This window comes from Betta splendens, chromosome 14 (assembly GCF_900634795.4).
Source record: "Betta splendens chromosome 14, fBetSpl5.4, whole genome shotgun sequence".
NCBI lineage: Eukaryota > Metazoa > Chordata > Actinopteri > Anabantiformes > Osphronemidae > Betta > Betta splendens.
In genome coordinates this window covers 16,449,200-16,571,095 of record NC_040894.2, presented here as the reverse complement: position 1 = coordinate 16,571,095, position 121,896 = coordinate 16,449,200, and the positions used below count along the sequence as shown (strand labels likewise).

At 42.2% G+C, this 121,896-nt stretch overlaps 3 protein-coding genes and 3 long non-coding RNA genes across 10 annotated transcripts in view; 3 read left to right on the top strand and 3 right to left on the bottom strand.

Annotated features, from left to right (window-relative positions):
* Positions 1 to 1,713: 1,713 nt before the first annotated feature.
* Positions 1,714 to 3,000, top strand: LOC129605093 (uncharacterized). Its single transcript, XR_008696604.1, has 2 exons — positions 1,714 to 2,199; positions 2,630 to 3,000. It is a non-coding gene; the product is annotated as an uncharacterized LOC129605093 (long non-coding RNA).
* A 19-nt stretch (positions 3,001 to 3,019) lies between these two features.
* Positions 3,020 to 5,199, bottom strand: LOC129605092 (uncharacterized). The gene is made up of 3 exons (XR_008696603.1): positions 4,234 to 5,199; positions 3,556 to 4,196; positions 3,020 to 3,320 (listed from the first exon to the last, which is right to left on the bottom strand). It is a non-coding gene; the product is annotated as an uncharacterized LOC129605092 (long non-coding RNA).
* Positions 5,200 to 10,027: 4,828 nt separating this feature from the next.
* On the bottom strand, positions 10,028 to 74,292 carry alcama (activated leukocyte cell adhesion molecule a). Of its 4 annotated transcripts, none has more exons than XM_055514365.1 (17): positions 73,836 to 74,292; positions 55,037 to 55,156; positions 48,591 to 48,694; positions 43,936 to 44,155; positions 38,482 to 38,546; positions 30,007 to 30,094; positions 28,853 to 29,029; positions 23,496 to 23,620; positions 23,040 to 23,166; positions 19,908 to 20,020; positions 19,656 to 19,779; positions 19,427 to 19,551; positions 19,222 to 19,351; positions 18,878 to 18,904; positions 12,557 to 12,668; positions 12,216 to 12,314; positions 10,028 to 11,976 (listed from the first exon to the last, which is right to left on the bottom strand). In XM_055514365.1, exons 1-16 carry the CDS (start codon positions 73,891 to 73,893, stop codon positions 12,236 to 12,238), a joined length of 1,794 nt encoding a protein of 597 aa, XP_055370340.1. In that variant the 5' UTR covers positions 73,894 to 74,292; the 3' UTR covers positions 10,028 to 11,976; positions 12,216 to 12,235. The 4 variants fall into 4 exon arrangements, with proteins under 4 accessions (XP_055370340.1, XP_055370341.1, XP_029029371.1 ...); XM_055514366.1 differs by lacking the exon at positions 73,836 to 74,292 and adding an exon at positions 55,230 to 55,257; XM_029173538.3 differs by lacking the exon at positions 55,037 to 55,156 and having other exon boundaries at positions 73,836 to 74,289.
* Positions 49,161 to 50,554, top strand: LOC129605094 (uncharacterized). 2 transcript variants are annotated; one of them, XR_008696605.1, is made up of 3 exons: positions 49,161 to 49,301; positions 49,729 to 49,803; positions 50,066 to 50,554. It is a non-coding gene; the product is annotated as an uncharacterized LOC129605094 (long non-coding RNA). The 2 variants fall into 2 exon arrangements; XR_008696606.1 differs by having other exon boundaries at positions 49,729 to 50,554.
* A 20,345-nt stretch (positions 74,293 to 94,637) lies between the features above and the next one.
* Positions 94,638 to 96,434, top strand: LOC129602955 (syncytin-2-like). The gene is made up of 2 exons (XM_055502054.1): positions 94,638 to 95,380; positions 95,507 to 96,434. Exons 1-2 carry the CDS (start codon positions 95,105 to 95,107, stop codon positions 95,948 to 95,950), a joined length of 720 nt encoding a protein of 239 aa, XP_055358029.1. The 5' UTR covers positions 94,638 to 95,104; the 3' UTR covers positions 95,951 to 96,434.
* Positions 96,435 to 111,576: 15,142 nt separating this feature from the next.
* zpld1a (zona pellucida-like domain containing 1a) overlaps positions 111,577 to 121,896 on the bottom strand; it is a 17,805-nt gene continuing 7,485 nt past the window's right edge. Inside the window, exons 4-10 of the mRNA XM_029174681.3 lie at positions 120,677 to 120,749; positions 118,679 to 118,776; positions 118,456 to 118,536; positions 118,189 to 118,360; positions 114,765 to 114,861; positions 113,029 to 113,058; positions 111,577 to 112,700 (exon numbers count right to left, since the gene is read on the bottom strand). Of these exons, the coding sequence (XP_029030514.1) occupies positions 112,525 to 112,700; positions 113,029 to 113,058; positions 114,765 to 114,861; positions 118,189 to 118,360; positions 118,456 to 118,536; positions 118,679 to 118,776; positions 120,677 to 120,749 (727 nt within the window). The 3' untranslated portion in view covers positions 111,577 to 112,524. The remainder of the gene's footprint in view (positions 112,701 to 113,028; positions 113,059 to 114,764; positions 114,862 to 118,188; positions 118,361 to 118,455; positions 118,537 to 118,678; positions 118,777 to 120,676; positions 120,750 to 121,896) is intronic.

Here is a 121,896-nt window from a genome sequence, read left to right as displayed (position 1 = left end):
GGTTGGTGAGACGTCGGTTGCTAAGGGTTGGCTCGTGGAACCGAGCTTCCGTCTGTACTGAGGATACAGACATGGTTTTTTGATCTGTGCGTGGTCCACATGTGGGGGACTGAGTATAAAAGACGGCTTCTGAAAGAGGGAGCGCGTTTGCAGAGTGAAGTATTTTCAAGATACGAGGGACCCGGGCCTAGAGGGGCTCAACGTTGAGGAAATACTTTGGGAAAGGCTCTGTCGCCAGATCAGGTTGGTTCCCTTTTTACGGAGACGTCCGATAAAAAGGCATTTTAGGAAGGTTCTGGCCGGAACACACAAAAAATCTAAGGCAGGAAACCGCCGGACTCTGAAAGACGGGTTCGGGGCAATCTGAGTCTTCACCACCAGACAGCATCCGTACAAAACTAAGCGTAACTAGAAAAAGTAATTTCTCGAGAAATTACGTGGGAGAGCTGATCTGCTGCCACAACGATGACAAACGCTGATTAAGCTGCTGACGTCAAAAAGTTGACTACGTCCAAAAATTGACTACGGCAAAACGATGAAAACGAGAAAAACGATGACAAAGAATAAAACGATGACAAAAGATGGCGATTAAAAAGATGATGATTAAAAAGATGATCAAGGTCATACTATGACAAAATAAAGAGATGACAATGATTCAAAAGTTGACCAAGGTAAAAAGATGTCAAAGATTAAAAAGTTGACCAGAGTGCATTGTTGACAATCATAAATAAGCTGACTATGTTTTTTATTTGAAGAACGTATTTGTAAATAATTACCTAACTGTGTAATAGTTTAATAACTAGTAGAAATTTACCAGTTAGAAACGAAAATCTTACCATTTAAGGTAATAAATTACATTGGTGCTTTTATTTTGAAAGGATTTAGAGGTTCTGTGTGGTCAATAACTAAACTATAAAATAGTCATTAGATAGTCATAATTTATCATTCAATAGCAAGAATAGCCCTATTAAAGCAAAAATATTTAGATTAAGCCCTTTCAGAATAAAAGCACCCTAATAAGTGTGAGTGGTTATTTACTGAACTCTAAAGTAGTCTCATTAACGATTGGTAAGTATTCAGAACCAGAAAATTTCTAATCAATCTTGCCATTAAAGGTAATAAATTGTAATTGGTGCTTTTATTTTGAAAGGATTTAGAGGAAATGTGTGGGGGTAATAGCGTAACTGTCAATTAGTCTTTAAATAATCATAATTACCCATTCAAAGGCAAAACCAGTGCAGTTAAAGCTAATAATTGGCATTGGTGCTTTTATTTTGAAAGGATGTAGAGGAAGCATGTGTGGGTAATTACTAAACTGTTAATCTATCTTTAAATAGTCATAATTACCCATCTAAAAGCAGAAATATTGCTATTAAAGCTAATTATTTGGCTTGGTGCTTTTATTTTGAAAGGATTAAGAGGAAGTGTGTGCTTAATTACTACACAATCCAATAGTGTAGTTGAGTAATCAGTAATAAGCATGGAACTGCTGTCTACACTGAGCATCAGTAGTTTGACCTGTCAGTGAAATCTGCAGCTGCGCCGTCGCCATGGAGACGAAAGGCGGGAAAATCAGGCTCACTCTGCTCTGTAAAAAGCAGAGTTTCACCCTGTATAAACGGGCTTGTTCCAGCTAAACCATGATAGTTATCACAAAAATTATTTCATTTTATGAGTCCCAAGGCTTCAATGAGCAAATGGTGTGAATTTTATGTTTAAAGCTCCCTGATCATACAGCTTTTCACTCTAAAGAATATTGGACTTTAATGTCTCAGTAAGGTCTCTGTAAATTTTCATTCCATAAAACTCTTTAGATCGTCCACACTGCCCCTGTCAATATGTTGTTTTCACTCCCCATCAGCAAACGCTGTGTTTTCTGGGCGTGTCGCAAGCGAAGCTGCTCGCCACACCTCTGTGCGGAAGCGCATACCTTTTTTTTGTTGTTGTTGTTTTTTGGCTCCATGGATACGAGCCACCGCACGGTTAGGATACTATAGGTGGCAGTAGTGCGACGTTGAGAATGCAATCCACCGCAATCCTCCACAGAAGAAGACGACCCACTACAGAACTGCACGACATTAGCCAGCTAGTTCGTAGCGTAGTAGAACCATACGTCTACGATCCCGAATCTGACCCTGAAGCTGAAGAGGAGGCTGTTGAAGTCGCCACATTTCGGCTGATGCAAGATGTGTCTCATTGGTAATGTCGCATTTACTTCAATTTAATTGATTTATGTAATTTGCAAAGCGACTAGCGGTTGCTAATGCGTATGCTAAATGCAGCTATGCAGCTTGAATATTCACAACACGACTTACCTGGAAAACTCTCGTTAATAGAAAACACTACTTTAGCTTACATTATACAAATAAATAAAAGAGAGCATAGCTGAAATAATATAAATACATTTTACATTTACACATTTCACTGTTTTTGTCTTACTTGTGCTGCTGCTCTGACAATATTATTTAAAAAATGTGCATTAATATTTAGAGCAATCACTGCATGACCTTCCTGGGAACAAAAAGCATTGGTTCAAATTATATATTGACCTAACGTATTTTTACTGCTTTTAATTATGTTTTTTGTCATTCTTGTTAAATCTGACAGTAATATGTCTCTGTATCTGAAGTTGTTACAGGTATCTAATCTAAAGAGGCTAGTGAGCTGGTGCTGAGGATTCCTGGGGTGAAGAATCTGAGTTGCCATCTCTCCATGCTTGGATTGTAGATGAAGGCAGAGTTTCCTGATGGATAAAACACTAAAACACTCATTGTATGATGGATGTAAACCACCTGTGGAATAACTCCTTTACCATTTGAGTAAAAATGTGTTTTTTGTGAGTGCAATACTCAAAGAATTTTTTTATTTTTTATTTATATATAATTTATATGCTTTTTATTTATGGCCGCTTCAACTTTATAGCTTACCATATTAGAAAGAGAAAAAACATGTAATTTCAATACTATGATTTCCTGAATAAAAGTGTTTTCCCTTCAGAAACAGAGTTCAGTGAAATACATAATAGTTAAAGCCAACTTTATTGTAAACCAAAAAAATGCACCACTACTCCAAAGCTAGAACAAACTGTTACCTTCACACTCCAATGTGCAATGTATAGGTTACTGAGTTAATTAAGAAGTCTGGGGGTTTGAGGACAAGCTTTTGCAGGGCCTTGCAGACGAAATGCATGAAAGTAGGGTAAACAGGGAGATGTGGTGATCCTTGTTCTCATCACTATTTGGAAGACTGAGCGGAAGCAGTCCTCTACCAGATGGAAGCTGTGGCTGTCCTCACCATCACCTCATCAAAACAAAAAGGTACTGCAATCAGAATTGTAGATTAGTGAAATGTTCATTATTATGTAGGTCAAAACCTTCTCTAATGTAAGAACACACAATACCAGAAAAAAAATTAAACCACACAAGAGGACAGGCCTGTCTGTGCTAAAACAACAGATAAACAGTTGTTACAATTCAAATATAAAATCTAAACAGTATATACCAATTAAAATCTTCTATTGCCTATCTTACTGTTGGTACATACAAACTTACATACCTTTACTCCTGAGCTGGGCAGCAGATGTCCGTGTACCAACAGTCTGCAGTGATTTCTGTTTCACAGCCTCCTTGCATGTAGGTAACTGGGATTTGGCTCCCTACAGTATAGAAAAGACTGTTACATTTACTGTAAATTGTATTGTTCCTACAAATATAATGGCTATGGTACAAGCTGTAGGTTACTGACCAGATAAGCAGCAGTTATTGTAGAGATGTGACTAATTAGCAACTAAGCTTGCAACACAACACAGTAATCATTCCAACTAATCATGTTAGAATTTGATAGAACAATGACATAACCCCAAATCACAAGTTGATTTAGGCTCTGACACAGGACGGGGTAATAACAAACATAACCGCGTTCATCTGCAGGTTCTTTTTGTAGCGATCGACCAGCTGTCGCTCTAAAGTGCAAAGGCCTAAAGACATGCTAACGGCTAACGCAACACAAACAGGAGCGGCAGCACGTCAACAGGACAAAAGCTCGATCCACCGCTTCCTGCCTGTCGCCGATCGAAGGCCCATCGCTATTAGCTGTTCCCCACACAGGTGTGTGATTGCACCAACTCAGAGTAGCACATTTGAAAGGGACAAAGGCTCGGTTGACTCACTGTAGCCGTTAGCGACGCTAGCGATTAGCTTGTCTCACACGTGGGTTACTGCATTTTAAACAGACCCAACATATTTAGATATCACAAGTATCAAGCACAAACTTACTACAGCGAGCTAGATCCACTGCTTCCTGTCTGTCGCCGCTGGAAGGGCGATAACAATCAGCTGTTCCCCGCAGGTGTATGTGATTACAGAAAAAGGACAGACGCTAGACCCACCGCTCCCTGCCTGTAGCCGCTCGATGCCGTTAGCCATTAGCTTTTCTCCACTCAGGTGTGTGGCTGCAGGAGCCCACATGAGCACATTTGAAGGGGACAAAGGCTCGGTCGACTGGCTGTAGCCGTTAGCATAGCTAGCTAGTAACTTGCCCCACACATAGGTTACTACATACTAACATTTTAAAACATTATAAATATCAAGCATGTACTTACTGCAGTGAGTGGATGACGGACTGTAGGAATAGATCCTTTTTTTCCAACAGGAGCCGTTAAACAAATCCAGCATTGTACGCACCCTCATTTGAAATGCACATACGTATAAATGCTGAAGCAGTGTTTCTGGCACCGGTCCGTTAAAAATAAAAGTGACCCACAAATCCTCACTTGTTGATCCCTTGTTAAAGTGAATAGACTTTGGTGTTGGTTAGAACACCTAAGAACCGAACTATTTCTATGGGAGGACTTGGGCGCTGCCGTGCTCGTCTGTTCACGGTGAGTGAGAGGGGGGAAATGGCGGAAGTCCAGTTTTGGTTCGGGATCATTGTGGGGGTGGTGGTTCAGGATTTGCAGGGAGAACTTCCGACCAAGGTGACGACAACTGGGACACGGCCTCAGAGTAGGTCGCGGTCTGTTTTCATTGGGTGAGAAAATTTACGTTTTCAAAATGTGAAAAAGCAGGAAATGCATTTCTACCGTGCTCAGTGTGTGTATATGTGACCCATAGAGTCATAGGAACACTCCAAAATGTCTAAAAAGTGGATTTTGCATGATATGAGCCCTTTAAGGACAAAAGCTTGTAGCCACAGTGGCAATTTCAAAATACGTCTCCTCTGTTTTTCTCCCCAGACGTCTACCGAAAATTATCATTAGAGTCAATGGGAGAATTTCAGGATCTCTCTGCACTTTGAGGTCGATAGCGACTAAAGTATAGGTCTGAGGGTATATCCAGACACATCATTAGAAAGAAGACAAGTATGACTACGATTTAGTGAAGGAATTACGTTGATAGAGTAAAAATTGTGGCTGTAGTGACAAGTTAGAGACAAAAGTTCTGTCTTAAAAAAGCGCACCTTCTCACTGTAGCTGTGACATCACGCACTTTAACAGACGCAATACACACTAATGGAAAAGCTGAAAATTTAACAAAAACCACACCATATTTAAACACTCACAAGTCGAAAACTATAAAAGATACGAGGACGCTGATTTACACGGAGAACGTTGAAAGATGATAGACGCTTTTGACGTTGAAATGACATTTCTACGCCAAAGTATGACGATGATAGACGCTGATGAAAAGAGGGAAGTTGACAGAAAGTTGAACGATGATTCCCATAGACGACCATTATAAAAAAACGACGGAAAACGTTGAATAACGTTAAAAGTTGAAAAACTGAAAACGTGAAAAGTAATAGCCTGCATCGTCTAACGATGACGCACGTTTAGAACGTTGAACGATGATTCTGCGATGAAGCGTTGAGAAGTAGATAGCGACCGAAAAACGGGGCGAAATAAGAATAATAACTAGAAAAAGTAATTTCTCGAGAAATTACGTGGGAGAGCTGATCTGCTGCCGCAACGATGACAAACGCTGATTAAGCCGCTGACGTCAAAAAGTTGACTGCGTCCAAAAGTTGACTACGACAAAAAGATGAAAACGATGAAAACGAGAAAACGTTGACAAAGAATAAAACGATGACAAAAGATGGCGATTTAAAAAATTCCTAATTTGACCAAGCTGAAAAGATGTCAAAGATTAAAAAGTTGACCAAGTTGCATTGTTGACAATCATAAATAAGCTGACTAGCTTTTTGATTTGAAGAAAGTATTTGAAAGCGTTGAGACGATGAAAGCGACCGAAAAACGGGGCGAAATAATAATAAGAAAAAAAATAAAGAGCGAAGATATCAATAGTGTGAGAGCTGTTCAGCTCTCCCACTAATAAAGAGCGAAGATATCAATAGTGTGAGAGCTGTTCAGCTCTCCCACTAATAAAGAGCGAAGATATCAATAGTGTGAGAGCTGTTCAGCTCTCCCACTAATAAAGACCGAAGATAACAATAGTGTGAGAGCTGTTCAGCTCTCCCACTAATAATAATAAAGACCGAAGATAACAATAGTGAGAGCTGTTCAGCTCTCCCACTAATAATAATAATAATGAAAGATTACAACAACATAACAGTGAATGCTCGAAGCATTTACTGTGATAATAAAGATTACAACAACATAACAGTGAATGTTGGAGGCATTCACTGTGATAATAATAATAAAGATTAAAACAACATAACAGTGAATGCTGGAGGCTGGAGGCAACTAGATAAAGCATTTCCATAGGAAAATGCAAAGCAAATGCTTCCATGCTGAATGTATTGCTGAAGAATTGCTTGAAATAGCTAAAAACTTTAAAACATATCTGAAAGTAGCTTAAACAGAGCTGAATATTTTCAGAAGAAGCTGAAGAAGTTGAATTTCAAATTAAGGATAGTTCAGAGAGATCTGTTGAAATTCAAGAAACGCTAAAATGAAGAAAGTATGTAAAGGATTGCTGAACTTGATGAAATATAGTTGAATGTATCAAAATAGGTAAATGGAGTCCAAGAGCTGAAGGAATAGTTGAATGCTGTGGAAACATTTAAAACAGTAAATGGTGCTAGCTTTCTACAAAGGGAGTGCACCAAGAGGTGCTGTCCTTTTGTGTCTCCTTACCTGCACAGTCTAATCTTAGCAGCAAAGACATGAATGATATTGCCTGTAAATAACTGCAGCATCTAAATGGGCGTTCAGTCAATTGGACTTGCTTCGTAAAGCGCTCTTCAAATAATTTAATATATGTTGCTATAAACTAGAAAGTCTTCACCGTAGCCAAATGTGCATAGTTCATTAAAGAATGAAAATGCATTTAGTTTTTTTATTTTAGCAAAGAACTATCCATCCATTCTTAAACGCTTAAACTCCCTAGGGCGGGGTCACGGGGGTGCTGGAGCCTATCCCAGCTGGCTACGGGCGAGAGGCAGGGTACACCCTGGACAGGTCGCCAGTCCATCGCAGGGCAACACATAGACAGACAACCATTCACACACACACTCACACCTACGGGCAATGGAGAGAAGCCACGTCTTTAGACTGTGGGAGGAAGCCGGAGAACCCGGAGAGAACCCACGCAAACACGGGGAGAACGTGCAAACTCCACACAGAAAGGCACCAGGGCCGCCTCCAGGAATCGAACCCAGAACCTTCTTGCTGTGAGGCGACAGTGCTACCCACCGCACCACCCAGCAAAGAAATAAAGAAGAACTAAAGAAAATAATAATAAAGATTACAACAACATAACAGTGAATGCTGGAAGCAAGATTACAACAACATGTGATAAAGATTACAACAACATAACAGTGAATGCTGGAAGCATTCACTTTGACATTCACTTTGACAAACAGATTTAAACCATCCATGTTGCGAGTCAGCTCCCACTCCGCTAGAGGGCACTCTGGTTCACGTTGCATTAATGCCCTCTTGGCCGATTCTTTGTTTTTTCAATTCCTGTGGTGTCATGTCCTGTTATTAAGTTGATTAGTGTCACCTGTTTTAGTGAGTATTTAAGTTTCTGGTTTGGGTACAGTCGCTGTTGGTTTGTTATTGGTGTTACACTGAGGTTGCTGTTAGAAGTCGTTTTCTGGTTGGTGTTCCTGTCCTGTCCCTGGTCAAGGTTTGTCTAGTCTCTATGTTGTCCTTGTGTTTGTTGCATGTTTTAGTGAGAAGTGATTACTTAGTGCTCCTGCCATGGCAGTTTTTCCCTGTATTGCCGTGTATTTTCAATTCAATTCAATTTTATTTATATAGCGCCAAATCACAACAAAGTTATCTCAAGGCACTTTAAAAGTAAGCTTTAAGACCTTACCCAACTAAACCCAACAAATCCCACATCCAGCAAGCATTTAATTTGACAGCAACAGTGGAGAGGAAAAACCCCCTCTCTAACGAGGAAGAAACCTCCAGCAGAACCAGGCTGGATGTGGGCGGCCATCTGCCTCGACCGGTTGGGGTGAGGGGAAAGAGAGAGAGAGAAAAGCACAGCAGCAACAACAAGCAACAACAGAGCACAGGCTATTTCAGTTAGTTATTATGTTCTGGTACATGTTTATGTATTGACATTTAATTAAATCAGTCTTGTTGCATAGTTTGTGTGTGTGGGTCAGTGCGTTTGGGTTTTCCGTCCAGTTTGTAGGCCATTGTAGTCTGTTTTCCCACTCATAGTGAGTGTGTTTTAGAATACTGTTCAGGTCGAGTTTGAATCGCTCGTAACAGAACGAACCAACCAGCCCAGCCGACCCATTTCCCTTTGTTTTCCCCGGTTAGTGTAGTGGAGCGCTACTGTAGGGCTAGTCCGTGTTAGCACTATCGCTTGTCTTGTTTGTGAGCCTGTGTGTTTGTGTTTACTAGGGTGCCTGTCTTGTTTCCTGCTTGTATGACCTGTTTAGTCTGTCTGTGTGTGATCAGTCATAAGTTCTGTGCCATGGATCCAGCAAGACCAAATCTGTCCCCACACTTCTTGATTAGCTACGGGGTCATATTAAAAGCAGCCACTGAAGCTCCTAGGCTGGAGGCCAGGTTGGTAGCAGTCGAGCTGCTGGATGACATTTTGTTGGAGGAATCCTGGTTGTTTGAGTGCCCGGGTGTGGCAGAGCTTTGGGTCGCGGTGGTCCAAGGAGGACGCCGCTGGTCCCCATTTGTCGTCCCAGTAGTCCAAGTAGGACGCCGCTGGTTCAAACAACAATCAGTAACAATCCAATGCTGTTCTTTTACTGATACCATGTTTCAGTCTCTGTAATAGAATGTTGTGATCTATTGTATTAAACACAGCACTAAGATCTAGAGGATATAGAATAGACATTTTGTAATGTGAACAATGAACTGTAACATTAGTTAGCCTAAGTATTGATCTTTGGGGGAAACTCCCCAAAGGTCTGCATGTTTGTGGATATCACTTTGAAAATGGGGCTCACAGCTGGAATTATGTCACATGAATCTTCCAAGTCTTTTTAAAGCTGTTTGGTTTTTATATTTGTCCTTGTCTGACAGATGTGGGGCAGATGTTAATCTGCTAAAGTCTGTATTTAGCAGAACAATCCAACATCAATCACATTGTAAAGCGCTATTAACACAGATTTCACTTATTTTAATTCTCTCTGTCTGTCTTCGTCTGCAGCTGATGCTGTATACTGTGTCCAAGTACTAGTTCAACTGTCCTTCTCTTTATGGTATTGACTAGCTCACTACCTACATTAAGCCTGGTTGTGCTGGAGGGTTACTCTATTTCCTCTCTACTGTTATTAATTCAATTTTATTTATATAGCACCAAATCACAACTAAGTTATCTTAAAGCACTTTACAAAGTAAACTTTAAGACCTTACACAACTAAACCCAACAGATCCCAGATACAGCAAAGTTTTAATTTAACAGCAACAGTGGAGAGTAAAAACTCCCTCTCTAACGAGAAAGAAACCTCCAGCAGAACCAGGCTGGATGTGGGCAGCCATCTGCCTCGACCGGTTGGTAATTAAAACATAGAGATTAACTTTTTTTTGACTGGAAATACAAGCTTCTCCCAAAAGATAATGAGAGAGAATAAAAAAAATAAAAAATGATATTTATCTTTTATTTACATTTATACAAATAGTGTCATTTTTTACACTATTCATACATTCTCAATATTCAACAGAAAAGCCTTTATTGGCTATTTATAGCAATTAAACTGACCAGCTTTTTGCATGTCTTCACTGATATTTTTGTTCATTCATCTTTAGCGATGCGCTCCTAAACTTGTTGAAGGGTCTGTAAATAAAGGATGAGAAATATGTTTTTCTAGAATGCCTCTTATATATCAAGCTATTATCTTTTAGCCCTATGAGCCCCAAGCGTTTTTATAGTCTTTCATATTTGGTGCATTTGTTTATAACAAAGTTAACCAGAAAAAACTACACACCCCAGGATCCCCAGATTTGGGGACCTTGAGGTTTAAAGATGCATTTGTCATTTCTGGTCAAAAAAAATTGCTGGTTGAATAAAAGTAACTTACAGAAATAAGAATTTGCCAGGGGTATGAATAATGTCTGGGTCGACTGTAGGTATGTCTGTACACAGTACACCTACCTGTGTGAGTGTGTGTGCGCGCACACAGACACACAGGTTAGTCTGTGTAGGATACAGTACATACCTTGTATGTATGACTTGAACACTTTACAGTTTTCAAAATGTGTGCTTTATTATGAAAAAGAGTAGAAAGGTCAACATTTATAAAAGTGCTAAGGTCTCATCTCTAACTTGAGACCTGTGCTGTATTGGTAACTGATGGATAAATCACATTAATTCGTTTCAACTGACACCCTGGGGGGCATTTTACACGTATTTTGATAAGTAAAAAAGTGTCTTTGATTTCCACCAGTACAATGTGTTCACCCAGAAAGCTCTTAAATACACCTACATGAAGTGGAACAAAAAAATATGCATTGGACCATTTCATGTTGTTTTATGTGCAGTTTTTGTGTGTGATGGGCATCATGAAAATAAAAGGTATTAGGGTTACCGCTCTAAAATGAATCAATATGTGATATATTTGTATTTATATACATGTAACTCCTTAAATATACAACAGCTTAAAGCTTTGACTGCACAGTGGGGAAAAAGTAAGGGTTCCTGAGGGTTGAATGGATCAAGTACCACTCTGTCTCTGTCTGGTGCATGTGGCCTAAGCCATGCCATTACCAGGAGGTAAGACTCAAACCTAGAAATCAAAACATTTTATTTTTGCTTACACGTTGTTCCACAGAGCATGTTTCTGTCAGCAGCACCTTCCTTCTGATGGCTCCCTGTGGCTTTGAGGAGTTCTGTACACTGTCCATATCATCCTCTGTCTTACTTTGGCTTATCCTTCATGCTACTAATTAAAAACATAGTTATAATAAAACACAAGTACTGTCTGCAACTCTTCTAAAGCAGCAGCTTTTTACCATTTAGAACAGTGGAACAGCATGGCACGCTGCAGCAGAGCAGCATAAATACATCAAAAACAACATAAGGCACAGAGGAAACTTCTGCAGCTTAAACTGCAAATAGACAAAGGCAACATTGTAGTGTATCAATGCAAATGTCAGGGGAACAAATCCACAGAAGTAGTAGGTAAAATGTCTTCATTTGACCTTTTGAATGAAACATTTTGGTTCCTTTCAGACTAAGTGCAGAGTTGATGTGGAACAAATCAAGCATTTAGCAGCTGAGTATTAGTCTCCTTCTTACTCGACTACATGTTTAGATGATCGGTTTGACAGTGTTTACCAGCCAGTGAATGTCCTTCAGTAGGTCAAAACAGACAGTTTCAGCAGGGTCATTTCTCTGAGCATTAACTATCATAGTGCACAAAAACAACAATAATCCCCGTCACGCTCACTCAGGGCACACACATCATTTGTTATACTCAAAAATACAAAGAATTTAAAAGCCAACACAGTAACAGGAGGAAGTGAAGGCAGTGGTTCACTATAGCTGCACGTGAAGCCTTGGAGCACATTAGCAGCCAGTCCAAGTCCAGCGTCTCCTGACCACACAAACAGAAACATTGAGTTAGGACCTGTCATCAGTCCCATCAAATGATGGGCCAGATTCCAAATGATGATTCTAAACCAATCAATGGTAACATGCTGATGTTTACAGTACCAAGATGTTGCAATAGAACATCAGTTTCAGCAATAGCAGTTGTTCCCAGCCTGCTGTTCATCCAGCCATTCATGAGCTTCATAAGGAAGGAAGGATGGACTGTGCTGCCTATGTTTTTACCTCTTCCACTTTACAGCCTTCTAAACACTGTTCTTGTCCTCCAGCTTCTTGCACTCTTCATTTGTCTCCGCCTCCTCACCAGTTTTCCAGCTTCCTTGCCTTCAGTAAATAGAGATGTATAAAAGCATAATGCACTTGTGCTGATTTGTCAACATATCACGTTGCTCCTTCCTTAGATGCTGCTGATTCATTCAGCAGCATTCATTACGTGGTAATTTTAGGGCATAGAGAGCTGTCAAAGGGAACTAATAACTATCTGGTGTTTATACTCTGCCTTACTGTAGTACCACCAGGAAATTAATGTGAAATGCTAGTCTCCCCACCACCGTGTCTTTCTTCACCTGTTCTTCATGTAGATCCAGTATATGAGTCCCCCTATAGCAGCTGCCACGATGAGCCCCACCAGAACCCCCACTATGACCCTGGACTGGTCCTCTGGGTTACCTCCAGAGTCTGAAACAGATATTGACATTGTGTGTCAGCTCCATGTCCATGACATTAAAGCCCACCACAAAGCACTTGGAATGGAAGCATTTTATCAGTGTGTCTGCCAGGAACTACTCATACAGTCGTAGCACTTGAAAGTGTCAGCTTTTCCTTGTTTTTACCGCGCTAGAGCGCCTATAGGTGGTGATCAGCCCCCACACTGGCCACTGTGGCGCCGTACTAAGACCATGTTATATGGGCCCACGTAGAGTAACATTACAATGTCTTGGTGGTGTAATGGTTAGTTATTGTTTAACAGTCTTGACTTGTCAGTTTTTTTGTCCCGGGTTTGAATCTTGGTGGAAGCAGAAGTTGTAATTACTTAACAATCAGCGTTGTTATCTCATTTTTATATTTTGACCTACAAGATAATAACAAATGGCTAATAGGGCTGTCTGTCTGCATTATTTAGCAGATGATTGTAGAATTTAGTATAGTAGTGTTTCCAAGTTATGGCAGTTCAAAACCGAAATAAGCAGCTGTACTGTATGCTTAGACAGGCCGAGTGCCCTCCCACGTACAGCGCTCAATTTTATTATGATATCATTCCTGCAGGAGAATCAGATGTCGCAAATAAATCTGAGCGACTCTGGATTTTGCTGACTTTAAAAGCTCCGGTAAATAAATAAGTTTTATGAGGCGTCCATAGTCTGTGGCGTTCTCGTGTGCTCTGGGAGAGCGTTCCACAGACTAGGTGCAGCTGAGTGAATTGTCCAATCTTCTCTCGAGTTTTGTCTTCGACTATACAGTCGAAAGCGACCACCTTTTTTACCGCAGTACGTGCGCGTCGCCAGCACGCGCCACGGGTGCGTCCCCGACTAAGGATTTTTAATCCTGTAGCCAGCTGAAAAAAATCAGGGTGCTAGTCTCGTGTTAACCACCAGGTGGCGCAAAGATGTGAGGTCCGACTGTTCATTTGTGTCTGCACATTAAGCACAAAAAACGATGTTATGGTATTGTATCATTAAATGTAGAGTAGTTCATTTTTAAATATTATAGATTATTATGCGTCTTTGCTCGCTAGTGCGCTAGTGTTTGTTGTCAATTGCCGAAGCTGCTGATGTTTTTACACAGTTTCCAGGCCGGCCGAGAGACACAGTTCCTCCTCCAGCCAATCCAATAGAATAATATAAGTATAATAACATAAAATAGCAATCTATATTTATTCATTAATCTGTGTTATAAATGTATTTTATATGTATATCTGTACCTGTTAATGGTTTGTTGATCATGAGGAAAAAATACAAAACAAACCTGGTTTTCGTTTCAACTCGTAATTTTAATTAACGGAATTCAAGTGTTGTTGTTTTTTCGACACAAGGCACGGAGTTGGATTTAAAGCTGATTTTTCGTTTTGAGAAAAAAGCAAAGAACAAAAAACGAAGTCGTTATCTTGTTATAGCAGCTTTTAAGTTTAACCAAACTCTTAAAATTTACTCAGACCGCAATGACCTATAGTTTGCTCTGATTCTAAATGAAACGTAAGAGCCTGAATGACAGATGATGTGTCCAGATAGAGCTTAATCGGAAATGTATGCTTGTCAAATGCAGGCAACAAGAGAATCGGGGAAGTGGCGTCACCGTCTGAAGCAGACAGTGATGTGACGTTCCAACGATGGTGCTGAGGAGCCGCTTATTCATAGGCAGATGACTGGGATCAAGTTGTCAATACGCGCTAGTGTTTGTTGTCAGGTGTTGATGTCGCTTCTGTCTTTGTACAGTATGTCCTTGAGTTAAGTGTCGGGTCCGTGTACGTTTTAACGGTTTGATTTTCCCCTCCAGAATAAAAGCTGGGAAGACGAGAAAACACGTCGTTTTAGAACGTTTTAAACCCGGAGGACCTGTTAATGTGTCTGAACACGCTCCCAGTAAGTCCAGTAACTTCGTATTGTAACGAGAAACCCCCAGCATCTCGTTTAAAAAGGACAAACGGCATTCATTCAAAGCAGCGTGTTAAAAACGAATAAACGAGCTGAAAACGGTGTTCTCAAGACCAGACACATTATTGGATTTAAAGCCATTTCCCGTTTTCTCGTTTCGGGGGAAAACAAATCGACTGTGGCATTGGAGCATCTTGCCAGAATGAGCTTTGCAAAGAAAGGACACTTGATTTCAAAACCGCGACCTAAGCGTCCCCTAAACTCCACGTTTGGGAAATGATTTCTAGGTGGGGACCAGGACCGATGATTATTTTCGAGGGGATTATGGATGGACAGTTTTTCGAGGAGTCCATAATCAAACGCACAGTGGGGCCATATATTAGAAAGTATATTGAAACACCGCATCGGTTTTTCCAGGACAATGACCCCAAACATGTCGCTGCAAGAGCCTGTCTGGAGGCGGAAAGAATCAGCTGAGTGCACACACCGGCAGAGTCCCCTGATCTGATCCCCTACTAATTAAACAACATCTGGCTTCTAAAACCAATGGTCTTTTTCTTATACTCCCGACATTAAAAACCTTTCACTTCACTGCTTTTAAACGCAGTTCTTATGGACGTTCACATAAAATCTGTAAGAGGATTTTATTTAGTATAAATAAATACATTGTATTAAATCTTTCTCCATGGCGCGTCAGGACGTCAGGACTCAGCAGATCAACAAGGCATTAATGAAGCAGCTTGTTTGTTTTACATGTGCCTATTACTCACGATAAATGTTAACGTTTTTTTACTGAATGAAAACGAAAATAATTCCTGCTCTGCAGCATAAACCGCTTTGAGCACTTTTCAGGTGGTCAAGTTAAACCGTTCAAACATTTAAGACATAGTCAATGTGTCCTTTAAACGGAAGCTGCATTATTATACTTTACTGTAATTACTTTTACCACAATATCTGCAGAAAAACAATGTTTTATTACACAGGCAATACAGTGAATTTGAAACTCGCTTTGTGCGAGTTACGGCATCTGATGTTGATTCAGTTGCAAAAGCAGACTTCACATCCCATCCCCTACTACGTATTGGCACAGAAACATTAACATATTGTATCCACTCGGTCAATAGGTGTAAAATACTTTAGCTCCGAGACAAAGAAAAGCTCCATGGGAGATCGGGCGCGTGATCATCTACGTTTGAAAAAACTGTGAAGAGTTCCGTGTCTACATGAAAGCGGGCAGAACCACGTCCGTCTATGACTCACTGCCGAAAGCGGCTGGTGAACCTCTTGGGAACATGGCTGTAGCTCTGCTAAATAATACAGGCAGCCAGCCCTATTAATCATTTGTTATTATCTTGTATGCCAAAATATAAAAATGTTCAGCAATTACAACTTCAGCTTCCACCGGGATTCGAACCCGGGGTAAAGAATTGACACATCAAGGCTGTTAAACAATAAACAAACCATTACACCACGGAGGTGTTGATACGTTACTCTACATGGGCCTATATAACAAGAGTAAAGGACAGCGTCATAAAGGCCAGTGTGGGGGCTGATTGCCACCTATAGGCCAAATAGACGTAACACAGCTCCAACGCGCTAAAAACCCGGCGATACCACGCTGAAAATACAAACAGATTGCCGTAAAGGCTGACACCTTTAAGTGCTACGACTGTATAATTGTAAAACAGTCCTTATTACTCATGCAGAATCAATATATTCAGAACAAACAATTTGCTGCACTAATGAGTCGGAGATCTGCTGACTCCTGGCGTTCTGGCATACCACAAAGAGAGTGTATTACAATTTATTTATTTTTATTATATAATATCCTCTACAAGTTAGCAGTGGTAGTCTGCCAGACTTGTTGTGTGAAATACCATAAGAAGAGCGTTTAAAAAAAGTGAAGTGAAAGGTTTTGGCGTCCCACAACAGTAGGTGCAGCTGATCACGCTGCCCGATCTCCCATGGATCTTTTTCTTTGTCTCGGAGCTAAAGTATTTTACACCTATTTACCGAGTGGCGACAATATGTTAACATGTCTCTGTGCCAATACGTGGTAGGGGAAGGGATGTGAAGTTTGCTTTAGCGACTGAACCAACATCAGACGCCGTGTTTACGACGCAGAGCAAGTTCCAAATCCACTGTGTTGCCCGTGTAATAAAAGTTTGTTTTTCTACAGATATTGTGATTAATGTCATTCCGGTGAAATTATGGAGCTTCCGTTTAAAGGACATTGGCTATATCTTACTGATTTAACTGTTCTCACACACACTTTGACCACTAAAAAGTGGTCAAAGTGGTTTAGGCTGCAGAGCACAAGGAGTTATTTTCATTTTCATCCAGTATAACCATTAACATTTGGAAACACACTGTGTGTCTCTTCTCTTAATGTGTGCAATCAACAAAGACTAAGCAGCAGGGCGATACATTCCCTTTACGTTCTAACAGTTTGATTTCCCCACTAGAGTAAAAGCTGGGAAAACGAGAAAACGGCTTGTTTTCTCGTTTTCCATTTTTTCCTCAAAACGAGAAAACGGGAAATGGCTTCAAATCCAATTCTGGGTCGCGTTTTACATACTGTTTTCAGCTCGTTTATTCGTTTTTAACACAGTGCTGTGATTAAATTCCGTTTTTCGCTTAAGAGAAACGAGGAAACGGATGTTCTTTGTATTTTATTTTCTGGACAACTTAACCAGAAAACGGCTTGATTTCAGCCGATGTTGTCTGGAAAGGAAAATATAAATCCGTTACTTAAGCCCTTGAGCACCGGATTCCTGTCGTCTTTGTACTTGTTGTTGTGTTTCAAAATAAGAGTCTCACTTTCTTGCGTGTTCGGACACCACAGGTCCTCCGGTTTTAAAACGTTCTAAAACAACTCGTTTTCCCAGCTTTTATTCTGGAGGGGGAAATCAAACTGTTACAACGTACACTGACAGTTTTCTCATTTCTCTTCATAAAAGTGACAAACGGCACTTAATCAAAGCATTGTTTTAAAAACGGATAAACAAGCTTAAAACAGTGTTTTCAAAACCAGACAAATAAATGGATTTAAAGCTGTTTCCCGTTTTTTCGTTTTGAGGAAAAAAACGGAAAACGTTTTCGCAGGTTTTACTCTGGTTGGGAAATCAAACTTAGAACGTACACGGACTCGACACACTCGACAGTACTTAAAGGAAATACAAGGAAATACTGTATAAAGACAGCAGCTACTTCAGCAATTGACAACAAACACTAGTGCGCATTGACAACTTGATCCAAGTCATCTGCCAATGAATAAGTGGCTCCTCAGCACCAAATTGTTGGAACGTCACATCACTGTCTGTTCAGACGCTGATTCTCTCGTTGCCTGCATTAGCACATGCATACATTTTTTTAAGCTCTATCTGGACACAAAATCAGCTTTAAATCCAACTCCGTGCCTTGTGTTGAAAAAACAACAGCACTTTAATTCCATTTGTCGCTCATATCAAGGGAATTGAAAATCCAGTTTGTTTTGTATTTTTTCTTCACGACCAACAAACCGGAAGACAGGTACAGATATACATATAAAATACATTTATAACACAGATTGATGAATAAATATAGATTCCTATTTTATGTTATTATACTTATTATTCTATTGGATTGGCTGGAGGAGCGACTGTGTCTCTCGGCTGGCCTGAAAACTGTGTAAAAACATCAGCAGCTTCGGCAATTGACAACAAACGCTAGCCCACACTAGGAAGCAAAGACGCATAATAATCTATAATATTTAAAAATGAACTACTCTACATTTAATGATACAATAAACATGACACCGTTTTTTGTGCTTAATGTGCAGACACAGATAGAAATGAACAGTCGGACCTCACATCTTTGCGCCACCTGGTGGTTAAAACAACACTAGCACCCTGATTTTTTTCAGCTGGTTGCAGGATTAAAAATCCTTAGTCGGGGACGCACCCATTGCGCGGTACCATACTGCAGTAAAAAAGGTGGTCGCTTTGAAGTGCTACGACTGTATGTGGAACCCAGCCCTGTGCTACACAACATGCCTTCAGCACAAAACTGTACATTGTAGGTCACGAATGAACAGTAGCAACATTGTGTAAGCAATCAACAGGGGCACATGTACAAGAGAATAATTGCTCTAATCAAAATGTTGTCTGAAGGTCAGTGAAGATAGAGCATGAGTTTACAAGATGGCCTCTGTAACTATATAGTAAGTGATGGATACAAGTCAGTTACATGTAGGGAAAGTGATGAATACCAGTCCAACCACAATCTCATGATTAATATTTAAAAAAAAAATCATACCTCTTTTGTCATGTTCCTCCTTGAAAACTGAAATTAAACAGAAAACATTAGAACTTACACATAATAAACTGCTGCCCATAGTCATGTGGCAAAGTGTACTTGGGCAAGACACTGAACCCCAAGTTGCCCCCGATGTCAGCATAAGCTGCATAGCTCTGTCACTGGTGTGTGAATGTGTGAGTACTGCACGAATTAGTAAATGTAAATGCAGTGTTAAAGCGCAGCTGTAAAGATGTGATCACATTTTAGATTGAAACATGGCTGAGCTACAGAACAACAATGATACTGGTGACGAACATGGCTTTGACCTTTTATAATGGACATCTTTACATGCTCTAACTCACCAGAGGACACATTAATAGTTCTGGCGTCTTGTCCGAGCCGGTTCCTTACGCTGCAGCTCACAGTCAGGTTGAGCATGGGGATCACTGCAATTCTACTGATGGCTCTGCTGTTTGTGTAGGATGTGTTCTCCTGGAGACACAGCAATGGGTAAAAACCTCAGAGTCCTGCTAATTCTACTTTATGCATTTACTGTTCTTCTCTAACCTTTGTGCCATCGATGCTCCAGTGGAAGCGAGGCTCAGGTTCTCCTTGCGCTTCACAGGTAAGGACCTTGTACTGCTTTGAACCACTGTCAAGTCCTTCGGTCAGGCTGGTGATCAAAGGCTTTCCTGGTGCAAACATATGATGGGGGTTACAATAACAGATTATGTGACATCATGGTTTCCAGAGCGCACACAAGCACTCAGACGTGCGCATGCGCACACACACTTACCTTCAATGACTAATTCAAAGCCCTGACGCCTTATCAAACCATTCATAGAAGCTTCACATAGGTAGTGTCCTGCATCAGAATAGCTGAGGCTCGTGAACTGTGGCTCAGTCACTGTTTTTCCATTCTGGAAAACCAGATTTCACATCACATTTTAGATCCCATTTCGTTTAGTTTGATTAACGTAAGGAAAGATGTAGATTTGTTCTGCAGCCATCCAGACCCAGTATTTGTACTGTCAGAATCAACCATTACCTTTGTCCATGACACGTTATAGTCACCTGAGCCACTTTGCTCCAGGTTTATGGTCAAGGAGTCCCCCACTGTCCTCACAACCCTCCCACTGAGGTTCAGACTCAGATCCAGGTCTGAGTAAACAAAAGTCTGAAGGTTAAAACAATATCCATGTCTGTGCCTCATCCTAGCCAGTCACTGTCACGTTTAAAATATCATAATGAACCAGATCATCAACGGAGGTGACAACTGGATCAACACTGCCATGCTGGGCCTCAATGTTTAAATTTAATTAGCACTTTCTGCACATATAACCACATTAACACAGAGTAAATGTGTCTTCATATATAGGAGAGGAACTAAATCCTATCCCAAGCAGCGAAGAGCTTGGTGGAGCCTTGACACTAACTGTCTTCTTCAACCAGACACACACACAGGACACACCTCATACATGTTATCTCCTCTGCCATGGCCGGAGGCACCACTCATCACTTTCTCTTGTTGGACTGAAGCAATGTTAATTATCATCAATACTGAATGAATTCAGAAAGTTTGTTATCGCTCAAGTTGTCAAGTATTTTACATATTTATCCTAGTATCACTTAATTTAAAAGTCATCCACTTCCTCTGTAGCTAATTTTAGCTATATTGAATATTTCCACAACTTTAAGCTATTCTTTCAGCTCTTGAACGCAAAACTATTTAATTATAATATTGTTTTAATACATTAAGGTATATTCCATCAAACTAAGCTTCCTTGATTTTCAGCAGTTCTTTAATTTCAGCAAATCTTTTTCCAAGTTTCCTCCATTTGAAATTCAACTACTTCAGCTTATACTGCAAACATTCAGCTCTGTTTAAACAACTTCTAATTCTCTTTAGATACATTCATTTATGTTTTACATGCTTCAGCTATCTTAAGCTGTTTTAAATGTTTCAGCTACCTTCAGCAATTCTTTAGGGATACATTCAGCATGACAGCATTCACTGTGCATTTTCTTATTGAAATGCTTTATCTGGCTCTTATTAAACATACGTACAAATGTTTTTCGGCACTTCAGCATACTTTCAGCTACTGAAACCATTCAAATATCACAATATTCAGCTTTTTAAAATCTGATATTTTTCAAGTGATTAAGCTTTTTTTATTAAAATCTCTACATTGAAATGAATGGAAAACAATTTTCAAATACTTATCAGCTTTGTCTACTTTCAGCCTTAACTACTTTTGCATACTTTAGGCTACAGTACAGACACCATTTAAACTACAGAACAATCTTCAAGTATTCAACTATTAATCTTCCGTTCAGCTTTGTAATATCTTTAATAGTTTTTGAGTTACAGTATAGCAGTTTAAATAATGTGTGGGTTTTGGTTAATTTTTAGCTTTTCCATTAGTGTGTATTGCAAGAGCTAGAGTGTGTGATGTCACAGCTAGATTGCGAGGGCTTGTTTTTTTAAGACAGAGCTCCTGTCTTTAACCCGTCACTACAGCCACAGTTTTCACTATGAACATAATTCTTTCACTCGTTCGTAGTCATACTTGTTCTCTTTCTAATGATGTGTCTGGTTAAGCCTTCAGACCTATACTTTAGTCTGTAGCTGCCTGAAAGAGTTCCAGAAATCCTCCCATAGACTCTAATGCATTTGTCTGTGAGACTTTTCAGAGAAACACAGAAGTGAAATTGAGACTTTTGCCACAATGTTTAGTCTTCAAACATAAACCTCACATTAGGTGATCATTAAAGCCTTGACATTCAAAAAGTTGAGTTATTTTTGTGATAGGTATTGTGGTTTTGCTGAACCCTTTTTAGCAGGGGTGCAAGTCTGCTTTCACAGAGCAGAATGAAACAGATTTTCTGATTTTTCCGCCTTTCGTCTCTATGAAAACGGCTTTGACTCACAGGTCACACCCCTGATGCTCAGTGTAGCAGCTCTATGCATATTACTGATGAGTTTTTTACACTGTTTGATTATGTATTAATAATCAGACACTTCCTTTGATTTATTTTAAATTAAAAGCATCAAACAAATTCTTAGTTTTAGTAGCACTATTTTTGTTTTTGAATGGTTAATTGTTACTAGATAAAGAGACTATTTTACAGTTTAGCTATTAAGCACACACAGCTCCTCCAAATCCTTTCAAAATAAGTCCCAATCCTAATGTTTAGTTAAAAATAGCAATATTTCTGCTTTCAACTGGTTTATTATGACTAGTTAATTAGATAAATATACTGTTTAGCAATTGCCTGCACAGGCTTCCTCCATAGCTAGTTAATGAGAATATTTTACACTAGCTATTTTTTTCCAAATACTTTCAAAATAAGTTTCAATTTTTGGTTTTCACTGGTTAAAATAATGACACTACTTTATAGGTCAATAATTACCTGCACGTTTTGTCCATATCGTTTCAAAATAAGAGAGCCAATTTAAATCTTTACCTAAATATAGCAATGTTTCTGCTTTCATTTGGTTTATTATGAGTAGTAAATAAGTCTATTATCTAATTTATCCATTACCCACACCGTCTTCTTCCATATACAATACTTTCCATATACTTTCAAAATAAAAGCAGTATTTCTGCTTTCAACTTTGTTTATTATGACTAGTTAAGACTACGTTTCCTCCAAAGCACCAACATTTTCCTCTGCAGGTACTTTCAGGTGTATTAAATGTTTACATAACTTTAAGGTAAGGTATTAAACTATTTATTTATGCGTTACATGTAGGTATATTGAATCCTCCTGTATTTTCAGCACTTCTTCAATTTCAGCAAATCTGTTTCAACTTTCCTCACTTTGAAATTCAACTGCTTCAGCTTCTTCTGCAAACAGTTCAGTTCTATTTAAACAACTCATTCTCTTAAAATACATTAATCTGTGCTTTACATGCTTCAGTTATTTTCAGCTGTCTTAAGTGTTTCATCTACATTCAGCATGGCAGCTCTCACTGTGCATTTTCCTATAGAAATGCTTTATCTAGTTAATATCCATATTCATATTTTGGAAACAGGGTCGTGCCCCATAATTAATCCTATTATATACATTTATTTGCTGATAATATGTCAATAGCCACTTTGCCCTTGGGCCCCAAAAGGGAGTTTTGTCTGCTGCTTCACACTACCCCAAGCCTCTGTAAACATGAGACACTTACAGTTGACCAGAATATGCTGGGAGTCCACTATCTCCTCATTATCACCAAGGGAGCACTTGTATTCGCCTGTAGCATCTCTGCTAATAGCAGGGAAAGTGTAGTTGTCAGAATTTCCAATTTTCCGGCCCTGGAGGACAGATACACTATTACCTTCTTTTTAATATTAGAAAAAAAATAGGAAAGGATAAAGATAAGAAGAGATTGTTAACAAAAACAAACAGTTTATAGGACCAACAATTGAATATGCTCACCTGCAGTAACATGGATGAGGCTACACTAATTCAAAAAAGGTTCAAATGAAACTATTACCACGATACTTGATGTTTTACATCCATTAGCATCACTTATCATCTGGGGCACTGGTCTAAACATATCTATAAGTACCTTACACTCACCCTGCATTTCTATAGGAACCAAACACCTCCCACTGTAACACTGATGTTTAGGCTGACTCACCTTAATGTGGAAGAAGAAAGATGTTGGTGGAGGGTTGCCATCAGCATTACACTTCAAAACCACGCTCTCTCCTTCTATGATGGAACTGTTGGGTATGACTTGGAGCTTAACCTGTTCAGGTGGATCTATAAGAAACAAGAACAGATTGACTAGCTAATCGTGTACACAGTGGATGGATTCATCCATCAAGCAGCAAAGATGCCTGTAAGTATAGAACCTTCCATACAGTATATGTCAAATGTGTGCAACTGTTCCTTTTGTCATGAATGAATGTTACATACTCTGATTAGGTATTTTATGAAGGCGTCCTTTCATTAGCCCTTTCATTGGAGTTATCCTTGCCATGAGGTTGAGTTGTACACTGACATTGTCATGATCTGGGTTTTTGTTCTAGTTGTTTCCTGTTGTCACGCCATGTCCTGTTTTATTTTGTTAAACTTCCTGTTCCCTGTCAGCTGTCACTTACCTGTTCCCAGTATCCACACCTGTCAGTAATTACGTAATCACTCTGTGTATTTAGCCACCACCTGTTCCCATAGTCCTTTGCCAGATTGTCGAGTTTCATGAGTTTCGTGAGTTTTCTGAGTGTCTTTAGTTTCCCGAGTTCCTTGAGTCTTCTTGAAGTTTCCCGTGTTTCGTGTTCCGTGTTCCTCGTGTTTTGTTCCCGTTTGCTTTCACCGTCGTTTCCTGCCTGACCCTGGACTACTATCTGACCGTGAGTTTTGCTTTATCCCTGTACTTTTGCCGTGTCCTTCCGTGTATCGAACCTCGCCTACGTACTGGACTCGAGATCGCCTGCTCCCCTTTGTACCTTTTGCTGAGCCTTTTGTGTATGACCTGGACCGTCTGACTCCGCTTATAGCAATAAACCTGTGTTTGATCATTATCCTGCCTCGGTGCTGTGCATGTGGGTCCTTTATCTGCCGATCCGTGACAGAACAATCTGGCCAGACTTGGACCCAGCCAGTACTCAGCCTCCGGTCAGGTCAGTGACTGTTTTTTCTCGCTCCTTTTTTTTAAACGGCGAGTATTATTCACCCGAGGGAGTATGGAGTTTACCTGCGCCGAGTTACCTAGCGACCTCCAAGTTTATTTTAAAATCCTCGCGGAGGATTACCGACGGGCGATTAACCCGGAGAACCAGCGCAGCGCCGTGGAGGTGGCGATATTGACTTTGGAGGACGAGGACAGCGTGTGAGAGCGCCCCAGTGTTCGTCGCCTCTATGTGCGCAAGGTTCAATGAGCTAAGCGACGCGCTCCGCACCACGCCAGCGCCGGTCGCACCGCCGACGGTTTCGGTTTCCTCCTCCCAGCCCCGTCGGACCGTCGTGTCTGCACCAACCTGCCCAGCTCCATGTTTGTTCTGCTGGGAGGATTTCCTGCACTCATGCGGTCCCCCGTCTCCAGCCCAGCCGCGCGCTGTTCAGTCTCCAGCCCAGCCGCGCGCTGTTCAGTCTCCAGTCCAGCCGCGCGCTGTTCAGTCTCCAGCCCAGCCGCGAGCTGCTCAGTCTCCGGTCAAGACGCGTGCTGTTCAGTCTCCAGCTCAGTCGTGTTTTGCCCAGTCTCCAGCTCAGTCGTGTTTTGCCCAGTCTCCAGCTCAGTCGTGTTTTGCCCAGTCTCCAGCTCAGCCGTGTTTTGCCCAGTCCCCAGCTCAGCCATGCTCCGCTCAGGCTCCAGTCGCCGTTCAGCCTCGCCACGCTCATGCTCTAGTGCAGCCCTATCACGCTCAGGTTCCAGCCCCAGTCCAGTCGAGCCCAGTCCAGGTCTCAGTCCAGTCGAGCCCAGTCCAGTCGAGCCCAGTCCAGGTCTCAGTCCAGTCGAGCCCAGTCCAGTCGAGCCCAGTCCAGTCGAGCCCAGTTCGGGTTCCAGCCCAGTCGAGCCCAGTCCGGGCTCTAGCCCGCTCCAGTCGAGCCCATGTTCCAGTCCAGTCGAGTCACGTCCCAGTCCAGTCGAGTCACGTCCCAGTCCAGTCGAGTCACGTCCCAGTCCAGTCCAGTCACGTCCCAGTCCTTGTCCCAGTCAGAGGGCACCGTCCGTCTGACGACTGTTAGTTCCACCCAATCAGGCCCGACGTCTCCTCCGTCGAGCTCGGCAGCTGTAAGCAGTCACGCCGGCTCCGGAGGGGACGCCGTCCCAGTTCCTGTCGGCCATGTTGAGGCCGTTCCAGTCCCTGTCAGCCATGTTGAGGCCGTTCCAGTCCCTGTCGGCCATGTTGAGGCCGTTCCAGTCCCTGTCGGTTCCGTAGTTCCTGTCGGCCAAGTAGCGGTCGTTCCTGTCCCTGTCAGTTCCGTAGTTCCTGTCGGCCAAGTAGCGGTCGTTCCTGTCCCTGTCGGTTCCGTAGTTCCTGTCGGCCAAGTAGCGGTCGTTCCAGTCCCCGTTCCTGTCGGCCCGAGAGAGGTCGTTCCAGTCCCTGTCACCCTCGGAGCCGCAGCGCCCGCGGACCTCCAGGAGGAGGTCGCGCCAGCTGCAGCGCCCGCGGACCTCCAGGAGGAGGTCGCGCCAGCTGCAGCGCCCGCGGACCTCCAGGAGAAGGTCGCGCCAGCTGCAGCGCCCGCGCACCTCCAGGAGGAGGTCGCGCCAGCTGCAGTCCCCGCGCACCTCCAGGAGGAGGTCGCGCCAGCTGCAGTCCCCGCGCACCTCCAGGAGGGGGTCGCGCCAGCTGCAGTCCCCGCGCACCTCCAGGAGGGGGTCGCGCCCGTCGCAGTCCCGGCGGACCTCCAGGAGGGGGTCGCGCCCGTCGCAGTCCCGGCGGACCTCCAGGAGAAGGTCGCGCCAGCTGCAGCGCCCGCGGACCTCCAGGAGGAGGTCGCGCCAGCTGCAGCGCCCGCGGACCTCCAGGAGGAGGTCGCGCCAGCTGCAGCGCCCGCGGACCTCCAGGAGGAGGTCGCGCCAGCTGCAGCGCCCGCGGACCTCCAGGAGGAGGTCGCGCCAGCTGCAGCGCCCGCGCACCTCCAGAAGGAGGTCGCGCCAGCTGCAGTCCCCGCGCACCTCCAGGAGGAGGTCGCGCCAGCTACAGTCCCCGCGCACCTCCAGGAGGGGGGAGGAAGTGAAGTAAAAGAGAAAATAAAGGAGGGGGAGAGAAAGTAGGAAGTAAAGAGCAAAATCAAGGGAGGGGTAGCGAAAGTCGAGAAGTAAGGCGGAAATAAAGGAGGGGGGTCAGCCCGTCGCAGTCCGGCGGACCTCCAGGAGGGGGTCGCGCCCGTCGCAGTCCCGGCGGACCTCCAGGAGGGGGTCGCGCCCGTCGCAGTCCCTGCCGACCCCCAGGAGGGGGTCATTCCCGTCGCAGCTCCCGCTGCACCTGCATCGGTCCCTGGCGGCTCGGCTCCGGCCGCACCTGCATCGGTTCCTGGCGGCTCGGCTCCGGCCGCACCTGCATCGGTTCCTGGCGGCTCGGCTCCGGCCGCACCTGCATCGGTTCCTGGCGGCTCGGCTCCGGCCGCACCTGCATCGGTTCCTGGCGGCTCGGCTCCGGCCGCACCTGCATCGGTTCCTGGCGGCCCGGCTCCGGCCGCACCTGCATCGGTTCCTGGCGGCCCGGCTCCGGCCGCATCAGCATCGGTTCCTGGCGGCCGGCTCCGGCCGCATCTGCACCTGTTTCTCGTCGCGGTGGTCCGAGGAGGACGCCGCTGGTTCCTGTTTCTCGTCGCGGTGGTCCAAGGAGGACGCCGCTGGTTCCTGTTTCTCGTCGCGGTGGTCCAAGGAGGACGCCGCTGGTTCCTGTGTCTCGTCGCGGAGGTCCAAGGAAGACGCCGCTGGTTCCTGTGTCTCGTCGCGGAGGTCCAAGGAAGACGCCGCTGGTTCCTGTGTCTCGTCGCGGAGGTCCAAGGAGGACGTCTCCGGTTCCTGCCTCGTCCTTGTCTCGGCTGCCGGACGGGTGGCCTCGCCCTCGGCGCCTCCTGCTGCGTGGATGGCGCTGCCTCCTGCGGCGACGTCCGCCTCGACTCCTCAGCCCCTCGGATCGGCGTCCGCCTGGAGGACGTCGCCATTCGGGGTGGTCCCCGAGGACGTCTGTCCAGAGCAAGGGCACTAAGAGTGCCACCCGGGCTCAGCGGCGGCTGAGCAGGATCTCGCCGCGCCTTCACCCTCCGTGAGGGAATCCCTGGACTTCGTGTCTTCCCCGTTCGTGGACTTTGTTATGTGGACTCTTGTTTTGGCCCTCCTCCAGTCCTCCCTCCACCCACCCTGCTCGTTCCCCGTGAGGGGTAGGGATTCGGTCCCTCCTCCTGGGACCACCCTTCGCCCGCCCTGGTTTGGGGGGGGGGCTTCCGTGGGCGCCGTGGAAGGCGCCATAGGGGGGGGGGTACTGTCATGATCTGGGTTTTTGTTCTAGTTGTTTCCTGTTGTCACGCCATGTCCTGTTTTATTTTCTTAAACTTCCTGTTCCCTGTCAGCTGTCACTTACCTGTTCCCAGTATCCACACCTGTCAGTAATTACGTAATCACTCTGTGTATTTAGCCACCACCTGTTCCCATAGTCCTTTGCCAGATTGTCGAGTTTCATGAGTTTCGTGAGTTTCCTGAGTGTCTTTAGTTTCCCGAGTTCCTTGAGTCTTCTTGAAGTTTCCCGTGTTTCGTGTTCCGTGTTCCTCGTGTTTTGTTCCCGTTTGCTTTCACCGTCGTTTCCTGCCTGACCCTGGACTACTATCTGACCGTGAGTTTTGCTTTATCCCTGCCTGTACTTTTGCCGTGTCCTTCCGTGTATCGAACCTCGCCTACGTACTGGACTCGAGATCGCCTGCTCCCCTTTGTACCTTTTGCTGAGCCTTTTGTGTATGACCTGGACCGTCTGACTCCGCTTATAGCAATAAACCTGTGTTTGATCATTATCCTGCCTCGGTGCTGTGCATGTGGGTCCTTTATCTGCCGATCCGTGACAGACATAACTACACAAGTATCACCGTTGATGAACTAAGAACAAACAATGTTTGTAACATGTTTCATGTCCTACAGCACAGTTATTTTTTTATTATTATTATTTATAGAGTAAAGGGGCCATCATCCTTGACTGGGATGTTACAATTGAACCATACAATTAATATATTCCTACTATCCATGAACCTTAGGAGTCCGGGTGAGCAAAACCTGGTTATGAGCTATTTAATAGTTGAATGTGACCTCATTGTTAACTTTATATACTTATATTTATAGACTGTTTTATGACTTTCTAATTGCAGAATGGTTGACAGAGAAATGACCACCATGCTGTTTTGAGCCTAGTAGTGTATCTGTGTACTGCTGTGTCCTTCCCTGAATACTTTTCTGTAATGTATATGTCTGCATGCATTCACTAATAGTGGTAGACCCTTCTATTACTTTCTTTTTGATGTACTGTGCAAGTGGTGCAATGGGTCACTCACAGTGAATGGGGAAGGGTCCCACAGCAGCTGTGTGATTGTACAGCACATGTGTGGAAACGCAGGCAAAAACTGGGCGAAGGCCCACATCCTTTTTAGTAGCTGCATACTGGAGGCTGGAAGTACTCGAAGACAGGCCTGTGGCTGGATCCACCTTCATACTGGAAGTGATTAAAATAGCTGCAGAGGAACAGACAGGGAGATAACACAGGACTACAGCTACTGTATAATCGTTTTACACAAAGGCTTAAATACTTATGAGTGGGGGCAATTCTGGGCATTTTCATCTCAAACACATGGGAAACCTAAATATAAATGAAAGCTGTTCCTCAAGCATTTAGAGTATAATTAAAAGCTTGTTATCTTTGGAAGCGTAACCTCTGTAGATTTTACCACAGCTGTCAGATTTACTGTAGATCTAAATGGTAAGTAGTTATACACCGTAGAACACAGAGAAAAAAAGAAATCTTCTCCCTGTCTGGATTTTTCCCTTATAAATACAGTCAGATATCATATATATGTAACCAGGTAACCCTAATAGGTCACAACTCTGGCCTGCATCAACCTACAGAGACCAGGGAGGGCTCATATGAAAGCTTATAGGCTGTAGAACAACCCTAAATTAGCATTCACCGTAACCTAAAAGCTTTTATGTAACAATCTGGGAATGGGTTGGAGATCATTGGCTAGGGGTTGCCTTGGTTACCCCATACATGGTTTGGTCTTGATAGAAGCGGGAGGCTTGCAGCCTTCATCTTGAATCCTCCGTGTTAGTTTTGGTTTTTTTAGTAAGTTTTTGAGCGTTTGGTGACTGCGCTGTGATTGTTGTAGCTGGAAATGATTCAAACAGTTGGAAGGACGGGAGTCTAAGCTTTCAAATGGTGTAGACATATCATAAATCCTAATTCAAGTGGCGGGGTGGGTGTTGACAGTCCAGGGCTGGGCCCTGTGTCTGATAAGAGGTAGCCTTTCTTTAATTTATACATACACACACTGAAACCTACATTGACGTTCACTAGAGGTGTCAAATGTGGAAAGTTATTAATTATTTGTTGTCTATTTAAGTTCCTGGGACATGCAACACTGACATTGTATCTTTCCCTTCACTCTACAGAAGCACTAGCTGGATCTCAGCATTATGTGTGTTGTGATGCTACCTTTCCCATCAGGTAAGAGGGCCTTTCCATTCTTGGTCCACATGACTGTAGCTGGGGGGTTTGCATCAGATGCAATACATGTTCCCACCTTAACAAAAAAAACATGCACAAACGTGTCAAAAAGAAAGACACCTGTTTAAATCAGAGCTTCCTGTTGCTTCACGGTTGTATGGAATCCATATGAACTCTTCTCCCTTGGAGGGTGTGTGCCCTGTAGAAGCCCAGGGTACAGTAGCTTTGGTTTGAGAGTGTTTGTTCAGTTTATGACGACATGCACGGTCTGCGTTTATCACTACTGAGTTCTTATTAATAATTAATGAAGATAAATAAAATGATCATTTTAAGTTAAAATATTTAAAAACATAAACCAAAAAAAAAATAGTGCAAATATTTAGCATTTTAATAGGATTTCTCTGCAATGTTGCTAATATTTATCTGGTTACTGAAGTGTTCTGTCGATTCTGTGCCAGGCTTTTTTCTTCTCTCTGATTTCCCAGACTTCTCTATGATCCCCCCCCTTTGTCACTCACTAATTGAAACCAGTAGCTATTTTGTAAACCTGTGCAATATTCACATTGTGCAATAATCATCTCCCATGTTTCCAGACTTACTCTCACCCAATGACAATTACATTACATCCTTACACTACACTAAGTCACTACATCTCCAGTTTGTACTATGCCAGCTTAACGATGTCTTTTTTCTTTGTTCATTTTAACTGTACTCAGCAGTTTTCCCACTGTGGGACAAATAAAGATTTTCTTATTCTTAAGATCATATTATTAATTATAATATGATTTATCTATCCACACTGTTTTTTAATATGAGCAGTAAAATAAATTTTATGTATTCCAGTGGTGTAACAAATAAGAAGGTCACAACATTACGTTTTAATACAGGGGATCTATTACAGTAGATTAGGCTAGATACTGGATGCCCAGTCACTAAAAGGGTGCTAACGCTCAGTATCACTGAATTAAATCCTCATCTTCAACATGTTAACCAGTGGTGATCAAACCATGTTAGATCCAAATACAGTCAGGTCCATAAATATTGGGACAGCGACACAATTCCAACATTTTTGGCTCTATACACCACCACAATGGATTTGAAATGAAACAAACACGGTGTGCTTTAACTGCAGACTGTCAGCTTTAATTTCAGGGTTTTTACATATAAATCAGGTTAACAGTTTGCATATGTGCCTTCCACTTGTTAAGGGACCAAAAATAATGGGACAGAATAATAAACATAAATCAAACTTTCACTTTTTAATACTTGGTTGTAAATCCTTTTCAGTTATTTACAGCCTGAAGTCTGGAACGCATAGACCTCACCAGACGCTGGGTTTCATCCCTGGGGATGCTCTGCCAGAGTAGCACTGTTGCCTCATAGCTAGAAGTTCCTGGGTTCGATTTCCGGAGGCGGATCGGGTGCTTTTCTGTGTGGATGTTCTCCCCGTGTTTGCGTGGGTTCTCTCCAGGTTCTCCGGCTTCCTCCCATTAAAACCATGCGTTAGGTTGATTGGTCACTCTGTTTATATACATGTATGTGTGGCCCTGTGATGGACTGGCAACCTGTCCGGGGTGTACCCCGCCTCTCGGCCATAGCCAGCCAGGTATAGGCTCCAGCCCCTCCGTGACCCCACGTACAGGATTGAGCGGAATAGAAAATAGATGGATGGATGCTCTGCCAGGCCTCCAATGCAACTGTCTTCAGTTCCTGCTTGGCATTTTCCCTTCAGTTTTGTCTTCAGCAAGTGAAATGCATGCTCAATCGGATTCAGGTCAGGTGACTCACTCGGCCATCGTGTAACATTCCACTTCTTTCCCTTAAGAAACTCTTTGGTTGATTTTGCAGTATGCTTTGGGTCATTCTCCATCTGCACTGTGAAGCGTTGTCCAATGAGTGCTTAAGCATTTGGCTGAATATGAGCAGATAATATTGCCCGAAACACTTCAGAATTGATCCTGCTGCTCTTTTCAGCAGTCAGCAGCTGTTCCTTTCCTTCTTCATACTCTTCTCTTTCACTCTGGTACAAGTCGATCTAGGTCTCATCTGTCCATAGGATGTCCATACGACTGTTTTAGATGTTGTTTGACAAACTCTAATCTGGTCTTCCTCTTTTTGAGGCTTATTAATGGTTTACATTTTGTGGTGAATCCCCTGCATTCACTCTGGTGAAGTCTTCTCTTGATTGTTGACTTTGACACACATACAGCTACCTCCTGGAGAGTGTTCTTGATCTGACGAACTGTTGTGAAGGGTATTTTCTTCACCAGGGACAGAATTCTTCGGTCATCCACCACAGTTGTTTTCCGTGGTCTTCCAGGTCATTTAGTGTCGCTGAGATCACCAGTGCGTTTCTTCTTTTTAAAAATGTTCCAAACTGTCGGTTTGCCCACGCCTAATATTTATGCTATCTCTCTGATGGTTTTCTTTTGTTTGTTCAGCAAATGATGATGGCTTGCTTCACTGATAGTGACAGCTCTTTGGATCTCATCTTGAGAGTTGACAGCAACAGATTTCAAATGCATACAGCACACTTCAAATAAACTCTGGACCGTTTATCTGCTCATTGTAATTGGGATAATAAGGGAATAACACACGCCTGGCCATAGAACAGCTGAGAAGCTAATTGGCCTATTACTTGCACATTTTCTAATGTAATTCCTACACTGTTTACCTGATCTGGATGTAAATACCCTCAAATTAAAGCTGGCAGTCTGCAGTTAAAGCACATCTTGTTTGTTTCATTTCAAATCCATTGTGGTGGTGTATAGAGCCAAAAATGTTGGAATTGTGTCGCTGTCCCAATATTTATGGATCTGACTGTACATACCAGCTCTCATGAAAAAGGCTGCGGCTGTAACTGTGTTTTCTTTTTTTTCTTCTTTTTTTTGTGTGCCCTGTTTTAACAAGCAGCATGTATTAGGCTGAATGTCATATTGTGATGGACAGCTTTTGCTTTTACAAAAGGAGTATATAAGAAAAATATATACTCCTCTTGATTGAATGGTTCGTTTTTTGTTATATTTAGTCCATACTAAATTTATGTGATGTCGTTGGGTTAGAGGACAGGTTGAGTTTGTGCGTGTGTGCGGGGCGAGGGGGAACCAAACAAATCAATGAAACAAAACAATGGATGTACCTTAGGCAGAAACATTCATAGCTAAATAACTGCTGTACTGTGGTTAACTGTTACATTATTGTTAATAATAATAGTATTAAGGTTTGTGCATACACTCATACACACATACAGATGGAGCGGTTCATTTTCGCTAATTTCAGTCGACTGTCAGTCACTCTTCTGACGTTGATCACACACTTATCACACCCTCATCAGCCGACTGTCAGCAGCCCCCCTCCTTGGTCTGTCTGGGGAAGGCGTTAAAAATGTTAATGAGGCCACCCCCATTTTAGCACCAAAGACGCAATTCCAGGGTAAAAAGGTGGAGCTTTAGTATCTGACGTAGAGTTAGGGTCAAACAGCAAGTATAGGCACAGTTCTGAGAACAGGACATAGATCTGATAACGTCAGTTCTACACTGTTTGCTAGGGCAGACAGACAAACAGACAGACAGACAATAGTCTGTGTAAACAGTGAATTAAAAAGTTAAGAAAACTGGAACAGTTGACTTCATTTCAGAATTAAATGTTGTACTAACTTTTTTTTAATCATAGATAAGCATCGGCAGCTCACGCTGCCAAAGCTGCCAAACTAACTTCTGGAGGTTTATCAGTTACTGGCTGTATTAGGTTGAGTTGGACTTCACAAATAAAATTATTAAATTCTCATTCTATATATTATTCTTATTCACTTAAATGTAGTGTGTGTCATTCTGCCTGCTTCAGGAGCTGTTTTAAATTTAAAAAAGAACATTTCAATGTTCTAATCAAGCTTAGATGAACATAACAATAGAGAGCCTCTTTTCAGACAGAACGACCATCCACAGCACTAGTTAGACTGGTTTCACACCACCCCCTTCTCCCCAAAGCACCAGAGTCCTGCAGTGCTGTTACCTGATGTAACATATATATATATATATATATATATATATATATATATATATATATATATATATATATATATATATATATATATATATATATATATATATATATATATATATATATATATATATATATATATATATATATATATCTAGCTCGCTGGATAGCTCAATCGGTAAAGTCACAGGACTTGCATGCAGGGGGTTCCCGGTTCGAATCCTCGTTAGGGCGAATAGGCATCCAGTGTGGGTCCTTGGGCAAGACCCTTCAAGCTACCGCCTACCTCATATCATGAGAGACAATGAACCACATGAGATACCGGCTCAGACGTCGCCCGGTCTAACAAGGTCTGCGTCAGGTGTTGGGGAACCAGAGCACCTTGGCGAGAAGTGGGCTACTGGAACAAGAAAGAAATGGCTGAGATGCGAGAACAAGAGAGAACATTCTGTTGGAATGCTACTACTCAAGTAACCCTAGTCAGAGGGGTTACATGCAAAGAATGTGCGGTGAATGGGAACGGAGAAACCCACAAACCCACACGGCGAAGCAACTAGTAGCTCAGTGTTCCAACATCCACAAACGGCAACTGCTATCACAACTTGAGATTGACGAGATACAACACAATTCCCCGGCAAGGGGAAGCCAGGACGCCAGGTCAGAGGGGAGGTTTCACCATCTCCCCAACCGGAAATTGGGTACGAAGCCCCAATAAGCACAGAAACGCTGAGCGAGGCAGCGACTGACCTGAAAGATGACCTGAAAGATCATGGCGAGATTGAACAGGCAACCCCGAACCCCACCACAACGGCTAAGTGAAGTACCATCAGAAAGTCTCATGGAAGATGTGAATGCAGCATTGAGAGCGATCCCTACCACAACAATCACAGAAACCAATGAGCTGATATACGCTTCAGCATCAGTGATCCTAGAGATGCTTGGCTATAAGAGCAACCATGGGAGCCATGAGAAACAATACCCACCATGGAAACGAAGGTTGGAGGCAAAAATCAAGGCAGCTCGGAGGGAAGTGAGCCAAATGACAGAGGCCCAGAGAGGTGCAATGAAAAGACCAATGCCTAAGAGGTACAGCCAGATGACCATACCTGAAGCACTCGAAACTGCCAAGCAAAGGCTACAAGCCTTGGCCAGCCGCCTAAAGAGATACACCAGAGATAACGAAGCCAGACGAATAAACCGGCTGTTCGCAACACAACCTGCGAAAGTGTACTCTCAATGGCAGGGTAATAACAACAGAGCAAACCCACCAAGGCTGGAAACTGAACAGTACTGGAAGGGTATATGGGAAAGGGAGGCATCACACAACAGTGATGCACAGTGGCTGGTGGATCTGAGGGAAGACCACAGCAACCTCCCTGAACAGAATCCAGTGACTATCACAGTGTCACAGAGTCTCAGGTATGAAAAACTGGACAGCACCTGGCCCTGACATGATCCACGCCTACTGGCTAAAGAAGCTCACTGCAATCCATGAGCGCCTGGCAGCACAAATGAACCAGCTGCTAAGGGATGGGACTCACCCTGAATGGCTAACCGAAGGGCGAACGATCCTGATAATGAAGGATCCCTCAAAGGGCACAGTCCCATCCAACTACCGGCCAATAACCTGTCTCTCCACAACATGGAAGCTCATGTCGGGCATCATCGCAGCTAAGATAAGTGGGCACATGAGTCAATACACGAGCGAAGCACAGAAGGGCATTGGTAAGGATACCAGAGGAGCCAAACACCAACTCCTGGTAGACAGAACAGTCGCCCAAGACTGCAGAATGCGACACACCAACCTGTGCACAGCCTGGATCGACTACAAGAAAGCCTATGACTCAATGCCACACACATGGATCACTGAATGCTTGGAGCTGTACAACTTCAACAGAACTCTAAGGGCCTTCATTGCAAACTCGATGAGGTTGTGGAGAACCACCCTTGAAGCCAATGGGAAGCCACTTGCCCAAGTATCCATCAAATGTGGCATATACCAAGGAGATGCACTGTCCCCACTGCTGTTCTGCATAGGTCTGAACCCCCTGAGCCAAATAATAAACAAGACTGGCTATGGATACCGACTCCGGAACGGGACCACCATAAGTCACCTCCTCTACATGGATGACATCAAGCTGTACGCCAAGAGTGAGCGAGACATCGACTCGCTGATCCACACCACCAGAATCTACAGCTCGGACATCGGGATGTCATTCGGACTCGAGAAATGTGGGAGGATGGTGACAAAGAGAGGCAAGGTAATCCACACAGAAGGGGTCTCACTCCCAGAAGGAACAATAGCAGACATTGAGGACAATTACAAGTACCTTGGAATACCACAGGCAAACGGCAACCTTGAACAGGCAACAAGGAATGCGGCAACAGCCAAATACCTCCAACGAGTAAGGCAAGTCCTAAGAAGCCAGCTCAATGGCAAGAACAAATCCCGGGCAATAAACAGCTACGCTCTGCCAGTGATCAGATACCCTGCAGGAATAATAAGGTGGCCAAAGGAAGAGATACAGACCACAGATGTTAAGACACGAAAGCTCCTCACCATGCATGGAGAGTTCCACCCCAAATCCAGCACCCTGAGACTGTACTCTAGCCACAAGGAAGGAGGCCGAGGACTAGTGAGCGTGAGAGCCACTATCCAGGATGAAACATCCAAGATCCATAAGTACATCAAGGATAAGGCCCCGACAGATGACGTGCTGAGTGAATGTCTCAGGCAGTGGAGAACAGAGGATGAGATGCTGGAAGAGGGACCATCATGGGAGGACAAGCCCTTGCACGGGATGTACCACCGGAACATAACTGAAGTGGCTGATCTCAACAAATCCTACCAATGGCTTGAAAGGGCTGGGCTGAAGGACAGCACAGAGGCACTCATCCTGGCTGCACAGGAGCAGGCCCTGAGCACCAGAGCCATAGAGATCTACCACACCAGACAAGACCCAAGGTGTAGACTGTGCAAAGAGGCCCCTGAGACGGTCCAGCACATAACTGCAGGGTGTAAGATGCTGGCAGGGAAAGCATACATGGAACGCCATAACCAAGTGGCTGGCATAGTATACAGGAACATCTGCGCGGAGTATGGACTGGAAACCCCAAGGTCAAAGTGGGAAACACCTCCCAAGGTGGTAGAGAACGAGCGAGCCAAGATCCTGTGGGACTTCCAGATCCAGACTGACAGAATGGTAATGGCAAACCAACCAGACATTGTGGTGGTGGATAAAGAGCAGAGGAAAGCCGTAGTGGTGGATGTGGCAATACCAAGCGATGGCAACATCAGGAAAAAGGAACATGAGAAACTAGAGAAATACCAAGGGCTCAGAGAAGAACTGGAGAAGGCTTGGAAGGTGAAGGCCACAGTGGTGCCTGTGGTGATCGGAGCACTAGGGGCTGTGACCCCCAAACTGGAGGAGTGGCTACGACAGATCCCTGGAAAAACATCCGAAATCTCAGTCCAGAAAAGTGCAGTCCTAGGAACAGCATATATATATATATATTATATATATATTATATATATATATAATATATATATATATATATATATATATATATATATATATATATATATATGCAACGAAAACGAAAATTTGCCGCTCCATCTGTACATATTCATAAACATATACATACACACATTATTATACATAATCACATAATACTTCAATAATAGACGTGACTACCATACCTACCAACTACCATAATCAGACATTATTGATAGTGATAATGATAAGTACCAGTAATACTTACAGCTAAGTTTAGAAAGCCTGTTTATCAGCTCTGGTGTTGAGTGACCCACTACAAGGTTAGTAAAGGTGCAACATAACATTGTTCACCAAAAGGGTGAGACAGTTGTTGGTGCATGAACAATGCCACTTGTGACAGACAGGGTGATGGCAGGAGCCCGGCCGCTACACCCAGTCAACTGACACAACCTAAATCTTACCAGATTACTAGATTACTCTATCTCTCTAATTATTCTTAGTTATCAGTTTCCAGGCCAAAAACAGACTCGTAACTCAATAGGAAAGGTTTCCTTCTCAGTATTTCCCACTAGCCCAGGAGATCTGGGTCCTAAACCTGGTATGCAGACTAATTAAGAATGGAAAGAGACTTCAACTCAGGGACAAAGTTCTGATTCAGATGCACCAGAACCTTTAACTGCCATAAAACTGATGCCATTGTGTTAAATAAACAAAAATGTTGTCTATTTTTTTGATGGAAGATTGGTTTACCCGCTAACTTGCACGTCAAGTTGTCATGTGGTTACAAAATGTTACAAATCCAGAAATAATCTTGAAGATGTCTGTACAGCAGTGGAAACCCAATTATTTTCATATACTACATAGAAAAACTAACAAAGCTTTTTTGTGTCTAGTGATTATGTGGTGAATTGGGACAACAACAAACTTACTGTGCAGCACTAATACAATGGTCTTCAGTGACTCTTACCATTGTTGGTGTGTCTTTGTGCAACACATCAGGATGGTCTATGATGTCAACTGATGACGGCTTCTCTGCAAAAACACAAGGTGCACAAAGGTTTTTCAATAGGTGTGTGGTTTTACAAGTGTCGACATAACTGTCGGCAGCTTGACATGCTTGATTTGTCTTATTTTGATTATTTTTGGTCATACCGTGTTTCTGTTCTGATTACATTACTGCAAATGTTTTCACCTGTGGTCTCTGAGTGTGTGTATTTAAGCCACAGTTCTCCAGAGTGACAGAGTTGACCTAACACGTGTTTGATCCCTAACTGACCTTTTGTTTGAGACACTTCTGCTACTTATCCAAAGATAAGGAGACCAGTGACTCTTTCTTCTACAACAGGACTGTGAGTCTAACATAAACACCACCCATATAATGCCTCAATGCTAAGTGTTACATCAAAAGACGATGGACGCACTCATGGCTGAACTCAACAGGATTCCCCCTCTTCATCATGACTTCAAACCTGGAACTGTCACATTTATCACTTGTAAAATTCCTTTCCAGGATCCCCTGGAGCCTTACCCAGCTGGCTATGGGCGAGAGGCAGGGTACACCCTGGACGGGTCGCCAGTCCATCGCAGGGCAACCTGGACTGGTTCGTGTACAATGTTTATTCACTAACTTACATAAAAATAAAATTATTAAATTATTCAGAGATTCAGAGACAGGATTGAGGGACATGAAGCCACATTGACCCCCATTGGTGGGAACAACAAATGTCCCTATGCAACACTTCACCATGTGTTCCTTTGTTTGTTAGGAAAGTTAAAATTTTAGAGGTCATAATTACCTGCTAGTTCTGTACACAATGCATATATATTGATGCCATCAGATAAGATCCATAGACATGGTAATTTTCTTATGATAACTCAACACTATAATAATTTAATCCAGATTAAGACTATTTTACTTGTAGTTGTTTTACAATATGTTACTACATACTGTAGTGGCGAAACAATTTATCATGTAATAACATTCCAACCTTTGCAACATCAGCAGAACGCCATCTGAGATTCCAATCGTTATATGTATTTGATTATCATTGTTTATGCATTCTTAATCTTCATGTTGATTGAAATGTCAGAATGCATGTTTGTTGTGTTGTAGTGTGATGTTACTTTGAGCTTGCCGGAAAGAGAGAAGTATAATTGATCCCAAATGTAGGATTTATTTAAGTATGATAATCTGATAAGGTGAGCGGTGCAACTTTACCCCAAGGTTCGGCCATGACCTGCATGCACTCCTCGCCTCTTAAACCTAGTGACGCCCACAAGATATTTAGTCAGGGACAAACTTTGTCCTAGAATTCCATCTTCATCTCAACTACTTAACCTTCTTTCTTTTATCCTTAAGCGAGTCAATTTTCTTTAACTTTTGATTCTTAATCTCTGTAACTTCTTTTAAAGTAGAACCTCGAACAAACTGTGATTTTGGATTAATTAGAAAGCCAATTTAAGCGACGCCAACTGAACTGAGATTTTATCCAACAACTAAACAACTTTGGCTCCAGTCAATTTTACCGCTTAAGCTGAAAGGAAGTGCTCTTCTCTCAGACTTAGCTGATGTTCTCACATGACCCAGGCCTATTTCACTAAGCCATAACAATCTTAGGCCACAAGATTCCATAGTGACACAACAAACCTATTCCAGGAGCTCTGGTGATTGGATGTGGAGGAACTTCTCACTGCACGGTACCAAAGGATGCTAAAGCTTCCTACTGCTTTGGACAGGCAAGATAAAATATCTCTTAATTTTACTGAGAATGCCGGTGTTTACTTAAAGTGCTGAAAGGAGCCTTCCAAGTTCAGTAGTAACTGTTGGATATTTAGAGGTAAATAACAAAGGCTCTTTCTTCTGGCCCAAATTCATCACACTCATTCACAGGTTCATTCACCTGTTTATTTAAAGTGTTCATTTTACTCCTCACACAAACACATTCATTCACGCCATTTCGCCTGTTCATTCATTGCTGGTTGTTTTATGTTTACTGCTCTGAAGATTTTATTATTTGTTTTACCCTTGCATATATTCATATCCTTTTATTAATATATTCCCTAGTATTAGCATAATAAAACTTTAAAGGTGCCTGCACATGAAAAAATTAACTTTTTAGACATTCTGGTATGTTTATTTGACTCCCTGGTTCACGTTAAGACACTCCTGGTGTGTTAGAAGTACGCCCCCTACCTATTTCACATTTTTGAGAGTTTATCCAATCCGGTTCAAGAACCATCGTTTCAAATTTGGCGGACTATGTACATCTGCATTCTCTTGACCACTCACAGAACCAGCTTCAAACCTCAACCTTCAAGCCCAGACAAACCTGATCTATATTATTGTCTATATATTTACTCTGTATCCAGTTGGTCAACTCATTTTGAAATTTTAGTCTGTTGACAGGTAATTTGTAATTCTCGTGTTATGGTGCAGATTATGTGGAAAATGTGATGGAGACCATCTTTAATAAAGTCCTGCTGGACCCAGGTCGTTATATAGAGGACCTTATTAACATCCCTGTCCCACCAGCCCTTTGAGCAGAATTTGAGCAACCTGACAGAAAGGAGGTCAATAATGTCATGCCACGATTTAACAAACCAGCACTATAAAAGCTAAGTTGAAAACGTGTTTGCCCCAAACACCATTAAAACTGATATAACTACCTCTATATATTGTTTACATTTGTAAAGGTTGTGAGATACATAGAAAACACTGGACATTTCATTAATCTTCTATTCTATTCTCTATACCTCCTAGAGTGGTGTCAAGAAAAAAACAGCTGCATCCTCCATCTGTACAACAGCTGCACTGCTTTCGATGTCTTCCAAAACATGATGAAGACAAAAAAGATCCTCACATCTCCCAAGCCAACTGCCCATGATTGTACCTGTTCCACTTCAAAAACTATGCTTTCAACATAACTATGAATCCTACCCATTCATTTTGTGGTCTGCACATTGAGCTGTGAATGTAACTTATCCAGCATTATAGTGCTGGTGCATTGGTTGACAATAAAGTTGGCTTTGACTATTGCTGTTTCACTGAACAGTTTTTAAAGGGAAAACAGACAAATGTTTTATAACATTTCAACTTTTATTGAGGTATTGCCTCAAAAACAATAATTTAGGCATTTTACATGTGGTCTAAGTCCAGCATAGTTGCCTTGTCCCTCAGGAAACACTGCCCTGATCCAGACCAGGGAAAATGCATGAGAACTTGGACTCTTCACCCTAGAAGTCCCCAGCACCAGCTGACAAGACTTCTCTAGATTAGATACCTGCAACGACTTGAGATACACACAGACATAGTAATGTCAAATTTATGAAAAAAAAACAATAACTACATTTCTATTAGTTATATATTAGCACTTGATATATCATACACCTTACTAAAAGTAATTACAAATATATTAGGTCAATATGTATTTAGAACCAAAACTATGTTTGTAGACCAGAGTTCCCAGGTTCGTTATGATTAATCCGTAAATAGTAAAATGTTCTCAAATTGTTTAATTTTGGGAGATACTGATTTATTCCATGCATGTGTAATTGTCTGATATACTGTATATTAAATGTTTTCTGTAATAAATACACATTCAATTATACTGGCTCCAGTCGTGGATCATCAACCATACATGACAGTAGGTTTGGCAACTGGTTCAGGCGTCTTCAGGTAAGATTTATCGAAATTTTAATTGAAATATTTAATAAAAGCAATAAACACATGCAATATCTTGACAGCAATAGTTGCTGTCACACCATGCCTCTGTAGGCATTCACCGTTCCCACATTGGCACTTAATTACAAATACGGCAAAATATAAGCTGCAGCTAAGGACCCCATTATGGAAAAAATATGTTGACACAGCAGCAGCACAAAAAAGAAAAAAAAACATAAAATGAGTTTATATTTGTTTATCGAGCTATGCTCCCAAACAGGCTATAGTCGTGTTATGAATATTCTGTTGTATTAATTCAGGCTGCTTATTGGCAAACATTACTATTAGCGTTAGCAACTAATCAAGTTGCTTATTATATAAATCAATAAATTAAATTAAATGTGAAATTGCCAGTTAGACGTACCTTGCGCCATTCAAAGTGTAACCACTTCAACAGCGTTACATTTGACTTTAGAGTCAGATTTTGGATACAAGGTATGGTTGAACTCCACTTCAAGGACGAGGTAGCCAGTTTTGCTGTTACAGTGGATTCAGTGACCGTGACTTCTGATCCCTGCCGCAGATCACGGCTATGAGCTTCCTCAAAGGGGTGTGGCGATCAACTTCGCTTGCGACACACTCCGAAAACAGAGCATTGTGGACGAGAGCTTAAAACACACATTTTCAGACGGGCCGTGTGGGCGATCTACAGCGCTTTTTGGCATGAAAAGTTACAGACACCTTACTGAGACATCAAGGTCCAATCCTTTAACATTGTGTAGCATGAAAAAAGCATGTGCATGGACCTTTAAAAGATCTGGTTTTGTATTCATTGTTCTTTAGACAACGACAAAGGTCACTGCCACGACAAGAACTCATGACATTAGAGACTGATTTGGTTCTATTCTATCAAAGAAATTGTGATTACTATTAATCATAAGTATTAACTCACTAAATTGACATCTGGCATTTGTCTAGATTAATAAAAGTATGGTTTCAGCTTTAAAACAAACCTGGTGCCCCTATTTCGAGGAATATTAATGTCACTGCATTAATATTAAATTATTGAATTGAATCCGCTACAACTGTTTTCCATATGATAAGTGCATGAAGTGTTTGCTCATGAAACTGACGCAGGCATCAAGTTTCCCTCCTCCTGTCACCATCATGAAACTAAGTGACTGTAAGGTGTAAAAAGACTTTTATTCACTGTTTTGGGATGCACCATTGGTTTCCACAGAGGATCAGACATGCCAGATACTGCTCCGTGGCCAACCACGGACCTTTTCCCCATACACCAACCCTTCCGAACCTCAGTCTCTGTGTTGTCAAAAAGGATCATCTGCATCGGTACCATAACCTTTACTCTTCTTCATCGCCATACCTCTACTACAGTTATGCAAACCAGCCAACTGCCACTACTGCTCAAATTCTTCCTTTCCCTTCACTGTTTAATAGGAAGTAAAGTCACGCTGCTCTCACTTGGTCTAACTGTTTATATGACGCCTCCACAAGGGGTTTCAGCATCTCGCCTTTTGTTTCACATTTAGTTCATTTAGTGAATAAACCTCGTTAAAATACAAGCCGGTTCTGATTGTTGATTCTTTAAGGTCCGAACTGCTCTTCTTTTGAGCATCTATCCAGTACATGATAATAAAACGATCCATTTATTGGGATAGGCTTTAGCACCCCCCACGACCCCTATGGAAATAAGCAGTAGAAGATGGATGGATTAGTGTCAAGTGTTGTGCATGAGCTTACTGTAAACAGCAACAATGGTGCGGTACTCCATAAGGTTAGTGCCTGAGACCACCATGCAGGTAAAGGTCCTCTGGTCCGTAAGTGTTGCCTTGCTGATGAGCAGGCTGAAGCTGTCATCAATGCTGATACGCGTGGCATAGTCATCCGTGGCCTGAACTGTGGCCTGCTCTGCATGAGCCTGTTTGATCAGCAGATCCCCAGAGGAGCCGTCTTTTTGTTCCTACAGACAAAAAGAGACACATATGATAGAAGGGTGTGACATTACACCTCACCATGCTTGATTTAAAATCAGGCTTTGCATAACAATTATGTATAAGCATTGGGACATAAAACACAACTAGAAAAAGTAATTTTAAAGAAATTATGTGGAAGAGTTGTTCTGTTGCTGAAAAGATTACAAATTATGCTATGCTGATTACCACACACATTGACAACGACAAAGAAAGTTGACCAAGGGACATTGTTGACGATCACAAAAAGTTAACTAAGCTGAAAAGCTGATTAAAAGAGAAATTTCATAAAAGGCGTTTTTTTGGCCTGTCAGTCAAACTGTTTTGAGTTACGTGGAGACAAAAGGTGGCAAAATCAGCTTCGGCCATGCTAACCAGGCTTGCTCCAGCAAAACCATAATGGTTATCACTAAAATAAACATACTTTATAAATGCCAAGGCTTCAATAAACAAGTGTAAATTTTATGTTTAAGGATGAAAGATTGTGACCACACTTGCAATTTGTATGACTATCCCTGTGAAAAAATATGTTCATAGAGTGAAAAATGTGGCTTAAAAAAACCTGTCCTCACACTCCAGCTGTGACATCAGGCACTCTAGCTCATGCAATACACACTAATAGAAAAGCTGCAAAATGTAGGAAGAAAGGTATGAGGTGGAATAAGTTATGAGCGATGTTAAAACAACAATGCACATGGACAAAATTAACTAATTAATATTTCAGAATCAGAACCAGAAAAAGCTTTATTGCCAGGTCCTGTAGAGTACACTTTACAGAACTAGGAACTTGTCTTGGTCAGGTCAGGCAGTCGTCTATGGCGCCACATCTCATATGACAGTGGAAGCAAGTTGCAGCACAAAACAATACAATGCAAAAACACACACACACACAGTGGCACACAGTACAAGTAGAATTCTTGCTGGAAATTTTTTTTTTGATATATCAGTATAAATGGATAAGGTTGGAGAGCAGACGGTGAGACTCTAAGACGGGGGGGTATCTGCATCAGTATAGTAAAGTGTTGCTTATAGATGTATGACCGAGGCCAACCAAGATGTTTACAAGCCAGTCCAACAGCTGTCCTTAAAGGGAGACACAAGAAGGGAAAGACAATAGAGGCACAGCTGGTGAGCTAGATTGGAGGAAGGGAGGGGTAAGGGAGAACATACTGTATGAATAATACAGAATATAGAATACAGAATAATACACAGCCAATTCTAATAGCATTTTAGCGATTCATGAATAATTTGTCCAGATATTAGTCCTAACGGTTAGAACTCAGAGCTTCATCGCCTCGTTTGGGTCCATGGGGTACCCGTGACACCTTCTCAAGCCTGTGAGACAAGGCTGACAGCATAGTAACCAAGTGTTCAGTCTGTCTGCAGATGTTATTCGGCTGTCTCTTATCATCCTCCAAACGGGCTGAGATCTTACTAGTCAGTCCTAGCCTACTCGTCAGTCTTAACAGAACGGGCTGAGGTGTTACTGATCAGTCCTTTAATCTGGGAAATCTTCTGATGTAATTCTTACGAACGAGCTGAGATGTTACTTGTCAGTCCATCAATCTGGGCCATCCTCTGGTGTAATTCTTTCAGCCGAGTATCCCTGGACCCCCGGAGCATTTGTAACTCCACGTGCCAATTGTGAGAAAACTTTGTCCAATGCACTGAGTGACCAATGTTACAACTGCTTCATTAAAGGCTCATGTTCAGCCCAGTTAAGAGCAACCTTGGGTACAAGTGACTAAATGGTCACAAATACAAAGGACTGCTGTAAAGCACCATGGAAACAGGCTGCTGGGACAGACTCCCTGGTTCCCAGGACCTAGTAGATGCACAAGGAGGACCAGAGCTGCTGTTACAGACAAACACTGACAGAAAGAATGTAATGAAGAGAATGAAACCTCAGTGTATTCCAGCGCAAATAAGATTACAGAGGCTCTAACCTTTCTCATGGTGTCCAAATCGAATGATTCCTGTTATTTTGGAACTTCTTTATTTATTCTTCTTTCAAACATATAATTGGATAGAATTTAAAATTATCCTACTCAACTACAAAGTACTTAATGATAAAGCTGCTTCTTATGTTAAAGACCTCAGTTCTTTATGCTCCCAGCAGAACACTTTGTTCTCAGAGCGCTGGGCTACTTGTTTTTCCTAGACTCTTTAAATGTAGAACGGGAGGCAGAGCTTTTAGCTACCAAGCTCCTCCCCTGTGGAACCAGCTCCTTGTTCAAGTTCGAGAAACTGACACACTCTCCACCTTTAAGATCAGGCTTAAAACCTTCCTTTTTGATAAAGCTTATAGTTAGAGATGGTTCAGGTCACTGGCAATGATTGTTAGTCACAGGAACCATCTCTTAGTTAAGCTGCAATAGACATAGACTGCTGGGGGACTTAATTTATACACTGAGCTCCTCTGTTTCCTTCTACCTCTTCTGTCCAATAACCTCCCATCATTGTCCCATGTTTAACTAACCTTGTCTCTTTCTCTCCAGCAGTTGTGCTTCTCCCCCGCTCTCCCTCTCTCCTCCACTCTGTCCTCATCTACAGGTATCATCGAACTCAGAGCTTTGTGTCTGTGATGGGCAGCTGCAGATCCAACCATCCTGCCTGTATCTAGTCTCTGGTCCAACCATCCTGCCTGTATTTAGTCTCTGGTCCAACCATCCTGCCTGTGCTCTGTTGTTGCTTGTTGTTGTTGCTGTGCTTTTCTCTCTCTCTCTCCCCTCACCCCAACCGGTCGAGGCAGATGGCTGCCCACATCCAGCCTGGCTCTGCCGGAAGTTTCTTCCTCGTTAGAGAGGGAGTTTTTCCTCTCCACTGTTTCTGTCAAATTAAAGGCTTGCTGTATGTGGGATCTGTTGGGTTTAGTTGTCTAAGGTCTTAAACCTTACTTTGTAAAGTGCCTTGAAATAACTTTGTTGTGATTTGGCGCTATATAAATAAAATTGAATTGAATTGATTTGAATATAAATGCAGTTAATACATCAACACACATAATTTTGCACATATACATAAAAATGCATTTCAGCTTTCAATTGACCTAGTACATGACTGAATGAAGAAGGAAGACGTTAGTCTTATCTAGTCCTACCCCATGACCTCACCTTTTAATGAATGTTTTAACCCATAATGTTGTAACCACTCAGAGACATGAAATGCCTTCATCACCATATTTACCTGTCATTAATTTTGCAATGTTGCTCTCTGGTGGTAAAGACTTAGTCTGCCCTGAACCTATCTTTCAGAGTTCAGCGTTTTCGTACCTTAGATTTCTTGTTCCGGCCAAAACAATTAACCTACTACTTTTCACGAATGTCTCCGCAAAATATCTAATAAATAACAAATAGTAAGTTAGATTTTATTCAGGAAACAAACAAATGTCATGTCTCCATGATGTTTCTCTCCTGCAACCAATCTGGTCATCCAGTTATGGTAAACCCAAATGATTTTGTCCATAGTGAAGCTGTTTTTAAAGGCAGTCGATGTAGTACCCAGATAGCCTTGTAGCTATTTTTGACATTGGAGAAGACCATGTCCAACATATTTACTCAGCAAGGCAGCACAGCTGAATTCCCCAGGGACAACATACACAGTCTTGGGATACTTGTCTTGTTGGCTACTAATAATGCCAGAAAAGGTCCCAGGGCTGAGTTATGGTTAGAATCAGGTTGCCAGGGTAACAGGCAACTCTCTCAGGAGGTAAAAGGCCTACATTTGGCTGTCAAAGACTCTAAATCTGGGGAGCAGGTACTGTCTATCGCCTTGGTGTCAGTAGACGAGCTGTTACTTATTTGCATTATCTCACAGAAGTAAGTCCACCCTATTTATGTAAATATCACATTTAGTAATATTTTATTATATATTTTCATGTGACACTAAATAAATGTTACTTTGCTCCAATGTAAAGTAGTGACTGTACAGTTTGTATAACAGTAACATTTGCTGTACCCTCAAATCAACTCATCACAGATACCGCATTAATGTCTAAAACTCTGGTCACAACAGTGAGTACACCGCAAATGAAAATGTCCAGTGGCCCATGTTTGTGATCAAGACCCTGAATGTAAGAACTGGCTGTACGGAATATATATTTGACTTATTGTAGATGCAGATTCATTGATCAAACAGAAACACAGAGTGTTTTGCCTAAACCAAGTCCACGTGTGTGTGTGTGTGTGTGTGTGTGTGTGTGTGTGTGTGTGTGTGTGTGTGTGTGTGTGTGTGTGTGTGTGTGTGTGTGTATATACGCATATACACATCAGTCTCAGAAGGCAAAAGATCTGCGGTTCGATCCCCTGCCTCACCATCAGGTGGGTCCTTGAGCAAGAGCTCCCCCAAGCGCCACTCGTGGCATTTTGTGGCAATGCAGAGGGACTTTCCTTTCCTTTCAATTCACTGTATAAAATGTGTCTTACTTACGTATTTCCACTTGACAAACATCAGATCCTGTAGTGGTGGAGCTCCATGACATGGCACAACAATCGTTTCTCCATACAATGCTTCCACTGTGTCTGTCCCACAAACTGCAAAACAAATATAACAGCTGTCATGAAATCCACACTGTATACCAGTACTTATACACTGGATCATTTTGTGCTGCACATAAAAAAAGCAGCAGTTGAAACTACATTCAGGATACTACAGACAAACCAGAAAAAACAGAAAGAAATGTCTAATCAACACCAAGTACTGTTTTTGCTTGTGCTGTGAAGTGTGAATAGAGTTACAAGCTGATGCCTGTGTGCTTTGGACTATTAGGAGTAGCATTGCACAAAGCATGCACAAGCTAACTTTAGCAACATAACATAATGACGGAACTCAGCAGATCCACTCATTATTGCTGCAACACGTTTATTCCTCTGGGTCTACCTACTTTGGGTTGGCTCGAAACTGCAGGAGTGAGAAGCAAGTTTAAATCACTGGTGCCACCGCTTACGCTGGTGTTTCTGCCTTTTTCTTAGAGCACCTCACTTCATTGTTTTACTGTAAATGAATGGGGGAGCTTTCTGCCACGGTAACGTATTTATATGTAAATATCTACTGCACACCTAGACTTCAGCAGCAAACTGACTGTTGAAAGTCAAACAATCCTGTAATATGGACCACAGGCACAGACAGTCTCCGGCAGAGGTGAGCATTAGGAACCTACTTTGGGTTTGGGAAAATCGTAAGCGATATAAAATGTTTAACTGAATATGAAGTAAGTCAGTCACATGTTAGCCAATGTAGCAACATGCCTTTGCATCATGGAATGTTTCTTAGCGGTGGAAAAACGTTTTTTTACTAAATATGACCTGCCAATCACGTTAGCTAATGTAGCAACATGTCTTTGCTTCATAGGACGTTTGTTAGAGGAAAACGTTTACAACTACAAGTAGCCATGTAAGCTAATTGACCAACAATAAAACCAGAAGCTTTGTAGGGTTTAATATCTGTAAGGATATATAACCTTTTTTTTCATATACTTTTTTTTGTTTTCTTTGTATTTTGCTGTTGTTCCTGTTCCTGTCATCTCCTGTGCATTTGTTAGGCAAAAATGGTCTGCTTTGTGTTTCAGACCACTGAGCCAAAAGACACAACTGCCTGGAAGACTTTCAGTCATCTTGGGGCATGATTCTTGAAGACCTGCACTGTAAGTCTTTAAAGTTATTGTAAAGGTTCATGGTGGTGATGCAAGTAAATAAGGACTCAGCTTAGCAGGAGGGATACTTATGGGCTTGCAGTTTTGTCTTATGTCTTATTTTGTCTTATTGCTTTATTAAATAGCATTTTTATTGGGTTTACAACCAGTAGATTACATATCTAATTATAGTATAGTATAGTTAAGTAAAATGTATACTGCTATACTAACAGTTTTCTATTGTAAGATGTAACTGACAAGGAAAAATCCTCAGTTCAACCCATCCAGACTGGGAATCATCTTGGAGGGGAGTGTGGTGATGGATGAACTGGCCAATCTGCCTCAGATTTTCTATTTTTGGACTGGTCAACGCACGCCACCTGGACTACCCTGAATACACGAAAAACCTTTTGTTCAGCAGCTGCTGTAATGCTCAGTCTGGGTAAAAGTGAGCTTTCTCCTAAAATTCAAAAACACTGAAAAATCAACCCATGGCTAGTTCTGATATTTCATTTCTTAGTTTGTGATGTTACACTATATACATAGTATATGGTATGGCATAGTTACAGTATGTCTGGTTGGGAGTTGCATTGCATTGGGGTTGTTTAATGTTTATTATATTCAAATGACTGATGCATGGTAGATATGTCTTATAACCTTTATTACTTTTGGCTAAGCAAAATTAAAGGCAGGGGGTCCTCCTGCTCTTGAAACAGTCTGGTAAATACTGATTTTGAATTTTAAATAAAGTAGAACAAGAATACATTTGTTTTGAGTGTCTTTATGATTTCAGTGGTCAGGTTTAGTAAATTCCATTAAAATAAAAATGCTGCTTTGACCTAGTTTAAAATAATAAGTAGACCCACTGAATTAATATAAATGTTTTTTTGTAAATTCACATTGTTATTGTTATTATTATTATTAGTGGGAGAGCTGAACAGCGCCTCAACGCTTCATCGTAGAATCGCCGTTCAACTTTCTAAACATGTGTCGTCTTTAGGAGACGGGGGCTATTACTTTTCACGTTTTCAGCTTTTCAACTTTTATTCAACGTTTTTCATCGTTTGTTTATAATGGTTGTTTATGGGAATCATCGTTTAACTTTTTGTCAACTTCCCTCTTTTCGTCAGCTTCTGTCATCGTCGTACTTTGGCGTAGAAACGTCATTTCAACTTTAAAAGCGTATATCATTGTTCTCCTTGTAAAGCATCCTCGTATCTTCTATACTTTTCAACTTGTGAGCGTTTAAATTTAGTGTGTTTTTTGATACATTTTAAGCTTTTCCATTAGTGTGTATTGTGTGAGCTAGAGTGCGTGATGTCACAGCTAGAGTGGGCGTTTTTTTTAAAGACAGAACTTCTGTTTTAACTCGTCACTACAGCCACAATTTTCACTCTATCAATGTAATTATCTCACTAAATCGTAGTTATACTTGTCTTCTTTCCAAATATGTATCTGGCTATACCCTCAGACCAATACTTTAGTTGCTATCGACCTCAAAGCGCAAAGAGATCCTGAAATTCTCCCATAGACTCCAATGATAATTTACGGCGGACGTCTGGGGAAAAAAACAGGAGGAGACATATTTTAAAAATGCGACTGTGGCTACAAGCTTTCATCCTCAAACATGAAATTAACTCCAGTTGTTCAGGGAAGCCTTGGGATTCATTTTCAATGAAAATATTTATAACTATTGTGGTTTTGCTGGAAAAAGCCTATTTATCAAGGCTGAAAGTCTGCTTTCACAGAGCAGAGTGAGCCTGATTTCCCCACCTTTCGTCTCCATAGCGACAGCACGTGCACACCGTATATATAAAGACATTGTCAATGGACTGCCGAATTCACGAGTCACCATGGCAATCCTGAGCGACACTATAATGGCAGCGTATTTCAACGGCGGAGTTGGAGGTTTTAATGCAGAGAATGAAGAATTTAAGCTGATTATTAATTGAAAAAGCAACACATCTGCATCGGCAAAGGAAAAAAAGAAAAATTTAGTTTATTTAATTACTGTTATGTTACCCTCTCCTCTTTTATTGGAAAGGAAAATTAAACATAACTTCCACATCGTTTTGTACTATTAATTCCATGAGATTTGAATATTATTAGATAATAGTAATATTCTTGTTTAATAAGGTGTAATCCTTCTGGAGCAAGAGGAACTCTATGTCAAGTCAAAATGAAACACAAAATCCTACAAAAAGGTAAGATTTGATTACACAATTACAGGATCTATATCTCGCATAGGCTTTTACAATGTTGTAGTACTCTGACTTTATTTCACTTTGATCTTATGGGTTGCATTGTCTTACAGTCACTGATGGACAGATTGTATTATTGGACCCTCCAGAAAGCACACAGTCTGTGACATTGTGTGAAGCAATGTAAATAATATTCCATTTTATTTTTCAGGACATGAAGAAATGATGAGTGCTTTGGTGCAGAAACCTTAATAAAAGTGATTCTGACAAATCATGTGTCTTAAGAGTCTTGGATTCTCTTGGTCATCTTCAGCATGACAAGAAGGGTGGCTCTCTCCTTGTATTGTGGCAATGTTGTAAAGGACAACACAATCCACTATATTGTCACATGCCCTCTCTGGACTGACCCTAAGGCCACGTAGACACTGGAACGTCGCCTTCAGAATGCCTGTGGTCATCTCCACCTTAGCCGTGTTCTGCTGTGGGCCCGGTTGAACTGTGTCTGTGATCCAGGCTCAGGTTCAGGGTAGGGTGTCATTAAATAGGGCAGACAAGGGAACCCTCTGTCCCCCAGCAAATAGCTACAGTGGTATCGGTTCAAAGTGACTAACGTTTTTACTGCAGTACCGACGCGTCGCCACGGTGCAGCAGGTGCGTCGCTGACTAAAGATTTTTAATCCTGCAGCCGGCTAAAAAAAACCTGGACGCTAGTCTCGTTTTAACCACCAGGTGGCGCAGCGTTGATTAGAAGCCTCCAAAGCACTACAGCGTAACTGAGGTCCGACTGTTCATTTCTACCTGTAACACACATATATTACACCAGACCTATTTTACTATTAAGTCTTTACTATTAAGTATCTGTTGTGTGCTCAAATGTGGGGAGTATGAAGGGCAACAACTTGTTGATGGCTTAGCTATTTTCTGTTCACTGCAAAGTTATAATTGTTCTGTGTGGTTTAAAACAGGCAGCGCCACAGCAGCAACACATTCTTTTTTTCATTCTCCTCAGCTTTTTCGTGTCTTCAAATAGAAGGCGTCTCTTAAGAATATGTACACACCGCAGTCCATCTGCAACTACAGCCGCTTATTTAGGTTTTAAACTTCCACAACTTCTTAATGAATGTTTTCCAAAAGTCGTAGATTTTATGTAAATAACCGTAAAATCATAGGAATTTGTTTTACAGCTACAGACAGTTTACTGTCGATCGTAATTTTGACAGGACGCCAGAAATCAGCAGATCAACAGCGGCGCAGTAGAGCAACATGTTTGTTCCTACGTGTTTACTCTGTGTCTGCAGAACTGCGAGTGGCTGAGATCACTTATTCCGCCTGTGTACGTTTCAACATTTTGATTTTCTATCTGTCCATCCAGCCACTTTTACCACTGTTTTTGTTTCTCTCCCGATGAGCGGTAAACGTATTTTAATCAAAGAACCGCCTTACAAACCAATAAACCAGGCAAAAATATTTGTTTTTTACAAAAAAAACAAGGAATTGGAGTTAATATGTTTTTATTATTTAGAGACAAACGGAAAACACAAAAAGTCGTTCTCTCGTTACCTCTGCTTATAATTTGGTGGAGACATCAAACTCTTACACAAACACGTGACGTGTTTCGGAATCATGTGTCCAGACAGAGAGTGACCAATACACAAATGTATGGATGTACAAAGGCAGGCTACTAGAGAAACGGGGCAGTGGTGCACTAGATGTAGCGAGAATTTGTTTTGACTGTGCGTGTCATTGTAACTGAATGAGTGGCTGATGTGACTTATTCGGCCCGTGTATATTTCAAAACTTTGATTTCCCATTCGCCCATCTAGCCACCTTCACGGGCTTCTCCTTTCTCTTGCTATGGGCAGCAAACAGATTTAAATAAAAGCACCGGCTTACAAACCAATAAAGCGAGCAAAAATATTTTTAACAAAAACACAGAATTGGATTAAAAACTGTTTTTTCGTTTAGAGAAAAACAAAAAACCTCTGCTTTTAATTTTTAATCGAAGCTCATCCGTGGATGGTCAGGGGGCAGCAGTCTTAGCAGGGAGCTCCAGACTGCCGCTCGAATGTAACACAAGATTGAATGATATGTGATGTGTTTCGTTCTCTTGACGATGACTTAGATCTGAGTTCGACCAAGCTTTTGTTTGTCTCATGTTTCCTCACAGTCGGAAAGGGAAACTTCACATCCCTCCCCCTCCTCCGTAGAGGCGCATAGACATGCTAATGTTTTGCTAGACTCTAAAAAAAAGACCGTGACATTGACAGTATATAACTGTAAATTTGTGACAGCATAATACTGTAAAAGACAATAATACCACACAACCAAATAAAACTGTTTTTCCTATCGTAAAGATTTGTTAAAAAAAAAAGGTAATTCTTATGTGTATATACCAGTGAAACGTGGCATTTCAGCTAATGTGATTTTATTTGTAATTATCCTTAGTTCCTACCTGCCCTTGTTGACGGGGGACAGGAAAAAAGTGACGCGTGTTGGGTAAGAGCGGCGTAAAGAAAAAAGTGTACATGTGCTGTACTGTCTTGCTGTGTGGCGCATTAAAGAAGAATACCACGTAAAGAAAATTGTAGCCCGTACCAACAGAGAGAAATCAGGGTTACAGTAGCTTGTCTGCCACAAACCAAACGCTGCAGAGAATATTTTTAGAAGAACTTTCATCTTTTTCCATTTTATTGTCTTTTGTTTTTTGTTCAGTTCTTTTGTTTAGCACCGTTCAGCTTCTTATTTTCATTTTTAAACTGCCATAATTTGCTATAACTTACTTAAGTTCATAACTATACTAAAAACTATAACGCGACCAGCGGTTTATGGTCTTGGCGATCCATGCACTAAGTATTCTCATGCTCGTGATCACACGATGATGATGAGACGCTGTTTTTCCTATAATTAAAATTAAAAAACTGCTTCCGCTCAGTCTCGAACCCCGGACAAAAAGTTTTGCAGCCATTCATCTTAACCACTAGGCCACTCAAGACCCGATCATTGATTGTTCTACAAGGGGCTATATAACATAATCAGCTACCTACAGGCCAAAAGGACGTAACACACTCTTCCCACAGTGCAAACTGGGCGCTGACGGGGCAGATACGGGTCCCAAATACGGTGGGGGTAGACACGTTTAACAGCTGCCTCTGTATTGTGGTGTCCTGTAATGATTGAAATGTGTAAAACAATAAAACAATACAGTAAAAACATGAACTTCTGTAAATTACGACATACCCTGTTGAAACATGTGACATAGTGGTGATTCCCTGAAGATTCTGGAATCATGCACTGACCCTGATCATTTGGCTTCAATATTAGTAATGAGATGGGTTGCACCAAATATTACCTATTTAATGGAAACAGTAATGAGCTTAATGGTCTTTAAACCAAAAGATTCTGAACAGGAAATAATAGTACCTGTAATACCTGCACATTGATATTGTGAAATGACTTCCTATTAACATAGTCTCCTTCATTGACTGAAGGAGCTTTAATAGGAATGTGGGCGCTATTGATGAAATGTTTCTAATGGTTTGTTAAATAAATTAACGATTCTTTAGAAAAACGATAATGCTCCCTCCTTCAAATATGAAAATCATATGAAAGAAAACATCAATATGTGGCTTTATGACCCTCTCACGGTGGAAAACAATATAATAAGCTGCGCCTCCACGTCCACGGGCTCGTCATCAAACGCGCACGCCCTGCTCAGTAACCTCCGAAATTAACTTACCCCAAAACATTTAATTTCAGAGTTGCTATGGTTACATACATACCCTGAAAGTTACCTCCGTTTTTGAAACCTAAAGCTCAGGTTAATCACTAACTTACCCTCAAACTTACCTGGGTATGTCACATAACCCGCTTTCTGAAACACACCCCTGGTTAGTTGAACTGTTCTTCTCAGATGGAGGTATGAGTCTGCCGTAGACTGCCTGTGCCTGTAGTCCGTGTTACAGTTTTGTTTGACTGAGAAAAATCCAACCGAGGTTTTCTGCTGCGGCAAGGAATCAGGGCAGGCATCTCTAAAGCTGTCAGATTGCTGCCGCAGCCTAGGTGTGCAGTAGATATTTACATATGAATAGGCAACCACAGGAGAAAGCCCCCCCATTCAAGTAAAAGGCAGAAACGCTAGCGTGAAATCTATGTATGAGCATGTAAAATATATCCACCTCAGCAAGTTCCGATGTGATGCGGTGGCACCACTGATTTAAACTGCCTCCTCACTCCTGCAGTTCCAGGCCGACCCACAGTAAACATAGGAATACATCATTACGAGGCCATGTGCGCTGAAATTATATTAGTATTACCGTGAACCATAATCATAGAAATGTGTGAAGCCAATATATCATATCAGATGTTAGAGCGGTGGATGTGTACATATTCTTAAAAGATGCCTGCTATTTAAAGACTCAAAAAAGGAGGAGAATGAAAACAAGAATGTTTTGCTGCTGTGACACACATCTGTCTTAAACTAGACAGAATGCTTATATGTTAGTACAGAAAATAAGACATCAACTATGTTCTTTAGAAAAAAATTGGAGGTGTATCCCATTTGGACTTTAGGACTTCCAGCCTGTACTAGGGTTGCACGGTATACCGGTATTGATTTGGTACCACAGTACTGGGGCATTTAAAACAGTACTATACTGCATTTGGATGCGACAGATATCTACAGCTCCGCCAGCAGAGCCCGCAACAGTGCAGCAACTTCGCCATGTGACGTCACTGCGTAACTACAGCTGAGTGGATGAGGAGCAAATTGAAGCTTAGGTAGAAAAAAAGCAAGCAAGCTGAAGGAAACAGCTATCAAGTGAGTCATCAGCACGGGGCAGGAGGAACGCTTGGGGAGAGCAAACACGTTGGAGAGGGAGGGAGGGCGGTACGGAGAGAGGGGAGAGAGAGAGAGCACAGAAGAGGAGAATGGCCGCTACCACAGTCACCACCCCGCAACTTGTGGAAAAACCAGAAGCATGAAGTGCTACATGGCAGCACTTAAAAAAAAAAAAAAAAAAAAACGTGCAGAAAACTATTCAGTATCAGTCAGCATCAGTCAAGAAGCCTACCAATGTAATCTAGTCCGTGATTTGAGTAGCAACAGCAAACACATTCACATTCATGGAATACAATCAACACAAAATGGTGATGGTAGTGTCAATGTGTTAAGAAAACAATAAGCCCACAGAGAAGTTCTCAAGAGACATCTAACTGGATACTTGACTCCGCTATGTTACAGGCACCCATGTCTGGATATATACAACATGTATTTATTCACACTGACTGTTCTAAAATTGTTGTGCTGGATTTGGGGTGAAAGGAGCTTCCTTGTCTTGATGTCATTGGTTTCCATCTCCTCTTTTGGCCAGTTTATTTTGCCAGCAGGGTACCTGACAACCGGGAGGGCGTCGGTGTTGATTGCACGGACTTTGTTCTTCCCATTCAGCTGACTTCTCAGGACTTGCCTTGCCCTTTGGAGGTACTTAGTGGTTGCTGTTTTCCTTGTGGCCTCTTCGGGGTTACCATTTGCCCATGGGATTCCAAGGTATTTGTAGCTTTCCTCTGCCATCTTGCCCTCTGGTAGTTTTATCCCCTCAATCCTGACTACCTTTCCTCTCCTTACTACCATCCGTCCACAATGATGATATCTCATTCGCTCTTACAGCATACGGCTTAATGTCATCCACGTAGAGGAGGTGGCTAATGGTTGCGTTATTCCGCAATCGGTACGTGTAACCAGTCTGGGTGATGATCTGGCTGAGGGGGTTTAAGCCTATGCAGAACTGCAGTGAGGACAGAGCATCTCCTTGGTATATGACGCACTCAATGTTGACTTTGGCAATCAGCTTGAAGTTTGCCTGTAGGGCTGTTTTCTACTTTCCCATTAAGTTCTGGATAAAGGTTCTTAGTGTCCTGTTGATCTTGTAAGGTTCCAAGCATTCCATGATTCACGTGTGAGGCATTGAGTCATAGGCTTTCTTGTAGTCAATCCAGGCAGTGCGTAGGTTGGTATGTCTGGTCCTACAGTCTTGGGTGACTGCTTTGTCTACCAGTAGCTGGTATTTTGCTCCCCTGGTGTTACTACCAATTCCTTTCTGGGCACTGCTCATGTATTGATCCATGTGCTTGTTTATCTTGGCTGCTATGATGCCTGACAGGAGCTTCGATGTTGTGCAGAGGCAGGTTAGGTGGTAGTTGGATGGGACTGCTCCCTTCTGGGGCTCCATCAGGATCAGGATTGTTCTGCCTTCTGTTAAACATTCAGGGTGAGTTTCATCCACTAGTAGCTTGTTAATTTGTGTCGCAAGGCGCTAATGGAGTGAGGTTAGCTTCTTCAACCAGTAGGCATGGATCATGTCAGGGCCTGGTGCTGTCCAGTTCTTCATATCTGAGACTTTCTCTTGGATGTCTGCCATTGTGATGGCTACTGGATCTTGTCCAGGAAGGTTGTGTGGTCTGCTCTCGGGTTCACCAGCCACTTGGCATTGCTGGTTTGTGATACCTTCTTCTTCCATATACCTTTCCACTATTCTTCAGTCTCCAGCCTTGGTGGGTCTGCTCTCATGTTGTTACCCTGCCACTGTAAGTACACCTTGAATGGTTCAGTGGAGCACCCTGTTTATTCTCCCAGTTTTCAACTTCTCTGCTGTATCTCTTCAGTCGGATAGCCAGGGCTGCGAGTCTTTGCTTTGCAGTCTCCAAGGCCTCAGGGATGTCCATGTTGCTATACTTCTTAGGTAGGTTGTACTTCTTTGTTATGCCTTTCTGTAGTTCTGATAGGCTAACCTCTTTCCGTGTTGCCTTTATCTTAGCCTCCGTTTCCATATAGGGTAATGCACCTTATGGCTTGTGTTAATCTTATAGCCAAGTACCTCCAGGACCATAGTTGCTGTGCTATATACCAGCTAATTAGTCTCAGTGATCGTCATAGTTGGTATCATTCGTAGTGCTGTATTGACATCTTCTAGCAGACTTTCAGAAGTTGCTCCGCTTCACTTATTCTTGGTAACCGGTTTCCGGGGTTCTGGGTGTCTATCTTAGTCATGATCACTCTTAGGTCAGCTGCTTTTGCATGAAGCTATTATATAGCATGTTACTATTGGGGCTTGGAACCCAATCTCTGATTGTGGGGAGAATGATGGTATCTCCCCTTCTGACCTGGCGTCCTGGCTCCCCCATCCCGGACGAGCCCCCAGGATAGTACAGTGGAAAAAATCCTGTTCATGAGCAGCTAGATCTGAGTGTGCTTTTGGAGATTTTATTGTGAATAAATGAAAACATTGTTACCACTCACTCCTGGCTTTTGTCAACCTTACCATTGTCCAGTTAGTGCTTTGACCACAGCCTCCTCTGCAAACAGGAGATAAAATGAACAGGGGAGTTCGCAAAGGTCAAACTCTTCCTCTAATGTAGGTGGTGGAAGGGCAGTTGATTCTTGGGGTTTGGGGAGCTCCTCACTGTTGTTTTTGTCTCTATCAAGCTACCTCAGACAAATAATGAAGACTTTGCCCCAGGTCTCCTCCCTCAGCTATCCATTCATTTCATATGAGTTTCATCGTTCAGTGAATAGTGTGAACAGATAGGTGAAACCAGTCAAAAAAATGATCTGTTGACTTATCAGACTATGTTACCATATACACCCGAATATGGAAGTGATTCCTTGGGTGCAGACTATCTTGGAAGTTTAATTTATTGTACCAAGAACAACCTTCTCTGCTGCTCGCCTTTCTCAGAGTCTGCTCACACACACTTCGTGTGTGGGGGTGGGGATAGAATGTCAAGGTAATTCATTCTATATAAAAATGTGCAGTGCTGTTTTAGCAGGCACCAGCATGTCTGTAGAGCCCATCAGCAGGGTCAAAAACAAACACTGTTCACTCTTGTTTAACAAATAAACCAAACTGCTTTTCATTATTTACTAACTGGCCAATTTGCCAAAAACACAGTGCACTGCAAGTCAGGAGCCAGACTGACCGATAAGAGCAGCAGGAGCAAGAAGAAATGTTGATCGATTCGTTGTTCTGCATTTATGAGATTGCAGTAGATGCAAGTTTAGTTTACGACTTTGCATAAAAATAAAGACAGGAAAACAAAAAGTGCGTTTATGGCACCAATTTATACAATGTCAACAGCAGGGAAACTAATCATTTTCTCCAGGGTAATTTATAAGCAAATGCTGTGTTAAGGATCCAGTCAGTTCCGACATGTAATTACAAAAAATGGTTCAACACCTACAAAGTAACAACACAACTTAGAAAGTGAACCACAATGTGAAGCAGGATGAAGTTTGAACTAAAAATACTTCACAAGCAGGTAAAGACTAACAGGATCTAGGATCAGGATCATCACTAGAACAGAAAACCACAGACCAACAGAAACAACAATGAAAAACCACCCCAGATACACAGCAAAGTAAACAGGTAAAGCTTTGGAAGTGTACGGTGTAAAACCATTATTCATCACAACACACAATATGAATTAATAATATGCGACCACGAAGAGAACAGCATAAATGAGTGAAATGCTTTTCCCAGCAGGTATTCCACTAAAACAAATAAACTGCATCAACCTTGGTGAATAAGATGCTAATAATGCATCTACTGTAGTATGACAAAAAAAATCACACTCTTTGACAAATTCAAACTGTTAAAAAAGTGGAGAAAATGAACATTATATCAGAGCTTGGGCAAGAAGAGACATCTAAGGACAAGGGGGGGTCAAAGTGGGGAAAAAGCTCTAAATGAATGGCCAGACCGGGGGGGTTTCGGAAGGAGAGGGTGATGGAAGAATCAGGAAATCAAAAAGCCTGGGAAGAAGTCAGTCTGGACAAAACTGAGGAACAAAGGAAGGACAAATCAAACTGAGGAACAAACTCAAAGAGGAACAAAGGAAAGAAAGATTGCCAAGGGCACCTGCCTCCGGGCAGGATGAAGCATCACAGTGAGAATCAAGTTCAAACCTGGAGTGGACGGGAAGAAGACAGATTATCTACATCATCCCCAACTTAACAGCTTTCAGGCCGACGCCCAAACCACCAGCAACAAAGGGGTTATGAGTAAACCAGTGAAGCACACAGGAAAATAATTTATAATGTTTTGACTGTATTTGATTTTTTTTATTTCATACACTGATCATTTTTATTACTTGCTGTTGGCTTTTGCTGTTGCATAAAAGACCCAATTTTGGAGTTAAAGTAACAGCATCCTCTCCTTAATTTTACTAGAAAAAAATATCTTTTCAAATGAGCTTGTAGCCTCTCCTTGAAGTAAAAAATAGTGTGTGACTAAGCCAGGCTGCATAATGAAAGCCCTTGTCGGTTTTGTCGGGACCCATAAATCAACATGTGTAGAGTGGTAAAAGTATACTTACCACAGAAACCAGTTCCAGCAACCACAACAACAGTTGCTGTACGTATAAGAAGGAAGATACTATAACTCATGTGACTCCTTGGTATCTGTAATCTTCTTGTCTGTACAGGTGCTAATGAGATTCAAACAATGCATTTAAAGCAGTGAATTAGCTGGATGAATTCCTTTGCCTCAAGTTAGAAACCTGTATTGTTATACCGCAAGCAGGCTGACAGATTAACCACTTTGATCTCTGATGTCTTGTAACTAAAGATTATAGGGTAACAATCAAAACATATACATATACAGCCTTCTGTCCATTAGGGTCTTTTCTTGCAGCCTAACTGCTTCTATTTGAAAGTTCTCATGGTCAGTGTAACAGACAGTAAATCGTATATTACTCTTAGATTTATGATAATGTATTGCCAGACTTGTATTCTATTGGAATGCTACAGTAAGAGCTTTAACCAATCAGCAGCAGGTGCATTGACAGAAAGACAGAGTACAGACAGAGACCAGAGCAAGGACGTCTGTCGGGCCATTGAGTGGGAGGCACACGCATATAAAATGGAAAATGCAAGCATGTAAGATGAGAGAGCAGCTAAAGTTGGACATTTCTGAAAGTGAAATATCAGCTCTGATGGATGCATTAGAAATGGCATCAATTAACTTTATACAGAAATTAGAAGTTGCACCACTCCATGAAATGAAATCAGTTGATGAGTGGATGCCTGTGACTAAGGCAACTGTTATGGTCAATTATGAAAGCGGTGTAAATGGTGTAAAGCGTGACTGAGTGTGAAGCAGTGAAACAGCATTTAGAGGCTATGAGAAAAGAGCCTGTGTTCGCTCCATTTTTGGGCCCTCAGTCCCATCGACAAGCCAATACTCCTGTAGTCATTATAGCATTGGTACATTCAGATGAGTTTATCTCAGCAACCACAATGTCTATTTGAATACACTTGTGAGATGTGATATAAGATGTAAAAATTAGTGTATGTGTTACTGAATTGATGTTTATGAATAACAAAGTAAATGTTTTACAATACTAATCCTTTTTTTCAGGATGAATGATACCTCAGCAGCTCCACACCTCCATAAAATCATAGCACAATTAGTGAACATTAACTAAAAACTAGAAAAAGTAATTTCTCGAGAAATTACGTGGGAGAGCTGATCTGCTGCCGCAACGATGACAAACGCTGATTAAGCTGCTGACGTCAAAAAGTTGACTACGTCCAAAAGTTGACTACGGCAAAACGATGAAAACGAGAAAACGATGACAAAGATTAAAACGATGACAAAAGATGGCGATTAAAAAGATGATGATTAAAAAGATGACCAAGGTCATACTAAGACAAGATTAAAATATGACAATGACTCAAAAGTTGACCAAGGTAAAAAGATGTCAAAGATTAAAAAGTTGACCAGAGTGCATTGTTGACAATCATAAATAAGCTGACTATCTTTTTGATTTGAAGAAAGTATTTGTAAATAATTACCTAACTGTGTAATAGTTTAATAACTAGTAGAAATTTACCAGTCAGAAACGAAAATCTTGCCATTTAAGGTAATAAATTACATTGGTGCTTTTATTTTGAAAGGATTTAGAGGTTGTGTGTGGGCAATTACTAAACTATAAAATAGTTATTAGATAGTCATAATTTATCATTCAATAGCAAGAATAGCCCTATTAAAGCAAAAGATTTAGATTTAGCCCTTTCAGAATAAAAGCACCCTAATAAGTTTGAGTGGCTATTTACTGAACTCTAAAGTAGTCTCATTAACGATTGGTTAGTATTCAGAACCACAAACTTTCTAATCAATCTTGCCATTAAAGGTAAAAAATTGTAATTGGTGCTTTTATTTTGAAAGGATTTAGAGGAAATGTGTGGGGGTAATAGCGTAACTGTTAATTAGTCTTTAAATAATCATAATTACCCATTCAAAGGCAAGAACAGTGCAGTTAAAGCTAATAATTGGCATTGGTGCTTTTATTTTGAAAGGATGTAGAGGAAGCATGTGTGGGTCATTACTAAACTGTTAATCTATATTTAAACAGTCATAATTACCCATCTAAAAGCAGAAATATTGCTATTAAAGCTAATTATTTGGCTTGGTGCTTTTATTTTGAAAGAATTTAGAGGAAGTGTGTGCTTAATTACTACACAATCCAATAGTGTAGTTGAGTAATCAGTAATAAGCATGGAACTGCTGTCTACACTGAGCATCAGGAGTTTGAGCTGTCAGTGAAATCTGCAGCTGCGCCGTCGCCATGGAGACGAAAGGCGGGAAAATCAGGCTCACTCTGCTCTGTAAAAGCAGAGTTTCACCCTGAATAAACAGGCTTGTTCCAGCTAAACCATGATAGTTATCACAACAATTATTTCATTTTACGAGTCCCAAGGCTTCAATGAGCAAATGGTGTGAATTTTATGTTTAAGGACAAAAGCTTATAGCCACAGTCGCAATTTCAAAATATGTCTCCTCTGTTTTTCTCCCCAGACGTCTGCCGAAAATTATCATTAGAGTCTATGGGAGAATTTCAGGATGTCTCTGCGCTTTGAGGTTGATAGCAACTAAAGTATAGGTCTGAGGGTATATCCAGACACATCATTAGAAAGAAGACAATTATGACTACGATTTATTGAAGTAATTACGTTGATAGAGTAAAAATTGTGGCTGTAGTGACGAGTTAAAGACAGAAGTTCTGTCTTAAAAAAGCGCACCTTCTCACTGTAGCTGTGACATCACGCACTCTAGCAGAGCCAATACACACTAATAGAAAAGCTGAAAATTTAACAAAAACCACACGATATTTAAACGCTCACAAGTCGAAAAGTATAGAAGATACGAAGACGCTGATTTACACTGATAAAGTTGAAAGATGATAGACGCTTTTGAAGTTGAAATGACGTTTCTACGCCAAAGTATGACGATGACAGGCGCTGATGAAAAGAGGAAAGTTGACAAAAAGTTGAACGACGATTCCCATAGACGACCATTATAAAAAAAACGACGGAAAAAGTTTAATAACGTTAAAAGTTGAAAAGCTGAAAACGTGAAAAGTAATAGCCCCCATCTCCTAAAGACGACACACGTTTAGAAAGTTGAACGGCGATTCTACGACGAAGCGTTGAGACGATGAAAGCGACCGAAAAACGGGGCGAAATAATAAGAAGAAGAAAAACTAGAAAAAGTAATTTCTCGAGAAATTACGTGGGAGAGCTGATCTGCTGCCGCAACGATGACAAACGCTGATTAAGCCGCTGACGTCAAAAAGTTGACTGCGTCCAAAAGTTGACTACGGCAAAGCGATGAAAACGAGAAAACGTTGACAAAGAATAAAACGATGACAAAAGATGGCGATTAAAAAGATGACCAATGTCATACTAGGACAAGATTAAAATATGACAATGATTCAAAAGTTGACCAAGGTAAAAAGATGTCAAATATTAAAAAGTTGACCAGAGTGCATTGTTGACAATCATAAATAAGCTGACTAGCTTTTTAATTTGAAGAAAGTATTTGTAAATAATTACCTGTGTAATAGTTTAATAACTAGTAAAAATTTACCAGTCAGAAACAAAAATCTTGCCATTTAAGGTAATAAATTACATTGGTGCTTTTATTTTGAAAGGATTTAGAGGTTGTGTGTGGGCGATTACTAAACTATAAAATAGTCATTAGATAATCATAATTTATCATTCAATAGCAAGAATAGCCCTATTAAAGCAAAAGATTTAGATTTAGCCCTTTCAGAATAAAAGCACCTTAATAAGTTTGAGTGGCTATTTACTGAACTCTAAAGTAGTCTCTATAACGATTGGCAAGTATTCAGAACCACAAATTTTCTAATCAATCTTGCCATTAAAGGTAATAAATTGTTATTGGTGCTTTTATTTGAAATGATTTAGAGGAAATGTGTGGGGGTAATAGCGTAACTGTCAATTAGTCTTTAAATAATCATAATTACCCATTCAAAAGCAAAAACAGTGCAGTTAAAGCTAATAATTGGAATTGGTGCTTTTATTTTGAAAGGATTTAGAGGAAGCATGTGTGGGTAATTACTAAACTGTTAATCTATCTTTAAAAAGTCATAATTACCCATCTAAAAGCAGAAATACTGCTATTAAAGCTAATTATTTGGCTTGGTGCTTTTATTTTGAAAGGATTTAGAGGAAGTGCGTTGCTTAATCACTACACAATCCAATAGTGTGGTTGACTAATCAGTAACAAGCATGAAATGGCTCTGTACACTGAGCATCAGCAGTTTGACCTGTCAGTCAAATCTGCAGCTGCGCCGTCGCCATGGAGACAAAAGGCGGGAAAATCAGGCTCATTCTGCTCTGTAAAAAGCAGAGTTTCACCCTGTATAAACAGGCTTGTTCCAGCTAAACCATAATAGTTATCACAAAGATTATTTCATTTTTCGAGTCCCAAGGCTTCAATGAGCAAATGGTGTTGAATTTTATGTTTGAGGACAAACGTTTGTAGCCACAGTCGCAATTTCAAAATATGTCTCCTCCTTGTTTTCTCCAGACGTCTGCCAAAAATTATCATTAGAGTCTATGGGAGAATTTTCAGGATCTCTCTCTGCTTTGAGGTCGATAGCGACTAAAGTATAAGTCTGAGGGTAAAGCCAGACACATCATTAGAAAGAAGACAAGTATGACTACGATTTAGTGAAATAATTACGTTCATAGAGTAGAAATTGTGGCTGTAGCGACGAGTTAAAGACCGAAGTTCTGTCTTTAAAAAGCGCACCCTCGCACTCTGGCTGTGACATAACGCACTCTAATGACCCAATACACACTAATGGAAAAGCTGAAAATTTAACAAAAACCACACCATATTTAAACGCTCACTAGTCGAAAGTATAGAAGATACGACAACGCTGATTTACGAGGAGAAAGTTTGAGCGATGATGACGCTTTTGAAGTTGAAATGACGTTTCTACGCCAAAGTATGACGATGATAGACGCTGATGAAAAGAGGGAAGTTGACAAAAAGTTTAATGATGATTCCCATAGACGACAATTATAAAAAACGATGAAAAAAGTTGAATAACGTTAAAAGTTGAAAAGCTGAAACATAAAAAGTAATAGCCCACATCTCCTAAAGATGACACACGTTAGAAAGTTGAAACGACGATTCTACGATGAAGCGTTAAAAAGTAGATAGCAATCAAAAAAAGGGCGGAATAAGTAGAAGAATAATAATAATAATAAGACCGAAGATAACAATAGTGTGAGAGCTGTTCAGCTCTCCCACTAATAAAGACCGAAGATAACAATAGTGTGAGAGCTGTTCAGCTCTCCCACTAATAAAGACCGAAGATAACAATAGTGTGAGAGCTGTTCAGCTCTCCCACTAATAAAGAGCGAAGATATCAATAGTGTGAGAGCTGTTCAGCTCTCCCACTAAATATGGATTTGATAAAGTGAAGCAGGACAAAATTATAACGATTGTTAATGCCAGCATTCAGATGACTTTCTGAGATTTCTAGTGTGTTTTCCCACTACCGTTTCACCTAAAATAGCATAAGTAATCAATAAATTGATGAATTTTTCAGTTAATAAAACAGTTTTGTGGGACACATACTGTAATGGAATTGGTTTGCCAGTAATATGGGCTTTGCATTATCCTTATCTTATGTTTAGATTCCTTAGAATCTTAGCTTTCACTTGAGACATAGTTTATTTGTGTTGCATCAAGAATCTTAGTGGTAGAGCCACAAAGGTGCCATGTGCTAACGTTAGAAGCTAACTTTAAAAGCTAACATTAGCAGCTAATAATGGCTGTCACAGGTGGAACTACATATTTCATCATATTTTGGTTATTACTGGGGCTGTGATTGATGCATGACATTTATATAGCACTGTAGCAGTATAGTAGTATGTAGTATGTCCACTGTTAATTAACTTTTATGTTGATGATGCTGTCACAAGCAAAGAAGGTATAAATGAAGCTATCCAGCTTGCTAAAGAAGCAAACAAAGTGTGTCCCAAAGGTGGAGTAAGACTGTACAAATCTGTGTCTAACAACAGAACAGTGCTTGAAAGTACAGCACCATCAGAATGTGCCATTGAAGCAAAAAGGGTCAAAACCAACCTCAGGCTGGAGTTGACAGCTGCTGTTGTCTCAGTTACAGCAAGTAATGCACTAAGGGAGGAACTTGATTTAAAGGACATTGGTGGATATTTCTGGATTGAGTGGTTCTGGGAACCAAGTATGTAACTTCCACCCATTTGTGTCTAAATCAGATTCAGAAGACACAGCTCCACACAACTCCTCAGCAGTGGAGGTATGTGCCAAATGATGACAACCCAGCAGATCTGTTTTTTTTCCTTTAAGCCTTCCAGCCATTTTGCCGTTTAGGACTCCTTTCATTCTGTGATGAGCTCAGTCAACCGCCTGCATGCTTTAAAATAACATCACAAGACACAGGACATCCTGACAATATAAACACATACGTGTCCTGAATATTTATATTTAATGTAAGCATATCGCATCACTTGTGTTTACTGAGGTTTGTTTCTGCTACATGTGTACGCCGTTACTCTCTGCTCTTTTCTAAATATTATCAACTTATATCTGGTAGCGACTGCTAAGAGTCGCAAAACAAGCTTGTAATATTTAAGCATCTTTTCTTTTCATTAAACGTCCTGCTAATCTTCACAGTTATCTAGTGTTTTCTTTGATAGCGTAGCCTAGCCTACTTTCCTGCTATGGTTTCCCTTTCCCTCTGTTCAGTGCTCAGTATGTTTTATGTTCTTATTATATGTACTTATCCTCTGCCTCCTTTAGTGATAATGATATTTGTATACGCTAGTTGCAGGATTGGAGGGGAGTTAGTCAGTTAGCCAGGGCCTTTAAGGCAGTGCGGAGCCTCCTAGCTTAGCTGCTACCATCCCTCGGCAGGCCCCGAGCGGCTGGGTTATGACTGGGTGACGGCTCATAAGAGACGTAGTTTTCGGAAGGCAACCATGGTTCACCACTTCACATTTCCAACAAATTCACGAAGCGAAACACCTCCTGAGAAACCCACTCTGATCATTGATAACTCCATAGTCCGAAACATGAAGTTAGAGAATCCAGCAATCATAGTAAAAGCGATACTTCACCGCTGAAAAGCAAGTTGTATAATAAATATTTTACATTTCATCAGCAAAAGTGTGCAACATTTGACATTGATGGCCTATGTCCAGAGAAAACAGTAGTAATACCGTATGTGTTGTGGCTAAAAATGGTCATGTCCTACAACACCCAGAATGCATTGCACTCTCCAGAGGAAAAAAACAGGATGCATTCCCATGAGATGTCTCAGTCAGCCTGGCTACAGTGCTGAAAAGAAACCTAAGAGTCACAGCTGTGTTGAGTCTACTATCCCCTATACAGTAAATCTAGGCAGAAAATGTGTACAAAAACCCCAGGTTTTGGCTGGTTGGAAAGAGAATAGAAACAGACACCATGGCAGAGGGACAGTCTGACAGTTTGGACCAAAACTGGAGAGGAGGAAGTCTTTGGAGGAAACAGCTGCTTGTGGGAAGCTGAGCCTCTTCATCCAGGCAGGGTGAAGCCTAGATCATTCTGGAAAGACTCTCAACCAACCATCTACATAGCTTTGACCCGTCAACTCTCCAGCCAGCTTTGAACTTCCAGAGACAAAGGAGTACAGCTCAGCACAGCTCATGGCAGTAAAGTTCATTATTACCCAGGTTTCAGACCTAAGCTCAGGTGGCTTCACTAACACATCAGCAGCACACCATAGATGACCTTTTGTGCCCTGTCTAGCAGGTTAGCAAGCTGATCATGACACTCACATCACTCACCATAATATATACTGTACATCTAAGTGTGTGCCAATGAAGCCATAGTGATGAATGAGACATGGCTACCCTCTAATACAAGGTCCAGCAGATAGCTAGATGATACACAGCCACCCCCACTATGACCACTTAAACAGACACAAGGAGAGTACACACGCCCACACATACCAACCAACCTACACAAAAATGCACTAGTATCCTGCAATGCACTCTTATGCATGTTGAGGACATACTGCGGAACGAAAGCCTGCATGGCTCCAAGCAGCGCAACTGGACTTACAGGTCCTTTCACTGTATGACTTATCCACAACAGTATGCTGAGTAACCCGTTTTATTACCATCCAAAAATGTCACAGTGTGTTTCTGAGAGGTAAAGCTTCCAGAGTTTCCCATCCAGACACAGTTTAAATTAGGCCCCAGGAGAGCATTATAACGGTGGAGCAAAATAAAAACCTGCAGAATAAAATTACAACTCACCCTGACTCTAAACAGCATGCATTAAAAATGCGTGCCATCATTAACACTTCCGCAACATTTCTATGAGATCATACAGTAGCTATCATAAACCAGCTCTTATTTTTAATGATAAAAATGATGAAGTTGAGTCAGATGTGCAAATAGAGCTTAGAGGCTGGACACTTAAATCTTAAGGCAACTTCACAGCTTGTGCTACTATAATTTTTGAAATGACTAATGGAGAAGTGCAAAAAGGGGTGAAGCACAAAATTTAGACACAAACAGATGTTTTCATGGGAGAGTAGGGAAACCATTTTCACTTCTTCAATCCACAATGAAGAGACATACTGTACCATATCACTTATGGCTTGACAAGCCCAAAGCCAGGTGTCAGCGTTAGGGTGGCATATCGTTATGATAACCAGGACAGTCAAAATACTACAGGGACAAAAGCAAAATACTTGTAGCAATAGCGCAGACTGTGGATAATAGCCAGCAAAATGCCTCCAATCATACTGACATCTTCTTCTGCAAGATACTGTACATGCACAGGACTGTTTTTATGTTCCAGTAGCTGTAGTTAAACCGTGTAAGCACCGCTACTGATCGCTACCGCTATTCTCATCCTTTATTCAAGTGTGACACACTAAGCTATGCGTGGCGGACTACCCAAAGTAACTAAGGCTCTGTCCTGCTTTTCCCTGACCAGTCTGCCGTTGATTACAGGGATCAGCTGTGTATAACACAATTCTGTATATATCAGTACAGTATAAAACATATCTGTCGTCATTCTGTTATGGTTTCATTTCTGTCTGTCTGAGGCAAAGCAATGTTCCCTCTGGGATTAAAAAAAGTTTTTGGAATCTTGAATCAATCCAAATCTGTAGCACTTTAAGTGCTACTTGAAGAGAGCAGGGCAGTAGCTCTGGGGGACAGTGATGTACTGAATAGTAGCTAGGGCCTCAACATAATTTTTCATGTCTTAGTATCTGGTTAGGGTTGTAGGTTGGAGAATCAGGAAGGTAGTCTGACTTTCTTCCAAGTGTTATAAAGGTCACCTACCTAATGGAGTGTCATAATAAACAATGTTGTGATTGCAGTGAAATGGAGATGATCATACGTTGCTCTCACCAGGAGAGTGTATAGTGTAACTCATCAACACTATAGTCTGGCTCATACATATCAGACTGTTGTAATACACTGTAGAACTCCCTGTGTTCTGAATAATCTACAGCAGGACATTCGCCACTGAATATTAGTGCTGTATGTGTGTGTGCCATTGTTTGCAACAAACAATGGCGGACAGAACAGTTGTGCTCCAGCAGGCTGACTGCGCCGCCCTTTTCAGGCAGACCGCTGCTGGGGCATGTACAGAGAAAACCAGGAAGCAATAGTTTTAGTGTGTGAGTCTGTGGCAAAAAGTCCCCTGAGATATTTCAGGGGACTTTTGCAGCAGAATAAATGAAAGAGTTTGACAGCTGTCAATTAGTTTGAAGAAAGCTATACTATATAACTCTTTGTCTAATACTAAACATTTAGGACACATCTTTAAGCAAACCACAGAACCTCTCACCATAATGAAATTACTACACACTGTTTAATTCCTGCCCAACAACAACTAAGTCTAATGTCTTAGAAGGATGATATTCAGTTTCTTCTTTTAACTGCCTCTTGCTCACAGTATTTTACCCCAAAATGTGGAAAGGTGGATTTACAGTATGAATGGAACAAAGGTGCAGCTCTCCCCTGTTACCTGGACAAAACAGCATTGCGTGTTCATTTAGTCGTTGACGATCAAACCTCCCCGGACTTTCGCTGTGACATCATTACTACACAGAAACCACCTGAAACACCACACAAGTACACTGGTATTGGTGAGTCACAGAGGGTGTGTGTGTGTGTGTGTGTGTGTGTGTGTGTGCGATTCAAGATTTCCCATAAGCACATTTGGTTTCACTTTTAACAAGACAGTTTCTTAGGTGATTTTTAAGTTGCCAGAGTAGTGTGGGGAAGCACAGGTTGTCGCTGGGTTTAGTCCCACCACTGACTTTGAAATTCTGTCAGTTTTGTGTATTATTATTATTATTATTATTATTATTGTTGTTGTTATTAATAATAATAACAATATTTAAAACGTTATTGATCCTAGCAGTTAAGAAGAAGAACAAAGCCATTGTCACACTTGTTACAATGTCACAACAAAATAGACAAATGCAGTTAACCATGCAAATAACTAAACAGATTAAACAAACAAAATGACCTCCTGAAACAAACAAACACATTATGGCTGATTAGTCCATTAAAGTCACACAGGGGAAACTAAAGACAAACGCTTCTAACAAAATATATTTAGTCGATCAGTAAGTTAAAGGAATAACCAATTTAACCCAAAGCAACTACATTCACATGATAATTTAATACAACAAATGTCAAAAACTTAAACAAAACCTAAATTCTCCCCTTGAAAGTGGACAGTGACAGTGGTTCACTCCAATCAACCACTTCTATCTAATCTAAAAATAAATAAATCTTTTTCACACGGGAACATCCTTTACACAGACAGAAAGGACCACTGATCATCAGCAACTCTGCTCAGAAACAAATGTACTGTCACCCGTAAAAACAATAAAAATCTACTCTAAATGAAAGCAGTCTGTTCTTTTAATCATCAAATGATGTAATCTTGGATCTAATCCAACAGACCAAATAGAAATCAAAACTAAGTCCTTTACGTGTCACAATTATTACTACAACTAAGAGCTGTGGAAGAAACTCTCCTGAAACCATAGTGACAGGACATTTAGGACACTTTCTAATAATAGAAATAGATTAATCTGTAGTCACAGTCAAGAAGATTGTGACCTTTCAGATATAAACTAATGGGGCAGTTGAGAGTAGTTTCACCCTCTATCATCACACACACCCCTCCCTCACTGTCGATGACCCTATTTTTCCTCCAGAAAAAGTTTGTTTTACGTGTTTGGGAAAATGCTGAATATCCAACATATACTCCAAGCCAAAGCAGCTGCATACCACCACATGTCCTGTCTGGTCTGGAAGTGCTGCTTATCAGCAGAATAATCTCAAGATTAAATCAGGATTGTTTGGTTAACTGAAGCTTTGATATATGATCCAAACGAGATCTAGACCTAGAGCAGGAAAGTTCTGGGTCTATGAAGCCTGCATTTTCGTTACATGACTCCAGTTTCCATCCACAGTCAAAGGCATGCGGTAGGTTCATTGGACAATCCAGGAGTGATTGTCGATTTACAGCAGGGGGGGTCAAACCCTGGTCCCCGAGAGATACTGTCCTGCTGGTTTTCCAACTCTTCCTGCCTCATCTAATACTGATTACCTTGACCATGTATGTTTATCCAATCAGCTGCCAACTGACACACCCGATCAAGGTAATGAGCAGGGAGAGTTGGAAAACCAGCAGGACAGTAGCTCTCAAGGACCAGGGACCCCTGGTTTGCAGGATGTGTGGCAACAAAGAAAGTTCTTTATATACATTTAACTGGCATGAATTACAATTCATACTGTACCAGTGTGGGTCAGGCTGGGGCAGAGAGACTAATCAGTCAGTGTGACAGTATAAATTATAGTGATAGTTTAATCAGTGACTTTTTAGGCTATGTAATTGTTTTCTAAAACAGTGTTCCAGTATCACCCTCACAGATTATACTGGAAGAAACAAAAATAAAATCCTATTGAAGAAGATGTTTCTTTCCACATACGAACAAACCAAGAGCCCTGTACTCACTGCACAGCCTTCGACATCCAGGTATTCAACGGGGACTACAGTTTTTTTACTGGCTTCTCTTTGAACCACTAAAAATACAGTAATAAAAAACAGCACAACCTTAACACAACCACAAAACAACGGGCCATTACCAATGAATTACATAACGCTGTACATGGATCTCGTGAAGGCGCGCGCGAGTTTGGGCACTTCCTAGATCATTGTCGCCTGTATGATTTTACCAGGCCATACCGGTCACAATGAAGTTAATAAAACGACTCTTTCTGTTGTTTGGTGTTACGTGGCTACAGTTTGTCCAGGGAAAACTTTATTAATAGATGTAATTAAGTGCGGTCACTTTAGATCCCACCTACCCACCTACAGGAACATTACTAACTAAATACAATACATTCATGCGTATGTAGAAGAACCAAAGCCTGTCCGTTGTTTCCACAGCAAGGCTCACCTGTGTGGAGTATTCCGGTGCTCATGAAAGCCAGCAACAGGAAGGCAGCGGCATCCATCCTCCGGAAAAAGTTAGCTCTGAAGAAGCAAGTACTTCTGATGAACTTCTAGAATCATGGACTGACAACCCCGCTGTGTCTGGGAGAATGGAAAATCCAAAAATGTCAGAGGTGAGTGTGTGACCGAGGGAGAGCAGGTGACTTCGACGAATAGAGCTACGTCACGTAGCCAGACGAGGAGGAGCTAGCACGATGATAACGCCTCGGCGTCGCTTTGCTGCAGTGTTGTACTGCGGGATGGGGAAACGTCGTCGTAGTGTCACATTTGAGACAAACTATCATACTAAAACAACTGGACGAAACGCGGGGACAAAGCTGTTGTGTTTACGGAACTGCCGCGACCTACGGAAACAGCACAGACGCTCGGTCATTGGGTTACAACTACTACTTCTTTATTGATACTTAAACGCCTCTGCTTTTAACCACTGCTTCCGTTGGTAACCATCAAAATAAAAGCACGGGAAATATGTACTGCATGCAGGAGGACAACGTGAACGTTAACGTTCAACCCAACACATCACTAATGTGTCAGAGCCCATTTAACTATTATCCACCCTGAATCCACTGTCCCTGCGTGGGTTAAAGCAAGGCAGGCAAGATACCAGCTCTGCGGGTCGTAAACCGGTGGGTAAGGATTCACCTGTTAACTACCGCGCACATCTGGCTAAACCCACGTCTAGCTACAGCATTTTTCCACACATGATCTATATCAAACTTGAATCTAAACATCTTCGCGTTTACACGGACCACATCAACTAACAGTGGATTCCTTGCACGTACTGTATGTGTAACGGACTCTTAACTTTTCAGGTTACATGTGCATGACATCTGTGTCCTGTCAAAATGGCATCAACACCCTCTGCTGGTAACGCGCCAGCATAACGCCAACTGTGGAAGCCCTTTAACCATTTGATAGATAGTCTGAATTCACATTACAGACCCGCATTGTGTAGTAGTTTTGGATATCTGACTCTATACTAAATTCTGACCAGGCACGATTCGAATCTCCGTAATTCCTTTTTTCCCAGTCACAATTCCAATTACAGATTTAAATCTTAAATACATTTTTTAGATATCTACAAAGACAATGCAGATATCCTTTTTACAGACCTGTTTACAGACGCCACTTTAACATAAGCTATTCAATCGACTATGTGTAATTGTGTTTTAGATAGTATTCTGCCTAGTCAAAATTACATTGTGCCAGATATCCACAAATGTGTAGTACTGTAGTACTAGAACAAGTATTTTTTTTTTCTTGTGTGTCCAGACCGGCAGTTCAACAAGCAGCATGTATTAAGCTGAATGTCGTATGGTGATAGACAGTTTTGCATTTTCAAAAGGAGTATATACATGATATATGCTTTAAACAGCTGCTGTCACTGAGAGCAACCCGTGTGAATTCTGTGAAATCAACCGGTCAATCTGGAAACGCATTCATTGGTTCGGTCGCTTTAAGGTGTGTGAACTGGGGAGAAGACGGCAGCAGCGACTAAAGAGCGACTGAATAGAGTTGATGTCTTCCCCACTGACAGGCGCATTTATCTAATAATGCACATAGCTTGGCTGACAGTTCAGTTGAAAAACACACTGAATCTTTATCAAACCGTCCCTGAATAACATGCAGTTATTAACTGCAGTTTCTTCCTGGATTATCCATGATTATTATGGAAAAAAAAGCAAGTCATCGCCAGTCCAAATTGTGCAATTAATATTGTGTTTACAATAAAGGTAATAAATAATAATAATAGTATTTTCATTTTAAAATGCACTGCATATTTTAAACAAATGTCGAAGTGCTACAAATAAATTGGACTAGAAAGCTACGATAGATACATACGTTTAGTCTTGCAGAGTAAACGTATGTAGAACAAACTACTTGCTGCATTAATGAGTCTTAGACCTGCAGCTGATCACGTCGCCTGATGCTGCCCTGTCTCTCACAGAGCTTTGTCCCGGAGCTGAAGTATTTCTCACCTGCTGATCGAGTAGTAGTAACACATTAGCATGTCTATGCGCCTCTACGAAGTAGGGGGAGGGATGTGAAGTTTGCCTTTGCGACTGTGAGCAAACATGAGAAAAACAAAAGCTTGGTCGAACTCAGATCCAAGTCATCTGAATACGAAACACATCACATATCATTCGATCTCGTCTTTCATTCGAGCGGGGGTCTGGAGCTCTCTAAGACATTTTTCGATTAAAAATTAAAAGCAGAGGTTTTTTGTTTTTCGTTTTTCTCTAAACGAAAAAAACAGTTTTAAATCCAATTCCGTGTGTTTTTATTAAACATGTTTTTGCTCGGTTTATTGGGTTCTAAGGAGACGCTTTTATTCAAATCTGTTTGCCGCCCATAGCAAGAGAAACGAGAAGCCGGTGATGGTGGATAGATGGGCAAATGGGAACAGGAAGTTTTGAAACGTACACGGGGTAAATAAGTCACATCAGCCACTCATTCAGTTACAATGACAAGCACAGTCAAAACAAATTCTTGCTACATCTAGTGCGCCAATCCCCCGTTTCTCTCGTAGCCTGCATTCGCACATCCATTTATATGTGTATTGGTCACTCTCTGTCTGTCTGCTGATTTCTGGCGTCCAGATGGACTGCGCTCTACGTCCTTACTTGGCCATGCGCATTCAAATTATATTAATTAAACCGCGACTCATAATCAGGGAATTATGTGAAGCCAATATGTTGTATCAGATGTTAGAGCGGTGGGTGTGTATATATTTTAAGAGACGCCTTCTATTTAAAGACTCGAAAAAGCTGAGGAGAATGAAAACAAGAACGTGTTGCTGCTGTGGCGCTGCCTGTTTTAAACCACACAGAACAATTATAACTTTGCAGTGAACATAAAATATCTAAGCCATCAACAAGTTGCTGCCCTTTACACTCCCCACGTTTGAGCACACAACAGATACTTAATAGTAAAAACTTAATAGTAAAATAGGTCTGGTGTAATATATGTGTGTTACACGTAGAAATGAACAGTCTGACCTCAGTTACGCTGTAGTGCTTTGGAGGCTTCTAATCAACGCTGCGCCACCTGGTGGTTAAAACGAGACTAGCGTCCTGATTTTTTTCAGTCGGCTGCAGGAGTAAAGATCTTCAGTCAGCGACGTACTCGCTGCACCGTGGTGACGCGTTGGTACTGCAGTAAAAACCCTAGTCACTTTGAACTGCTACCACTGTAGTAATAAAATAGGTTTGGTGTAATTTATGTGTGTTACGGGCAGAAAGACATGTTTAAGGAATGTGTAAGTCTTAAGAGTTTGATGTCTCTACCAAATTAAAAGCTGAAGTAACGAGAGATCTCCAAAACAGTCATTCATCTTAACCACTGGAGGATATAGGAACTAACGGAGGATATAGAAATGGCACCGCAGAATGACTAGTCATGGATAATGTTTCAATTCAATTTGAGCAAACAACAATTACTTAATAGCAGGATTAAAAATCTTTAGTCAGCGCTGTAGCGCTTTAGTCACCCGCTGCACCGTGGCGATGCAACGGTACTGCAGTGAAAACGCTAGTCACTTTGAACTACTACCGTTGTAGGTAGTTCTAGGCTGCAGCAGCGTTGAGTAATATTTAAACTGATTCGTGGTAGCTTGTTTTTCTACAGAAACTGTGAGATGTATGAGTCTAATGTCTTAAACCACACCTGGCCTGGCTGAGTCGGAATCATTGAGAATATGTATTTAATTTTTGGCAGGACAATCATTTTTATGCTGGCAGTGGTCGGAGGTTGGCTTTTATTCATTCGTTTTAATAACTTATTGTAGTTTACTACAATCCATTTGTAGTGATTTCCTGCTTTTTTTGCATTTAAGGAGACGATAGCTGACTATAGTTTATGGATGGTGACATAATCAATTAAGGTTATCAATCTGTTCATATTGTTTGTTGACTGTCTACCTTTAATAAAGCTTGTTTGGTCAGAGTGAATTATAATGAATTATAATTAATTAATTAATTTTATATGGACACATATAATATATGGAGCGATTTTTTTATAATTTTCTAGCAAGGGCTTTACACACTATTTGCTTATAAAGGCTGAATTCATATTTGTGGGTATTAAATGCTGTTGTTTAACTTGCTGTTCAACTACCATTTTGTAAAAGCTGGGTGCCAGTATGGTATCATTTATTTCATGGGGATTGTGAGTAATGTTCCCTTTCTTATTAGTTATTGAATGAATCATTTGTTTCTCTTTATTATTTTTTAATTGGTTCCAAAAAATGTATCACATTTTTTAGCTTAGTCAAAGTTCTCCCAGCGTAACTGATCAATCTGAAACTGAGTTTTGCAATCAATTATATTATTTAATTTCAGCTTTAGATTCTTTAGGTCTTCTAGGACATCATTGGTTGGAGAGGCAGCATATCTAATCTCTAGAGATTTTATTTTTTGCTCTAATTCTAATTCAAGTACCATGTCCTTTTTTTCCTGTGCGATGAATATGAAATTTTTCTACCATGCATAACTGCCTTCTCAGTCTCCCAAAGAACACAGGGTGAGGTTCCTGGTGTATCGTTGATTTCTATAAAGGTTTTCCATTCTCTCCTGACATAACTGATGAAGTCTTGATCATTGAGTAATGATGTATTAAACCTCCAATTCCTGGTTGATGGTGTGGCTGTCTTAATCAACAAAATGGACATTGGTGCATAATCACTGATTGTGATAGAGTGAATATTGGTGTCAGAGACATCTTGTAAGACTGAGTTATTTACTAAAATATAATCTATGCCTGTCCAACTCTTGGTTAAATACTAACTACTAATACTAGTGAAGTCCCTTCCTACTACAAGTTTGGAACCAGAGTGAGCAGACAGTGATGTGAAGAAGCTGTAAAAGAAAGAGGGGTCGTCAACATTAGGACCATACACATTAGCTATGCAATATTCAATGTTTCCTATTAAGATATTAATGATTATATATCTCCCCTCTGGATCTACAATAGTATCATTATGAGTAAAGTTAATCTTTTTATTTATCAGGATGGCGACCCCTCTTTGTTTAGAATTGTAATCGGCTAAGTAAGCATGTGGGAACTCTGCTGATGCCAGAGTGTAATCTATAGTTTTGGGAATATGATTTACCTGTAGTAAAGCAATGTCTGCTTGTAGGGTTTTGAAGTCTGATTGCAAACCTATTTCACATCATGATTAGGTTCTGCTTTGCTGGACGCTGTCCTGCTGCCTACAGCTAATGCTGTTTGTAACTGTCCGACTTACATCATCAGTGACAACTTTCTGCCGACATGCTGCTGCAGACGCTGCTGCGAAGGTCGCTGCCCAACAACCCCTCCCTCTCCTGATCCTCATTCCCTCTCCTCGTTTCCTCTCTATCCTCTTCTTCCTCATCTCCCTGTGCTTTAAACATTTTCTACCTCACAGGAATGCAGACGAATGGTTACACCTGTAGCCATGGAGTCTGGTTTGGGCCTGATGACAAGCCGTGCCGCCCAAACACTTTTTCCCCACAATTCAGATTTCCCAACAGGTGAAAACAGGCGACAGGACCATTACACCATCCAACCAGGGCACTGGCGATCGTTAAGAAGTTCAGGAGGAAGCACTGGAACTCAAAACGGTGGCGAGGCCCCTTCCAGGTCCTTCTGACGACCAACACGGCTGTGAAGATCGCAGAAAGAGCGACTTGGATCCACTCCATCCAGGAAGTTCCCGGATCTAACAGACGACGACGAACAGACATCCACATCCCACCACTAACTAAAAGAACTGAGAAGGACGACCCTCGCTGTGCTCACACACGCACTGAGGCGAGGCTGCGTTGACCATTCAGCCAAAGGTGTGAGCCAAGCGCCGCCTGAAGCTGCACCGGTGAATCACACTATCAGACCATACATCTACACACACGCTCCTAAGAAAACACACACACGAGCAGCCTTGAGTTGCCGACGCTGGACGACGTGTAGACTCTTCACATCACGGGGAGTGACAGTGACTCAGACGACATTGGGAGGAAACCTGGCGGTGATAACGAATCCCAAGTGTCTCTGTGATCAGCTGATCACAACCTGAAGAACTCCAACGAACTGGGAATACATCGACACACAGGTTGGAAACAATCTAACGCTACTGTTCAACAGGAAGAAGCAGATTCTTACAAGACATCCATTGTAACCTTGTTTTGTTAAACTTCATTTTGTTACTTGGATTGTTGCCTTTATCATATGATGTTTCCTTGTAACTTTACACACTATTTTTGAATGAGAAAATTCACAACAACATCAACACTGAGTTTAAATATCCTAAAGTTGATTTGGTTTTTAATATGCTCACAATCACTTTAGTCACTGTTTCAATTAACTTTTATCCTTGAGATAACAGATGACAGAGGTTATGAGACAAAACGCATCTTCATTCTGGTTAAATCCCTGAATCTCCTATTCGCTCTAGACGCAAATGTATAATTAAAGATCCGAAAGCATTAAATCTATCTTAAGAATATATGAAACAGAACCCCATCGGAAACCTATGGCTATCATACATTAATTGTCTTTATTACATTACAATTGAATGGCTGTAGACACGTTGTTAGCAGAGAAAAGAGGTGTTTGTGTTATGTTTGGAGAAGCATGTTGTACTTACATCCTGAATAACACTGATTCTAATGGTATTGTGGTGAAGGCGGTGCACGGCCTTCAGAATCTCAGCGAACTCTGGTATAGATTCTTCCTCTTGGAATTGGCTAGACGAAATGTCTGGAAAATGGAAATCTGTTCTCATGTCCGCAGCTGTTTCCTTTATCATGGAGATGGCTGTGATTCTCTTGTTTGGTTGTTGCGTTATCCCACTGGTTAGAGGTCTCATCATGCGTGCGACCTCAGCAACACTCTCGTATCAAATGACACAATGCACTATGTTCAAAACCCCCAACTCTAATTCACGTAATGACTTTGACGATGGTCCTAGGCTATCTGATCACAAAATATAATATGATACAAATATGATAATGGGCTTATTTTCTTTACATGCCAATACAGAGGTTATTCTTGTATAACTACCCACCAAAAACAGCTCCCAACCTTTTGTCCCTAAGTTACTTGCATTTTATGTGAAGGTGTATTTTGAATCTTGATAAGTTAAAACCCTTATTGTTTCATTATTACAGAATGTGATGTTGACAATTTTTATTCTTTTAGTGTTTGATTAATGTGTAATCAAAAGGGGGGAGTGTTATGGGAAAAATTGTCTCTTCCTTATTTCTATGTCTCTTCCTTATTTCTATGCAGTTATTATATGATTTATGACTTATGTTCTGCAATTAATATCTTATGTTTTGTCTTACTGTATGCATTTGACATTTCACCTACATTGTTCAATGGTTGTCTCTGCCTGATAGACTCTCAACTCTAGCTCCCAAACCCAAGGTCAGGGAGTTGTGTCTCTGTCTGTTGAGACTCTGTGCTCCTTTCTCACAGATAGTTGGACGTCAGCGATGCAGGTGTGAGAATGTAAATATCTTCACACACACTGCGACAGGGAGGAGATGGTGCATGTAATTTGATTGGGTTAGAAAGACATTCCACCCTAGTCGGACAGAGAAGCTAAAAGGCAGAAGCAACTTGAGGATCGTGGGCTCTTTGCATCACACCTTCGTGGTGTGTGCACTGATCTCCCCAGCTGGTTTTTGGTTTGTTGATGTGCACGATCAACATCCATGCTTTTTATTTGCTTTCCCCTTTATTTTTATTTTCTTTATTATTTCAATAAATCGCACAAAAGGACAGCTCTCTCATCTGCTTCTTTATGGAAAATTTCCACGACAGTCACTTAATCTTTTCACCGTTGAACTTGCCAAAGTGTACTCTACTTTAACCCCGAATGTTTGAGTGCACTTGATCTTTAACACTGAAAGTCAAAGTATACCTACTCTTTGCCCGAGTGTCAAAGGTCAGCTGATCTTTAATCCTCCGTGTTAAAGGGCGATGTGATCATCAGAACGCCGCTATGTATGCAAATATATTATATATATGAGCCACCGGTGCTTTCTGTGTATCTTTCGTTAGGCCGTATCACCGGGGGCTTCGCATTCCTCAGCGTGTGTATTTGAGTTCACAGGCCTGTGGTGGCCTGGTATCAAGTCGGCCCTGTGTTGTTTTAGAAACAGCAGATTTTGAAACAAGGATCTTGCATTTGTAGTATTAGAGTATGCTGTTGGTGTACAACAACAACATCCGCAGCTTGCAAAGCATAAACACCTTGCATCGTTGATCTCGGTCTGCAGTCATACGGCATGTAGGCACGCGCACACACACACACACACACACACACACACACACACACACACACACACACACACACACACACACACACACACACACACAGAAACACACACACACACACACACATACACACACACACACATACACACACACACACACACACACACACACACACTGTAATAGGGGAAAAAATCATTCTCATTCAACTTATTCTGTATAGCAGCCGTGTGTTCTGTACTTGATTAGGCTCAGCATTAGCACACACACAGAACATTCTTAGACAAACAATCTCTCACTCTCTCAAGGTTCTGTCGCACATTACTGTAAGTGCCGACATTTAATGTTTGACTGACCGATTGTTTATGGTCCGCGTCTGCCTTTTACCCCCAGTCTCTAGCTCTTTTCTATATGATCCCTCAACAGACCCAATATCATAAAGCTAATACATCTCGTCTTTGAAACTTGGTGTCCCTTCCCTTCTGAAAGCATGGCACCCCCGGATGCAGGAGTGAGAATGTAAACATCTTCACCCTCAGTGCAATAAGGAGATTCCACCAGGCGCCGGGAGAATGGTTAAAAGCATGGTTAAAAAACACAGCGTTATAACACAAATTGGTACATGATTATACAAAATAACCCTTTAACCCGTTACACTGCAGGAGTGTTCGGAGGAGCCCTTCTTGGAAAAACAGTGTAGAGGGTGTTAGGACATCATGGAGGGCTAGGTTGATTTGTTATTCAAAACAAGAGGTGTGAGGGTGTCCCCAGGGGTCTTTCAGGAGTCACATACTCTGGATTTCTAGTATTATTTAAAGTGTATAGTGTCTAATATATAGCGTAATATGATGTTGATTATATGAGATATTGATTTAACTCGATACATCGCAGGATTATCCCGAGGAATCCTCCATGAAAAGACAACTTAAAAAGTGGAGAGGTATTAAGGAGGGATAGGGCCTTAGCAGGAGGGGGGTCGGGGTGCTGCGGTTGTAAAACCATTTGATCAGTTTCTTAGTGACTTTTATGGAGAAACCTGGTATAAATATAGACGGGGTTGAAGTGCCAGATCAACCCGAACCCAGGCCTTCACGCTAGATCTTCGTCAGATGTCGAAGCAGCGGTGTGATTCAAGGTAAAGCTCCGGCGGATTTCTTTGATTCTCCTGAAAATATGCGCTAACAAATTTTGTTCGCATCAGCTCCTGCATCTCACGCCACTCGCAGGGCTCGTCTGCCATAGAGCGCTAGACTCCGTAAGTATGACCTCTTTTGCAAAATCAACCATTATTAGACTGTAGAATGCTTTGAAAAAGTTTTCTTTTATGTCATCGTCAGATCGCCTTGCGCTACAGCGTCGCCAGAGCCAAGAATTCCAACTGCGTGAAGCATGATTTTATCGCTTTTATTCCGCCGGTTTTGTTGAAATAAACTCTGCTTTTTATTCACACAGTATCATATGAGGTGCTTCAGGAGGTGTCACCGGACCCGGAGATATTTACTGCCAGCTAGTGCATCGTCAATGCGCCGCCACCCGTCCCAGAGCCGCAGCAGAAGCAAGAAGAAGAAGAAGAACAACAACAACAACAACAACAACCGCAACAAGAACCGCGTGCGTCGTCCGGGGACTCCTCTTCCGAGGGGTCGCTTCAGTCTGCCATCCTCGCCATCATCCTCCTCTCAATCCTCAGGTAAGTTTCTTTTTTAAAAGAGAGTTGTTTGTACGGGCAGTAACTAACTCGAGACTGTTTTCAGATTGCTGATGAAAACTCTGATCTCAATGATTTACAAGCCGAATTAGGAGATATGTTAGCTTTGATATTCGGGGGCCAAAGAGTGTTTTGTGGTGTAAATATAACCACTGAGCATTTTGATGGGTTGGATAAATTGGTCAATGATTTGGTGGCGAGAGTCGGAAGTGTGTCTCCGGTCTACTTCCCGAATCGCGACTATGACTTTCCTAGCGGGGGTGACGAGTATGTTTCTGATTTTGACAGATTAGAACAGTCTGTAAACCGCTTCATTGGAAGACTGCAAAATCCTAGCCAGAGAAATAATGAACTGCGGAGACAATGACGATGCTCCGGAAGGAGCTCCGCCGAGCAAGGACGGCAACCCGGAAGCACCCCTCGACGGATTCCCGACGCACGACGCGGCGCAGAGGGAAAGCGGGCCCTCCAATGAAACCAGGATTGTAACCAGACACAACTTTGAATAAGACGATTTCTTAATATCGGGCAGATGGACGAGGTTGATTACGGACACTTTTACGGGACTGTTATGGGGAATGTTGCCGAGATGGTGCAGCAGGCTTTAAATCAGACTCAACAAGGCGACATTATCCAGCTCGAGCTCAGGGGGGACATGCTGCAATCATAGGCGGTAAAAGGCTGTTGGCAAAGACCCTAGACTGCGAAATTGTTCAAAAGAAGCATAGGTTTGTGTACATTGTCAACAATCAGAATAATCAGCTCTGTTTTGCCATCAACCTGGCGCATCTGCTCTATCCAGGAATCACAGACGCCGAGGCTGAAAGGACGGGGAGCGATCTTCAGCAACGGGCCGGTTTAACAGCGCAGACGCCGGTGTGTTTCACGGACGTTAAGAAGTTTGAAGAGCTTGTTTAGCGTCGGATTTTAATTTGAAGTGCCTCAGCACGTTTCACACTGCAAAGCAGCAGCCTGGTAAACCTTTATACATTTTTCATTACGGTCTGAAGAACGCCAGCGCTTTCATAGGAACGAGATATTTGTGCAGTCATTGCTACACCGGTTATGATGGGTTGCTGAATCATAAATGTGAGGGGCGTTGTAACGTGTGTCTTGATGCTGCGTGCGCGGCCACGCGTCCGGCAGCCGGTGGGGGCGTAGTGTGTGAATATTGCAGCCGTTGGTGTGCCTCGGACTTTTGTCTTCCAAAACACAGGGAGAAGGTGTGGCGCCCTGTGGCTCAGAAGCACGCAAGCATTTGTGACATGCACAAGAAATGTCACCGCTGCGGCCTCTTGTATTACGTCTCCCTGATTATAATACCAAAGCCGCACGAATGCCCAGACGTTAAATGCTGCATCTGTGGCGGGGTCATCTATGCACGGACGACAGAGACGCACCAGTGCTACATAGAAAGTCTGCCGACTCCTGAAACCACCACAGACGTTATTCCAAATAAGAAGTTGCTGTTTTATGATTTTAAGACGTATCCTGATGAAAATGGCACCCATGTGCCCTTTTATGTCTGCGTGATGAGGGGTAATCCTCCCCGCGGCCTGTTTTTCCCTGTGCTTCCTTACAGATCCGGCAAAGGGCGCCTAGTGTTTACTCTATGCAGAAGTTGTGCTGAGCTGAACCGTCAGGATGGCCCCTGTGACCACAGCGACGCGGAGCGCTCTCTGACAGGAGTCTGGCCTTCCCCCGAGATTCTGAAGGCTCTGGAGAAGGGTTACAGAGTAGCGGAGGTCATAGAAGTGTGGCATTTCAAAGAGCAGAGTACCTCTCTCTTTAAAGAATACATCTCAACCTTTCTCAAGGGGAAGCAGGAAGCCAGCGGCTATCCGGCGGTTGCTACGGATGCTGACAGCAGGCAAAAATACATTGATTACTATGCCAAAAATCAGGGGATCGTCTTAGATCCGGCAAATATTGTGTTAAACCCTGCTAAAAGACAAGTAGCAAAATTATGCCTAAACAGTTTTTGGGGGAAGCTGAGTCAGAGGTGTAATTTAGTTCAGACTGAAATAGTGGAAAGACCCGAATATTTTTTCAAGCTGTTGTTTTCAGGAGACAGGGAGGTAAAGTATTTTACTTTTCTAAACAACAAGGTGGCGTTGATTCAACACTGCAGCAGTGAGCGGGTCGTAGCTCGTCCCAATCGGTCAGCCTGAAGCAGCTTCAGAGGCGCGTTCTGTATTATGACACCGATAGCGCAATCTACTGTTCAAAACCCGGCGAAGCCCTCTGGGTAATTACCTGGGAGATTTGACGGATGAGCTAAAGTCTCACTTTATTAAGGAGTTTGTCCCCGCAGGACCTAAAAGCTACGGGTATCAGACGCGAGGAGGCAGAGTGATGGTTAAAGTCAAGGGCATCACACAGACAACAGAGTGTTGTAAGAGCATCAATTTTGACTCTGTTAAAAACCTGGTGGAGAACTATATTGGGCGAGAGCAGGATCCTGACGGCTCCTCAATACAACATTGCCCATGACAAAAAGACCTTTGATTTAAAAAACCTCTCGGTCGACAAGAAATTCAGAGTGGTGTTTGACAAGTGCCAGCTGCTTCCCGGAGGGTCCAGCGTCCCTTTTGGTTATTACTGCCATGCAGGAGGTGGGGGAGGGATTTGTCCCGGGGCTGAAAGCTCTGTTCTCCTGTCTTATAGCGGGCCCTAGTGGCGCGGGTAAAACGTTTTTTGTGAAAAAGTTTTTTCAAGACTGTGAACATTGTGTGGATATATACGTCTTTTCAACCCATGTACGAGGAATTGCAGAGGATGAATAAAGGAATAAAATTTGTGGAAGGACTGCCTGATTCTTTCAACGACAAGACACTGTTTCCGCGAGGGCAGAGTTATTTAATCATTTTAGACTATGTGTTTTTTTAAGCTCTGGAGCACCATTAAGTGGTTAAAATCTTTACCCAATACAGACATCATTGAAACATGTCCGTTATGTTTTTAACTCAATGTTTTTCAAAAGGGTAAACATGGGCGAACGCTAAATCTAAGCAGCACGCACATTATTTTATTTAAAAATCCCCGCGATACACTGCAAATGGCGACGCTGGCTTAGCAGATATTTCCGGGGCAGAAGGCGTATTTTATGGAAAGTTTTAAAGACGCCACCAGGCAGCCGCACGGGTATTTACTGGTTGACCTGACAGCCGGCTGCCCAGATGAGTTCAGGCTGAGGCGGGTGTGCTGCCACACGAGCGCGCCTGCGTCTATCTACCCAGAAGATAACGCCATGTCTGAGCGAATCAGACATAACCTGCCCCTCCTAAAAGTATTGGTTTCCAGCCCACCGAGGCAGCACCGAGCACTATTGGCCGCCTGCTGGCCCGATCTGGTTAAAACCATCTGCGAGCTAGCGTTTAACCTCCTCAAAGGCAACATCGCGCTGTCCAGCAATCAGTACAACAAGCTGAAACGACAGCGACGCAGCCTCAGAATCCTGGCCGATAAACGCACCACTCTAGCAAAAAAGAAAACGCTTATTCAAAAAGGTGGGTTTCTGTTTCCGCTGCTCACGGCCGCGCTACCGATCCTGGGTCAGCTGGTGAGCAGCCTGATACCGGCCACTCGCTAGGTGGTTTCACGCTCTGCAGCTAGATGGCCTCCAGAAAAATGTATCTGGTCTCCCAGCAACAGCTGAACCGGCTTCACAACGCTGGAGGGGGCGGCGGTGCCATCAGAGACAGGGCAGAGGGCGACTTGGACGAGCAAATGAGAGTTGTTTTAGAGCAGAAAAATTTAGTCCCCGACGAAAAGATTAAAAAATACACTCTCCTGTTACATGGCTACCTTAATTTGTAAAAGCAAAAGAGGGCCGCCTCTCGCAAGATTGTGCTGTCTATGGCAAAGGAGGCGGAGCCAGCCGACGTTGACGCGGGATCCTCTTGCGAGAAACCCCCTGATAAAATTGTGCAGGATGTTGTGACGGGCGTTAACCCTTGTTTTCAAAAGAAGGCAGGCTACATTCTGAAAAAGTTGGCGGCTTCCGGAGGTCCAGGGAGCTGGAACGACTCGTGAGAGTTTGTCTTCAACGACAAGCCCGTGAAGGGCTCGCACATTATGGATCTGACTAGACATTTAAGCTCCACGCACAAAGGTTCTGACAAGCCGGCGGGGTGGGACTCTTTTCTGGAAACCCTGTCCATAGTAAACATACCGCTATTCAGCATTCCTAACAAACACGCCAGGGAGCTCCTGCACGAGTATAAGCACGGGGGCGTCCCGCCCCCTAGCGTAAAGAGCAGCTCACCGCCCGCCACTGAGGGGCCGACAGAAGAAGAAGAAGGAATAAGAAGAAGAATAGAATGAAGGGCGACTCTGTTATCGCCTAAATGGCTTAATTTGTCATAATAATAAAAAACCAACGCTGTTTAAGTTTAACTAATGATTTTTATTGAACAGAATTTTTTCATCTCTTATATTTCTTATATGAAAAAAACACATCACAAGAGAAAAACAACTATAGACTAAGGTTATAACATTTCGAAAACATTTTTAAAGAGCAGACCCGCATGCAGTCGGATGAGGCCACGCAGGATTTTACACACTTTTGATAAGCTTTCACAAAATCAGCGACCATAGAGTCATTCTCGGACACGTTATTCCCGTACAAATTCAATACATTCTGACAGGATAAACCTGTGGCCCTGTGGAACAGGAAGTACACACCATGCTCCACAGACGATGGATAACGGGTGCTGCAGCTGTCTATTGTGATAATAAACGGCTTTAGAGTCCTTCTCCAGAAATTGTAAAATAGTTTGAGGGTAGTAGGGGCAGTCCGGCGCTAGCCCATAGCTGTCAAAGAACGCGGCATCTCCGCTCTCTTCAAGAAACAGCGCGAGCCAATGCTCTCTGGGAAGGTGCCGCGGGTGGGTGTTCACTATAATATAGGAGGGTCTCAAACACCTGCAGCGACGGCTCATCAGAGGCCCACACTCCTTGGAACATGTCGCCCAGTAGGGGCGCATAATGTTTTCCAGTTGAACGCTGTTCATCCCCTCTAATAATAATCGACTAAAACGTTCCTTTTTGAATCAATCTTGAGAATGGAATCATAACAGGCGTAGACAACCAGCGTAGTTGTCTGCGCTAGAGCCGTTCTAAAGACCGGAGGCAGAGCTCCGCCCTCCTCCTCCGGGGCCACGTTGAACGCGTAAAGCGTATAACCTTGCTCATAATCTCTTCTATTAAAACGCAGGGGCTGGTCTTTCAGGTGACGCCCGGTAGTGGTGATTAAGCTGTAATACTCTCTGATAGAGGAGCCGTGCTCAAAATCAGGCTGCAGCGCTTTTCCCGGAATCTGTCTGCCGTCTCTGCATAAGGCTAAAAACTCCAGGTTGGCATGAATAAACCTGAAAGGGTTCATAGATCTCCGTACCATAAAAGCCTTGTGGTTAACCAGCCCTAAACCACATATTTCGGTAGAGTGCCCAGAAAAAGATTTTCCTGCATGCATATTCTGGAATTGACCGGAATGGAAAATGTTTTATCATTGACGCGGGAGAGCGGGTACAAAGCGTTGCCCTTGGTCAGTGCGGATGAGTGTCCTATGCGCACAGCGGGGGACACACTCACTTTCTTTACAAACAGAGAAGCGCCCAGCACATGCAGCTTAAAATCAGCGTTTGCCGCTTGCACCAGGCAAAAGGCATTGCTAGCTCTTGTGAGTTTTTAACTCTTAAATTTAAGAGGAACCTCTCGCAGAAAAAGACATCCACATGTAGGGGGCCCGGGAGATGGAATTCGCGCGACTTAGCGCTGAACCTGTTCCTCGCAACAAAGCCGCTGTTTGGCCCGTTATTCACCACGTGAGAGTCCATGGCACCTGCCGTGTCCTGATAAAACAGGCCGGCGCTGAACTGACTTTTCAGAGATTCTGGAGAGTAATTCAGCAAAGCCTCAATCAGGGATCTGTACGCGTGAGTGGCGCTTGACTGGGAGATCACCCGATCCCCCAGAGTCACGTCGCATTGGCTGAATATTGTACTCAGAGGGTAGTTGATGATGCCCACATCCGCGCCCGCCGCTAAATCTCCACATATTGTTTGTCCTCTATGCTCAGTTGTGAAAACAGACAGGAAAACAAATCCAACTCTCACATGACACATTCCGACCACTTCTCGTGTAACAGGGCCATGCTGATTAGAAAATATCCCCACTCCTTACAGAAGACCTCCGCTTTTTATGCCCGCCCGGGATGACTGATTTTTTATTATGAGCGGGTCTTCTTTTGGAGACTCCCAGTAGACGCTGCCCCGGGGGGCATTTCCTGGTTCTACGGGCTAAAACCAAACCAACTTTGCTCATGAAGTCGGTGGCTATGTTTCTAGTTGCCGCTGCTAGATGGGGCTTGGCCACGCTAAATCCCCTTTTTACCAGAGGCATTACAAAATGAAATGTCTGGAAAACATTGAGTCTATGCCTCTACTGTACTGCGCGGGGGTGCCGGCAAAGCCTGAAAGACCGGACCCCACCTGATTGTCATAATAGCTGACAGATCTATACGGGTCCGTGTTATAACTCCGGCGCATTATGTTTTTACAGGCCTAAAGTGCAGCGTGAGTATCGTCTTGCCTTACGCAAATTTGACGGGATTGTTTTGATCGTTTTTAATCTCCACGTAGACGTTCTCTATATGATGCTTGGACAGCGGCAGGTAATGAGGAGGATTAAACGTCTTTGTGATGATGTCTTGTATTGACCCTCGACTGTCACGCAGCGCAGGAGAGGAGCGAAAAAGTCACCAACCACCTGGTGCCTCACTATAGCCGAATAACAGTATAAATGGTAAAATCTGCACTTTAAATCAGCCGGATGGGGCGAGAGCTGTACTCCAGGCCCCGTAGAAATCCTTGCGTCCTTCTCAACACCCAGCACGTAGCACACAAGCTCAGGAAACTGGAGTTTATAGCGCCCACTGCCGTTCCACGCAAAGTTATGCGTGTGTGTTTCATACCCTAGATCAACGTCTGTTGGAGAAATACTGCATTTAATCATTGAAACATTGTTGGAATTTATTTTGCTGATCTGCTCAAGCCTTGTCAGCTGTGCTATAGCCTTGAAGTTTTCTCCCTTCTGCTCTGCAAGAAATAGGGAGTACCAGTGTGTAGCATCCTTATCTGATGAGCCCAATGCTTGCTTTGTGCAGAGAATATTTCCTACGTACTGTGTGACTATGCACCTCCCAGAATGCAATACATATTATGAGCTGAATCCCTGTCTTCTCTTCAGTGAGAGGAAGTTGCCTTTGCTGTAAACTGCTCACTCCTTGCAAGTAAAATCCTGAAGAAGGTCTCAACTGATTGTGTCTGCTTTATTTAAGATTTACAAAGGGAACTAACAATTTCCCTAACATAATTGGGGGCTCGTCCGGGATCCCAAGATCCTCGCTTTGCCGGGACATCGAGTCGGCGACTGATGTCTGTGCACAGCCAGGTTTGGAACCTGCAGAAAATCCTGGGAGGTGAATTCCTGCCCAGGTCAGACGTCGGCTGGTGGTCCGACGAGGCGAGGTGACGGGATCCTGAACCAGGGCCAGGACACAGATCAGGCGAGTATGAAAAGAGTAAATCCTAAGGTATCTTAAATTCCGTGAGTGGCTCACGAGGTAAAAGAAGACTGGGTCTTCAGAAAAGTTCCGTGACGAGGTCACGAGGTAAAAGAGGACAGGGTCCTCGTAAAATAGATTAATGATAGTTTGTCTGATTGAAGCAGCGGCAGAGTGGAAACCTGACGGTGTCAACGTAAACTCTGTGATCAGCTGGAGTAAATCAGACTATATAAATAAGTGTTATTGTTTGTCGGTCTCTAAGTGAATTTTAACTTCTTAGAGGAAGTCTCAGAGACTTTTTGTGTTGTGTGTCTGATTCAGATCAAAATTGAGAGGTTGGTTTACTGAGACAGCTGTGTCCGCATTAAACTAGTTCCTGTAGAAGCTTGGCACAGTCGATGATCTCTGTGAACGCTGTGACTGATCGTTGATCTCAATCCTCGTAGTGAAGCAAATTAAAGAACACTAAGGGTGAAAACCTTGAAGGTGATTCCAAATACATGTCTAAAAGACATTCTCAGTCGACTATAATAATATATACATAACTTACCATAGTGGAAAAAGATATTTGGATTTGATGGAAATTTAAAAAAGTAGAATTGTGTTAAAAATTTGATGGATGAAATAACTGTGATAACTGAAACAGTTAAAAGAACGAGATGGGGAATATAATAAAGGGACCAGTTAAAAACTCATGCTATATGCACAACAAGATTTTGAATTCAAAATAAACACTAAAGTGGTGTAAAACTATAGAATAAATTAAGTGAAGACATAAATATTAATGGAATGGAAAAATATATAATAGATATAATTTAATAATTGTTTTATATTAATATAAAAAATAACCTTTAATACAATAATAATATAATTGATGTGCTTAAATATAAATATAAAGGCATGCGTCAATTAAAACATAGGAAAGAACAAGCTCATTGATTAATTAGATGGAACGTTGTGGAAGTGGTGCACGAATATTAACATTCTGTTATAATTCCTTATTGTTAAAATACTTTGTGATGTATGAAACTAACAGTCCATGTTCAGATATTGAATACAAATCAATGAAATGAAGCAAAAGCAACAATGTTTGCTGTAGACAGTGAAGGATGCTATTGGCACTGACTTATGTGTAAGACTGCATGATTACCCACAAATTACCCTAACCATAAAAAGGAAAACCTGCACATGAGGTTGTTAACAGAGTTTATGATTGGAATCCAAAATAAAAGTGTTAACACAGCTCAATAACGGTGTGGAAGATAATAGCTCCGAACTGGACAACCCAGACTGTGCCCACAGCCCACCTGAGAGGAAATCAAAAATCAGCAACAGCGTGCTTTAAGTTTAGCAGAGAGACGCTGCCCATACTGCACGGCTGAGGCCACAGACCAGCTGACTGTCCGCAGAATGATTCTGCTGGAGCAAAGTGATGGGCGAGAGGCCGATGGGGTTCCAGTACCAGTGTAGATAACACTGAGGAGGGAGGTGAATGCACTGACACACTTCACAATGAAGATACACGCAGACGCACTCACTGATGATGTCACAGCTAACAGCAATGAAGAATGCTTGCTATGCTTAGACTCAGAAATGCTCACAGCTAACTGCAATGAAGAATGCTTGCAACGCATTATTAGTAATGCCTTTTGTAGCATCCCAGTTTTCCCAGGTTCATAATTTTGGTTTGCGCTTACTTACAAAGGTCAGCAATGCACGTACACCAGGCAACAATAAGGTTATTGTAAAAGCCCGACTAGTTTCTCAGTGTATGCCAGCAAATCTTGCTAAATTTACACCCCCACACGGTAGTCAGATATTACTGTACGCAGATGATGTTCTGGTAGCGTCACAGACTGAAGAAGAATGCAGGAAAGATACTGTAGCACTTCTTTCATTTCGGCCAGAGAACAGTCACAGGGTCAGTAAAAACAAACTGCAACTGTTGAAGAAAGAACTTAAATATTTAGAACAAAGTGGACAAATATTGACCAAAATAGAGTTTTTAAAAGTAGAGAACCTAGACCAGATTTACAGGACAACCCAATACCTGGTTCTGTATTTGTCTTTGTGGATGGACCAAGCACAAAGTCTAAAACTAGAAAAACGCAGAGTGGCTGTGTGGTTCTGACTGATAGTGAGACCTTGAAAGCAGAACCGCTTCCCCCACACTACAGAACACAAGCAGCAGGAATAATTGCACTGACTGAGACATGCCGACTCAGGTCAGATAGTTACCATCTATACTGATAGCAGATACGCACAATGAACTATTCATATATTTACCAGTCAATGGGAAAAAAGAGGCATGATGACATCAACGGGAAAGACTATAATGAAGGTGATTTAATGAAAAATTTGTTAAAAGCGGTACAACTACCAGCAAAAATAGCCATTTGATGCACTGCACTCTCAAAAGTGAGAAAAAAAAATGGACTCAAAGGACAAACTGCAGAAAAGTTATTACTATGTTTGACAAGGGGAACCTGTCCTACCAACATCCCTCTATAAAGGAGCAGCAATATTGAGACGTGGGCCTTGCCATGTCTCAACGGGGGGGATGGTATGGATAATAAACAAATACTATACTGCTTATGCATTTACAAATTATTCTAAAAAATGTTGTTCCCGATGCATCACTTGCTCTACATATAACCCTCAAGGAATTATTCGACAAACAAGAAGAACATTCCCTATAGCAGAATATCCATTTCATTATTTGCATATTGGATTTTTGTAAAATTAACTAGCTGTCAATGTAAAAAGTAGTGTTTGACAATTATTAACCTTTTTTTCCAAATGGATAGATCCACTAGCTGTAGCAAAACTCTAGTATGATATAATACGATTTGGGATACTAGATCGAATTTGTAGTGAAAACGGACCACACAGATTTTTCCTACCTGCTGCTATCAGACTATATAACCAGAACTGTTAACTTCCTATTGCTACATTAACTCACCTACTGCATCAGTGATTTATGTAATAATCTCCTCTGTGCAACATTTGTGCAAATCAGTACAATATTTAAATTTATACAGCCCTTCCAATTCCTTCCATATGTCAAAGGTGTTAAAACATCACAAGAAATGTTTTTCTGAAAATGCTTTTCAAGATGTGCCTTGTCCACAGGAGGGACCACTGCAGGCTGGTGACTGCGTGTTCACCAGAGTCAGAAAGCGCAAGAACTGGACCACACCCCGGTGGGAAGGCCCGTATAGAGTGACGCTGACAACACCTACAGCCTGCAAAGTCGAAGGCATCTCCCAGTGGATACACAACACACACTGCAAAAGACAACAGGTACAGGCAACCGAGTAGTATTATCTGTGAGAAAAAACCCAACTGAGGGAGGGGAAAAGTCTGCCTACAAAGGGGGTCAGCAGCATTTAGAGCACTGGTCGTCTCAACGGCAGCGAAGAAACCAGCGGTACCTTCTCTCACTTAGGGGGACATTCTCATAAGGAGATACTATGAGGGGACACTGTCCAGCCACGGGAGTTGTACTAACTGCCCTTGTACTGTTGATTGATGCTAGGCCACTCCCCGACCTCATCAAGGATGAGGAGAGACCTACTGACCAGTATCACACTAATTTGTGGTATTGTTAAATGAAGACAGAGCACTCTTAACTTTACTGGTTCAGTGTGTCACTTATTATGATGGTCCTGATTTCATGGGGACCCTCCCACAGTCTGATATCAACTATGTTTGTAGGCACACAATCTATGTGCATCTTCCACCCAATTGGGTAGGTTGGTGTGCCCCTGTTTATGTTTCAGATGGCTCCTACGTGATAACACCACAGCAGACGACTTCCAAGGGACAGCTACAGAAGCGAGAGATTGATCTGAAGGAAAGTGATCGGATCTGGGGATCAGACGTTCCCATGGACAAGAAGCTCTGGACTACAGGCCAGAAAGTGGCACTATCCCTATTTCCATGGGTGGGGGTAGGAAAAATCATGCTAAGAGTTGAAACCATAAATTACCGCATGACCCTGTTCTTCAATGTCACGGTAACGGCCCTTGCCAGTATAGATCGTCGTCTCACCGCCGTAACACTCCGTGAGTTACAGGACCGCCTGGTGTTAGATCTGCTCACTGCAAGCCAAGGTGGAGTGTGTGCAATAGTGGGCCCCAAGTGCTGCACATACATTCCAGGAGACGACCAAGACGCAAAGGTCACCCAACAGGCACTCTGTGACCTACAGCACATATCCAATGTGCAGGCGGCTGATGTAGTGAAAGACAAATCCTGGTTTGGTTGGTTTAGGTCTGGCACATGGACTGACATTATGATAAAGATTTTTGGACCGATTCTACTGATTCTTTTGGTTCTGATGCTGATTGTGTTGTGCGTAATTCCCTGTTTGAGGGCCATGATCATCAGGCTGGTGAATCAAGGCCTTCTCAGGGTGTGCGCAGTCATGCACTCTCAACAAATACACTATACACCTTTAAAGCTTGATAACTGTAAAGTGAACCTCCACGATGTCGACGTAATGGACGCTAAGCTGTAAATATTGTGCTTCTGTGCTTTTGACCCTACCTCCGATGTTCTAACATTTATTCCATGTTTTATGATGACTGCACTCAAAATCAAAAGACGTTGTGCTGTTCTGATGTATGCATGATTGTTTAATGAATGTTTCAATGTTAAACAGGAGGGAAATGTTGGAGAAATACTGCATTTAATCATTGAAACATTGTTGGAATTTATTTTGCTGATCTGCTCAAGCCTTGTCAGCTGTGCTATAGCCTTGAAGTTTTCTCCCTTCTGCTCTGCAAGAAATAGGGAGTACCGGTGTGTAGCATCCTTATCTGATGAGCCCAATGCTTGCTTTGTGCAGAGAATATTTCCTACGTACTGTGTGACTATGCACCTCCCAGAATGCAATACATATTATGAGCTGAATCCCTGTCTTCTCTTCAGTGAGAGGAAGTTGCCTTTGCTGTAAACTGCTCACTCCTTGCAAGTAAAATCCTGAAGAAGGTCTCAACTGATTGTGTCTGCTTTATTTAAGATTTACAAAGGGAACTAACAATTTCCCTAACAACGTCCATTTTAAGTTTTTTAAACCTGTTGTTTAGCTTCCCCATAAGACTCTCTCTAACGTAGGACCCATATCCAAAATACTCTCGATTCACCTCTTTTGCCTCGGCGGTGGGGTGCTCCGGGTTCTCTGGGGGTTCAAACAGGGTCGTATCCATCCAGTTTTTTTTTTTTTTCTGTCCAGCAGTTTAGCAAGCAGCATATATTACGATGAATGCCATATTGTGATGGACAGCTTTGCTTTAACAAGAAGAGTATATATAGAATATATATAGGGGTGCAACCAGCTGCTGAAACCAAGCAAATCTGTGAAGTAAACAATCGGAGCAAAAAATAAAAAATAAAAAAAATAAATAAGAAGCAGGGATGTACCTTAGGCTAACACATTCATAACTAAACATTTTTTGTACTGTGGTTTACCTTGGAGATTAATACTAATACCAAAAATAGTGCTAAGGTATGTGCACATACTAATACAAACATATACATACAATATACATACATGTGCATTATTATACATATGCCATACTACTTAATAAAAGTCATGACATACAACACCACAAATTCCATATTCACACATTATTCATATTGGTAGTGATAAGTATCAATAATACTTACAGTTGGATTTGGAAAGTGTCCCACTACAAGGTTAGTAAGGCTGTAGCTTAACATTATTCACCCAAAGGGTGAGGCAGACGTTGGTGCATGAACAATGCCACTTGTGGAATCAGGGTGATGTGAGGGGCTCGGCCACTACGCCCATCCAGCAAGCAGAGGAAGGAATCCCAGCAGCCAGGGAGCCCACACACTTTCAGTTCCAGGAGGGCAGGTGTTGCGACCCAAGCCGCCCACACAGAGCCCCCCAGGCAGAGCTGCAGCAGCCACAGAGACAGCACCCGAGGCCAGAGTGGGCCACCTGGGGTCAACGCTGTCCGCCCCATGAGAACCAGGGGCAAACACTCCCCCTGGCGGGAGGGTCGGCCTGAAAGAGTAGAGCCCGAGGACCCACGGTCCGTATGGAGCCCACCAGGAGATGCCCCCGCGCCCAGAGTGGGGCCCGCCCCCAGTCCACCACCCCCACACGAGCGGAGCGGGGCCTACCCCATCGGCCCGACCTCATCCCCTGGCGCCACCGCGGCCTGCAGCACAAGGCCAGCAATTGGTGGGGGTCAGCAGAAAAGAGACCACCCAGGCAGACGATCATCGTACCCCGGGCGAAAAACCGGACCCCCCACACTTCAACCGCACCACACGCATACCAATTCACACAAACACAGACGCATACACCCACCCACATGTGCAACACACATCATCACATCAACACATACAAACACCATAGACTCTCTCACAACAAACTAGTCAATCATACGTGAACCAATGCACTCTCCATTCGCACCCACACCATTCGCTTGATCACATTCGTGGGGAGGGTAGGTCTCCGGCCTGCTGTCCATGTGGCCCCAGGTAGGTACGGCAGCTCCTCCCGAGCCCCGACCAACCCCCCCTACCCGGGGGAGGCAGAGGGCAGCAGAAAAAGGTACCCCAGAACCCTGAAACCCAGCTTGGACGTGAGTGTGTGGAACTAAAGTGCACTGAAGGTGGGTGACACCTCCAGGAGCACAACCGCTGGCTGACGGTGTGTCCCCCGGACAGTGCCCCCCCTCGCCCTAAATGTCTTTTTGCATTTAAAACTGGGTGGTGATCTCTCCACCAGGGCCAGTGGCCGACGCCACAACTGACCTCAGCCCCAGGCCCCAGTGAAGGAGCCCACCCCCAGCCCTAAATGTATGTGTATGTGGCTAAGTATGAGGAACTTGGGAGATACCCAATTCTCCGAGGGGTCCAGCAGACAGAGCCATCAATGGGAAGGCTCTGTCTACTGGCCCCCCCGGAAGGAGCCCCCAGATTCCTGGACAAGTGTGTATGACTAATGCAATTAAAACTGCAGAGCATCCCACTTGGAAGGGACGGAACCACTTCCCAGTAGCACCGGTCCCTCCATCAGCAGGACACCCCTTGCAGACCTAAGTGGATGAATGCGGAGAAATGTAGTTGGGAAGCAGAGCACCAGGGTCCGCAGAGCCAGGTTCCCGACTGGCTCTTCTACCTATCCCACCACCCCCCACAACCCTCAGCCAGGAAGGGACAGCCGAGACCCAGGGACCGCAGTACTACTGCCCAGGCGCCACACGCAGCACAGCCAGAGCCATCTTCACCCTTCTTTCACACTTACCCATTCTCTCGCTCAAGTATGCCCATGCTCGCCCCGTATAGTGTGACACTCAAACCCACACACATACTCTGCGGTTGTGCATAGAGGGCCAGCCTCCGCCCAGGGCCCAATGAAGGTTCTAGCCTGAGTAGTCCGCCAACCCCCCCGCAACAGGCCCGAGCAGTTACCAGAGGGCGTCGGACCGCTAGGGCAGGCAGCGCCCCACCCGAGCAGGGGCAGCGCTTCAGGGGAGAGACACCCCTCCGGGCACAGGCAGGCACCCCCAGAGGGAGTCCCCCGGACGCAGGTCACCCAGGTCTCCACCCCCAGGTCCGCCCCCGCACACCGGCAGGGAGGCCCGCCTCCGGCTCCCCGGAGACAGGCACACGCCAACCCTCAAAATGGTCCCACTCCGGCACAGGGCCGCCGGTCTCAGCAGCCACCACACCCCCGCCGCAGGGGACCCATGCGGCCAGCCCAGAATCCACCAACCCGTTGTCCTAGTTCCTTAGGCAGGCAGGCACCCCCAACCACTAGTCACCCCACCACCACTGTGCCAGACATGACACAGTACGCGAGCCCCACGCATCCTTACCTGGAAATGGAATCAATCAGAGTATAGTTTTGGTCATTGATTTGATGAAGCAGACAATGTGTCTAAGGTGGTATAATCTAACAAGCTGTTCAGGTATTGAGTAATGCTTAATTTTTTTTTAGTTTACCAGTTCATGAGGAGGATTTTCTTTGCGACACAGAGGGCAGAAAGAAGTGTGTGTGATGAGTTTGTCTCTAGATCAAGCCCACTTAGATCTCCTAGAAGACAAAGTGCAGGGGCTGCTGGGATTGGACAGCTTAACTGGGTTGACAGGTGTTCACATACTCTTTGCCAAAATTGCTGCACAGGTGAGCATGACCAGAATGCATGTAGGAATCTATCTGCTGTGTTATCTGTACAGTGAGGGCAAATATTTGAGTTTGTGAGACCCATTTGGAACATCCTTTGTCCTGTATAGTGAGTTCTATGAAGAATTTTGTATTGTATTAGTTGTAAATTTGTATTTTTTGTCATTCTGAATAAATTAGAACATATGTTATTCCAGAACGTGTAATTAGTGGTGATATTGAGATCAGCTTCCCATTTAGAGATCGGAAGGCTCACTGTCTGGTCTACATTGGAAATTAAGATATAGATTTTGGATACTGTCCTTTTCCCTGATATATGAATAAATCGCTCTATTACTGGTGGTGGTTGCATGTGGATGGCAGTATTCTTACTTTTTGCATTAAGTATTGACTTTAGTTGTTGGTATTCTAAGAAATTGGCACTAGTGATTTCATAGTGGGACACTAGTTCTTCAAAAGAGGTAAACTTGTCTCTTGTGAAAACGTGTTTCAGATGTGTTATCCCTTTGATATGCCAAGTTGGAAAGTGTATTGCCTTTTTGTTTTGTTTGATGTCTGGATTGTTCCAGAGAGGTGTGTTTTGGCAAAGAGTAAGCGAAGACCCATTAATTAAGAAACTCCCACCAGGCTTGCAGAGATGCTTTTATGCTAATGTTCTGGTAACAACTATGATGTTTGATTTTGGTGCTGATAAAGGGCAGATCTGCTACTTTAATATTTCCACAAAATGTTTGTTCAATGTCTATCCAGGAGGAGTCCTTTTTTTTCTTGTGTGATGAATATGAAATAATTCCATCCAGTTAAAATAGGCGAGGCTGTGAGGTATTGTCGTCCATGTATGCATGTATGACAGGTCTGTCAGAGCAACTTACCAAGCTCCTTTTAAAGCTATATGCAGCGATCAGCGTGAAATACTGAGGGCGTGTTGTCCGGGAACTAACAAAACCAGAAAGACAGTGGCGTTCCAACAAAATAAATGTAAACTGCATTGCATGGAAGGACAGTCTAATACAATATAAAAAAGCACTTTGTGCTGCTAGAAAAACATATTATTCCTCCCGAATTGAGGTAAACAAAAACAACCCCAGGTTTCTTTTCAGCACTGTAGCCAGGCTGACAAAGAGTCATAGCTGTATTGAGTCTACTATCCCCTTAAATCTCAGCAGCAATGACTTTATGAACTACTACTAATAAAATTATCACCATTATAAAAAACATTCAGCAGCGACTTCTTCCAAATGACAGAAAGCACTGTCTAGATCCATCAACTTTAAATATACCAAATCCTCTGTCTTTCTACTTCCGCCTCTCAAGGAGTGCAGACATGTTTTCTCTCTGCTCCCACTCTGCTTTTGCTTGCAGTGTCCTTGTCCTGTCTTTTTCTGAGCACCCTGATCTGCTATTCTGGAATAACATTTTTGAACATGGAGCTAATCAACTAGTCACTCAGCGCATTGGACAAAATGTTCTCACAAAGAAAAGAATCTCCGGGAGAACCACTCTGCCCCTTAGAACTTTTGCCTCCGGCTACGTGCGGGACGGATGGAGGGACTGATTAATAACATCTCAGCCCGTTCGGATGCCCGGATTGCAGGACTGACTAATAAGATCTCAGCCTGTTCATGGGAAGACAAGAGACAGACGGATAACATCTGCAGACAGACTAAACACTTGGTTACTATAGTGACAGCCTTGTCTGACAGGCTTGAGGAGATGTCACGGGTGACCCATGGTCCCACAAGAGGCAATGAAGCCCTGAGTTCTGACCGATTGGAGTATTGATCTAGACAAATTAGTCATGGATTGTTAAAATGTATTAGAATTGGCTGTGTATTACTCCGTCCCTTCTCCCTCACCCCTCCCTTCCCGGGTCCAATCTAGCTCACCAGCTGTGTCTCTATCTATCCTCTTCCCCTGTTGTGACTCCCCTCAAGGACAACTGTTGGACTGACCTGTAAACATCTTGGTCGGCCTCGGTCATGCTTCTAAAAACAACACTTCACTACACTGATTCAGATGCACCCCCCCACCTCCCCACCTTACAGTCTCACTGTCTGCTCTCCGACCTTATCTATCTGTCCTGATGAACCCAAGAAAAAATTCCAGCAAGGTTTCCACTTGTTCTGTGTGCCACTGTATGTGCGTGTGCTTCCACTGTCGGACTAGCGCCGGTCAAGCTGGCTGCTGATGGGAATTTCCCAGCTGTGGGACTAAAAAAAGCATTCTATTCTATTCTATTTTTACCTAGACAGCTCCTTCCCCATAACTCATATGGAGTTAACCTCAATAATCAACTCTTCCAAGTCGTCCACTTGTCTTTTAGATCCAATCCCAACCAGATTACTCAAAGAAGTTCTACCTTTAATCAGCTCGTCTATATTAAATCAAATCAACCAATCTTTACATTTAGGCTATGTACCACAGGCTTTTAAGATGGCTGTAGTCAAACCTCTATTGAAAAAAACAACCCTGGACCACCTGAGTGGGAATAACCTGTACGAAGATTTTCAGTCAGGATTTAGAAAACATCATAGCACAGAAACAGCTCTGGTTAGAGTCACTAATGATCTTCTATTAGCTTCGGACAATGGTCTAGTTTCTGTCCTTGTCCTGTTAGATCTTAGTACTGCATTTAATACAATTGATCATAACATTTTATTACAGACACTAGAGCATAGAATCGGGATTAAAAGGAACAGCATTGGGATGGTTTAAATCCTATTTGTTGAACAGATTCCAGTTTGTTCATGTTAATGAGAAATTCTTCACATGCACAAGAATTAGCTATGCAGTACCACAGGGTTCTGTGCTTGATCCAATTTTTTTTAGCCTATACATATCTCCTCTAGGTGAGATTATTAGAAAGCATTCTATTAATTTTCATTGTTACGCAGATGATACTCAGCTTTATATGTCCTTGGAACCAAATGAAACAGATCAATTAGTCAAAATTCAGGGTTGTTTAAAAGACATCAAATCCTGGATGTCCCAAAACTTCTTTCAACTAAATTCAGATAAAACTGAAATTTTTATTGTTGGGCCTAAAAATTTAAGAGAGACACTTTTGAGTCAGATAGCCACCCTGGAAAAGGCAGAAGGAGCGCGATGCTGTGAGAGAACGTGAGACTCTGCGAGAACAGCACGAGAAATTCAACAAGGCGGCGCGACACCGGCAGTAAAGAACAGCGCGACAAACTATCCGCCAATTTAAATAAATAAATAACTACCTCAGTTTACGGAAAACAATCAACCATCTTACTATTCTGGATAACACCCAAGAAAGTTTCGAGTACATTGACGAGCGCTTCGAGCGTCTGGTAATGGGGAAAAAGGACACGGCTCCAAACAAGAGGTCCCATCCGTCTGACTCACCTGAGTCACCTGGAGCTAGCTCGGCGGACAAAAACATCACGGACATCCTGGAGTCCATAGAGAAAAAAATATCAAGCTTCAACGCGCGTCTGGCACTAGTGGAACTCCTCCACAAAGAGTTTATGGCCCTCCACGACTCCCTGGAATTTAGCCAGCAGCAGGTGATTTCTCTCGCCACCGAGAACGAGGCCCTGAAGGGAATGGTGCAGTCTCTAACGGAGAATGTTGCTCAGCTAGCGGCCAAAAATAAAAAAATAAAAGAAGGCATCATTGATCTGCAGGCCCACAGCATGAGGGACAACCTGGTGTTCTCGGGGATTCCAGAACAGGCGGAGGAAAATGCGGAAACCACAGTTAAAAACCTCCTTAAACAAAAGATGAAGATTCCAGTGGAAGTTGTCGACAAGATGGCGTTTCACCGTTCCCACCGACTCGGAGGAAGACGACCGGATGGCCAGCGCCCTCGACCCATCGTTGCCAAGTTTCATGACTTTAAGCAGAAGGAACTGGTTAAGAGCCGGGGCAGACAGCTGAAGGGAACCGACTACAGCGTCAATGACCAGTTCCCCAAGGAGATACTCGACCGCCGCCGCCGACTGTTCCCCATCCGTAAAAAGTTCATTGCAGAAGACTGCAGGGCTGTCATCAGTATCAACAAACTGTATGTCAACGGAGAGCTCTACCTTGACCGGGAAGCAACTCCGTGGCTCTACTAGCAGGTGATATGTAACAACAATGGTTTAATATAAAAGGTTGGTTAAAAAAATAATAGATGCAATGCAACTAAGTGTTATAACTTTACATCCAGTATTCAAACTCGTTCTCTCGCAGATGTTTTATATAAATGTTTATTGTCATTCTAATGTCACTCACTTACTCACTTTGCAAAGCGCTCATCATGCTTAATCACTCACTTTCCTTTCACTTTAATTTTCCTTCCCTTTACTCTTTTTCCTTCACCTACTTTCACTCCACACTGAGTACATCCTTCTTTTCTCTATTCCTCTCCCACGTAGTCAGCCAGCTATGTAGCCCTCCAGCAGCCACACAAACATCTACTGCACAGGGGAAACACGTGCACATACATAGATAACACACAACTCAGAATACACAGGTACTTAAGGTTAGCCACACACCTAAAGCCTGTCACACTACATATACACAAGACTAGTGATCCACAGCAGTCAGGTAAGATATGACACCACTGAAGATTGTCACTTCAAATGTACGTGGAATCAATAAGAAGGAGAAACGATTTAAAATATTTGATCATTTGAAAACCCTACAAGCAGACATTTTCTTTACTACAGGAGATATTCTCAAAATTATAGATTACACTCTGGCATCAACAGAGTCCCGACATGCTTACTTAGCCGGTTACAATTCTAAACAAAGAGGGGTCGCCATCCTAATAAATAAAAAGATTAACTTTACTCATAACGATACCATTGTAGATCCAGATATATAATCATTAATATCTTGATAGGAAACATTGAATATTGCATAGCTAATGTGTATGGTCCTAATGTTGACAACCCCTCTTTTTTTCACAGCTTCTTCACATCACTGTCTGCTCACTCTGGTTCCAAACTTATAGTAGGAGGGGACTTTAATTTAGTATTCAACCCAGAGTTGGACAGGCTAAGCAAAGCTAGACTGTGCAAAGAGGCCCCTGAGACGGTCCAGCACATAACTGCAGGGTGTAAGATGCTGGCAGGGAAAGCATACATGGAACGCCATAACCAAGTGGCTGGCATAGTATACAGGAACATCTGTGCAGAGTATGGACTGGAAACCCCAAGGTCAAAGTGGGAAACACCTCCCAAGGTGGTAGAGAATGAGCGAGCCAAGATCCTGTGGGACTTCCAGATACAGACAGACAGAATGGTAATGGCGAACCAACCAGACATTGTGGTGGTGGACAAAGAACAGAGGAAAGCCGTAGTGGTGGATGTGGCAATACCAAGCGATGGCAACATCAGGAAAAAGGAACATGAGAAACTAGAGAAATACCAAGGGCTCAGAGAAGAACTGGAGAAGGCTTGGAAGGTGAAGGCCACAGTGGTGCCTGTGGTGATTGGAGCACTGGGGGCAGTGACCCCCAAACTGGAGGAGTGGCTACAACAGATCCCTGGAATAACATCCGACATCTCAGTCCAGAAAAGTGCAGTCCTAGGAACAGCAAGGATACTGCGCAGAACCCTCAAGCTCCCTGGCCTCTGGTAGAGGACCCGAGCTTGGAAAGTGGATGAGACCACCCGCGTGGGGTGAGAAGGGAGTTATTTTTTTTAATTTTTTTTTTATATAGAGTATCATCTGCATAACAATGAAAATTAAGAGAATGCTTTCTAATAATCTCACCTAGAGGAGACATGTATAGGCTAAACAGAAATGGACCAAGCACTTACAGAGGCAGCCGGTAAAAGTGTCTACCCCCACCGTGCTGGGTGGCCGAGTGGTTAAGTTGGATGGCTATAAAGTTTTTTGTCCGGGGTTCGAGTCTGAGTGGAAGCGGTTTTTCAATTTTATTTATTGGAAAAACAGCGTCTCATCATCATCATGTGATCACAAGATGAGAACGTTGTATTACCATGAACCGCTGGTCGCGTTATAGTATTTAGTATAGTTATGAACGTAAGAAAGTTATGGCAAATTATGGCAGTTTAAAACCGAAAATAAGCTGAACGGTGCGCCCTCCCGCGTGCAGCGTTCGATTTGTGGCAGACAAGCTACTGTAACCCTGATTTCTCGCTGTTGGTACGGGCTACAATTTTCTTTACGTGGTATTCTTCTTTAATGCGCCACACAGCAAGACAGTACAGCACATGTACACTTTTTTCTTTACGCCGCTCTTACCCAACAAGTGTCACTTTTTTCCTGTCCCCCGTCAACAAGGGCAGGTAGGAACTAATCTTAATTACAAATAAAATCACAGTAGCTGAAATGTTAATTACAAATAAAATCACAGTAGCTGAAATGCCACGTTTCCCAAGCATAAAATTAAAAAGTTAAAAAAGGAATACTAACTACTGTAAGGTTACACTACTACAATTTAAAAAAGTGAATAAGGATGATCTAGACCAGAGGTCTGCCACCGGTAAAACCCACGTTTTCAATGAAAAAACAAATACTGGAAGCTGCGGAGGGCGGCAATATTATATTATTTGAGAACAACACAAATGAAGACATAAGTCGGGGCTCAGGGGTTTAACATTTTATATTTTATTGACAGAAGATCATAGCAATTAACAGCATATCTATTCAGTCCTCGTCCTCTTTATATGGAATACGAGCAACGATCAAACGTAAGCGTCATATTACGCCTTGTAAAACCATTAAAACTGTTCAGATCGTTAACAGATGATAAAACAGTGTCAAAGCATTGACAAGGACAGCTAACTCGCTTTTCCCTGCTTCAAACAGCTGCTGTAACTGAGAGCAACCCGTGCGGCATCACCGGTTGATCTGGAAACGTATTCATTGGTTTGGACGTTGTTCTGCCCGCTTTCATGTAGACACAAAACTCGTCAAAGCAAAAGAGCTCAGTGCAGCATTTGCAAAAAAATTTATATGGTACAGGTGAAAGGGACACTAACAACCCAATGCAGCCGAGGCTGTAGCAGCAGAGAAACGCAGATCTTTGTCCTGTGTGTTTCCCCTTCCCCCAGTGTCCCCGCTCTGGGACGTGGATGGCCCCGCCCACTTTCATTCACCAGAAGGACATGAAAGAGGGAATAACGAAATAAACAGCTGGTTAACTTCGTAAGAACACCTTGTAGTAGGAACTGGTATATTTAGAAAACGCAGTAGTCCTAGTGTTAAGGTGTGTGAACTGGGGAGGAGACGGCAGCATCGACTGAAGAGCGACTGAATAGAGTTGATGTCCCCGCTGACAGGCGCATTCATTTGATAATGCACGTACCTTGGCTGACAATTCAGTTGAAAAACACACTGAATCTTTATTAAACCATCCCTGAATTACATCTATGAACTGCAGTTTCTTCCTTGATTATCCATGATTATTATGGAAGAAGCGCAAATCTTCGCCAGTCCAAATTGTGCAATTAATACTGTGTTTACAATAAAGGTAATAAATAATAATAATAGTATTTTCATTTTAAAATGCACTGCATGTTTTAAACGAATGTCGAAGTGCTACAAATAAATTAGACCAGAAAGCTACGATAAATTCATACGTTTATTTTTGCAGAGTAAACGTATTTGAAGTATTTCTCACCTGCTGATCGAGTAGTAGCAACACATTAGCATGTCTATGCGCCTCTATGGGGGAGGGGAGGGATGAGAAGTTTGCCTTTGCACCTCTGAGCAAACATGAGACAAACAAAAGCTTGGTCGAACTCAGATCCGAGTCATCTGAGTACGAAACACATCCCATATCATTCGATCTCGTGTTTCATTCGCAGTCGGGAGCTCTCTGCTAAGACTGCTGCCCCGCGACCCGTCCACGGTTGAGCTTTGATTAAAAATTAGAAGCAGAGGTGTTTGTTTTTCGTTTTTCTTTAAATGAAAAAACAGTTTTAAATCCAATTCCGTGTGTTTTTGTTAATAATATTTTTGCTCAGTTTGATGGTTTGTAAGGCGGTGCTTTTATTCAATTCTGTTTGCCGCCCATAGCAAGAGAAAGGAGAAGCCGGTGAAGGTGGTTGGATGGACGGATGGGAAATGAAAATGTTGAAACGTACACGGGTCGAATAAGTGCTCTCAGCCACTCAGTTACAATGACACGCACAGTCAAAACAAGTCAAACTGCAGTTCTGCAGACACAGAGTAAAGTAGGTGTAGGAACAAACATGTTGCTGTACTGCGTCGCTGTAGATCTGCTGATTTCTGGCATCCTGTCAAAATTACGATCGACAACTGCTGTAAAACAAAATCCTATGATTATTATGGTTATTTACGTAAAATCTACGACTATTGGAAAACCTTCATTAACAAGTTGTGGAAGTTTAAAACCTAAATAAGCGGCTGTAGTCGCAGATGGACTGCGCTCTACGTCTTTACTTGCGCATTCAAATTATATTAATTAAACCGTGACGCATAATCATGGTATTATGTGAAGTCAATGTGTTGTATCTGATGTTAGAGTGGTGCGTGTGTACATATTTTTAAGAGACGCCTTCTATTTAAAGACACGAAAAAGCTGAGGAGAATGAAAACAAGAACGTGTTGCTGCTGTGGCGCTGCCTGTTTTAAACCACACAGAACAATTATAACTTTGCAGTGAACAGAAAATAAGTAAGCCATCAACAAGTTGCTGCCCTTTACACTCCCCACATTTGAGCACACAACAGATACTTAATAGTAAAAACTTAATAGTAAAATAGGTCTGGTGTAATATATGTGTGTTACAGGTATAAATGAACAGTCGGACCTCAGTTACGCTGTAGTGCTTTGGAGGCTTCTAATCAACGCTGCGCCACCTGGTGGTTAAAACGAGACTAGCGTCCTGATTTTTTTCAGCCGGCTGCAGCATTAAAAATCTTTAGTCAGCGACGCACTCGCTGCACCGTGGCGACGCGTCGGTACTGCAGTAAAAACCCTAGTCACTTTGAACCGCTACCACTGTAACCCTGTGGTACTCCATAGCAAATTCTTGTGCATGAGGAGAATTTCTCATTAACATGAACAAACTGGAATCTGTTCAACAAATAGGATTTAAACCATCCCAGTGCTGTTCCTTTAATTCCGATTCTATCTTTTAGTCTCTGTAAAAGAATGTTATGATCAATTGTATCAAATTCAGCCCTAAGATCTAACAGGACAAGGACAGAAACTAAACCATTGTCTGAAGCTAAGAGAAGATCATTAGTGACTCTAACCAGAGCTGTTTCTGTGCTATGATGTTTTCTAAATCCTGACTGAAAACCTTCATACAGGTTATTCCCACTAAGGTGGTCAGATAATTTTTTAGCCACACTTTTTTCAAGAATCTTAGAAATAAAGGGTAAATTTGAAATGGGCTTATAGTCTTATAGGCTAGTTCTCCAGGGTCCAGGGTAGGTTTTTTCAATAAAGGTTTGACCACAGCCACCGTAAAAGCCTGTGGTAAATAGCTTAAACGTAAAGATTGGTTGATTTGATTTAATATGGACGAGCTGTTAAAATGTAGAACTTCTGTGAGTAATCTGGTTGGGATTGGATCTAAAAAACAAGTTGACGACTATCACAGAGAACTGTTCACGATCATACCATCATGACAGCAAATCAAATTGAAGGAACACAAGTGAATGACCTAAATACATCACCATTCTTTTCTCTCGCTTTGGATGAGTCAACAGATGTAAGCCACTTGTCCCAGTTCAGCGTGATTGCAAGTCGGTGATACACTACGTGTCTTGCTGTTTTGCCTATGAAAGGGACAACAAGAGGGGAGGATTTATTCAAGTCTTTCTGAGTTCACTAAGGAAAAACATATACCGAAGGACAAACTTATATATTTATTTGTACTGATGGTACATGGTGGGGAAAACAGAGGATTCATAGCTTTTCTTTGTGAACATGAAAAGAGACCCATACTAAGTTTTCACTGCATCCTACATCAGCAGGTGCTTTGTACTTAGATGTGTGGCCATTTTGCGGCTTCTCTGAGCAAAATCTGGAAAACACTGAGCATCCTGATTTAGCTAACGCTGGGTGGCTACTGAAGTTGCAAGAGAGAGTGGGGCAATGTCATGAATCAAATATCACTGTACTATGGCCACATATGGACAATTTAACATTTGCTCTAGTGCAACACATTTTAACAATAACTTCAATAACAATAACAACAAAAACAATGTCCTTCTGTTGAAGCTTTGGATAGCAAACTGTACACCTGGGTGGCAAAAATTCCTTTGCTCTTTCCTTTGCTCGTTGGCTGGGTGTAGCGGCCGAGCTCCTCTCATTACCCTGGCTGTCATTGTTCAGGCACCAATGTCAGCCTCACCCTTTGGGTGAACAATGTTAAGCTGCAGCTAAACAGGCTTTCTAAACCTAACTGTAAGTATTACTGATACTTATCATTACTAATATCAATAATGTGTAAATATGGTGGTGTTGTATGTCATGGCTATTATTAGGTAGTATGAGATTATGTATAAAAATGAATATGTATATGATATATGTATATGTTTGTATGAGTGTGTGCGCATACCTTAACACTTTTATTGGTAATAATATTAATTTCAAAGGTAAACCACAGTACAGCAGTTGTTTAGTTATGAATGTGTCAGCCTAAGGTACGTCCCTACTTATCTATTTTGCACCGATTGTTTGCTTAACTGATCTGCTTGGTTTCAGCAGCTGGTTGCACACCGTGCGGTTGGTTGGTTGGAACGGAGAAACCCACATTCAAGGCTGACGGCGAAGCAACTAGTAGCTCAGTCTTCCAACATCCACAAACGGCAACTGCTATCACAACTTGAGATTGACGAGGTACAACACAAATGCTACAGCAAGAGGGAGCCAGGACGTCAGGCCAGAGGGAAGATTTCATCATCTCCCCAACCGGCAATTGAGTTTGAAGCCCCAATGAGCACAGACATGCTGAGCGAGGCAGCGACTGACCTGAAAGATAAGATCATGGCGAGATTGAACAGGCAACCCCGAAGACAACTACAACGGCTAAGTGAAGTACCATCAGAAAGTCTCATGGAAGATGTGAATGCAGCATTGAGAGTATAAAACAGTATAAAACACCATAAACAGCAGCTCATAACTTTACTCAAACTTCACAGGGCATGTTAAAACAATAAAATGTTTTGTATATTACTTACTCAGTGCTCATTTGACCATTGTCCCGACTGTTTTTTTTCTGGTCTTTTCTGAAGCTAGTTTCCAGCTCCTCTGAACGTATGTAATCCAAAACTGATCACAGCATATACACACAGTTAGCAGTAGAATCCATGGCAGCGGTAGATTCATTGCAGCAATGGGATATTCAGTTGTGCGTCTATCGGCGCAGACAGACAATGCAACCGGCCTTTGACTTTGCCTGACGCCCGCTCTGGGGTCTCTGCTGCGGGTGCCGGTCCCTTACGGGCAGCCTCTTCCTCCTCCAAACGGCGTAACTCTCATCTGTACTCTGGCTCATACAAATAACCACGAACATCAGACTGTGCTGAAGTACTTGCTGTCTTATAAATAATCTACAACAGGACTTATGGCCTTTGAATATTAGGGCTGTAGGTGTATGCAAGGGAAAACAATGGCAGACCAACATTGGCACTCCAGCAGGCTGGCTCCACTCCCTCTCAGCCCAATTGTTGCTAGAGCAGGTACAGTGGAAACCAGGAAGCAGTAGTTGTAGTTTTTGAGCCCACGGCACACCATCTGCCTAGGTGTCTTACGGAGCAATCTGAGTATCCCTGTTATTCCTACATGTAGGTCATTCCGAAGTCTTTTTGATCAACCCCCATTCAATTTTTTTTCCGAATTCCTTTAACATAACAACAGTTATGTGCCACCTTTTAAGCAAGGGTTACAAACTTGCAAGTCAGAAATTTAAATATGGATAATTGTAATTATATACTGTACAGTGCAAAATGCAGTATGTTTTTTCTGCCAAGGTATTGTGTGCTAGAACAGTCATACTGTAATCTATGACTTCTAGCAAATATTAAGTTAATAATAGTAAATAGTAGTATTTATAATAGTATTATAAATATTTTTTCCTATTTATTATATCAATCAAAAATTTTATAAATTTGATGGAATTAGGCTTCCCCTGTTTAGTTGTACATACAGCTGTACATACAAGTATTTACCCTCTGGATGTTTCATCCTTTTATTGGTATAAAAATCAATCATGGCTGACTTGGAAACTTTGACAAACACATGTTACAAAAAACAAAACAAAATAAAGCAAAAAACACTCACTCAATGTCAAATTGAAAACATGTCTCCACATCATTTTCAATTTGGTTTTATTCATATCACATCAAGACACTTTACAAAGGAAACTGTAAGACACAACTACACAAAAAATCTAACAAAAGTGTTTGCATAAATAATTACCCCCTTTGAAATGAATGAGCTTATTCAACAGAAGTCCAGCCATTTGGTGCTAGTAACCCCACAGTTATGACATGGGGACAACTGTGTAAAAACGTTTTTGACCTTTATTGACTTTGATTGAGTTTGCATGTCAAAAAAAGAGTGAGACATATTCAATAGAATGAAGAGGCCCTGCACTGGACATATCTTTCCAGTGAAAACCTATCATGTATGAGCCTCTATAAAGGAGCTGCTTGACCTGTGAAAACTGTTAGAACCAACAGTAATTGATCCTGGACCCTGTGACTGAATGCTGATGGACTGAATGTCCATGTCTATGTCTATGCAGGTTGACACCTGGCCTGCTACAACAAACGAAAAGGTCCTGCTTTGCCACTACACTAGTGCACATTGTACAGATGTGTTAAATCATCACATCCCTAAATCTAAATCATCATTTAACTTTTCTACATGCACAAACATGTTGTCACATTTGTTATTGCCTTTCCTGAACATGGCCCATGGCGGAGGAGGGTCTGCAGTGAATTAGGGTCAGGCTCTCAGGTAAAGGCCTGATTGTGTGCTCCAGGCCGGGTGCTGATAGGAGTGTTCTTGCCTTTGAGGAGGGTGAGTGAGAAGACGAAGAAGCAAACACTCATAACACCCAGAATGATCACACCAGAAATGAGTGCACTTGTCACCGTGTTCATCTGAAACACTGGAGATTTGAGATGAGCTACAGCAGTAAAAGCACAAAGACACAACCAAATGTTTTACTCCCTGTTCAGGCTGTCAATGCTTACATACACATCAATCAAATAAATGAAAGACACGAGCTGTTGATTAATAGCTAAACAGCCGGAACCAAAAACAGCATTATTATTGAACAACATTGAGACAAAGCTGAAACCCAGCATAACAGAATCAAAGAAACGTGTAACAGAGACAAACACAAAGCTAAGTGACAGTGTCTGTCAAAAGGTACAAAAGGTAGAAATGACTCCCTGGCACTAGAAGGGCAACATACACACTGTCAAAATAAGCTGAAGAGTGTAAAGGCTTACCCAGCTGAGAGTTGTTGGTTGTTGTTTCATCTGTGGAAAAAAAGTCAAAGTTCACAAAAGGGTGTGTATGTGCACGCTCTCTGGATTTTAGAGGTCACTTCCTGTTTAATTTTTAGCTTCACCAGTCAGTCAATCTTTTCTATAAATAGAGACCCTAGGACCAACAGATTGTCTGGCATGTTCTGTCAACATTCTTCTCTTATTGTGTTTTAATAAGATAAGATAAGAAGATAAGAATAGTCTCACAATGGGGGAAATTGTTTCTCACAACAGCAAAGTACAGAGCAGATAATACAGCGACGGAATAAAAGACAGTTAAAGACAGTACAACGCAGTACAGTGCAGCAGTAGAGTGGGTATGAGGTCATTGGAAGGGTTATTGCAGTGTTAAAATGTAAATTGTTTTGCTCTGTTTTGCTTTGTGTTTATATGACCTTCATGTTCAACGAATTTACTGGAATTAATTAGGGTCTTCTAGGGTGTGAAACTCGGCTTCGACATGCAGATGAATGGTGGGCCCACTGCCTAACGGAGTCTCACCTAACCTACAAACTCTGTTTAACCTGCTTTTTGAGTGGAATACATGATTTTGATCTTGTTATTTGCACTTTTTTTCCCATTCATTCTCTATCACGTGTGAGAACCTGATCCCAGTGGTCAGGACGCATGGATACATCTTTAAAACAATTTATAAAGCACCCTAGGTGGTACAAGAAGTGGGAGTGGCTCAAGAGGTAGAGCTGTTGGCTACCAAGGTTACCAATAGGGTCAGGGGTTCAATTCCTGGCTTCCCCCGAGTCATTTACCGAAGTGTCCTTGGGCAAAACACTGAACCGTAAGGTCGGTTTCAGCATATACTGCATAGTGTGTGAATGTGTGAGGGCTTTTGTGCATGAATTAAAATGCAATGTTAAAGTGCTTTAAAGAACTAGGTAGAAAAGCGCTTTTCGAGTGCAGGACCATTTACCCAAGGAGGTTAGATCCCAATGGTTTGATCTTCACCGTGCCAATGTGCCAACTGTCCCACTGCTTATTTCACTACAGTATGTTTATGGTTGTGTTGGAGTCCTTGCAGTCTGCTTGTCTGAAATCTGTTGAGCCTCCTTGACAGGTCTCTGCTTGGTGTTACCTTCATGACTCTGATTGGGAACTTCAAAAGTTCACATACATATGAAATTTAACTAATAATTAACAGAAATGAAAGAAAGTCTTGAGCATTAGAGTAAATTAGGGTTGAATTACAACCCTGGTATCACAGATACATCCATGTATCCTGAAGTTCCTACACTTCGGAAATCATCTATTCGTTTTTTTGTATATGTTCTTAACAACGCTAGTCCTGAGTAGCACAGTGTGTGCCATTTTTTTCCCCATCATGTGTCTGATAATTCCCTCAGGGCTGGCTTGGTTCATGTTTTTTTGCACTCACTTCTTTGGGCTTTACTCTATCTGGTATCCCATGCATTGGAGAGGTTTCATGTTCACGTTGATCAGTTTAGGATGTTCTTGTTGTTCTTATTCTTTTTTTTATTTTTTGTATCCTGTTTTCTTTTACAATAAATTAAGTGTAAAAGTAATTCTTACAAACATCCCACTTTTACTGAGTTGACCTATGAATGTGTACAATCCAGAACTATGGTAATGTCTTGAAATGAAAATTGCTGTTTAGATAATGTCAGTAAGAATTGGTTAATTCATAGCAAACACATAAAAAGGTGAGTGTTAATGAACTTCACCACTGCGAGTGATGATGGGACCGGCAGTCAGGACAGCATTTCCAGTGCTTGATTCCTTTCTCTCTGAAACATCTCTCTTTTTTTTACTTCCACAGATCTACAAGGAAAGAGAGAAGTAGAATAAAATTACTTTGAAATATAAAACTATATAAAACAACAGCTGACACCTGGTGTTGATTGACTAAACACATTTGATCAGCGTAATCAGTAAAAAATAGGGCAGGGAGGAGTGGAGAAGAAACGGGATGGTGGTCCTGAGGACTTGACTTTGAATGATTTAATGTAAATCTGGAGATGTTGTTTGAACAATTTTATGTACACAAAAAAACATGAAGACATAAGATGCAAAAATCCTAGTGAATAAAAGAGAAAAAGATCCCTACAATGGTCCATTATATGGAGTCCTGTCTGAGTGGGACAAGTTTCACAACAACTATACTATCAACACTTAATCATGGAACTGTGAAGTGTTAAACAACTACAAGCCCCACAAGTCTATAAGTCACAGGTGTCCACACTGTAATGTGGGATAGTTATGCAGAAAGATGATAAACAGAAACACTTTTGTGAGTTTTTTTTTTCCTGAGTGCCTGTTAAACGGCTGGTTAAAAAAGAACATGAAACGTAGAGCAGTTACTACAAAACTAATTGACCACTATCCACCATTGCCTTCTGGGCATTAAACCAGTAAATTTATCATCCTGTGTCAGAAGGCCTCACAATTACTTCGTCACACTTTCTCTGTCTTTCTTTTGCTGTCTCGTACACAACTTGTATATAGTTTTTCTAAGTTTGGCGCAGTACAAACACTGTTAAAATGTGATGATGTGTGTAGGGGCCAGAGTGTGCATTGTTACACTACGGAGCAGCTACTGGGACAGACACAAGATCCCCGCTGAGCTTCTAGTAAAGACCCCCTGAGGATGTTGCACTGGAAAACAACGTCAGGAAAAGTAGAGACACTTCTGACAAGCTCTGCAATCCGTCATCATGGGAAACGTGAGAGCTCTTCCCAACAAGATGGACGAGCTTGCGGCGCTCACAGCATCAGCTGGAGTACAGGACGAGCAGGGTCCTACTGTTCACGGAGACCTGGCTGACTTCACTCATCCCCGGACTCGACTGTGTCAGGGGCATTGAGAGGTAGGTATGAGCCCATTCTACCTGCCACGGGAGTTCACACACGTTATAATAATTGCTGTGTACGTCCCACCCTCCGCTAACGCTGACACAGCTTCTGAGACCCTGCTCTCAGTCACCAGCAGGCTGCAAACACAGCACCCACAGGCCCTCTTCCTGATCTCTGGGGACTTTAACCACGCACCTCCTTCAGCTGCTCTGCCTACATACACCCAGTATGTGACCTGCCCCACTGGACTTAAAATACTGGAATTATTCTATGACAAAACCAAAGAGGCCTACACTGCATCCTCCCTCCCACCGCTGGGCAGAACTGACCACAACATCCTGCATCTCCTGCCTGTGTATAAACCTGTTGTACACAGGAAGCCGGTGGTGCCCCACACAGTGAAGAGGTGGACAGCTGAGGAGTAGTGGTGGGCGATACTGCAAACTTTGGTGTCGATCCGATACCATGTAAATACTGGATCAGTTTCAATACCGATACTTTTTGACAATTTAATGCATTGTCAAATATAAATAGATTTTCAATACAATACAATTACAATACACAGATACAACTTAATGCTTGCTTGCCCGAGTCGCTGAGTCACAAGTCATCTTAGAGGGAGGGGTCAGGCACAGGCACGGCACTTAAACACAGGCACTTACTTAGAGATGCAGCCAGACAAGATAGTTAGGTCGCGTCTTTGAAAAAACGGCAGCAGTGCATACAGGAGTAAATATTCAACCAAAGTACCGATATTTTTTATTGGTGTATCGATCAATATTAATACTAGCTTTGGTATTGATAGTATCCCTAATAGGATTAATCCGCCCACCCCTAGCGTGGAGGCTCTTAGGGACTGTTTTAACACCACTGTGTGGACAGAGCTCTGCTATCCACATGGGGAGGACATAAACGCTATCACAGACTGTGTAATGGATTATACCAACTTCTGCTGTGAAAACACTGTTCCCTCCAGGGTAGTACGGTGTTTCGCCAATAATTAGCCTTGGTTCACCACTGATATGAAAGCTATCCTAAAGGAGAAGAAGAGAGCTTTTAGATCAGTGAACAGGGAGGAGCTGAGGAGGAAAATCTGTCATGGGTAGGCCAGCTACAGGAGGAAGATGGAGGAGCAGCTGCGGCAAAACGTCAGTGAGGTGTGGAGGAGCCTGAAAACCATCTCTCGATACAAAGCACCACACTCACAGGCTGAAGGGGACCTGAGCTGGGTCAACAACCTGAACTTACACTTTAATAGGCTTGATCAAGAACCCACTCATACCCTCCAGCAGCTGCCTCCAAACGTTTTCATGCCTCACATCACTGGACTACCCCCTACAGCCTTTCCGTTTACACAAAGCCCGGCACCATCAGCCCTGCAGAACTGCGAATCATCCTAACAACACTTCTCTACCTTACACCACCCTGATACTGAGACACTCCTTCAACCCCCGTCCTTCTCTAGGAAGGTCAAAGCCAGGAAAGTAGCCAGGCCAAATGGTATCAGCTCCAGACTCCTTAAATCCTGCGCAGATGAACTGTATGGAGTTAGGAAGCATGTCTTCAATCTGAGCCTTAAGCTGAGGATGGTACCACAGAACTGGAAATCCTTCTGCCTGGTACCAGTACCCAAGACACCGCATGCTAGGGAGCTTCAGCAGCTTCAAACCAATGGCTCTTACGTCCCATCTGATGAAGAGACTGCCACTGGGTCACCTCTGCTCTGCGGTGGGGGCCTACCTAGACACGCTGAAGTTTGTGTACTGACCTGGCATAGGATGCCGTCAACTTCCTCCTACATCAAGGTCTTTCTAATAGCTCAGCTCTGTGTGAATCATGTTTTTGGATTTCTCCAGTGTCTTCAACACCATCCAGTTCTTGGACGACTCTGTGATCATCGGACTGATCATCGATGATGACGATGCAGATTACAAAGGACTTACTCAGAACTTTGTGGACCGATGTCAACAGAACTACATCCTGATCAATGCAGGGAAAACCAAGGAGATGGTGGTGGATTTTCACCGACGGCAGTCTGCTGTCATCTCACTGACGCACATCCAGGGAATGAGAAAGTGGACTCTTAGTACCTGGGTGTACATCTGAACAATGAACTGGACTGGACTCATAACACGGATGCACTGTACAGGAAGGGTCAGAGCAGACTCTACCTCCTGAGGACACCTCAGGGTTTTATGAGCATTTGTTCTACTTGTTCTGTCAATAAATGGATTTACTTATAATGATAAAGCTGGTAATGTTTATGCCAGTATTTAACAAGTGGGTTGGCCTCACAGGCATGAGCATGGGGCAGTCGTCTGCCCGACACAGCTTGGTGACACAGTGCAGGAAGACAGTGGACATCCTCTGGTTCTTGTGCTTTACGAAGCGGAATACTTCAAAGGCAAAGCGTCCTATTTGACTCTTCCCATTCTCAAACACGGTGGTCTGGGGGTCCTTTTCACAGCTGGTCCCAGAAAAAAAACAAGACAGTGTTGTAGAAAGAATGTAGAGCAAGAGTGAAGACTTAACACTGAATTGCTACTGACTGTTGCCTGTTACCTGAAGAAAAGATCATAGCGAAGGTGATCATTAGGGTTTCCAGAAGGCGTAGTGTAACAATAGTCCATCAGAACATTCCACCTGTTGACAAACTAACATGTTTTACTTAAAAATAGTGACCTACCTAAAGAAAAGCAAAGTCTTGGTTTATAAATTCAACAATACACATCATTGTTCCTTGAGTGATTCTTTCAGGTCAGGAGGCTAAATGCTGATTGAGTACCTGCTGTCCAGGTTTGTGGCCTTTACAGCTGCAAACACGCGTGTCTTCAGTGTGAGTCCAGCCATTGGGATGGCCAGCTGCTGAAAGTATGAGGAGTCCTGCACATACATCACACACACACCCATAACACATTGTCTGCTTTTTAATTTTTTCCTAAAATCCCATCATACACTGCCTAGCCAAAAAAACTGGATTTAACTAAGCAAATAGATCTGTGGTTGCTGCAGTTTGTCAGGTCTAGGTTCAGCAACAGTATTTGCTTAAGGTGTGAGGTCAGCTAACTATCTGGATATACTGAATGACCAGGTTAATCCATTAATGGATTGTTTTTTCCTGATGGCACAGGCATATTCCAAAATGACAACGCCAGGATTCATCAGGCTGAAATTGTGAAACAGTGCAGGGAGCATGAGACATAATTTTCACACATGGATTGGCCATCATAGTATCCAGACCTTAACCCCATTGAGAATCTTTAGGATGTGCTGGAGAAGGCTCTGAGCAGTGCTCAGACTCTACCATCATCAATGCAAGAGCTTGGTGAAAAATTAATGCAACACTGGGTTTGTTCTCCAATTGTGTAACTTTGTAATCCCTTACGTTAAGGGGATTTACTTTCACATTTTGTTAGTTTGTTACTTTAACTGTGAGCTGATTAAGATCAAGATATATAGTTTATTAATTCCCTTGGGGAAATTTGTCCTCTGCATTTGGCTGCCACACCTGGCGGTGCCTGGGGAGGATTGAAGGATTGCTTCTGCTTCCCAGGCCAATGCTCTACGTATTAAGTTACCAGGCCACACTTATTTCCTGTTGAAACCTGTTCATTTGTGTGACTGTTCCGCCCTCCGCTTTTGACATCACTTTCTGTTTGTTTCCTGTTTGTGTCTGGTTCAATCATCATTGGGCTTTTTCTACACACCACTTGTTTCCTAGCCAGTAACCTTTTTGTCTGTCAATCAGTCATGTCCCCAGTTTGTAGGACGGGTCTGTCCACAATGTGCCTGTTACTGTCCATGTTAGGTTTCATGTATGACACTTTGTGTGTGCTTTATGTTACTCCGTTCCTGTTACCTGCTTGATCCGTCACCTGTGGTTGTGTTAGTGAGTTAGTTTTTTTTGTATTTGTTAGTGTCACTCCCTGTTAATGTCTTAGCAATGAGTGATTAAGACTAACTCTGTTCTCTCTGCAGTGATTTTAAGTCACTTTTAAGTCAGTTAAGTAAATATATAGGTGCCTGTGGTTTTTTTGCATTTTCAGTCATTTTTTTCATCCAGTTCTTCCTCTTTAGTTCTTCTCGGTCTGTATTTTCCGTTTATGTTCTTATTCATATAAATGAATAAGTTATATTTGTTTCAGCCTTGTGGATCGTGTCTTCTACGTTTTCTCCTCCCTTCTGTCTGGCCTTTGCTCCTCTTATAAGCGCACCTGGTTTAAAATAGTAATTTAAATCCTATTTTAGGGATGCTGTCGGTCTAGTACATGTAGCTCCTATATTCCCTGTGTGGGATTCAGCCCTAGTAGACTGTCCTCAGTTGGTGTGTCAGTTTAATGTGTGTAACAATTTGCATAACACTTTGTTGCACACTTTGTCATTAAATGCGCTCACTTGTATGTTGGCATCTAGGTATTTCCTTAGTTAGTCCTAGAAGTTAGTAATCAATAAGTAGATCCTTATTGGTACAGTATAATTGGACATGAGACTGGCTACACTCTGTACAGGTCTCCACAAATACAGCACACAGAAAAATATAATATAAATAATTAAATATATTTTTTATAAATATACTCACTCTTAAAAACACAAGTAAGAATTTAAATTTATAATCCAATCCTATCCTAACTGCATGACTTGGAAAGTAATTAACCAAAGAAAACCCAGACATGAAACAGGCAAACTCCACACCGAATAAATGAAGTAAGCGCTAACCACCATGCCATCGTGCTGCCCCCACAATACCATAGCATGACTCTTAAAATGGACTGAAGCAACTTACATTATAAAGTAGGAGATTCAGAGTGCTGATGAAAGAACCGTTGCTGTCCTTCACTGAGATCGCTGCCGCTGACCTTTAATCAAAACAAAATGCATCCGGGCTTCTGTAAACGATTAGGTGACATTTATACCCTAGATGATAAGGTTAGTTGTTACTGTGTTGTGCCTTCAGTATGCTGATGTAAATATGTTTATATGCTTATAAAATATGCTGAAAAAATGGGAGTGTAATGGATTTTTGATTTTTTTGTGTGAAAAACAGTACCAAATATGAGAACAAAATCAAAACAAAGTTTTTAATGATGGCTGATGATTACAGGGTAATGACTTTGTGACTTAACCAACTAAAGCCTGGTATAAATGTTTTCCTTGTATTCCAACTGTGTGCTACACGATAGAGTAAACCCTGTAACTCAGTAGACCTCAGAAAAGCTGACCTTAGTTTGGACTTTTGTTACATTATGAGTTGGCTAATCTGTGTAAGTTGAAGTGTAAAATTTCCTTTTTAGCTGCAAAAAACAGACAGGCTCAAACTGGAAGAAGCCATTCACAGTATGACCCGCACTTTGTCTGGAGGCAAAAAAAAGCTTTTACTATCTCTTCGCTTGATATCTGTGGAAGAGATAAAACAAAGGTACAATGGCTTACGAAAACCTTTAGTCAGGATTTAGAAAACATCATAGCACAGAATCAGCTCTGGTTAGAGTCACTAATGATCTTCTCTTAGCTTTAGACAATGGTCTAGTTTCTGTCATTATTCTGTTAGATCTTAGTGCTGCATTTGAGACAATTGATCATAACATTCTACTACAGAGATAAAAAATTATTATTGGAAATAAAGGAACAGCACTGGGATGGTTTAAGTCCTATTTGTTGAACAGATTGCAGTTTGTTCATGTTAATGAGAAATTCTCTACATGCACAAGGATTAGCTATGGAGTACCACAGGGTTCTGTGCTTGGTCCAAAACTGTTCAGTCTATACATGTCTCCTCTAGGTGAGATTATTATATAAGAATGCTATAAATTGCCATTGTTATGCAGATGATGTTCAGCTATATATGTCTTTGGAACCAAATGAAACAGATAAACTAGTCAAAATTCCAAGTTGTTTAAAAGAAATCAAATCCTGGATGTCCCAAAACTTCCTTCAACTAAATTAAGATAAAACTGAAATTCTTATCGTTCATCACCTTAGAAATATAGCTGAAATCAGAAGCAT

What these genes read in the sequence shown, in the direction of transcription:
- alcama (XM_055514365.1), bottom strand. Translation starts at nt 73,893, where the DNA reads ATGGATGCCGCTGCCTTCCTGTTGCTGGCTTTCATGAGCACCGGAATA. An exon ending in ACAAAGACACACCAACAATG is followed by an intron (nt 30,095 to 38,481) that starts GTAAGAGTCACT and finishes TTTTTTGTTAAG; the next exon opens with GTGGGAACATGTATTGCATC. An exon ending in CTTTGAATTAGTCATTGAAG is followed by an intron (nt 19,552 to 19,655) that starts GTAAGTGTGTGT and finishes TGTTTGCACCAG; the next exon opens with GAAAGCCTTTGATCACCAGC.
- LOC129602955 (XM_055502054.1), top strand. Translation starts at nt 95,105, where the DNA reads ATGGGGACCCTCCCACAGTCTGATATCAACTATGTTTGTAGGCACACA. An exon ending in CCCTATTTCCATGGGTGGGG is followed by an intron (nt 95,381 to 95,506) that starts GTAGGAAAAATC and finishes CGTGAGTTACAG; the next exon opens with GACCGCCTGGTGTTAGATCT.